General features: G+C 40.6%; 1 protein-coding gene across 1 annotated transcript; it reads right to left on the bottom strand.

The window, feature by feature from the left end:
- Positions 1-57,040: 57,040 nt before the first annotated feature.
- On the bottom strand, positions 57,041-111,076 carry CYCH;1 (cyclin H;1). The gene is made up of 13 exons (XM_086520055.1): positions 110,719-111,076; positions 106,853-106,903; positions 105,810-105,888; positions 105,588-105,703; positions 105,417-105,490; positions 105,196-105,316; positions 105,042-105,110; positions 104,908-104,952; positions 58,056-58,133; positions 57,897-57,955; positions 57,739-57,823; positions 57,577-57,665; positions 57,041-57,490 (listed from the first exon to the last, which is right to left on the bottom strand). Exons 1-13 carry the CDS (start codon positions 110,776-110,778, stop codon positions 57,412-57,414), a joined length of 1,005 nt encoding a protein of 334 aa, XP_086376181.1. The 5' UTR covers positions 110,779-111,076; the 3' UTR covers positions 57,041-57,411.
- Positions 111,077-144,179: the final 33,103 nt, after the last annotated feature.

The following is a 144,179-nucleotide window of genomic DNA, read 5'->3' as shown; positions in this document are numbered from 1 at the left end:
CCTCTCTTCTTGTGCTCAAATGTATACAAGAGAGAGAAGCTTCTGCCCTTATTTATGATGCTTCGAAGGAGTCTAGTCTTTCTCTTGTCCAGCTGATTTCATTTGACCTATGGGCTCTCCTTGTAAAAAACAATTCTGATGGTCTTAACCTTTTGATTGAATTTTCTTCGAATCTGGCCGGTCTTTCCAAAGCACACACTCAAGACTTAGCATCTTTTTCTGCCAAAGGATCTGAACTGTCTAATCTGCTTAGAAAGTTTTGTGGCCTTAGTTTGATCTTTGTGACAGCTCCCTCTACTCCTATTGTCCCTCCTCAGAATAGCCTCTTTTGTAGAGATGCAGCTGCCCTAGAAGCTGTTAAGGAATTTCAGAAAGACCTTTGTTCACTCAGTGATGCTTCGCTTTTGGACATGGTACCAAAAGTCTCTAGGGCCTTTCCTTTTTTACCATCACGGCAAGTTGAGGTAGAATCCTTGGGAGTTGAGAACAAGCTGTGGATGTTTCCAAATAAAGGATTTCTTGCACCTATTTCCATGGAAACGTGGGTCTTCCTTGCCAACTTGGCGCCCGCTACTATTGAGGAATGCAAACTTAAAGTATTGAAAGGAATCCAGCTCTTGGACAAAGGAGATCTTATTAAAGCCCCTTTCAATATGTGTTTCCTTGACGATAAAAAATGTAGTTCGAATACTGGGTTGTATGCAACAACTAAAGGAGTTATGACCTTTACTAAAAGCAATGCAGATTACTACACCGAATCAGTTTGGAATGTGTTCAAGCCGTACCTTAAGTGTGCGTGCAGATTCTTGGACCCTAAAGCTTCCTGCGAATCAAGCATAATTTGGTTTGACCATGCTATTTGGTATGCCCTCAACAATTTGCCTAGTATCTTTCCTGATAAAGCAGAAGAATTTCACATTTCCCTCTTCAGGCCGTACCTTAAGTGTGCGTGCAGATTCTTGGACCCTAAAGCTTCCTGCGAATCAAGCATAATTTGGTTTGACCATGCTATTTGGTATGCCCTCAACAATTTGCCTAGTATCTTTCCTGATAAAGCAGAAGAATTTCACCTTTCCCTCTTCTGCTCATGGCTCGGTGGACAAGCGAAGGATCTAGTCTTAGCCCAAATTGCCTTTATTCAATATAGATCTATTATGCGTGACACTCTTGAAGAGCTTGGATCTGATGGATGTGGGACTCTACTTACCACGTATGGCGGCTTTAAAGGTATCAAAAGTATAGTTGGCCAAATCAAACCAAATATTGAAGAAGATGATTCTCAAGTTTCCAAACGTCCGAATACTCTTGTTTCTCCGGCGGCGTCTTACACATCTTTCTTAACTCCCTCCTCGAGTGATTTAGTGATTGGGAGAGGGAGAAGTAGAAGTTATGTGAGAGGTAGGGGAAGAAACCTACCAGTCAGAAACCTATTGGACATGTAATTTGTAGGATCGAAGGATGACTTGCGGAAGACGCTACCTACCTCCAAAAGATGAAGTGTGTAATAGGATTTTCTCACATTGCTTGTTTACAAGCAAAATTTTGGATTTCTTTACTCCCCAAGCTATCTTTTTAGAATGTTTTGGACATATTTTTGGGTCGAATTTATTACTAAAGGATGTGATGTTTGGTTGGAAATATTCGCCACCCATTAAGAATCTATTTTATTCCAATGAATTTCTCCATAATAATGAGGTACCTAATTGCTCTTGTCATCTATTTCAAAAATTTTGTAAACACTTCACTGATTTTGGTTCACATGTTTGTACATCGAACCTTGAGATCATCTCGGATCCTCATGTAAGAAGTATCTTGAGTAATGGCTTGAATCATATCCCCCCTTTTCCACTAAATCCTCAATGTGCCTTATCAGCATTACTTGAATGCCTGGCCGACTTGGCCTTAAAACTCCAATTGGAGGCGGAAGTTCACTTCCAACTTACATCAACTCTCGAAAATATCTTTTGGAAAAAGATTAGTCTTTTACCACATTCGTGGCTTAGCACTGATACTACTTGGCTTACGCATAAAATGAAGACCTCTATCTATGAGATTAAAAAGAAATGGCTCATTATTGGCCTAGATAAAGCATCTAACACTGCTTCCTTGATATGTAAAAAATTGGCTTTTGATGCTGCCAGTTCTAGACTTAATAGTAATGACTTTCTTAAACTAGATTACTCTCCTCTTTGCGTAGCTACAACGTTAAACAATGAATTATCAGGTCTCGGGTATTATCCTGCATCTCAAAAAATTCCTGTACTCTTCCCAATGTACAAAATGCATAAACATAAATTCAGATGGATTTCTGATGCTTCAAATAGCTTGTTCTCCTGTGTTACGAAAGATATCACCCACTGCTTAAACTTTGTCTTACTAGAAATAAAAAATATATGTGCCATCAAACACAGTGATATTAAGAGTTTCAAAAATGTAGACTATTGCCCTTTTTGGGTCATAAAAAACGCAGCTGAGTTATTTATCAACCTCCCAGATAGTATTTACTCCATCTTCACTGCAGACATTACTCAATGCTATGAAAATATCCCTTTAGATGGGCCATTCGGTCTTTTTTATACCTTACCATTTCTTATAAAGATTGCCTTTGCCCACAGAAAGGAACTTGGATATACGTGCATCTCACATAAAGGGAATAAAGGATGGGTAAAAAAATCGAATAAATCTGTACCTTTCATCTTTAAAGAGGAAGATCTATATAGGTATATCCTTTGGCTACTGAATAATTGCTGTATCCAATTAGGTAATACCTGCTACAAACAAACTCTAGGAATACCAATGGGGTTTGCATGCTCCCCGATTATGTGTAATCTTTATCTTTGTTACTTCGAATATCATTGGCTCCTTAAAATATTAACTATATCAACAAGTAATTTATTACTCTCACACTTTGCACAGTCTTTCAGATTTATGGATGACCTTTGTAGCATCAACAACCCCTTATTTGAACCTACACTTAAAGAGATTTATCCACCTTGCATTTGTATCGAACCTACATTCTCTGAGAAAGTACTATGGCAGGATAAATTGATCGTTTCTAGAACACACTTTCTGAATATTGAGTTTACAATAATTTCCCCTTTTGTGGGAAACTTTTATACTCGCTTTTTTTGGAAAAGAGATAAACTTATGCTTATGTCTTCTGAATTTACGAAGAAAAAAAGCAATAGACCGTACAAAAATTCTCTACACACCTGTCTAGGAATGCTTTTTCTTATAATGTATGCCTCTTGCGACTGTTTTAGAGCATATGAAGAGATAGATACGTTAATTACCAAGTTCATCAAGAACGGGTTTACAAAAAAAGACCTGGTTGCATGCATCTGCAACTCCTTAGAAAGACACAATTGGACCTATCTTAAATTTGATTTACAAAATCTGATTAGTCTACTTAAATCAGACTGATTCAAAAAACCTCAGCATAACCTGCGCCTGATAATACAAATACTTCTCGAGGTTGTAGGCCCCTATTCTATGGGGTCTACTACCTCATAGGATTTGGTGCCTGGGAAAGGGTGGGCACACACACACACACACACACACACACACACACACACACACAAAATAGCTTGAGTTCTTTCTTCTGACTCACAAGGGACAAAAAGAAGCAGGGCCGATAAGTATTTTTGTGGCTCCTCATCTACATCTCTATTAAACCACCTATTACATGATCACACAAACAGCTATCGCAGTAATAGCAGGTGTTTGGGCGCTCTGTTAAGGGCAAAATACGAGTTGCCAAGACCAACCCATAGTCCCGTGTGCGTGGAGTACTATTAAAATAACCTCTTAGTTGATGACCATAACTTCGATACAAATAGATCTTTTGAGATGGAAGGAATTGGGCTAGCAGGTGTAACCGCTCTGAAAAACCTGGCTTCATTGAATGTTCTACGTAATAATACTGTGGCCCTAGGTCCAGAGCTTCTGTAACCATAGCCAATATGATATTGTTCCTAAAATGCTCACGACCCCAAAGTGTTACACGAGTCACTCGATCTTTGTATGACCACCATTTAGTCTGGGAAACAGAGGTTCCTAAGTGTGGGAATAGATATAGTTCATAACGGAGTAATGTCGTTCTCCGTGTAGAGTCACCTGATTGATAAAGGTGTGCTTTTGCTATGGAAAAAACCAGTTCTTGATTGTAGGCCATTTTTTTAGCACTCCTGATATGCAAACATGCGGATATGTATATTACCCTTGTACAGTTACTCCTTACTGCTACCTTTGATTGGTTTATATATTAGTGTCTTCTGGCTTTTATAGACTCACTTTCTGACTTTGAATCAAAATTGGAAGTATGAATTAATAAAAAAAATGTGTTGTTAATATGCAGCATATCGTACACTGTTTAGTTCCTTGTTGGATATTGTACCCTAGTTATTGGATAATTGAATTAAGCCGAGTATATTGGTTTGTGGATAGCTGGGATGTGTGGGATAAAACTGAGCCTGTTTTTTTAAAAAAAGCTCGATAGTCGATTCAAACCGGGTATCGACTGCATTGGGGTTTCTAGTTGGTATTCTGTATGTGACTAGATATTTATTTGATGTGACCTTGCTTTATGGTAAATAAACATCTCTATATACTGTACCCAGTTGCTAGATGCATGACATATGCCGAGGATTATGGTGTGTGGATTTTATATTGGGATCTGTGGCTAAACCTGAGCCAGGTTAAAAAATCTCGATGGTCGAATTGAGTCGGGTATCGACGTCTTTGGTGTGTCCAGTATAGGTATACATTATAAGACTAGATATTTTATGATGTGACCTTGCTTTAAGGTAAATAGCACATCTCTCTCTCTCCATTTACACTCTGTAGCATATTTTTACCTCTCTGTTGTGTCGCGCTGCCTGCAACACATCTTGTGCCTGCGCTAGGGTTGAGGTGGCTTGTGAGTATAGTCGCATATACTGATGTAAGGTCAGACCGGATCTTCAGCGGGGACTATCCCTGAGTATCTGGCCCGTATGGGTGGCATCTAACTCTGTAGCAGGACTGTGACAGTGGCGGATCTGCTCCCGATTCGCTTCAGCAATGTATAAAAGCCCCCTAAAATTGTGAGTACTCTTACTCACTTGGCATCGTACTGTATTCACTTGTGTGCATTCTATACTGTGTGGGTGAGTGGATCCTTGCTACTGGGTGCTCAATCATGCTGAAAAAGAACGTGAAGGATACTGGGGACGCTTCGTCGTCTCCTAATCTACAGGTTTTATAAAAATTCTTTGTCTTACATTTGGAATCTCTGTAGCTTCGCTGTAACTGGGTTTTTGAAATTTTTTTTTTTAAAACTAGGTAGTTTGTTATCGTATATTTAACCTAAAGCTAATATGTCACTCTGAAGCTTTGTTGATGAAATGATTTGAAAATTTGGAAACTTGTTCCGGATACTTTTTACTGGTCTTTTGGAGATTAATGAATGTGTAGGTACTCTTTTGCTGCTGTGTGACAGTTTGGAAATTATATAATTCTTTGACTAATGATGGTCGATGTCGTAAAATAAACAAATAATTAAGTTGCAACCTGGTTCTAGAAACTGAGTGAAAGGCTCGGTTAAACTAAGTATTGCCTGGATTTTTGTGAATGATGGGAGTTGTATGCATGGTTGCCGTATAAAGTGCCGTAAAACTGGTCTATGAGGAAAATTCTATTTTTTTTTTTAAATTGGGGGAAACTGCCTGGTAAGAGGCCGTTTTTGCTACTAAGGAAAGAGTACTGTATGTACTTTTTAGAATGGAATTGTATATTGGTGCGAAGATGTTAAGATTCGGTTAAAAATCTGCTCAATAGATTAAATTAACTCGTGTAAAATTTAAAAAAAACCCAGAAACTCACAAATAAAATGAGCTGTAATGATCATATAATGTGGATTTGATATTTTGGATTATGGCTTCACTAATTTACTGTTGTCCTGTGTATAAAATTACAGTCACTTGATAAATTTAAATCTCTTGGTAAGGTTCCTATTGCATTAGATCTGGGGTACACTTGTTTGAGGGCACTTTATACTGGTTTCTGTAAAGGCGTCCTGACTTCTCTTAGTGCTCGTTCTCTTATTCATGATAAAGCTAAGAGTTGCTACACATCCGTTATTGAATATGAGTGGCAATACATACTCGGTTTGTATATTGAGCTAAAGTATTGCAGAACATACTGGATTTATTAAAACTGGTTCCAAGATTCTGGTTTTTTTCACATAAGATGATGTTTCTTTTGATACTGTTCGGTAAATTACCTTTACTTCAACTGGGGAATTGAGTTATATATGGCTTGGCTGGGTTGGAACCTTGGCTATTATATAAAATTTGTTGGTCTTCATTTGCTGGATTCAAAAAAAAAAACACTCAAAAATATAGGAGCTGACTCTAACCTAAGCATCTTGCTGTATATACAATAGTGCTTCTAGGAATAGGTTATAAAATCCTCAGTTTTATGGAAAGTCGTATAAACTCCCTTTTATACGGATCTGTTCTGGTTTTTTATATGTTGTATTTGTCACAGACCAGGTCCGAGTTTGATCGAAGGACTGACTCACCTAGTGCCTTATATTTTTTTAAATTAAAACAACTGTCTATTTCTGGCTAGTGATACAATATAACAAGACATGACTTGATAAGCATTAATATTTCTTGAGAAATGTAGTTTTTTTTAAAAAATATATATCAAAAGATTTAGAAAAAGATGGTTTAAAAAAAAGAGAGATATATGTATATTAAATTGAGGAATGAACAGGTACATTGCTACTTTATGGTGTGCAATTTCCTTTATCAGATTGGCAAAATTTGCCAAAGAATGGTTTATTTCAAAACTAAACAAAATACTTGTTAAGAACAATATGTTTTTTTAAGGTGACATGGATAACAACTGGGATGCCCTGCATCACCTGCGTACAATCACGTGCTAACGAACTGTTTTCTTGTGGCTATGGGTGCAGGTGAGGGCTACCTTCCTTGATTAAATTGTCCAGTTCTTAACAAATGGAGGATATCTTAATGTGACGCAAATTTTCCCAGACTTTGGGTTTATGGATTCTTGAACTATATGTTGTTATCTTCATTATCTTGTACAAAATTTATTTTCAACTGCAAATAAATTATTGTGCAATACCACTGTACTTTTCTAGAATTCATGGTCTGTGAACAGCGCATGTTCGTTTGCGTATATGTATTTAGATTTAAAACTGCTACACACACACACACACACACACACACTTGGCATGGTGAAACTTGTTAAGTCACTCGTGTGCGCGCGCACACGCCCTTATTTCATTCAATTTTCCTATTCTCTTACCATCAATATCCGGGATTGGTTCTTGGCTTGTCAAAAATAGTTCTGCTCACGTGGGTGCGTGCGTGCACACACACACACACACACACACACACACACACACACACACACACACACACACACGCACGCACGCACACACACACACAACTGCCAGCATACTCACAAATGGCTCTTGCTATACCACACATACACAATAAGAACGATGGAATACACAAATATACTTAACGGGAAAACAAGGGTCTTTGATTCATCCCACATGTTGATATGTTGGAGAATAACACATTCCAAGTAGGTGCAACTGCAGCTACTCAGTAATTCATTTAGTACAGAGGTTGCTTAGTTTTTTATTTGGTCTGGGTTTTTTTGGCATATTGTACCCTTGTATATAGACATATACACGATGGCTTTCACAGGGTTTGTAGGTTCGAAGATAGAATTTTAGACAGATTGGTTTTGCTCGTTGTTCTTGGCAAGAAAAATATTAATAGCTACTCAGAGGAGTGTTGGACTCGTAATTGTAACAAGTGCAAGGTTAATTACTTTTAAAAAAATAAACTGCAAGGACATTATACATTTTGACATATTGTACATTGATTGAAGCTACTTGTTTTTCCTTTTTTGACGCGGTTAACCTCCTTTGAGGGTCTCGTAAGAGATGGTAAACACTAGGATTTTTCAAAAGTATCAAAATGTAAATAGGATGCTGGAAATGTTTTGAAAATTGACCTATTGCACACTTACAAAAAACCACATCTGGGGCATAATCGTTTCTTAGATCTTGTACATGAGTATTGAATCTCACTGAAAACTTGAAAAACATGTTGATAAAGATTGTAATTGCTATGCATAAGTGTTAGCTTCGGCATTTTGACTTGAGGGTTAGCTTGATGTTTTTTGACTTGAAAGTGACACAATTATATCATTTTACTTTTGAGTAATTTAGTTTTGAATAATTTAGTAGATTGATTGCTAGAAGCCTTAAACCTCTGGTAATGGAAATGGCCTATGAACTTTGAGAATAGCGGAATTAAGAGAATTAGAGTGAGCATTTCTATGCGATCACCTTTGAGAACGTAGGGGTGAACTTAATTGATGGTAGCAACATAAACATAGTACTTAATTAACTTGGCATGAACATTACTTTTTCAAGAGAGAGAGTATTAGAGGACATGACAATAGTTGAGGACCGGATTTACTTGAAGCCGGTCCCCCCCCTCCAAAAGGCGTTTGTTTTATAGATAATTCAATCAAGAGAGAGACTTGGTACAATACAATCTTTGTGTTCCTTGTGACCTTGTGATGCTATGAAGATGGAAAGCTTTATGCATCACGAGCTTAACATAAAATTTTCAAAAAGCATCAACTATTCCAAGCCTCGGTTCCAAGGCCTCAAACACCTTCGAAGGTGGAGAGAGCTAGCAGGGAATGAGGGTAGGGAAGAGGAAGAAGAATCATTCATAGGAGAAAGAAATAGTTCCTCACATATCATCACTCTTCTTGCTTAGCATAGCATATTAGAATAGTAATGAAGATGAAGAAGATGGCAAAATTAAGCATTGAAGGATGCTCTTGGTTGGATTTGCATTCCATAGCCAAGAGTGTTGGTGTAGGCTCTCCACTTCTCAACAAGCTTGGAGAAGGAGATGGAACTCTTGCACTTTGCACTCCACACAATGAGAGAGTGTGTGTGTTTGTGTGGGAGAGCATACCCTCCCCCCTCTCTCTTGCTTGGTCCACCACTCTCTCTCTCTCTCTCTCTTGTATTATTTAATTATATAATTTGGACATGTGTCCTCTTTTTCCTCTTTGAGAGAAATAACTTGATTATTTATTTTTATGCATCTAAATTCTCATTGGACCCCTTTAAAGCCTGTCCAATAGGATTCAAGGACATCATGAGGGTCCAAATGGGGGAAATCCTAACATGTGTCTTTTATGCTTCTTAAGTCATTTGGTTTGAAATGAACACTACAAGAACTTAGTCAATTAAGCATGGAAACCGTTTATGCCTCTTGAGAGTTTATCTTTGAATTGAACACTTCAAGAACCTTAGTCATTTAAGCATAAAAATCACCTCAAGCTTTGGGCAAGGTTCCCACAAACACTTTAAGCACTTTAGTTAGCAAGCCGACAAGCACCTCATGCTTGGGAAGGATTCCCACCTCAAGGTCAGCCCTAACTTGCCTAAGGTCAAATAACTTTTTAACGCTAACTTTTGGAGGTCTTTAATGAAGCTAGCCCTAAGGTCTTTTAAGCTCCATTAGATGCACATTCCTCTTTGATAGACTGCTTCCTTTTGGACCCCTATTGAGATGTAACCATCTCTCCTCTTGGTCCCCCTTGCTAAGGTAAATTTAGAAGCACTTATTGCACATTGCTCTTTGGTAGACCGTCTCCTTTTGGACCCCTATTGAGATGCAACCATTTCTCATTTTGGTTCCTTGTTGAGATAGGTCTAGAAGCACATATCTATATCCTAACTCTTGTTCCCCTTTTATCTTCCCATATCAAATGATCGGTTTGATATGAGACAATCATTTGGTAAAGTTAGATATTATATTTTATGACACCTCATGTGAGGGTCTCAGAAGAGATGGCATGGATTGGATATTTGAAAAATTATCCGTTTTATAAAGAAAATGCAGCCCAAATTTTTCAAAGATTAGTAAACTAGAAGATAGAATAATACGTAAGTGTCGGTAAACTCTTGTCATTCGCCTGAGGTGGAGATCTTGGATTATAATAAGGACACCTCATAACATAGAAGTAAGAAGAGTTTCGATGATTTTGAGTAGAAATTGTTAAACATGTCGAGTCTTGAAACACATCCAAAATGAGGTTCAATTGCTCTTTTGTCATAAATCTAATTGTTGCTTGTTTGCTAGTTTCTTTGTAATTTTGGACACTAATAACAAGTGGAAGGGGTCATTGACACCTGTCTTCCCAAGTAATGCCAGTACTGATGTGCTTGTGTTCTTGGATGGTGACAGGTAACATGTTTCTTCCTTGGGATTACTTAGCAAACATGTGTAGCAACAGATTTGATTTGGATTGACAAAATCTGTGATTTTTGTCTTTATAGTGATCACACATGTATCATTCGTTTGTATGATTATTGGAATACATTGTATTTATTCGAAAATCAATGTGTCATAAATTTATTACAACCATATCTCATAGTGGTTTATATATGGTCTAGCATGTTCCATTGTATGATTCAATCTATTGTTGGCTATTCAATACAAACATACACACATTTTCTTCCAGCTAGTCCTTGGTCGGACTAGCATCATACAATGGACCTGGACTCAGACTCATTATATTGCTATACTTGACCCACCCGTTCCAAACGAAAGGTTGGTACTCTTGGGCACCAAACTTGGTCAAGTACACATATATATTTAGTAGTGTATCATGTCTAAAAAGGGATAAGACACCGATTACCAAATCACTAAGCAATCAATATAGCGTTTGCCAATTTATAGGATTGTTTAGTTTAAACTACCTTTCTTGCTAACATTGGACTGAAACCTTCCATACAGGACTCAAGTCTGTGGAGTGGTAACCACCTATAAAATACTTTATCCATTAGCATTTACATGTGCTATGCACAAAATTCCGATGGTAAGCTTCTTTACTCAATAATTTTGTTTTTTCCATTAACGCTATCAACTTACTGAATCTCTATATGTATAATTAGATATAGTTTTGATACTCTTGATTTTATAAGCCCTATTGGCACCACTTTACCGCAAGGTTCCCTTTTATAAATTACTTATAAACTCTAATGTTCAAATCTTTCATTCAATAGTATTTGGTTGGGGGTAGGGTTCCACATGGTGGGCCCTACCTCCCACCATGTGGACCTTCTCCTAGGGTTGGGGGAGGGCCACACACACACACACACATTATCCCTTGGAAGATATTATATTAATTAGTACTTAGATCCATCTAGATCTAATTTATATGGGAGGTTTCCCTGCTTGTTATAAGGTTCAGAAGACTTTTAATTCAACGTTGTATACAAATGACTATGCCTAGATTTGGTTTTTTTGTAAGTGTGCAATTTATTTCTCCACCTCTTCTTGGTTGGCACCTCTTCAATTTATTTCTCCAATTTATTTCTCCACCTCTTCTTGGTTGGCACCAAATGATGTAGTTATATATAGGCTCTCTTTAAAGCAAATCACACACACACACACACACACACACACACACACACACACACACACACACACACAACTGTCTATAGCCTTGATATTTCCTACTCACACTGTCCCACAACCACATGGCTTACATAAAAATAGGGCACTTCAAAGTATATGATCAAAGCCTTATCTCCCTCTCGCTCACTCACGGCTAGAGCTCATTGAAGGCTTTCTGCATACGAATCTATGCATGCAGCACCCAAACTAAGAGTTCGCACACACACATACTCTTGTGGAATGGGCCGAGTATGGAGAACCACTGGCACATTCTCAACCTCCTCTCTGAACACACACACACACACACACACACACACACACACACACACACACACACACACACATGGCATGGTGAAACTTTCTAAGTCACTCACGTGCACGCACACACGTCCTTATCTGATTCAATTTTCCTATTCTCTTACCATCGGTATCTGGGATTCGCTCTTGGCTTGTCAAAAACGGTTCTACTCATGTGCATGCGTGCGCGCGCACGCACACACACACACACACTCACACAAACATAATTGCCAGCATACTCACAAACTACTCTGGCTCTTGTCACGAGAATTGTTGTGTATGCATGCCACACGTACACAATAAGAACGATGAAATACACAACTATACTATGGTGGAAAACAAGGGTCTTCGATTCATCCCACCGCATCCCACATGTTTGATATGTTGGAGAATAACACATTCTAGGTAGGTGCAACTGCACCTACTCAGTACTTCATTTACTACGGAGGTTGCTTAGTTTTTTTATTTGGTCTGGTTTTTTTTGGCATAATGTACCCTTGTACATAGACATATACATGATGGCTTTCACAGGTTTTGTAGGTTCGAATATAGAATTTTAGACATATTGGTTTTGTTGGTTGTTCTTGACAAGAAAATTTTCAATAGTTACTTAGAGGAATGTTGAACTAGTAATGGTAACAAGTTCAGGGTTATTTACTTTAAAAGATTAAAATTGCAAGGACATGATACATTTTGACATATTGTAGATTGATTGAAGCTACTTGTTTTTCCTTTTTTGACATCGTTAACCTCCTGTGAGGGTCTCGTAAGAGATGGCATACACTGGGATTTTTCAAAAGTATCAAAATGCAAACATGATCCTGGCAAATTTTTGAAAATTGGCATGTTGCACACTTAAAAACTGAATCTGGGCATAATCCTTTCTTAGATCTTGTACATGAGTATTGAACCTCACTGAAAACTTGAAAAACATGTTGATAAAGATTGTAATTGCTATGCATAAGTGTTAGCTTCAGCATTTTTTGACTTGAGGGTTAGCTTGAGGTTTTTGACTTGAAAGTGACACATTTATATTGTTTTACTTTTGAATAATTTAGTTTTGAATAATTTAGTGGATTGATTGCAAGAAGCGTTAAACCTCATGTGAGGGTCTCAACAGAGATGGCATGGATTGAATATTTGAGAAATTGTCCGTTTTACAAAGGAAATGCTGCCCAAATTTGTACTTTTTAGAGATTGGTAAACTAGAAGATGGAATAATACGTAAGTGTCGGGAAACTCTTGTCATTCACCTGAGGTAGAGATCTTGGCTTATAATAAGGACACCTCATAACATAGAAGTAAGAAGAGTTTCGGTGATTTTGAGTAGAAATTGATAAACATATCAAGTCTTGAAAAACGTCCAAAATGAGGTTCAATTGCTCTTTTGTCATAAATATAATCATTGCTCGTCTATTAGTTTCTTTGTAATTTGGTCGAGAAAATGATTAATCAGCAGGTCACTCTAGTACGGGAGTTCATGGAAAATAGAAAGTCTTTTTATTCCAGGTGGCATCCAATCTCCCCATTCCAGCCACATGTTTTTCCAATCACTCGCTTTCCCGCCACCTTACCGTGTGAGCCGAGCCCATAATGAAGAAATTATGAACTAAGTGTGAGACCTCTTGGAAATGGGTCTTATCAAACTGAGTACTTCACCTTACTGCTCTTCGGTGTTGTTGGTTTTGAAGAAAGACAGATCTTGGAGAATGTGCATCGATTATAGAGCTCTCAATAAAATCACCATCAAGAACAGATTTCGGATTCCTAGGATCGATAACAATTTGTTATTCCCCACCCATTTTACATCATCGAGGCATCCTAACATTTGAGACTTTGTCATTGCCTCCACTAGCAAGGTGCTAACTAGATAACAACTCCTTCAATGCGTAGCTCTTGGTTAGAGAAAAATGACATTTTCTTTGTTAACAAAGCGTGTTTCCAAATTGCTCATGATCTCAATCTCCAAGTCATTGAGCAAGGTAGAAATCACTTTGTTAACAAATTGTGTTTCTCAAGATCCTAATCCCACAAAGACGTGCTCATAAAAGAACTGCATCATTACTTGAGTTGTAATCTTTGTGCTACAAAATATTCATCTCATGTATTGAAACAATTAATTGCCACAATGATTTATTGATGAATCCCCTTTTGCTAGAGGCAAAGGTCCTACGAATACTAACACTCATTTGGCAAAGAATCTTGCACTAATGATTGATCTTAAGGCATATTGTCATATGTAGTTGGACTTGTGCCCTTTGACAAGCATCACATGTTTAACAAATTCATTAGCATCCATTGGTAGCGTTGACAATCAAAATCCTATGGAACTTATTACTCTTACCATTGTAGAGCCCAAAAAATCATTTGCTTCCATGCCTTGCTGTGCCGAAGAGAGTACCTCTATGTACTTTGATTTTGGCACATACAAGCTTAGCATTGACTCCACACCAACTCACTAGTGGTGGTTGAAAAATGACCTTATATTACTGGGATTTTATAGCTATCAATATTTTCTTGGTAAGGATGTGCTTTGCGTTGACATGACATGTGGGTTAGATAGCCAAAAAGATATCGCATTTAGTCGATTTTCCTTATTATGATGGAGAGTTGAGTAGAGTATGAAACTATGCATCTTGATGTCTAAACCATTATTTGCATATGCTATTGGATCTCTCTTCATTGTTGGACACGATTAGTGTCACTTGGTTTAGTATTGACAAGTTCATGGGCTATGTGTTGGCCACAATGTAGCACATGTGCTTCTCTCAAGATAGAAAGTGTCATCCAAGCATACCACTCTCTTAAGCACAAGGTTAATACGTTTGTAATAAAGGTGACCCACCTATTGCATTGAAGCCATTGGTTTGTCACATGAAGTCTATTGGAGATGCGATTTCTTTTGGTATAGCTAGCAATATAGCAATTGAGAGGAAGCAAACTACCATTTCACTTGTGAATTTGTTTCCAGTAGTGATGTGCAATATATGACCATCTCTTTGGTGCTTTGTGCCCTCAAATCAAGCACTAATAACAACATAAATATCAAACTATACACAATATATTACATGGCTTGTTATTTGGTAACCACAACACCGTTCTCTAGGATCAATGAAAGTCTTTGATATTGAAAAGCAAGCACGCCTGATTTTCCTAAGTACAACACCACAAATAAGCAATGTTCTCTTTAAGTTTAGAAATAAAATAGGTTCTAAAAGTCATATCGCACATTTGACACTGGGGTACTTTGTATTTTGTGGCATTCATTGTGTGTTCTTTGTATTCACATTGAACTTGAACCTTAGCAACTGAGCCCTTGGGCATTCATTGTGTGTTCTTTGTATTCATTGTATTTTGTGGCATTCATTATGTGTTCTATGTATTCACATTGAACCTTAGCAACTGAGCCCTTGGGTATTTACCAATTGAGCCTCAAAGCCATCAATTTGGGCCTTTTTAAGCCTTATCTTGGCCTTTGACATTAATAACATCTTAGACAAAACCTTCAATGATAGCAAAAGCAGCTATTAACAATTTGGGCCTTTGATGGCATCAGGTGATCCATAGCCATGACAGTGATTGGCATCAACCTTGGAACTTCAACTACAAAAATGAAGCAACCTTTGACAAGAACAATTGACAAGAACATAGGGCCTTTGTAAGAATTTCTTTTGCTTCATTGAAATGACTATCAAGCATGAAGAAAAGTCTAAATGTACATTTTTCAAGGGGATAAAAAAATACATTGTAATGTGCATCTATCATTTATGTCTTATAGAACCCAAACTATGGCTATATTTTATTTTACAACTATTCCTTATGATTATTATGAATGTTCACCATCAGCACCTTATCATTTCCAAGCAAATGGGAAAGCAAAAAATGTGCTCTAAACCTACAAAGTGTGTCGAGGGAAATAGAGAAACATGAGAAAATGCTACCTAGACTCATGTGGGCTTATTAGGTTTCCTACAATAGATGTGTTGGGATAACACCTTTTGAATTGGTATATGGCCTTAACATAGTTGTTTTGATTGTGTTTATGACTCCAATGTAGAGAGTTGCATTGGAGTATGAGTGGGATTGGCATGCACTTGAAAATGGGCTAGATTAGCTTGAAAGCCTAGAAAATATGAGGCTCCACACCATGCAGTAGTTTTATCCAGAAAAAGAAACGTCGTAAGGCTTGGCATGACAAAACCTAAGAAAGGTCTTGTATACATTGAAAAATGCTAAAAAGAAATTTATGACTCAGACCATAGCACCTTTCTTCATTAACAACATCAATGTTGGTGTTGCAATTGGGCTATTATTCTTAGATGATGTGGGACGGGTGTCTAACCTCACTATCCTATCTTATTGTAGTATTAGCGAGAACCACGATTAAATTGTCAATCCATGGGATGGACTAGTGCATAGAGGCTACAAGAGGGTGTCAATTTCTCAAAAAAAAACTAACATCTCGCATCTAACTCAAGCTACACTCAAGTGACTGAAATCACTAAAAGCCAATCGCTCATTGGCAAACAAATCACATCCATTGCAGCATCAAATGACATCCAAACGTAACAAAACTTCTAGGACATGTTTATAAGACCTAAGGAAACATGCTTATGGTCTCAAACCCCACTTTAGGTCAAGTGCCAAAATCGCGATTATTAACATCAGTGGATTTTGACCTGGTCGTTTTCAACCTAGAATGCATCTAAATGCTTAGCAATGATGCCCCAATACCCCACCTATGCTTAGTTTTTTATTTTGAAGTGTAAATTCCTAGTATGATGAAATTCGACGACGCCAAAAGCTACGAATAACTGTGATGTGCTTAGGTCAATGCATAGAGCTCTTAACTGCGATTGCAATGCAACAAACGTGACTGCAATGTGACAACCGGGAGGGAGTAGGAAGCGTGAGAAGGAGAGAATTGAGCATTGTTAGCTCACACTATGTATTTCATTATCCAAAACTTGATAATAACTTACAAAAATTGCCTTTTATACTTTAGCCAAGGTTTTTGATGGTCAAAACTAGTAATTTGGGAGTTCTACCAAAGATGGGTAATGACAGGTTGATACAATCTGGAAGCTTGTAGCCCCGACTCATCAATTACAAGGTTTATCCAAAAAATAGGAGTTACAATATTCCTAATTTATCAAAATAATAAGTGTTTTTACAATGAGAACTTCGAAAAATGGTATCCGTGTTAGCTTACTACTAACATTTTCCCCCTCCTCACCTGTGTTGTCCCTTGACACAGCTTTATGGGCTGAAGTAGTCTTTAGGTTGACGGCTGGCAAGGCGGTCTTTAAACGCATTCAGTGCCTTTTGGTATCTGATCTTCCTCTCTGTATCTGGCACTTGCAAGAACTGCATAGTGACTCTGTTTTTAGTTCCACCGCTAAGTAGCCTACAAACCTTGATGTCAGGTTGTTAATCACTGGCCCAAATATTTTTGTTTCCCGAGTGAAAAACCCTGTGTAAGACGCTTTCTCGAACGCCAGCATATTGTGAGAAGGTAGAAACATACACTTGGCGTAGAAGCCCTAAAGGACTTCTTCGGAAGGTTGGCCACTGAGATCATAGCACAACCCTTTGTTACCCTCAAGGAATGACATCCAAGGGGCGTCTGCTTGCTCTGGCTTATTGAATACTTTAATGCAGGTGAGAAGCATTCGACTGATTTTGTATAGCATTGCACATGACAAATCTGGTAGACTTTTAAATAATGACATGGTACCCTTTAGGGTTTTCACCATGTATTCTTCAGTCGGTTGTCCCTTTCTGGAGCAGGCAATTTGGGGTAATTCAGCCAAGTTGGCCGCTTCTTTAGTAGTGCCTCATGTGCTATCCAGGTCCTTACTCTTGGTACAGTACAGAAGGTAGGATCCTTTTGCAGGGCCGCAAGTGCTCTTTTGAATAGAATCAAGTACCTTGGATTCTTGTTCAGCCAGCTCAACCTCCACTTCGGGTGGTCTTGATCTGCGCCCTCGACTTTCATGTCGGTGTAAAGCCTTTCTTTTACTTGCAGCAACTCCACTTTAATCAGAGGATAGGGCAGGGGTTGTTGGTGCCATTGCACATTTATTTGATTGGGAGTGAGTTGTGTGACATTGACAGAATAAAGTACTCTCAGCTCCCAATCCGTTGCTGCCTTCCACTGCTCATCTACCTCTTGTGTAATTTTTTCCTTCAGTGCATCTTCTTTAGCCTTTGAGAGCTGGACCATTGGCATTGTGCCTGCTTCGGTAATTGGTACTTGAAACTCCTCCTCACCACTTAGCTCTACTACTGTCTGTGTCTCCATGTCAGCGAATGAGATTAAGGGGATTTCTATTTGAGGTTGCTCTGAAGTGCGTGCCTCTTCTTGCATTTCAGGCCTTCCCTCTCTCAATAGCTGGTTGACTCTTTTGAGTTCAGCTATTTCCTTCAACAGCTCGTCTTCTCTTTGGACCCGCATCAAGGCCAGGTCTCTGCACTGAGATTTCTCTAATTTCAGCTCGAGCTCAAAGTCTTTATTTTTCTTTCTAATGCCTTGTAGACCTCGTCTGTTCCTTTGATCGAGGCAACGACTGCTGGATTCTCTCGTATTTGCCGCAAAAATATTGCCTCATCATTGATTTGTTATTTTGATTACTGTAGGGAAGCATTGGCTACATCTAACTATACCTGGATCTTTTGAGCTGATAAGGTTGTAGTTAGAAGTTCATTTGTAACTTCCATCAGCTGATCATCCTTTGCTTTGCATGCATCTGTAAGATTTCCAGTTTCTGAACTTTAGAAATTGTACAAAGCCTGTAAATTTAACTTGAAAACGCTGTAGAATGATTCAATCATGGTTGATATTGGTATTTTTGGAATCATAACCAGAGCTTTACTATGGTTGATATTTTTCAAAATCATATTCCAATAAAATCTGAAAAAGTTACGGGCCCTGAAAGGTTACACTAGGAATTCAATTAGTTAAGTAAAATTGGATGGTTTCAGTAATTATTATTAACAAAGACTTTCTTATCTTAAGGTTCTAGAAATTACTGATATTTCCAATTTTCATCAGTAAAAATCAGTGAAATTAGTCAAAATCAATTCTGGAAGCTGAGGGGGTTGTGTGGAGCAGTGAGGAACCTGTTCCTGACAGTTTTAGCAGCAGATGGTGCTACATGGAAGGTGGGGCCTTGCTTGAGGTGCCAGAACCTGCCAAGAACAGCACAGGGGCCCAGAAAAACTATAAAAAGACCCCCTTCCTTCACAAAAAATTAGACTCGAAGCCTTGGTACATTCTCTCTCATCTAGAGAGACCTCTACGCAGAAATCACTAGAGAGTAAAGCTCTAGTCGGTTAATCAACGGTAATTAGCACTAACCTTTCTTAATTAGCAAAGCTATGTTAACCTATTCATAAATTTCTTAATTAATTGCAGATTAAACCTATGTATACTAAAAAATTATCTCTTAATTCAAAATCCTCTGCTGATTATTGTGATTAAGCTTAGGGATACTAAGCTAATTAATTATTATATCATATTAGGGCTAAAATTACTCATTTTAACCATAAATTAATGATAATTAATTTAATAAAGTTTAGATTAAGAAGAGATAATTATGAAAGCTGTGTTAGATTGTCATTATGCTAGGAAAATTATCTTGTAACTTTTTGAGTAATTTTCATAATTAATTAAGCAGAATTACATTGTTTTTTAGAGAAAAGTAAAGGGGAAAATGATCAAACTAATCCAAAATGCTTTGAGATATTTATCAAAGGTAATCACATCTTAGAGAATCCATGATAATTATCTTAACCTCGGATAATTAGTTTACCTAATTATCTTAGCAGAATTAACTATTTTTAGGAAAAATTAAAAGGGGGAAATTAGAAATTGATCCAAAATGCTTTGAGATAATTATTAGAGGTAAATTACATCTTATGGAACCTGTGATAATTATCTTAACATCCGATAATTAGTTTAACTAATTATCTTAGCATAATTACATTGGTTCTATGGGAAATTAAAAGGGGGAACAAAGTAAATTGATCCAAAATGCTCTGAGATAATTATCAGAGGTATATTACATCTTATGCAACCCATGATAATTATCTTAACCTTAGATACTTAGTTTAACTAATTATCCCAGCATGATTACATTGTTTTTAAAGGCAATTAAAGAGGAAAATAGCAAATTGATCCAAAATGCTTTGAGATATATCAAAGCTAAATCACATTATATAAAACCTGTGATAATTATCTTAATCTAAGATAACTAGCTTAATTAATTATCTTAGTAAAATTACACTGTTTTTAGGAGAAATTAAAAGGGAGAAAATAGCAAATTGATCCAAAATTCTTTGAGATAATTATCTTAACCTCAAAAAATTATCTTAACTAATTATCTCAGTAGAATTACATTGTTTTAAGGAAAAATTAAAAGGGGAGAAAAAGAAATTTGATTTAATTTTTTTTCAGATAATTATCAGAGGTAAATCACATCTTATTAAACCCATGAAAGCTATCTTAACCTCAGATATTTAGCTTAACTAATTATCACATCATAATTATAGTGTTTTTAGGGAAAATTAAAAGGGAGAAAATAGCAAATTGATTTAAAATGCTTTGAGATAATTATCACAGGTACATCACACCTTGTGAAACCCGTGATAATTATTTTAACTCAGATAATTAGTTTAACTAATTATTTAAGCATAATTACACCATTTTTAGGAGATATTAAAAGGGAGAGATTAGAAAATTGATCCAAAATGCTGTGAGATAATTATCAGAGGTAAATTACATCTTATAAAAGCTATGATAATTATCGTCACCTCAGATAATTAGTTTAACTAATTATCTCAACATAATTACACTATTTTTAGGAGAAATTAAAAGGGGAAAATATAGCAAAGGTAAATGATATTATAGGAAACCCATGATAATTATTCTAATCTCAGATAATTAGCTTACCTAATTATCTCAATAGAATTACACTGTTTTTAGGAGACAATAAAAGGGGGAAAATAGCAAACTAATCCAAAATGGTTTGAGATAATTATCAGAGGTAAATCGCATCTTATGAAATCTAAAATAATTATCTTAATCGCAAATAATTAGTCTAGCTAATTATCTCAAGAGAATTATACTATTTTTAGGAGAAAATAAAAGAGGAAAAATAGCAAACTAATCGCAAATGCTTTGAGATAATTATCAGAGGTAAATCACATATTATGGAGCTCGTAATAATTATCTTAATCTCAAATACTTACTTTAGATACTTATCTTCATTAAAAGTAACCGATTTTGTGTATAAACTAGAGAAAGAAAATTAGTAAATGAATTTATATAATTACCCAATAAATACTTGAGGTCAAAAATCAATATTGAAGGTTGGAAAAATTACCTTAGCCTCGACAAAGTTTGCCTAAATTAGACCATAATTATAGAAGGAAAAAGTTATAAATCAATTTTATGAGTTAATCAAAAAATTTTAAAAAATAGAACATATCAAACTACATCTAGGGTGAGTAATCCACTAACAGAAAGGTAACTTGCAATTTACTAAGGCCAAAAATAGAATATTCTTTGAATATGGACTAAGGAGAAATCTAGTAAAATAGTTCCCATAATTATATGATAATTATGGGAGAATACTAATAATACAAGGAAGTACAGGAGAAATATCTCATCCAATAACTATCAAGGATAGCTATTCCAAAAATCCTTATTTTTGGGTTAAAAAAGGAAGAAAAGAGATTATTCAATTAATCTTCTTATCGATTAAGTCCACATTGGTAGCCTTTTATAAAGGCTACCAATATGGCTCCAAAGAGAACCAAAGGAAATCCTCTTACCGAGGAAAAGGATATTAGCAACAAAAGAAATAAAGCCACTCATGACCATGAGGCTGGACCTAGTCATAGGTCTACGAAGGAAAGTCTGCAGGCACCAGCACAGTAGCACATGGAAGACCAATCCCAGGTGGATTTCCATTTTGTTCGCTTAAGTCTTTTAGAGTTCATTTCTAAGTTAGCATTGCATACGTAAGGGTTAGGAAGGATAAACTTGCTGTAAATGAAAGGTAACTTCCAGGAAACCAACGAGCAATGATTGTAAATAGAAAAGAAATGATTCAGTTATGACTGATTCACTTAGGAAAGAAATGTTTGACCATCTCTAAGACATCTTGTCTCAAGACACCTCTCATTCCTTGGAATATTTTACTCCAGGTAATGAATAATGATGGCGATTCCGCCAGGGATGAGTCGGTTTCCTCAGCGCGGTGGAGTCTTTACCCCGTGCTTGTTTGTGCTTGTAGATATTACTTAGGATATCAAGTTTATCCTAGAGAAACCGCCCGGTTGTATGGGCAACCGGTTGGCGTATGGGCGCTCGGACTATGGGTGATGGCTTTTTTCACCCCGGTTTTTATAAATAAAAAATAGGTGTCGTTTTTCCACCCCTGTATAGGTGGTCTTGAGACAAGCTAGTACTCGTCAGAGATACTTCAGAATGACAGTACCTTGTCTTAAGTCTAAAGATGTTTGTTTGCTAAAAGAATGTTTTCAATACTGTTTTCAAGGGTTGTCTTAATGAAATTCAGTTATGAAAGAGTAAAAGAAATCATTGTTTTAATTGTGAAAAGAATGTGGTAGTAATTAAACAACACATAAATCCATGTGTGAGTGCGGGGTGGTAAGTGGGGATTGACTAAGGTTGTCAATCATGGATCGGTGGACCTGATTAGTCAGGTAACTATCCATTCCCACGCGCTAAAACGTTTAGAAACTTCTTCACTTGGAAGAGGAATCCACCAACGGCTGTGCCCAACACATATGTAAGGGGAAAAAAAGTGTTGGCAAAGGAAACCTTAATCTGAATGATGGGAGTTATAGGGCCGGAATAGTTTTTTTTTTAATTCAAGTGGTCCCCTTTCCACTGCAAGACAGGACTAGGTCTCCTTCTAGGGCTATAAACCTAAACCATTGTCAATTGTAAGGGTGAATTTCCTGGAATTCTTCTTGTTTAGGGACTCTAATTTTAGTAGGCCTAGAGACCTGTCAATGGTCCCATCCCATTTTTTGTGTCGATGGGTTTGGGGACCTTACAAGTGGTATCAGAGCATGGTTTAACAAGGTCCTGACCTTAGGATGGAAAAAGTTGAAAGAATAGGCACAAGTTATATTGCATTTTCAATTATGGTATGTTGTGAAATGAGAATTTCCCTATCAATCCAGGAAAATATCCGCCAAGCTTATTGAAAGTTTGTGATTTTTAACATCATGTTCGAGGCTGCTTGCGACTCCAGTAAATTTTTATTTTGCAAGGGCATCATGCAATTATTAGATGAAATGTTTTCCCCTCCTCCTACATGGGGAATCAACTGGTCACAGTTTGGCGGAATTTTCCTTCTTGATGCGGGACAGATAGAAGGTTTGGCACTCAATTTGAAAAGACTCAAGTGGGCAGAAACACTTCGGAACATCGAAGTTTTCTTTTTCATTGGGACTGAAGATCCAGATCAGACCATTACTATAGATGGGATAGAAGTGTCACAAAATCAGTGGGTATATGATCAGGTAGCCAAAGTAATATGCCCAGGTCGGATCAGACCCATGAGGGTAGGCCCAAAATTTAGGGGACCAAAAGATGTTATATTTTTTGATCCCCTATCAGACCCACAGTGGTGAAGAGGATTTTGGTATAGAGAGTTACATCTTGTATATAGCATGAGTCCATCTTGTACATAGTATGAGTCAGTGCTGTACTAACTTTTGTATATACCATGGTTCTATGACTCATACATAGTATGAGTCAGTGATGTATTAACTTTTGTATATACCATGGTTCTATGACATGCTTTGTCTAGTTAATTGAGATGGTTATAGTAACTGTCGGATTTCTGTTTTCATTCAAATTTTGAAAGTATATAGATTAAAAAAATTGCATGAAAACACAAAATTATTTTATCCCTAAAAAAGATATTTATTAATTAAAAAACCTAGGGTAATGCAAAAAGCCTCTACACTCCCACCCAGGAAAAGAAACTACTACTAAAACAATTTCAACTCCCAACTTTCAAGGGAGAGGGAACCAACTTAGAACGTGATGCCAAAGCCTGGCTTGACGCCATGGATGATTATTTCTTGGCAGCAGGAACTACTTCGGAAAATCAGGCAATGTTAGGAATTTTTCGACTCACTGGAGATGCAAAACTCTGGTGGAAACAATACTGTAGAGAAACCCTTCCATTAGTCCCTGTTGGGAAAGAATGAAGCAGGTAGTGAAAGAAAGATATCTTCCTCCAGCTCACCAAGCTATTAAAATGAATGAATTCTTCGCCCTCAAACAGTTAGGGCTTACTTTGGAAGAGTACTACACCAAATATGTGTCTTTATGACGTTATGCACCACCAATGACAATGGAACAATAGATTGCTCGTTTCTGCCAAGGTCTAAACAAACCTTTAAGTACCCGCTTAGAAGCTATGAGACCCATATCTATTCAAGATGCTCTTCTGAGAGCTAAACCACTTGCAGTTGGAAAACCCCCTGCAAGGAGCTATTACAACTACATGAACTTTAGAGGAAGATCAAGGGGAAATTACAACCAAGGAAATCAACGAAGGCCAGTGTCAGCTGCAGCCACTATAGAGCAGACTTTCCAAACATCAGATGCTATGGATGCAATAGAATGGGGCACTACAGGATCCAATGCCCCGAGGGAAAAAATCCCCGAGTTGTTGTCGGAACCACTCCTCAGACTCAGATATGACAAGGAAATAATCAAAGAGGTAGAGGAAATAGAGAACAAGGCAGAGGAAGAGGTAGAGGAGCCAGAGCTTATGCTGCAATAGGAGAACCAACCTTGTTGGATGAGGAAGACAAAAGAGCTACTCTTTTTGCCGCCATTGATAACCCTGGAGCTCGGCAACAGTATGCTGTCATCCAAACCATTGCAAACAGAGAAGGTGAAAATTTTGGATTACTTATAGATTGTGGCAGCACACACTCTTTTCTCTCCCCTAAATGTTTAGGAAACTTAAATTGAACCAATATCCCACCAAAAAATTAGTGGTAGAACTAGCAAATGGGAAAGAGGTTCTATCTCAATTTACATTCGGGGAAGTTGAGTTTGAACTAGGAGGAACCCTTACTTCATCTTACTTTCGGACTCTACCAGTAGGAATCTATGACGGTATTCTAGAAATGGATTGGTTAATCAAAAATCAAGCCCATATTCACTGTGCTCAAGGGAACCTATCCTTCAAAAATCACTTAGGTGAAGAAACGTTAGTACAAGGATCCATGGGAAGCCTAAGGCTCATTTAGTTAAGGCTAGTCGACTTCTAAAGGGGTTATGCAAGGGGCAACAGATCTTTGTAGTAAAACTTAATAAAGCTGATGATTCAAGGGACAACACAACTCGAGAATGGCTTAAGGAATTTTTGGATATATTTTCGGAAGATCTCTCAAATTTACCTCCTCCAAGGGACATAGACCACGAAATAGAAACCTTTCCAGGTAGTGAACCAATTTCAAAAAGACCCTACAAAATGTCTCTCCCTGAAGCTATTGAACTAAAAGAACAGCTATGTCGGCTTATTGAACAAGGATTCATAAGACCAAGCATTTCACCCTAGGGAGCAGCTGTTCTATTCGAAAATAAGAAGGATGGATCTTTATGTCTCTGCATCGATTATAGGGGACTTAACCAAGTATCAGTAAAGAATAAGTATCCTATTCCTCGCATCGAGGAATTACTTGATAGATTACATGGAGCCAAGGTATTCACAAAAATTGATCTCAGATTAGGTTACCATCAAATCCGGATTAAGGAGGAAGATATTTACAAAACTGCATTCAACACCCGATATGGGCATTATGAGTTCATCGTGATGCCTTTTGGTCTTACGAATGCTCCAGCTACTTTTAACCGTCTCATGCAGGATATATTCAGAGAATATCTAGATGATTTTGTGTTGGTGTTTTTCGACGATATCTTGGTATATTCCAAAGATGAAAAAGAGCACGAAGGCCATGTAGGTAAAGTACTTCATCTTCTACGCCAACGTCAGTTATATGCCAAGATGAGTAAATGTGTGTTTTCCACGCCTGAATTTAGTTATCTTGGTTTTATAATAAACCCTGAAGGAATCTCAGTAGACCTCGCAAAGATTAAGGACATAATAGATTGGCCACAACCCAAAACGGTCAGTGAGATTCGAGGATTCTTGGGCATTATAGGATGGTATAGAATCTTCGTCAAAAATTATGCAGTCATCGCCGCACCCTTGACGCAACTACTTAAAAATACAGCCAAACTTACATGGGAAAATGAACAGGAGGATTGTTTCCTCAAACTAAAACAAAATCTCACATCAGCCCCTGTACTCAAACTTACTGATTTCACTCAAGAGTTTGAAGTAGTAACACATGCCAGCGGTCTTGCTATAGGAGGAGTCTTAAACCAAGAAGGCAGACCAGTCACCATTACTTCTCGAAAATTAAGAATCTACGAGTTGAATTATCCAACTCATGATCTGGAACTCCTAGCTGTTATTCATGCTCTGAAACTCTAGAGGCACTATCTTCTAGGAGGAAAGTTCCAGTTAATCACTGATCATCAAAGTCTAAAATGGATTTTTCGACAAGCAACACTCAACATGAGGCAGAGAAGATTAATAGAACTCTTATCGGAATATGATTTTGAAATAAAATATAAACCAGGGAAAGAGAATGTGGTTGTTGATGCTCTTAGCCGTAAGGTTTTTCTTGGGGCTATTTCCACAATCGACAATCTAATCCTTAACAAGGTTAAGGAAGCTTCTCTGGAAGATGAGGATTATCAAAAACTTCTACAGGTTATTAATCAACAGGACCTAAAAGAGAAAGAGAAAGACAGAATCAAGGATTATTCACTTGAGGATGGGCTTCTCTATTATAAGTATCGGCTTTAATTCCTAAGAATCCAACATTAAAGGAGTTAATCCTTTATGAAGGACACAACGCTCTAGTTGCCGGCCATCCTGGCTATGCAAAGACCCTTAATGCCATAAGGAAAAGCTATTTCTGGCCAGGAATGAAAGGAGATATACTTTGCTACATCAAGCAATGTCTTTCCTGTCAAAGGATTAAGGCTGAACGAGTAATGATGCCAAGAAAACTTCAACCTCTAGACATTCCTCAAATGAAGTGGGAACTCATTAGCATGGACTTTGTAACAGGCCTTCCCACTGTTCAAAGGGGTTACGACTCCATTATGGTGGTAGTGGATATGCTGACTAAAGTATCTCATTTGATGCCTGTAAAAACAACTTACACTACATCAGACATAAGCCGTTTATTTATCAAAGCGATCTTCAGATTACACGGACTTCCTAAGAAAATAGTCAGTGACAGAGATGCAAAATTTACTTCAAATTTTTGGAAAGCTTTATTTGACTCCTTAGGTACCCAGCTATGTTTCAGTACAGCCTATCACCCTCAGACGGACGGCTTGACGGAAAGAGTGAATCAAGTTATTGAAGACATCTTTAGAGCCTACTATAGTAGAGAACCCCGGAAATGGATACAATTTCTTCCTCTGGTGGAATTCGCCTATGATTCCTCATTTCATAAAAGCATTGCGATGTGCACCATTTAATGCTCTTTATGGGCATAAATGTATATCACCCCTAAACTTTTCTGACCCTACTACAAGAGTAGAAGCTTCAAAGAAAATGTTGGAGGAGATGGATGCTCAAACCAAAGCCATACGACAGGACATTCAAGCAGCTAAGGACCGCCAAAAACATTATGCTGATAAAAAATGGTCTCATCGGTTTTTCAAACAAGGGGATAAGGTATTCCTTAGGGTACGGCCAAAGAGAAGCACTATCCTTGGGAAAATACAAAAAACTAAGCCCCAGATATTGTGGACCTTATGAAGTGATTAAAGTAATCAGTGAACAAGCTTACAAATTAAAACTACCTGAACACCTCAAGGTCCATAATGTATTCCATATCAATCTTCTAAAACCCTACATCCCAAATCCCAATCACACTCTAGATGACGAACGGATTGTGATGCAGAAGAAGGGAATTCTTGAACTCCAACCAGATTGTATTCTCGATACTAGGGAAAGGAGTCTATGAAATAGAGTTATCATAGAACATTTGGTAAAATGGAAGGACTACCCCACTGAAGACGCCACATGGGAGGACGAAGTATCACTTCGCAAAGATTTCCCCAATTTCGATTGAGATGAGGACATCTCAATTCCTTAAGTTGGGGTGATTGTAAGGTTTACAGTTTCTGAAACCTTAGAAATTGTATAAAACGTGTAAATTAACTTGAAAACACTGTAGAATGATTCAACCATGGCTGATATTGGTATTTTTGGAATCATAACCAGAGCTTTACTATGGTTAGTATTTTTCAGAATCAAATTCCGATAAAATCTAGAAAAGTTACGGGCCCTGAAAGGTTACATTAGGAATTCAATTAGTTAAGTAAAATTGGATGGTTTCAGTAATTATTATTAACAAAGACTAAATTACTGATATTTCCAATTTTCATCATTAAAAATCAGCGAAATCAGTCAAAATCGATTCTGGAAGCTGAGGGGGATGTGTGGAGCTGTGGGGGACCTGCCCGGGACAGTTTTAGCAGCAGGTGGTGCTACATGAAAGCTGGGGCCTTGCTTGAGGTGCCAGAACCTGCCAAGAACAGCCCAAGGGCCCAGAAAAACTATAAAAAGATTCCATTCCTTCACAAAAAATTAGACTCGGAGCCTTGGTACATTCTCTCTTATCAAGAGAGATCTCTACGCAAAAATCACTAGAGAGAAAAGCTCTAGTTGGTTCATCAACGATAATTAGCACTAACCTTTCTTAATTAGCAAAGCTAGATTGACCTATTTACAAATTTTTTAATTAATTAAAGATTAAACCTATGTATACTAAACCTCTCCTAATTCAAAATTCTTTGATGATTATTGTGATTAAGCTTAGGGATATTAAGCTAATTAATTATTATATCATATTAGGACTGAAATTACTCATTTTAACCATAAATTAATGATAATTACACTAATTAAGTTTAGATTAAGAAGATATAATTATCAGAGCTGTGTTAGACTGTCATTATGCTAGGGAAATTATCTTGTAATTTTTTGAGTAATTTTCATAATTAATTAAGTAGAATTACACTATTTTTGAGAGAAAAGTAAAGGGGAAAATGATTAAACTAATCCAAAATGCTTTGAGATATTTATCAGAGGTAAATCAAATCTTAGGGAACCCGTAATAATTATCTTAACCTCAGATAATTAGTTTACCTAATTATCTTAGTTGAATTACATTGTTTTATGAAAAATTATAAGGGAGAAATTAGTAAATTGATCCAAAATGCTTTGAGATAATTATTAGAGGTAAACTACATCTTATGAAACCCATGATAATTATCTTAACCTTAGATAATTAGTTTAACTAATTATCTCAGCATAATTACACTAGTTCTAAGGGAAATTAAAAGAGAAAACAGAGTAAATTGATCCAAAATACTTTGTGATAATTTCTAGAGGTAAACTACATCTTATAAAACTTGTGATAATTATCTTAACCTCAGATACTTAGTTTAACTAATTATTTCAGCATAATTACACTGTTTTTAAAGAAAATTTCAAAGGGTGAAAATAGCAAATTGATCCAAAATACTTTGAGATAATTATCAAAGGTAAATCATATCTTAGAAAACCCATAATCATTATCTTAATCTCAGATAATTAGTTTAACTAATTATCTCAGCAGAATTACACTAGTTTTAGGGGAAATAAAAAGGGGGGAAAAGCAAATTGATTCAAAATTCTTTGAGATAATTATCAGATGTAAATCACATCTTATGAAACCCGTGAAAATTATCTTATGCTCAGAAGATTATTTTAACTAATTATCTTAGCATAATTACACTATTTTTAGGGTAAATTAAAAGGGGGAAAATAGAAATTTGATTCAAAATGCTTTGAGATAATTATCAAAGGTACACCACATCTTATGAAACTCGTGATATTTATATTAACCTCAAATATTTAATTTAACTAATTATTTCAGCATAATTACACTATTTTTAAGGGATATTAAAAAGGGGAAATTAGCAAATTGATCCAAAATGCTTTGAGATAATTATTTAGAGGTACATCACATCTTATGAAACCCATGATAACTATCTTAACCTCAGATAATTAGTTTAATTAATCATCTCAATATAATTACACTATTTTTAGGGGAAATTAAAAGAGAAAAATATCAAATTGATTGGAAATGCTTTGGCATAATTATCAGAGGTAAATAAAATTATACAAAACCCATGATAATTATCTTAATCTCAGATAATTAGTTTACCTAATTATCTTAATAGAATGACACTGGTTTTAGGAGACAATAAAAGGGAGGAAATAGCAAACTAATCCAAAATGATTTGAGATAATTATCAAAGGTAAATCCTCTCTTATGAAACCCATGATAATTATCTTAACCTCAAATAATTAGTTTAACTAAATATCTCAATAGAATTACACTATTTTTAAGAGAAAATAAAAGGGGGAAAATAGCAAACTAATTCCAAATGCTTTGAGATAATTATCAAAGGTAAATCACATCTTATGGAACCCGTGATAATTATCGTAACCTCAAATAATTAGTTTAGATACCTATCTTCATTAAAAGTATTCAATTTTGTGTATAAACTAGAGAAGGAAATTAGTAAATAAATTTATATAATTACCCAATAAATACCTGAGGTTAGAAATCTCTATTTAAGGCTAGGAAAATTACCTTAGCTTAAATCATTGGAATAACAAATTACTGTCGGCAAAGTTTGCCTAAATTAGACCATAATTATAGAAGGAAAAAGTTATAAATCAATTTTATGAGTTAATAAAAAAATTTTAAAACTAGAACATATCAAATTACATCTAGGGTGAGTAATCCACTAACAGAAAGATAACTTACAATTTACTAAGGCCAAAAATAGAATATTCTTGGAATTTGGACTAAGGGGAAATTCAGTAAAATAGTACCCATAATTATATGATAATTATGGGATAATACTAATAGTACAAGAAAGTACGGGAGAAATATCTCATCCAATAACTCTCAAGGATACCTATTCCAAAAATCCTTATTTTTGGGTAAAAAGAGGAAGAAATGAGATTATTCAATTAATCTTCTAATCGATTAAGTCCTTTTATAAAGGCTGCCAATATGGCTCCTAAGAGAACCAGAGGAAATCCTCTTACCGAGGAAGAGGATATTAGCAACAAAAGAAATAAAGTCACTCATGACCATGAGGCTAGGCCTAGTCATAGGCCTACGAAAGAAAGTCTGCAGGCACCAGCGCAGCAGCACATAGACGACCAATCTAGGTGGATTTCTATTTTTTTTTGCTTAAGTCTTTTAAAGTTCATTTCTAAGTTAGCATTGCATACGTAAGGGTTAGGAAGGATAAACTGGCTGTAAATGGAAGGTAACTTCCAAGAAACCAACGAGCAATGATTGTAAATAGGAAAGAAATGATTGGGTCATGACTGATTGACCTAGGAAAGAAATGTTTGACCATCTTTAAAACAGCTTGTCTCAAGACACCTCTCATTCCTTGGAATATTTTACTCCAGGTAATGAGTAATGATGGCGATTCCGCCAGGGATGAGTCGGTTTTCTCAGCGCGCGTGGAGTCTTTACCCCGTGCTTGTTTGTGCTTGTGGATATTACTTAGGATATCAAGTTTATCCTAGAGGAACCGCCCGGTTGTATGGGCGACCGGTTGGCGTATGGGGGCCCGGACTATGGGTGATGGCTATTTTCACCCCGGTTTTTATAAATAAGGAATGGGTTCCATTTTTTCACCCCTGTATAGGTGGTCTTGAGACAAGCCAGTACTGGTCAAAGATACTTCAGAATGACAGTACCTTGTCTTAAGTCTAAAGATGTTTGTTTGCTAAAAGAATGTTTTCAATACTGTTTTCAAGGGTTGTCTTAATGGAATTCAGTTATGAAAGTTAAAAGAAATCATTGTTTTAATTGTGAAAAGAATGTGGTAGTAATTAAACAACACACAAATCATGTGTGAGTGCGGGGTGGTAAGTGGGATTGACTAAGGTTGTCAATCATGGACGGGTGGACATGATTAGTCAGGTAACTATCCACCAACGGCTATGCCCTCACATATGTTAGGGGGGAAAAAGCGTTGGCAAAGGAAACCTTAATCTGAATGATGGAAGTTATAAGGCCGGATTTTTTTTTTTTAATTCAAGTGGTCTTGTTTCCACTGCAAGACAGGACTAGGTCTCCTTCTAGGGCTATAAACCTAAACCATTGTCAATGGTAAAGATGAATTCCCTGGAATTCTTCTTGTTTAGGGACTCTCATTTTAGTAGGCCTAGAGACCTGTCAATGGTCCCATCCCGTTCTTGGTGTCGACGGGTTTGGGGACCTTACAGCATCTGACAGTTTTGTGAGCAACTCACCCAGTTCCTCCATTTCTTTATGTTGCTTATCTCTTGCGAGCTCACCTTGTTCAGCTTCCGCTCTCAACTCCTACACTTGCCTCTGTAGATCGGTGATGACATTGAGTCTGTCGTCTAGCTCCCCTTGGAGTGCGTTAATCACCATCTCTAACTCTTTAGCCCTTGTGCTACGGCCAAGTGCTACTGAGAGAAGTCGTTCTGTCATCTCCTGCATTTGCTTAGCATATTCATTAACTTGCAAGATGACTTCATCATTTGACTGCCAATCTTCATTTCGCACTAACTGCCTTGATGTTTCTATAGATTCTTGGGTGTCCTTTGACTGTGTCATGACGGTTGGTTGTTGTTGTTGCCCTTGTGGATGCTGATCTTTTTCCGTTGAGGTAGAGGGTGGTGCATCGGCCTTCTCTTGCTGTGTTGAGGTAGAGGGTGTTTCCTCAGCCTCTTGTTCTCTTGTGTGCTCAAACTTTGCGGTGTCCTCTTATGGTGTAGGACTGGCTGCCTTTTTTGTCTTTGGCTCTTTCTCTATTTGCTGCTCTTGAGTAGATACATCCGCTTGTTGTGTTGATCCCGCTGCTTCTTGCTATTCAGGTTCGTGTGTAGATTCAGCTGTTTTTTCATGTTCAGGCTTTGTCTCTTTGTTTGCTCAGTTGTTGTGGTTCTATCTGCCGGTGATGGTGGTGGGATCAGCATCTGGTGATCTTGGTGTTCGAAAACAGGAGAAGAGATGCAGGGAGACACATCACCTTGAGCATGTTGTTCTTCTTCTTGTGCAGTGGCTTCCTCTGTTTGCTTTTGCTATTCTGCTGCCTGTTTAGCTTTACTTGCTGCTTCTTGTGCTTCTTTCAGCTTTAAAGCTTCTGCTTCTTGATACATCCGTTCCAGGGATTCCGTGGGGTCTTCAGCCTACTTCCTAGTGTGATGCTTTGTTCTTGGTCCTTTAAGCCTAATAGGCACTCACTTTTTCGGGTCCTTTCCTTGTGCTTGGCGGCTGCGTTGATATGAGTGTTTCTCTCTTTCAAACCGGGCTTACTTTTGCACTGGCTCCTCCTAGTGTGCTACCATGGCTTTTCTCTTCATTTCTTCAATGCGCACTCTCCTTTCTTCGTTATCCGAGCTTTCACTACTGTGCCGTTCAGGCGAGCTCCTAGCAAACTCTTCATATGACTTGTATGATCTCTTGGCATATCTTGTAGCTCGAGGAGATGGTTGAGCTAACACTATCCAAGTGTTTTGATCTAGGGCAAGTGGTAGGTTGTCGGCCATGCCGATGGCATGGTATGCAATCCTGGTCAAAACTTCTGGTACACCAAGGTATGTGATCTTTCCTTCCTCCTTTGTCCCTTTCAATGTGGACAAAACATATTGTGCGTGGTCAATCGGCTACCTGGTTGTTGACTTAAGGACTTGCGTAAAGGTGGTGGCAACGGCATAATTGGGCGTGGTATACCTTGGCGGCCTCTTAGCAAGGAAATGGAAATGCTGATGGTATAACCTTGCGGGCTCCTCCACCTGTTTGTGAATAAGGTCTGCAAAGGTGGCTGCGGCGGTTTCTTTTGTGAAAGTTCCAGCCGTTTTCCTATCTTTTGTCCTCATTGTCATTCCTTCTGTGGGCAGACTGGGACCCGATCAGAAATTTGAGCGGTTCCATCTTCTTTGATTGTGGACAAAAGCTCATAAGCTTTCTGGAATTCCATTCTACACAGCTCTTGTTCATAGAAATCTATGATCCCTAGCCTTCGATTGCCTTCTTTGGTCTCGGGCTTTGCAACGACATCATACACTTATTTTGGTAGAAGCTGCAGCTCTACCTGATGTCCCTCGTCGCTCTTGAATCTTCTAGTGAATACTATGGTGTCATGGTCTTCAAGTTGTTCTTTTGAAAGATAAGTTGCCTTGGCAGTTTTGACTGAATCGGGGTCCAGTTGGTATATTGGTAGCTCTTGCAACTTTTCTTTTTGGTTGAGCTTCTTCGTTGCCCTCTCTGCTGCTTACATGGCTCCTGTTAAATAAATAGAGAGTCACAGTTAGCAGATTTGATAGCTTTTTCTTTGAAATGTCCTTTACTCTGAAATGCTTTTAATTTTGGTTGAATTTGCTTCAAATCAATTTTTAAACAAGCATAGATGCATAAAAACATGCAAGGAACAAATTATAAAGTTTACACAAAAAATTGCAACAAAAGTAAATAATTGCAATTATTTACAACTGAGTAATTACTTCAATTTTTTTCAAACTTAGCATCACAGGCTTGAAGTATATACCAAATACATACTCTAAGTGAAATATGGGCTCATTTGGATGCATAGGATGAAAATGGTACCAGATTTTGGCTTTAGGATTCTGAAACGGTAGATATAAAGGAAACTTGAGATTTTGAGCTCCAATTTGGTTCAAACTTGGCTAGTGGACTTACCACATCATGTAGTTTGGATGTATGACGGCAAAATAGCAAAATTCTCCCATTTTGGCTTGAAAGTAAATAATTGTGATTATTAACTTTTCTACCAAAATAAGCATTTTTTGGTACAACTTGGTTCTATGCATTGTATAGACCTGTGTATGTGATATGTGGTGATTTGGATCCAAAAAAGTGGTCCATAACTCAGAATTTGGCTTGCAAAGGCTTTCTTGCGTTTTTTGGCAATTTTCCAAGTTATATGTGATCATTTTGGCTCATACTTGATTTTTGGCATGTAATATGTGTGTACAAATGATAGGTGAGGTGATGATACAATTTCAAGCAAAAGTAAATAATTGTGATTATTTATAGCAGTCACATTTTTCGTGCAAAACTTAAATTTTTTGACATAAACACATTCTATACACCTAAAACAAGTTCTAAATTGAATTTGGTAAAGTTTGGTCTTGCCGGAACCACTTTGTGCTTTGTCGACTCTGAAATCTCTGATTTCTGTAACTACAGTGTCTTGAGTTGGTCAGTCGCTTTTGAGGTTTTGGACTTGTCCGCAATATAGTTATGAAGCAACTTGTCCAATTTTGGCTCATTTGGAGTCAGTTTGACGTCATATGTTAAATTTGACGCTTTGTAGCCTTCGAGCCGTTTTTTGCTTTTCGAGGACTTTGCTTGATTGATTTCACAAAACCAATTATATACATTGTATATAAACCTCGTAGGCAAGCTGTCTATGGAGTCATAACCAAATTCTGGCATCTACAAAAAACCTAGCTTTTCTACTGGGGGCCCCTTGGCCCCTGCCGAATGGTCAACTGATGATATAGAAAAGTTCTATTATGTTAGGGCATGCTACAGTTCAAATCTCATCCGATTTGGTCGAACTGACAGGCCGCTATGGTCAGTTTTTGGTCATAGGTCTTCGTGCACTGCTCAGATTCTAGGGTTTTTTCTAGGGGTTTAGACTAGCTACCGGCCGTACAAAATGGATCATTGATGAGTGAAGAACTTACCCTCATGTCTCATGTGAGACGGCACTGAATACGGGCAACTGTAGACTCCGAAAAGGATGCGCAAAAGAGGTCGAAAAGCTCTCTGTGCAAAGGTAACAAGTGAAAATGAGGTGGTTTTAGCCTACCGGGGATATCTATACCCGAACTTCCCGAACCATTTTTCTCCAGATTCCGCCATTAGTCCTACTAGGCCGTGAAATCTATGTTAGACTCAAAAATTTCCCCGATCGGATTCCCGTAGCTCCTTATGCAAGAATTTTGCAAAAGTAGGTATGGCCGCCTAACTTAGGCTTCCCGCTTTCATCTTCCAATTTCATTGAAAATTTTTGTGCTTGTCCACCTTGTTTATTTATCATCATCGTGTCTTCCGTTTTTCCATCTGAGCTCCTTTGCTATTTATTATTAATTTTTAATTTGTTTATTAAAAAACAAAGAAAATAACAAAATGTGCTAAGAAAGCAAAATGAAAATCAAATAATTAAGAAAATCCTTTGAAAAACACGGCTTTATTACTTTTTGTTGGATTTCTCCATTTTTAAGTCTTATTATCAAGAAAAATGATGAAAAATAACCAAAAAAGATTATTTTTTAATGATTTTCTGATAGTATATACACTATTTACACTCATCGGGAAGATATTATCAATGAATTTTTCCTTGATAATGAATTATAAGGGCATTATTAGGTAATTTTGTAAAAAAATCACACGTTAATATCGAACTTTTTCCTCTCTCTTCAAACATTGCCCTTAATTACTTAGTGCCCTTCCACCTCTCCTAGATGGCGCACTCCAGGACGACTGTGTGCATGGGTTGAATTTCGTGTCTTATGCATAGCCATGGTTAGCTCTACCATGCTTTAAAGATCAATGCAGTTCAAACCAATATGTTGTGCAAGAGCTGGGTCTTGAGTAAATAACTCAAGGGTCTCTGATGTTGAGGCTTCTGATGCTATCTTCCAAAGAGCAAATCTTGTAGCTTGTGTGCTCTCTGTTTGATTGTACCATCAGGATGCTTCTTCACACTAATTCCTTGAGTTGTTGGTAGCACTTTTGACTATTGTCGAGCTTTTTCTCGCAATTGGTAGGTTGGTGTGCTTGGTGTGGAATGGTGTGGTGGAGTCTTCTGAGACTTAACTCTCCATTGCTTGATTGGTTTTATGGTTTGTGGAGAAGATAAGTGCTCCTTTTTCTGCCATATCCATTTCAAGTTAGGTTCCTTACTTGGAGAAGCTTGTCTCTGTGTTTTGACCCTTGGAACCTTCTTTGGTTTTGTCGGTGATTTTTTGGGCACCCAGATTTGAATCGGCTTGTCCTTAAGCTGTGCTTTTGGTACCCAAATTTTCCCGACTCCTTGCATGCTACTTGTAGCATTTGCTTCTAGAGAGAATGGAGAAGATTGATTGCTTTGTGGTTTGTTCTGCTGATTAATCCATTTCCATTCCTCCTTGCTTGGTGGAATTGGAACAATGAGTTTCCCGCCTTTAGGTGATAGCTTGAGCTGATTTGTATCTCAATGTGGTATTGCCCTATATGTCCGCATCCCGGGAATTCCAAGAATCATCGTCTCATTCATGTGTTCATTTAGTAAGCATACAAACTGATGAGGACATGAACATCCATGTACTATCACGTTCAAGTTAACTACTCCCAATGTTGGTGTTGGGTTCTTCTTGCATCCTTTTATTGTCGCTATTCCTACTGTCAATGCTTGACTTGTTGGTTTCTTGTACATGGAATAACTGACTGCATTTACTCTAGCTCCTGTGTCGACCAAAGTATTTATGCTATGATTGTTGAGCTGTACTTTGATGTGCAGGTCCATTTCGTCTAACCATTCATTATCTATTGAAACTGCATCTTTAGGCAATTCCCATTGTCGGTCATCGATTTCCAGAGTGTTGATGGGAATCGGTATCTGTTGATTCTTGAGAGCAGCTTTCCATTTGAGTACCCGAAGCCAAGCTTCCTCTTGGGCTTCATCAATAATCTATTGTCGTTTAATCATCCTATGCTTAGCTGCATGCATTCTTTCTAGCAATTCATTGGTTAGCGGCAAATTATATTTCTTTAAACGGCATCCACTAATCCAATTTGCCATTGGTTCACCATCTAGGGTGGACAACTTTACTGCTCCACTTGGAGATACATCTTCAATGATAAACAGTCCGCCATCCCTTTTTCTTAAACTTGAGAATGTGTTGCTTAAGGAAATAGACTAAAATTAAAAGTCCCCTTTCTTGAATATTTTTGTATTAGATGGGAATCAAAAACTATTTTTGTTTCTGCTTTTGTGCATAGATGTGAGCTACGGCAGTTAGCCTTTGCTCATCTAGCTTTTCTAAATCTTCAAGTCTTTCTGACAATTCATGTCCAGTCACTAGCTACCCTTAATATCGGTAATAGAAATTCTATTGGCAGTATGGCATCAAGACCATAAACAAGGTTAATGGGTGTAGCATTTAAAGCTGTTTTGAATGAAACTCGATAAGCCCATAGAGCTACATGGAGATTCATTTCCCAGTCTGTCCTTCCTAAACTAACCACTTTAGCCAATACCAAGCTAAGAATTTTGTTCGTATGCTCAGAATGTCCGTTTGCTTGTGGGTGATAGAAAGCTGATTTGTTATGGATGACCATAAACTCACTAAGCAAATACTCGATTACCTCATTGAGGGAATGAGTTCTCCGATCACTAAAAATTTATATTGGCAGTCCATATCTCATGAATACATACTCATATAAAAATGCAGTAGTGGTTATGGCATCATTCTTTTGAGTTGCTTTAGCCTCAGCCCACTTGGTCAAATAGTCCATAGCTACAATGATATATTGAGCTTGGGTTCCATAAGTAGGTGGTTGTATTGGCCCAACAAAATCTATACCCCACTTTGCGAAAGCTCTAGCCCCCATCATTGGTCTTAAGGGCATGCTATCTACACATGTTGGCATTTTTGCTCGTTGACAAGCATCACACCTTCGAACATATTCTTTGGCATCTGTAAAAAGTGTTGGTGACCATATTCCTGCCATTAAGATTGCTCTTGCGACAGTCTCACTAGAAAAGTGACCTCCAACTAATCCAGCATGTGCTTGTTCTATAATCAGAACATACTCGTCTTCATTTGCACAAAGACGCAAATGTTGATCCTTACCTCTCCGATACAATTAATTTCCAATAAGAGCATAGTCTCTTGCTTCAGTTTCAATTGCTCTTTGATGGCGTTTACTCATATCCTCAGGAAATGTTCGGCTTGATAAGTAAGTAACCAGATAGTTACTCCACTTAGGAACAGGCGACATTTGAAACAATGTTACATGAGGTATGGGTGTTTGTTTTTAACATTGAGGACAATATTTTACAAAATATCGAACATCACTCCTCATAATTGGCCAAAATACTCCAAGTCTCAAGATTCTTTGCATAGTTTGATCTTCCGCAAAGTGAAGTCCTACTATGGTAATATGTGCTTGACTTAGGTACTGGTTTTTCTCTTCAGGATTAATGCATAAGAGCAATATTCCATCTCAATTTCTTTTGTATAGCCTACCAACTAGTAATTGATACATAGCCGATTGTTGGATTAATCCGATTGTAATAGGAAGTGGCATTTGTGAATCCACTTGAGCTATGGTCATCAATGATACCATGTTTTCCGACCATCGAGGTATCATTTCCACGGAGAATAAATAGGCCTCTGGTGAATCATCGTCTACCCCTTTAGATGATTCTCCTGAAATAATCCTTGACAAATGATCTGCTCTTTGATGTGTAATGCCCTTTTTTATAACCACAGTGAAATCAAATTCCAAAAGAATGATGAACCATCTCACTATTCTTCTTGTGCTGCATGGCTTGTTGACCAAATACAACAAAGCTTGGTGGTCTACAAAGAACACAAACTTGTTGGCTAATAGGTAATGTCTATACTTTTTAACGGCATAGATCCTTTTTGGTCGTATATATTTCCTTTAGAGCTTTTTTCAACTCTTGATATTTCTTCTTCCGCTCAACTCGTGTCATGGTTGGCTCCTTGTCCTTTTTGTTTGGCTTTGCTTGAGTATCCTTCCTTGTTTTTCTCGATGTTTTTGACATTTTTGGATTTTCATTCGAAGGATATCTGCGAGTGATTTTGTCATTGACACAATCATGTGCATCTATCTGCATCACATGGTCATCGATGCGAATAGCATACTCTTCGTTAGGATCCAAGTAAACCTGAGCTCCATGGCGATTAGTCTTATAAATAGAGAGTATATGCTTATAGCACATTGTCATTCCGGTTTTCGAGTGAGTTGAATAAGAAGACATTTCAGATGTTGAATCTGAAAAAGTGTCTGAGACTTCTTTAAGAATAGTGTGCAAGGAATTGCCTTGATTCACGCTTTCTTCGGTGGATACTCTACTCGAGGTTTCTCCGAGTATGCCCTGATTTCCTAGTACACGACCAGATCTAAGGTTCATAAAGACTTACGAAGCCCTAGATAGAGTACTTACTTTTGGATTGACTTGTTGTCGATTTCCACTTGATTTAATTGCAACTTTCTTTCAAGATACCTATTCCTTTTCTGCAACCTAATTCCTGTATAAATTTGATAAAGTTAGCTATTCTTTCACAAAGACTGTATAATTTTTGCTAACTATTGTGATTAGTGTGAGTGTATCAAGCTATGGGAGTCAGCAAATTACTTTAAAATTCGACTTTGGCAAAAATCAAAGGATTAATCTGCAACTTGGAAACTGAGTGAACATGTACCAATTTGGATCCGATTGAACCCAAAATTTCCTGGTGGCTTTGTATTATGATGGTCTAACACTGTACGAGTTCAAAAGTCAAAACTGATGTCCCTGTATAGCAGTAGTAAATAATCGTGATTATTTATTTTTGTCAATTTTTTTGCACTTTTTGGCTTGGTTTGGCAAGCATACAACATGTTAAAGTTCTTGGACAAGTTTCAACAAGTTTGGACAAAATTTGTTCAAGTTTATCAATTGTTTTGTGTTCGCAGACCCTGATTTCAAGAATCTGGCTTAAGTCTCACTTTTGTGATCCAAATTCCATTTGTGGGGTCTACTTGATATGCTTGACCTTGTGGTATACTCAAATTTGCAAATTTGTCAATTTTTTAAGCAGATGTAAATAATTGCGATTATTTACTCCAGCTATATTTTATAAATTTTTGTCCCAACTTTGATACATATCTTTTAAGCACTTCAATTTAAGGTCCCTATCCAAGTTTGAACAAATTTAGACAAGTTTTGGTCAAATGGTCATCAATTTTCTGTCTACATACTAACTTTCCAAATTTGGTCACAATTTTCAATTTAATAATCCAAATCTTACCAAATTTGGTTTGTGGACTTAGTACAACATGGTACAGCTAGTGATATACTGACTTGGTCAAAAAAGTTGAAAAATGGGACAGATGTAAATAATCACGATTATTTACTACTGGCAACTTTTTGCATCTTTTTGGTCAACTGAGCATGTACACATGTTTATCGCATCAATATAAGCCTACGAATCAAATTTTAACAAGTTTGGACAATTTTTTTTTCAATTTACACTCAAGATTCAGAATGTCAGTACAAACTTTTGTTTTTACCCAGTTTTTTGTCAGTTTGGTGATCCAAATCTTTTGTGCCTTTACAAAAGTTGTTTGTACACATGCAATGAGTCAATGGTATGAACCTTGGTCAAATCTAAGGTGAAAGTTAATAATCACGATTATCAACTTCATGCTTGAAATGAACCATTTTTTGCGCTTTTTTAAAGGACAGTCCTTTTATGAGTTATTTCAAGCCTATGAATCAAGTCAAAACTTAATTTGGCCGAAAATGTCAAGAAAAATTAAATAATCTGAGTTTTGGTCAAGTCTTGAAATTTTTACCTCAAAGTGTCCTTGAGCTTACCCACAGGTTCAGACAAATTTTAAGCTTACTCTCCAGTCGGATTGAGTGGTTTGGAGTCTTTTTGTACTATTTCTAGCCGTAGATTTGAAATTCTGCAACTTCCAATAACAACTCACAATGATTCTTTCAGAGAGAGCAATGTTCTGAAATCCACCTCGGATCCTACTTACCCTACTCTTAGATTCTCATGCAATGGGGTTGTAAAAAGTGTCCACAAATACTCGTTTTCTTGTCTTTTATGGTTTTCTGAGCATTGATCTTAAGATTTGTCTCATCTATCAGTCATCCTCAAAATCCTAAATCTATTTCTACAATCCTACAATCCTAAAGGCACTCAGTAAGTACGATTACCTCCAAGCTACCTCTACATAGTTAAGGACGACAATTTTAGACTATGTGGTTTCTAAAAGAAACGTGATCCTAGAGGCAATTAAAGGATAACTTCACAAAAGGCTCATGTTTTTCCCTAGTTTAGGTCTCTTCGATCCCGTCAACGGCGCCAAATGTGGGACGGGTGTCTAACCTCACTATCATATCTTATTGCAGTATTAGCGAGAACCACGATTAAATTGTTAATCCATAGGATGAAGCTTACTCGAATAGTGCATAGAGGCTACAGGAGGACGTCGATCTCTTAGAAAACAACTAACAACTCGCATCTAACTCAAGCTATACTCAAGTGATTGAAATCACTAAAAGCCAATCGCTCATTGGCAAACAAATCACATCCGTTGCAACATCAAATGACATCCAATCGTAATGAAACTTCTAGGACATGTTTATAAGACCTAAGCACACATGCTTATGGTCTCAAACCCCACTTTAGGTCAAGTGCCAAAATTGCAATTATTAAAAGAAGTGGATTTTTTGACCTAGTCGTTTTCAACCCAGGATGCATCTAAATGTTTTTTTATTTTGAAGTGTAAATTCTTAGTTATGATGAAATTAGACCGTGGGTCGACGATGCCAAAAGCTACAAATTACTGTGATGTGCTTGCGTAGAGCTCTTACCTGCGGTTGCAATGCAGTAAACATGATTGCAATGTGACAACCGGGGAGGGTGCGAGAAGGAGAGAAGTGAGTGCTGTTAGCTCACGCTGTGTATTTCATTATCCAAAACTTGATAATAACTTACAAAAATTTCCTTTTATACCTTAGCCAAGGTTTTTGATGGTCAAAACTAGTAATCTGGGTGTTCTACCAAAGATGATAATGACAGGTTGATACAATCTGGAAGCTTGTAGCCCCGGCTCATCAATTACAAGGTTCATCCAAAAAAAGGAGTTACAATATTCCTGATTTATCGAAATAATAAGTGTTTTTACAATGAGAACTCCGAAAAATGGTATCCGTGTTAGCTTGCTGCTAACATATGACTAGACCGTGGCTGATTATATTTATGGCAGTAGAATTTGTAGATCCTACAAGCCATCAATGGAAGATATAAAAATTTGATTGCATGCAATAAAAAGCAAGAAGGGAAAGAGCTAAATTGTAGTTCAATGAATCTCAAGGCAAGGCTAACTCACAAGCTGAAGCACAAAAGGATGTGAATCAAGTACACTGGGATGAAGGGCGCAAAAGTGTGACCGAACTTGCTAGTGTATGTTTAGTTGAAAGAACTTAACCTTATACCTCTCCCAAACTTGGGTGCTAACACCAATATACTATCCTTGAGGCCTAAATCCAAGCTAAGCCTAAAGGTGGAACCATCATATGGAACACTCTCAAGTTTCTCATTTGTAAATTGCCATCAAGGGTAAAAGTCATGATATCATTGTATACCAAGGGAAAAATCACAAGCTACAGCTTCTATGTAGCACAAAAGCCATCCTTAGCACAACATGTATGAGGTAGCACAAATTGCAAATGGATTGGGATAATAACAAAGTCAATTCTTTGGCTTGGGGCACTTTAATCAAAGCACCAAAATATCACAAGCATCACTACCAAGTGTTAAAAAAAAGCATAATCCTCTCTAACAAGGACTAGACAGAAGCCAACCAATCAAGAGTAGCCACATGAAAGAATACAACAAAGCTACACTTGTAAAACAAACAACAAAATGACAAAGCTATAACAAACCATTCGACGCCTTGACAATTGTGTATAGAAAGCTATCCTTTAGATGCTCAAGGCTACTAAGATACTCCCACAAAGCTTTGCCTTCCTAAGGTAGTCAAGAGTAACACTTCGATTGAAATTTGAACTCAACAAACACCAAAGCTAAAAATGCCAACTCCGCAAAGTTATCAAACAAAACACCTAATCCCAAAGTTATCCACAAAACATACACCCCAATGGGTTTATAGTCCTAAGATTCAATCTATTGTATCAAAGCTCCCCAATACTTGCATAACTATGTAAAGTGAATAGGGACGAAAACTCCCAAATCATTAGTCCTCTCCCCCAGAAAAAACTCTCTAGCTAGAAAATACAATCTATCAGTACCAAAAATTATTCTACTAAAAGTTCACCCACAAATTACACAAATGCCACCCTCTATAAGCATCAACTAAAGGACTAGAACTTTACATGTCCCATGGCATGGGTTTAAATTAAAGGCCTTAACGTGAGCTATCCAGTGAAGCTCTTAAAAGTGGACCGTAGAAGTGCCAAATTGGATCAAAGTTTACTAATACGTGTCAAATCCATATATCCAAGCTTTATTCTGAATTATCTACTCGCACGCTATATGTATGCAATGAACTATCATTTAGTTGTTCCCCTTCATAGTGTGAACACCTAAGCTTGAATATTTGGAATTATTTAAGCTGATAACAGTCCAACAAAATAATTACATAGATAGACATAAGATAGCACCTTCAGCATTCTTTTTCTTGGATAGCACTCATAGGATAATATGCATATAGAGGCTTGCACCTTTCAAAGTGATGTTACTTCACTAAGCTATGGGTAAAGCTTAGGATGTATAATAGATAGAGGTGTAAGGGACATGGGTCCAATCAACTCCTATTAAGGAGGTTCACACCCCCTATTATAGGGGTGGATATTTTATACTTCTCACTTGAGTAAGTAAACCATGCAAGTTGTCTATTGGTTGATGCTTTGGAAAAATACATTATTACTTTAGTTCTATAAAATAACCCACCATTGGAGGAACTTTAATTGGCAAGGTGTAGAACCTCGTGCTTAAGAGGGCTTTGATGAGCTCACCCTTATCCAAGAATTAAAGTCATCCTCACTTGTAAGCTTCCATACCAGCAACATAGAAATTTACCACAAAAAAAAATCCTTGGTTTGTATTGAGGTTAAAAAATGTTTATAAGGTAGGGTCCATACTTAACTATCTACATTCATCCATCCATTTCAACCTACAGAGACGGTAGAAGGGTGTAGCCAAGCACATTCTTTACCTCCCATATAAGGTAGATGGGAGGGAAATATTTTTAATGTTTAATGTGCAACATCTATCAGGCTAGTCTCACTCACAATATTATTCTAGCACTCTTTTACTAACTCAAACATAGCAAGAATCTTGCAAAAGATACTCCCATTTTGCTAGTACCCCATGTACTTTTGGAAAAGTGACAAAGGTGGCCAAAGGCCAACAAAAATTCTTCAAAAAATGTAGAAAGACTTGCTCCTCTAGATGAGAATGTATCTAGGTCTTCATAGTGACTTCTACTTATTATGATAAGCAGTAGAAAAAGTTCTAAAAAATCTTTATTTCCTTCAATCACATTCTTCAATCAATGGAAGATTAAATCTAGAGCAAAGAACCATTACAAGTCAAACTAGGTACATTAGAACATTTGAAGAGACCAAAGATGGCTTTTCATAAAGGTACAAAGGGAATTTCTAACCCTCGAGAGATAAATTTTGAAAGAAATGGAGGAAGGAATGAAAATATGTTGGGGTATAAAGCCCAATGTGGTTGCCCAGGTAAGTGGGCGGGCCGCCAGGTATGTACACATATTCTTTTGTAAAAACCTAATAAGAACTCACTATTCTCTACACATTACAGTAGAGCGAGTTCACCATATCGTCGTGCTCTTCTTCTCGCACTCTCTCTCACGTCGCACTTCCGCTCGTACTCCTTCAACTGGTATCAGAGCTTAGATCGAGGCTCGGGGCAGCACTGCAGGAAGCTAGAGTCACCTGCTCAGATTGGAGCGAGATTCGACAGGCAAGACACGGCCCCAAATCCTGTGGGAGAGCCCCAAGGGCTTGGTGTTCTCAGAATTTCATTCTGAGGTCATCTCGGCCACCGTTCAGCTTCGACAAAGTTCTACGCAGGCCATTTTCGACTACGTGGTCTCAGCGGGTGCAGATCCGACTCTGCAAATTTGGGGTTTCGGCCTACGACTGCAGGTGCTGAGGTTATCAGCACTCCCAGAGTGTTGATTTGTGGTTGTCTACACATCGAAGGACGGCTCACAGTTCTTGGAGGCGTGTCACATACGACACGAGCGCATCTACACACAGACTGTAGGCGACATCCACTAGTTCATCAGGTAGCTTGTGTTTGCTGCTTGATATTCCAGATTTCATCCTGACATTGCATGTACTTCCACATGGGATGTATTGTCAGAGATGATGTATGTCTGTTGAGGGTTTGCTGGCTGTGAGTCACGCAGCAAACAACCGCCGCAGCGGTTACAGCATATAGTGGAAAATTTGTGGATGTATGATTTTGTGGGAAGTCTATGTACTGTCAGATTTACTGCAGCCTTTGTTGAGGGTCGAGTGAGGTTTTATTGAGCTGGGGGATTCTCAAATGTTGAGATCCTTTCGGTGATATAGGTCTTGGAGCGATCCCTCGAGCACCCTTAGATAGGCAGCTAGGATGTATTGATTGTGAGTTAGACAGTTGGGATTGCATCTTTGCTTTACTGCCGTTGAGGCATTGTCGCAATCTATGCTTACAGGACAGTGACAAGACAATGAGAGTCAGTACAAGTGCATGACAGGTTTACCCACAGCTTACAATGTTAGAGAGACAGTGGTTTTTTGAGCTATTTTTTGGTCTATTTTTTTAGTACACCAGAGCCATTTTACAAAGGAGACTCTGCCAAAATTTATGCAGAATCTGAAGCTTCCTTGGTTCATTTGACAGGTTGATATTGGTTCAGAGGTCAGTTTACAGGGGAAACTCTGCCGAATTTTTCCCAGGAAAGTAAACTACTGTGAAGCGTAGCTATGGCTGGATCACAGGACACTGCTCTTTACAATATCAAGAAGCTGGATGGAACCAATTTCCCATTGTGGAAGAAGCAGATTTGGCACGTGTTGGTACAAAAGAAGCAGATAAAACCTATAAAGCTCAAGGGGATAAAACCAGAAGATATGGACGAAGATGAATGGAGCGAAATGGATGAATTGGCACTTTCTACCATTATGCTGACTTTGGCAAAAACCGTTTACTTCAATGTAGCAGATGAGATGTCGGCTTATCAAGCATGGACAAATCTGAGTGATCTTTATGAGAAGCAGAGTGCAGCTTCACAGGTATACTGGCTTAAGAAGCTTGTTGACTTGAAGATGAAAGAAGGGACCCCTATGTCCAATCATCTAAATGAATTCAACACCATCTATAGTCAGTTGTCAGCTCAAGGTGTCAAGTTTGATGAACCTGTTAGAGCTATGTTCCTGTTGATCACATTGCCGGAAAGTTGGGACACTTTTCGCACAGCTCTGAGTAATTATGCACCTCCAGATGGTTTGAACATAGCAGGTGTAGAAGGAAGTCTGCTTACTGAAGAAACCAATAGAAAGACAATGGACAAAGGCAAAGGAATAGCCTTAGTTGTCAGGGGAAGGACCAAAGAAAAGTACAAAGGTGGAAAGAGGAATCAGTCTCGTAGCAAGTCCTGCAGTGCTAAAGGCAAGAGTGACATAGAATCCTACCATTGTGGCAAGAAGGGTCTCATGAAAAGAGACAGAGAGAATGGAAAGCAGAAAAAGGCAAAGAGAAAGCTGAAGACCATGGTGAGAAGAACAAGTCCTCAGTGAAGATTCAAGAAATCAATGTGACAAACATTGTTGCAGAGGATGACAGTCTAGTGTCAGGATACATCTACTTCTTGAAGAATACAATGGACTCATCTCTTCTTACAGCATCTAATGGAAATGCACTGAGTGACTGGATTATAGACTCAGGGGCATCACTTCATGTGTCTCCAAACAAGGAGTGGTTTACCTCTTATGTGATCACTAAAGATCATGTTTGGCTAGGCAATGGGCAGACATGTGAGATCTTAGGTGTTGGAGATGTTCAATTGAAGTTTCAGAATGTCTCTTCTTTCACACTGAAGAATGTGAGACATGTTCCCGCAATTACAAAGAGCTTGATCAGCACAGGCTTACTTGATGATGTTGGCTACGTCACCACTTTTGGACAAAACATGTCGAAGATATCCAAGGGTTCTATGACAGTAGCACATGGAGTAAAGTCTAGAGGACTTTACATGATTTATGTATCAAATGTCTCTAAAAATGTAATCAATGTAACCGAGCAGCCGAACGTTTCTTTGTGGCATAGCCGGTTAGGACATATGTCCAAGAAGGGAATGGAAATCTTGTCTCGTTCTGGTTATTTGCCTGGCTTTTCATTTAATGATTTTGATTCTGTGAACATTGTCTGTATGGTAAGCAAACACAGCAGCCACATAAGCATAGAAGCAGTAGAAGAGATACATAGTTGGCACTTGTTCATAGTGATTTGTGTGGACCTATGCCTAAACTATCTCTTGGGGGAGCTTCTTACTTTATGACATTTATAGATGATTTCTCGAGGAAAGTATGGGTTTACTTTCTCAAGCACAAGGATGAAGCGTTTAGTGTTTTCAAAACGTTTGTGACACTTGTGGAGAATCAGAGTGGCAAGAAGCTTAAATGCTTACGCACTGACAATGGTGGAGAGTATGTTTCAAAGGCCTTTCAGGACTTTTGTGAGTCAAAAGGTATAAAACGTGAACTTACTGCTCCTTACAATCCTCCTCAAAATTGTGTTGCTGAGAGGATGAATAGGACCATACAAGAGAAGGTCAGAAGTATGTTGTCTAATGCACAACAGCCAAATGGGTTTTGGGCTGAAGCTGTATCAACAGCTGTTCATCTTGTAAATAGATCTCCTAGCAAGGTTTTGCAGAAGGATTCAGTGCCAGAGATGGTATGGTCATGCAAAATGACCTCATACAAGCATCTCAGAGTCTTTGGCTGTGAGGCATATACTCACGTTCCAAAGGAATTTAGGAACAAACTTGAGCCAAAGAGTAGAAAGTGCATCTTTCTAGGCTATGGTAATTCTGGTGAGATGGGGTACAGACTTTGAGATCCCGAATCCAGAAAGGTTATACACAGCAATGATGTTCACTTTAATGAATCTAAATATCATTCTAAACCAGAGAGGGTTGAGGAGATTAGAAGAGTTGTCTTCCAAGAAGATGGACCTGCACGTGCAAGACAAAATGTCAGAGCTCAAGAGGAGCAAGGACAGGATAGATTGGAACCACAGGTTGTGGCTGAGCCTGAGCCACCTATTGTGCGTAGATCTGGACGTATCACGTGACCTCCTGATAGGTCTGTTCCATCTATGAACTATGTCATGTTGATTGATTGCAATGAGCCTTCATGTTACAAGGAAGCAGTGCAAATGAAGGACTCCGGGAATTGGCAATTGGCCATGCAATCAGAGATGACAGCTCTGCATAAAAACCAGACATGGAAGCTAGTTAAATTACCACAGGGCAAAAAGGCTCTACCTTGTAAATGGGTTTACAGGTATAAGATCACCGCTCAAGTCAACCAAAGTACAAAGCAAGGCTTGTTGCCAAGGGCTTTAAGCAAGAACAAGGCATTGACTTTGATGAAGTCTTCTCTCCGGTGGTCAAGATGACTACATTGAGATGCTTTCTTGCATTGGTTGCCATATTAGATTTGGTGTTGCACCAAATGGATGTCAAGACAGCGTTCTTGCATGTGATTTAGATGTGGAAATTTACATGCAGCAACCAGAAGGGTTTGTTGAGAAAGGCAAGAAAGATTTGGTATGCCAGTTGTTAAAGAGTCTTTATGGCTTAAAACAATCACCGAGGGCATGGTACCATAAGTTCCACAAGTTTATGCTTTCTAAAGGCTACAAACGTAGTGAGTTCGATCACTGTCTATATACAAAGAAGGCTAAGGATGTCAGTTGGCTGATCCTTATTTTGTATGTGGATGACATGTTGATTGCTGGCAAACACTTGGAAGAAATTTCAGCTTTGAAGTCAAAGATGGCAAAATCGTTTGACATGAAAGACATGGGTGAGGCAAGTCATATACTTGGTATCCGCATTGAGAGAGACAGATCAAAGAAGTTGATTTGGTTATCTCAAACAGAGTATATTGACAAGGTTTTGCAACGTTTCAATATGGAGAAGGGAAAAGGCATTGAGTGTTCCATTGCCACCATATGTGAAACTTAGCAAACAAGATTGTCCTGTGTCTGAGGAAGAACAGGCTGAAATGGATAAGATTCCATATGCGTCTACAGTGGGTAGTTTAATGTATGCAATGATTGCTACTCGCCTAGACATTGCATTTGCAGTGGGAGTAGTAAGTCGATACATGTCAAACCCAGGCAAGAAACATTGGGAGGTAGTGAAAGGAATATTGAGATACCTGAAAGCTACAAAGAGTATGCGTATATGCTATGGGAGTCAGGAGCTAAGTGTAAAGGGTTTTACAGACTCAGATTATGCAGGTGACTTAGACAATCGAAGGTCTACGTCAGGGTATGTCTTTACATTGGCTGGTGGAGCAGTATCATGGCGTTCTAGATTACAAGATTGTGTTACTCACTCTACTACAGAGGCTGAATATGTTGCAGCATCAGAGGCATGCAAAGAATCAATTTGGCTTAATCGACTAGTAACAGATTTGGGAATCAAAGAAGAGATTCCTGTGTTATATTGTGATAGTCAAAGTGCTATACAATTGGCTCGCAATCCAGTTTATCACTCAAAGACAAAGCATGTGGATGTGAAGTATCATTTCATCAGGGAAATTCTCGAGGATAAGCAACTTCAACTTGTCAAAGTTCACACCACAAAAAATCCTGCTGATCTACTTACAAAAGGACTTCCCTCAGAGAGCTTTGCGCATTTTCGCAAGCAGTTAGGTGTAGGGTAGTACATCACTTCTCTACATCTCTTGTATATTAGCTTGTATAGTAGCTTCTCTCACACTTAAAGTACCACATTGGACTTTAAGTGGGAGGTTGTTGGGGTATAAAGCCCAATGTGGTCGCCCAGGTAAGTGGGCAGGCCGCCAGGTATGTACACATATTCTTTTGTAAAAACCTAATAAGAACTCACTATGCTCTACACATTACAGTAGAGCGAGTTCACCATATCGTCGTGCTCTTCTTCTCGCACTCTCTCTCGCGTCGCACTTCCGCTCGTACTCACTCAAAATATTGATCTACGTAGATAGGTTACTAAGGTTTGGTCATCCTATTCAGATATACGGTTGTTATAATGCACACAAAGATGGAGAAGATGAAGGAGAAGCTCAAGGACACACAATACAACAAATAGTATTAATGAGTGTGCTAATGCAAAGATAAGGTTTTTCGTAGAATGATGGGTATAAAATACAAACTATCAGGGAAACCACCTAGCAAGGGAAATAGGTGCCTTAGAGATCCTAAGTGTATTCACACACATCAATGTCATAATAATGGTAATAACACCCCCTTCCCTCCCCCTCACAGGAGTGAAGGGGGTGAAGATGAATTGGCAACCATGTGTTGCTAGACCCTATGTGATCAGTCCACAAATGCAAAAATCTTTGAATTTCTCACAAGGAAAATCGTTTGTGACAATATCAACAATGTTTTCTTTGTATAGGCGCACAAGCCATTCTAACATGTCCTACATAGAGTCTCTTCATAACGTGATGATAATGCACCTCAATATCCTTTGTGTAAGCATGAAGCACCCAATTCCTCATAACTGCCAAAACAATCAAACTATTATTGGAAGTATTGGCAATAGAGAAATGATGCCCAACACGTAAGTCATACATAAGGTGTATGAGCCAAATGCACTCAATCATAGATGTGAAAGCTACCCTCTACTAAGTTCTAGAATTGAAAGTAGTCATTGTAGGCTGCTTATTGTGCAAGCAAGATATACATGACCTGGTGAGACAATGAAACAAAAACCATTAGTGGACATGTGTGGCATAGCAACCAACCCCATCCAAGGAAGCATGTAAATTTAGTAGCAAAGATCCCCCATCGTTCTACTCAAGTAGCAAAAGGTCCACTTCAATTATCTTCCAATGCTCAAACCCTGGGATGTGTATTAATATGCTCACTTGTGAGACTCCATATTGAACCTATTACCTAGTACTGCATACATAAATCAAGCAACCAATAGCCTGTCAATAGGGAGTGAATCTCCAATATCATGAAGACTAAGCTTCAAAACCATCTCCATAGGAGTAGCAATAATCTTTGATAAAGTATAAAGTTATGCAAAAGGATTAATCCCAGTTTTCATAGTACTCGATATGCTTTGTTTGACACAAATTATTACCTCCATCACACTGATCAAAATGTATGCTCAAATAATGCATTCAAACCAGCCTCAAAATAAGAAATAGGCCCCTCATTTGGTCTAGCGAGAAACATGACATCAACATAGAAAACAATGATTAGTACACCATCCGCATGCTTGATATACAAAGTGCTCTCAGCCATAGTATTTCAAAAAATAAGGCAGCTTCTCATATTGGGCACATGGAGCTTGCTTCAAACCATACCAAACCTTTCTTAATAAACACCTTGTTTTCCTACTCTCTATGAATAAAACCACCAAGACGTCCTAATTCCTCATGAAAATCACCATTCAGATATGCAATCTTAATTTATAATTAATGTACATTCAAACCATTATGAACTAGTAATGCACAAAAGCTACGAATGGTAGTCATACGACAAGTGGGATAAAAAGTCTCATCAAAATCAACCCCTTCTTTTGAGGAAAACCTTTTTACCACAAGTCTATCCTTATAGCTATAAATATCGCCATGAAGCTTCCTTTTCAACCAAAAAACAAACTTGAGTAAAAATGGCCTTCTTGTTAGGGGGGCAATCACACAAAGACTATGTCCCATTTGTCATAATAAAATCATACTCAGATTGTATCGCAGCAAACAAATCTTCCAAATATTTTGCTTCATCAAATGATATTATTTATTCTTGATCTCACGTACTATACATAGTCCTCTAATGTATAAGAGCCATGCTAAGAGAATGAACAAGTACAACTACAAAAAGGTACACCCAATGCACTATCACACAAAGCTTGCACTGTCATTTTGGTATACATATAGCATCCTCATTTTCCTCCTAATCATACATAGCTTCTTCCTGATCATATAGACTAGACATAGTCATATGATGTATAGGAGGCATGCTAAGAGCCTAAGCAGTTACAAATAGAAAAATGTACACCGACCCTCATCTCCAGTCCATCCAGCCATCATCATCTATTTCCACTTTATCCTCGACTAAAGATAGAGTAAAGTAGTGATGGTACTTTTACTCTAAATCTATCTTTGAGGATAATTGTTATCCTCATATCCAATCCATCCAGTCATTCATCATTTGTTTCCACTTCATCTTTGGCTAAACATTGAATTTACTATCACGTAAAGTCTCAACTAGCCATTTTGGCATACCTATAGTATGCTCATTATCATTCGTATCCTCATCAAGTACATAATGTGCATCTCCATTGGTAGATGGTTGATCCATGACATTATTTTATATGTGCATAGGACTTACATTTATACTCTCACCATTAAACTGAAGCAACAATGCATCATTCCATTTTGCGAGCTCACATTTGTCTCCTTGGTACATGCTAATAAAGAACTAATATGTATCTTCTACAAAAACCACATCTTGACTAATAAAGATACATTTGGTTTGTAGATGATACAACTTGTAAACTTTGCTTTCAAAATTGTAACCAATGTAAATACATTACATGGCCTTATCATTGTTGGTCATGCTCCAAAGCATAGGCCAAGTAACTAATGGCATGCAAGTGCCTAATAAATGGTTCTTACCATGCCAAGCTTCATGCAAAGTGATAGACTACATTGATTTTGAACGATACATGTTTAGCACATATGCAGCACGCATTATAGGCTCAAGCCAAAACATGTGCAAAAAAGCTAGGCTTTTGAACAATACATTGTGCCATATCCACATAAGTGACATGTTTATTTTTTAGCAAGTCCATTTAGGTGACACATATATGGTACTTTACATAGTGTTTGATCCCATGACTACTTAGAAATGCATTGAACTCTTTGGACATATTGCTCACAGTACAACCATATATGTTTTTGACCATATGTAAAAAATGCTTGAATCACATAGACACTTTGGACTTTGCCTTAAGAAGATTTACCAATGTATGCTTGGAGTAATCATCAATAAAATCCACCAAATATAAACGATTCTTAAAAGATGCATCGAACCACAAATGTAGATATGGATACGCTACAACTTGCAATTATCCCAAACAAATGATCCTTAGCAAACTTAGACTATTACAATTTGCCAAAATAACAACACTAACCTACATGTTTCGATGTTGCCTCAAGAGGGGTCAACCATATCAAAATTTTGAAAGCACAATAAACTTGCAAAATTCAATTGACCAAAGCATGTATGCCAAATTTTTTCACCTGCAATAGCCTTAGAATGAAAAATACACGATGAATTTTTAATCTCTTTCTCAAAGCATTGAGATTATAAATCCCACAAAACAAAGTGTGGATGCCACAATTGTATCATCAATTACCGGAGGTGGGTGGGTAGAAGGGCATGTGAATGGGCAGTTTCGTACTCTCATATTCTGTACTCTTTCACCTCCTCTTAGAAATTCAAAATTACTTTTTCTCAAAAGGGAGGAAAGATAGTCTTTATTGAATCAAGCATAGATTGCGCATCCAAGGTAAGAATGCAAAAAACCATTATCAAAATTTAGCTCTTTGCAAGCTCTAAAACTTTGTAGAAGAAGTCAAAAGCTAATTATGAGATTAAAGATGTCATCTAATGGGATTATCAAAAATTGTGTAAAATTTCACGAACCTCCATGAGTATTCCATATACTATTATGTTATGGAGCTTCTTCCTATCAAGCTCATAGCCAAAGCCCTATGGATTCTACTCATTTTCTCACCAATATACTTGTATTGATCATTCATTGATGCATTTAAGAAGAGAAGAATTTTATATGTTTATCAAGGAAGCAGCTAAGTTGCTTAGGTCATGGAGATCTTAGCCTTCGCAGTGCTATGTATACTCAAGATTCTCTTTGTAAGAGCTTTATACTCAAGGGAATTATCAACCTTTCCAACATCAATTAAGTGCTCTTTGAAATCTTAAATATTCACAAGGAATTCATCTCTTCGTACATAACCTTTGATTATAGCTCCTTATGTGCGTCAACAATTTTTTGTTGACGACTAGAGTTCCTACAAAAAAAGAAGCTAGTATATTTCGTGCATGTTTTGTTATTTTCATTGAGAAACTATGTGAGTGATGGGATGTTGAACAAAAGCACATGAGCTTGTGCATCTATGCTAACAAAAAACATGAGCTACTAGGTATGCTTATGTTTGACATAATTACAAATGTCACTAGGTTCTATCTACACCTATATAAGAGCGGATTCCCTACCTCATAGTGTCATACCTATCACTATCTTTTCTTCCTATCAGTTTTATTATTAGTTAGTGAGTCATTTTCATCTTGTGTCATCTCATATCTTAGTTTATATTTCCTACCTATTCTACATAAAATGCTTAGTCTTGTTTCTTTGAGACTTGGTCTATTGCAATAGTACGAGGGCAAGACCATTAAGCTTCACCACATCTGGTTTATTCTCTATAATAAGTCTCCAATGGGGGCAAATATATGATATGTATCTAGCAATGCATCAAGATCTCTTTGCACACAAAAGCTATTGGGAATGGTCTCATTAATGAAAATTAATTACTCTTTGAGATCTTTAACCTCCACAAGAAATACAACACAATACTAACATATTAAGAAATTTTGGACTCTCAAATGCATCATATAAGGTCTTTGACTTTCTTCCTCTTGTCCAAAATGGACGTACGACAATTTTTACAAATAAAATCAAAACTTATCAGACCTTTTGGATTTAAAATGTACTCATCGAGGTTTATTCATTGTATATATAGCAGGCCATCAAAATCCTTATATTCTAAAAGATTTCATTTTTTTATTTGACAATTCCATTAAATAATTGAAATCTCTCCCCACATTTTAGCTTCAGTGAGAAGGTCATAACTTTTACAAATCAACTTCAAATTCGTCAAAGTTTGAAGATTTAGAACCTACTTTCTAATATCTTTCCAATGATATGTTGATTGATAGGGTTTTGACAAAACATTTATGTACTTCACCAAATTGCTTACTTTGGACGAGAGAGGCAAAGTCAAACCTCCTTAAAAGACCCCTTTGAGAGTCCAAATTTCCCCTAATGATAGTGAAAACAAAAGCTGAGATGAGGTTAAAGTAAAGTTTTGACAAATAAAGCCTTGCTAGCTTTAATAGCTATCACCATCACAAAGATAATTGTAGTGAGCAAGAGGGAGCCTCTAACAATAAATTGTCTAGACTCGAGATCCTAGATGAGCTAAGAAACTTACTAATACACAAATCTGAATCCTTAACGGGAAAATTAATACTTCAATTCTCTATAAATGTAATTAATGGGGTAAATACTAATGAACTTGTTACTATCCATCCAAGATTGACAAACTATTTCCTTGTTTAGATGGATGCAAGCGAGGATCTGTCTAATATGGTTTAGATTCGCTTTATTGTTGATCAATACTTACCTTAGAAGATAATGCATAACTTCTACTCGGAGCTTCATATTTGAGTGAACTCTTATCCCTTTCCAACACTACAATACTATCCATGTTGTCTCTTATAAAGAATCAGTTTTCTTTTTAAAGATAATCTTCACATATACATGCAAGAAACACACACTTCAAACAAGGATTGTAAATAGATCCAATTGTTGGCTACACTTAGTTTTGAGCGTTGATTAATTATTGCTAATCAATCCAAGCTAAACTTCATGGACTTTTTGATATGTTTTAGCTCTTGTTGTTACCACATCAATATCAACCTTAAAATTTGAGACCATTTCAAAATATTTACTTTTTCCATACTTTGCCTTTCATATGCATTTGAAATTGAATCTTGACGTTAAGACCTATCAAAGTGGCCGTTGCAATACCAGAGACTGCTACATGTTTATACTAATCAATCAAATCCTAAGCAATCAAAATTCATGCAAGTCAGTGCCCTACTATCCCAAACTTCAAAAAAAAGAGTCGCTCTATTATCCATTATGTTGGACTTGCCCCTCACGCCAAGGTCTTCGATGTTTGGAAAACATATAAAGAGAACCATGCCTCACTCTACATTGGCAGGCAACTCCTATGATACAGTCCTGAATATCACAATACCAGAATAAAAGACAGATCTGCGAGCTCAGTCCCAACCCACGTCGCTACTCTGTTGCAACCAATGGACCCTCTGAGTCGCATCCTCTACACGACAATCACATAATTTCTGGGGGACTAACTGGTGGATCTCTCTTTGTCCAATAGACTTTGCACGACATAAGAGGTAGACTAAAACATGCGCCTCAGAAGCTTTGTTCACAAATATGCTGACCGGCATCATCGTCATTTTAGCTCTTTATTACCTGCATCTTGTGAAGAACGCTTGGTCTTGTGCTTAGATTTTCTCTCCCGCTTTTTGTTTCTGCAAATTATGAGAATATGCCAATTAAAGGAACACAATATATATATCGCTTAATGCCTGAAACAAGAAGTAAGCTGTAGTCTTACTCATCTTGAAGAGAGGGATTCCGACAGTACTTTAGCTTGCGGTCGATCCGTTTCACATCATCCTCGTTAACAGGTCTTACACTCTTTACCTGTAAGAAACCTAAACCTCAGATTGGACTCCATTAAAGTGCTTTGCAAAAAGTTTAGCAACATGCGTTTCACCTTCTCTAGTACACTGTTTAGGCATTCAAGCAGCTCCAAATAAGATAGTTTCTCATGCTGCCGATCAGCAATGCTCCTCAGGTATCTGAAACGATCTTACAAGTAATGGCAGAATGAAACCAAAATTCCTTAATAAATACACGTAGCTTCAAAGATACCTGTCAAAGTCTACTGCTTTTTCCTCCAGATTTGCATCTTGCAGGGCTGCAAGAGCTAGCTGCATAACAACAGCAAACAACACAATCATGTTACAGTTGTTTTCATTACTATGGCTGAGGAGGTTTCATGGAATCAAAACTTCTAAAGAAAAGTCTCACCTGACCTGGGGGAAATTGAAGAGCTGCATCAGTCAGCATAAGCTTGTCTGCAACAAAAATTGCAGCCTCCTTGAGGTCCTACCAAACACGAATTCCCAGAAATACAAATTTAAAAAACCATCTCCATTTTGGCTCCATTTTTGCTGATGTTTGAGCCATTACCACAGCACTCAAATCATGAAGTTACCATGAATCTTACAACTAAGAGATATTTCCCAAGGTGTGAATTGAACCGTAAGAATGATATACAAGAAGATGCTTTTTCCGTAGACCTCTTGAATGAACAAGAAACCCAACTAGCTGCTGGGAAAAAAGAAAAGTCTAAGGAGCGTAACTCAGAGTTGCCACCATCAATGGTCATATGTGTAGAGGAAGCAACAACGTTTCTCATTCTAGTAGTCTGGTCAATAGTTCATATTAACTCCCTGTTAAAGGCTGAAGATCCCATGACATTGGACGGACCAGGCACCAAAGCATAAAACGTAGGTGAAAGGGGAGAGGTCAACCACGTCACAGCACCGGCAAGCAATCCAAATTCAGATTACGCCTCCAGGTTTAAACACTGTTATGGTTAACAAAAACACCGATTTAAGGGTTCAATATGAAGACATGCATGGTAGCTATGTTACAAATTAATCAAAATTTAGAGTTTCAAAAATTAGTAAGTGCAAATTAATCAAAATTTAAGAGTTTCAATAATTGGCAAAGCCTTAATCGAATAAAGGCCGACCCTCCAGGTTAACAACAATGTTATAGTTGTGAATTAAGGGATCAGACTGGAGGCATGCATGCAGCTATAATAACTTATCACCACAACTGCAGAGATGTCTCTCAGAGGACAAAAGAAATCACCAAAAAGATGCACGTCCTTTGGACATACTGAAAGTACTACAGTGAAACTGAAGATGCAAGAACAGAATTGCATGCGGAGGGGTCTTCGACCTAGCATCCTTCTTTGAAGTTCATCTACTTGTGCTGTGGAATCCTCCCTCGCCACCTGTCCTACTGTTCTGAATATGCAGGTGTAGCTCTCTCTCTCCCCCTCTCGATATCGACGCAGATTGCGACAGAGGATCCATACCATACTGGCGCAACATAGGAGCCGTCAAAGATACTGATGTATATATATATGATGCCTGGACTGTCAGAGAGCTCCATTGTATCAGCTCACCCTTTGTCTTCTCTTTGTATCAGCTTTCACCCCACCCCTACCCACTATTTTCTTTTCAGTTCTTTGTACTTTTTGTACCCAGACCTGGTATTAGAGTCACCACATGTAACCTTTTGGTCTCATAGGTCATTTTGGCCTTTTGAAGACGTTAATATTACACTTCATTTCATTTCATTTCATCTCTATCTATCTATCTGTCTGTCTGTCTATCGACGTGTGTGTGTGTGTGTGTGTGTGTGTGTGTGTGTGTGTGTGTGTGTGTGAACTACCGCACTACCACGATTGGACACACATTGGCACCGTTGTACGCATCCATCCTTGAGCAGTAGTTGTTTAGATGGGCAGACAAACAGGGTGTACGGGCAGCAAGACACGCGGGTTTCAGGAGAGGTTTCTCTACTCTTAGTTGTATTCTGACACTCAGAGCCATTATTGAGGAGGGAGATTGATGGGAATGGGATCGTGCTAGCTAAGGTGGATGATACACAAACATAGTGCACACAAGTGTGTGTCTAGGCTAAATTGTTACTCAAGCGAATTAGGTTCCAAGATAGATTAACTTGGACTCATAAACACGATCTTCGGTAGTTTGCTAACCCATCACAAGCTCACCATAGACAAGAGACATGTAATGCAAACTTGGAATGGATTTGTTTATTCATGAACTGCCGAAATAGCCAAAACCAAAGGCTTATGAGATAGTGCATCTGCAACCACATTTTTATGTCCCTGAACATGCACAATCTGAAAGTGAATTGGTGACAAAATGTTTGCCCACTGCATCTGCTTGTCCGTAAGCTGTTTCTGAGACAAGAAATATCGTAAACTCTGATGATCGGTGAACAATGTAAAATCGGCACCGAGTAGAAAGTGTCGCCACTTGGTAAGAGCATGGATAACTACCAACAGCTTCTTCTCATATCTGTGCAACCCGTTCTGGTCTAGAAAACATTTTGTTCTCATAGGCTACAACATGGCCTTCCTACATCAAGACCGCTCCAAGACTGCGGCCACAAGCATCACTTTTGCAAGTCTTACAAAACCAATAGTGGGCCAATCATCAACTTCTCCTTAAGAGTCTTGAAGGCTGCAATCTTAGATGGTCCCCAAGTGAAAGGAATCCCTTTCTGTGTCAAAGCATGTAGAGGAGAAGCAATCTCCGTAAACTTTTGAATGAACCGCTGATAGTAAGAACATGACCCAAAAATTGCGAACTTCATGAACATTCCTTAAATCTGGCCAATCTCCGATGTCTCAACCTTGGCTGGATCCATATTGACACCCTCCGCAGAGAGAATGTGTCACAAAAAGTGAATCTCTAGTAAGAAAAACTTACTCTTCTTTCCATTCACCACCAACCGATCTTGCCTTGGTGCCTGAAATAACTGTAGCAGATGTCGTCGATGCTCTGCTTCATTCTTGGAGAATATGATGATATCCTCAAAAAAAGTGCCCACAAATGACTTATACTCTCAAAAAATCATGTCCATCATCCTGTTAAAGGTTGCAAGAGCATTACGTGAGACCGGCATCACCAAATACTCGTACAAACCAAAGGATGTCCTGAATGAGGTCTTGTATACATCTCCAGGAGCAATCTTGATATGATGATAGCCACTTTTCAGGTCAATTCTACTGAAACAAGTAGAACCGTGTAACCTGTCCAATATATCATCGATCTTGGGTATCGAGAATTTCTTCTTGATGGTGATTTTATTGAGAGCCCTGTAGTCAATGCACATTCGCCAAGATGCATCTATCTTTATAACTAAAAGCACAGGCGAACAAAATGGTGCGATACTTGGTTGAATCAATCTTTTTTCCAACAATACTTTCACTTGGTTCATAATCTCTTCTATTGGGCTCTACTTACTTGGTAACGTGCCTGGTTCATGGCGTACTGCCTGAAATCAAATCAATCGTGTGATCTTCTAGGCATCGAGGAGGTAACTCTCCTAGTAAACCTTCTAAGAAACAGTCAGCCTGAGCTTGCAAACATTCTTGTCATTCCTTCTCAAGATTGGACAAATTTGACATTTTCTTGTCATCTATCTCATTTAAGAAGATCGAGTAAACAGACTGGATTTCATTAATCTGGAAATAGCCGAAGTCGATACAAGTGGGATTGACTCGCCCTTCAATTTTACATCAAGTACTATCTGTCTACCCTTTTCATTCTTCGAAGTTGCTTTTTCTCGCCCTGTAATCGACCACCACATTGTTCTTGTGGAACCAAGGGATTCCCTAAAGGACGTCACACCCCTCAAAAGGCATGATATAAAAGTCCTCATGTCCTAGATACCCCTGGCAATGCAACCGAAGTTTGCATATGATAGGTGTAATAGCAACATCCTGTCTGGGTACCAATAGAAGTGCCTCAGCTGATGGTCCCATTTCATCTGGCGTAATTCCAAGTCGAGCCGCCAATTGTCATGGATGCTTGAGAGTCAATCGTTGCTTGCATCATCGCTAGAAGGCTCTAGAAGAATCCAGAAGGATCTAGAAGATTCTAGAAGTTTCTAGAAGCTTGGAGAAGATTCCGGAAGAATCTAAACGTTTCTGGAAATCTCTAGAAAGTTGAAGAAGGATCCAGAAGGATCAAGAAGGTTCTAGAAGATTCTAACCTCCTAAGAAGGACCTAGAAAGTCCTAACCTCCTCAAGCAACCTCCTCAAGCACTAGTATAAATAGGGGTCTTGGGCCACAAGCCCCTCAGTCTTGCCAACACCAGTTGTGAGCCTCCTATGAGGAAATCCCTCTTCTAGTTCTTATGTTCAAGTCTTGTCCTTGCAATCAAGCCTTGTCTCAAGTCATGTAATCCAAGTCTTGTATCTAGCTCTCTTAATAAAGTATTAAGTCTTGTAATCAAGATTAAGCTTATTATCAAGTCCCAAGTCCTTGTACATTGTGAGCACCTCCACTTGCTCTCTTCTAGCTCTATACGCGCTCATAACAGTTTGGCAAGACTACCATCTCTTAATCTTCTCGAGCCATCATGGAGCCGACGATGGAAGGTGTCATCAAATGCATTGCAAAGCATCCAAGCTCAATTACAAGAACTTCGCGAGAGTAACGCTCAACTTCAAACAGGGAAACCCCTAATCTTGGGACCGGCGTTCAAGAGCTTCAAGAGACAAGCACACATCAAGCACAAGCTGCAAGATCTAGCTATTCTCAACAACATAAGAAGGAGCCGAAGGTCAACATTCCTGAAAAATTTGATGGGGCTAGATCAAAGTTTAGAGGTTTTCTCCAACAAGTGCGCCTCTTCATTCGAATGCAACGAGAGCGTTATCCAGATGATGCCTCTCAAGTAGGCCTTATCGAGACCCTCCTCTCAGGTACGGCTCTCTCTTGGTTTGCTCCATTACTTAAAAAAGAATCTCCTCTTCTTCATGACTTTGAAGCTTTTGTGCAGGAGTTCTCTGCAACCTTTGGGGATTCTGATAGAGCAAGGGTTGCTGAAACCAAACTTAGAAATCTCCACCAAGGATCAAGACCTGCATCCGTCTATGCATCCAAATTTCAACAGCTCACTTGTGATCTGACTTGGCATGAGGAATATTTCATTAGCCAATTTCGGTGGGGATTAAAGGATGACGTAAAAGATCTCTTATTGACTATACCAAAGGTTCACACACTAAGCGAGTTCATCTCTCAAGCAATAGAATGTGATAATTGACTATTTGAGAGGAGACAAGAGAGGCGTCTTGGGGCACCATTGCGACCCCAAACAGAAGTGACACATAATGGCTACACACCTCAACAGGGCTATGAATCACGCATTGAGCCCATGCAAATTGATTCAACACAGTTTCAACCTCTCTCAGTCCAGGAGAAGCAAAGGCGACGCATTAATGGCTTATGTATGTATTGTGGAGAGCAGGGGCACATGGTTCAACATTGTCCAAGGAAGAGAAGGATGAAGGTTCATGGTGCAATGGCCTCAACGTGTTAAGAAAACATGGACGTCCAACCCCAATAGAGACCGACCGGTTTGACAAAAGACAAGCAAAAAAAGGTCTCTTTCTTCCCGCTGATTCCACTTCAAGTTTTATGCTACCAGTCAAGATCCATATGCCGGGTAGGCACATGGATTGTGAAGCATTACTAGATTCAGGCGCAACGGCGTGCTTCATGGACAAAGAATTTGCAAAAGAACAAGGCATACCACTTGTGGAGAAGTCTAATCCAACAATTGTAGAAGTCATTGATGGTCGTCCCCTCGCTTCAAGGGATGTCAGGTATGAAACTCGCCCCATAGAAGTAACATTGCAGGAGCATGTTTCAAGAATAGCGTTCAATATTATACAAAGCCAAAGCAATCCAATTGTTATTGGACTACCGTGGCTTGAATTACATAATCGTGACATCGATTGGAGGGCTTGGAGAATTGAACCACGAAAAGTCCAAAAGAAGAAGGGAAGGCATAATAGGCCTATATATCTTGGAGCCAAGGTCTTCATGCGTGCGTATCCAACTTTCCTCATATTTGCAACACCAATCAACACGTCGACAACAAAAATCATGGAGGCATTGCCACGTCAATATCAAGATTACAATGATGTTTTTGAGAAGAAGAATGCAGACCTCTTACCGGAGCATCGACCCTATGATTGTGCTATAGAGCTTCAGGAGAGAACCCAACCCCCTTTTGGCCCAATATACAAGCTATCTCAAGATGAATTGGTAGAATTACGGAAAAATATTGATGAGAATCTTGCTAAGGGGTTCATACGGCATTCAAAGTCCCCAACAGGAGCTCCAATACTCTTTGTAAAAAATAAGGATGGAACTCTCCGGATGTGCGTGGATTATAGGGGCCTAAACAAGATCACCGTCAAGAATCGCTATCCCCTTCCCTTGATCCCAAAGCTTCTTGAGCGCCTTGGCAAGGCAAGAATATTTACAAAAATAGATCTTCGTGGTGCTTACAACCTAGTCAGAATCAAAGAAGGTGATGAATGGAAAACAGCCTTTCGGACAAGGTATGGCCACTTTGAATATACCATCATGCCATTTGGTCTCACGAATGCCCCAGCTGTTTTTCAACATTTAATGAACGATATCTTTCGGGGGTATTTGGATTATTTTGTGGTAATATATTTGGATTATATCTTGATATTTTCAAAGAATCAAGAAGAGCATGAGCACCATGTACGATTAGTGCTTCGTGCATTAGGGTTATATGCAAAGTAGGAGAAGTGCTCTTTTCATCAATCTAAGGTGGAATTTCTTGGTTATGTAATTTCTGAAAGGGGAATCTCCATGGATCCAAAGAAGGTTCAAACCATCCTTGATTAGGAGACACCCACCTCGGTAAGAGATGTTCAATGTTTCCTCGGATTTGCAAATTTTTATCATATCTTTATACAGGGATACTCCAAGGTGGTTACAGCACTCACAAGGTTGACAGGCCATAATAAGTTTTTCTGGGACTCAGAGGCCGCGAAAGCATTTCAGACTCTCAAGCAAGCTTTCACGACCGCACCCATTCTAATTCACGCAGATCCTACAAAGCCTTTCATCCTAGAAACAGACGCTTCAAATTTTGCCCTTGGCGCTATTCTATCCCAAGTAGGAGAGGATGGTCGAGTACATCCAGTGGCTTTTCATTCCCGCAAATTCTCAGCTGCAGAAATCAATTATGAAATCCATGACAAAGAGCTCTTAGCAATCATCGACTCCTTTGACACTTGGCGTCACCTACTTGAAGGAGCTCCTCATAAGATCACTGTCTATACAGACCACAAGAATTTGGAATACTTCACGACATCCCACGTCTTGAATCGTCGCCAAGCCAGGTGGAGTGGTATCCTATCAAGGTTTGATTTTCTTATCTCTTATAGACCTAGCCGTCAACAAGCTAAGCCAGATGCCTTATCAAGAAGATCATACCTTGCACCTAGAGAAGGCGACGCAGCATTTGATCAACGAGAGTCAGTGATTTTGAAACCTAAGCAGCTTAAGCTAAACGCCACCATGAGCCAAGCTCCTGAAGATTCTACTTTTCTTTCTAAGGTGAAGACGCAAATTGCCAAAGACCCACTTGCTCAGAATATTAGACAACAACTACAAGGACAAGAGGTTAATGAGGACTTTCAAGAAATTGATGGACTAATTTACTATAAGGGTCTTCTCTATATTCCGTCAAGACCAACACGCTTGGAGGTACTTCAGCAACGGCATGATCTTCCATCAGCAGGGCATTTTGGGGTTAATAAGACAATTGAGCTTCTCTCCCATGACTTTTGGTGGCCTCAAATGTGGAAGCTTGTCAAGGAGAATGTAGGCACTTGTGACACTTGCAATAGATCAAAGGCCCCTCGTCATCGTCCTCATGGGTTACTCCATCCCTTGCCCATTCCAACCAAACCATGGTCATCCATCTCCATGGATTTCATTGTAGAGCTACCCTTGTCACAAGAATTTGACTCCATTTTAGTAGTCGTGGATCGGTTTACAAAAATGGCACACTTTATTCCAACCACTAAAAACATCACCAATGAAGGTACGACCAAACTTTTTCTACAGCATATCTATCGTTATCACGGATTACCGGATGACATAGTTTCTGATCAAGGCCCACAATTCATCTCTAGCTTTTGGAAAAGCTTATTCAAGCTACTCGGTGTACAAATCAACCTCTCCTCAGCCAATCACCCACAAAGTGATGGACAAACAGAGAGAGTAAATCAAGTTTTGGAACAGTATCTCCGTTGTACTATCAATTATTACTAGGATAATCGCTAGTAGAATTCTCCTATAATAACAGTTTTCATGCCTCCACCCTTCACACTCCATTCTTTGCTAATTATGGTCAACATCCCAAACAGGATATCCACAGACACTATCAAGTCAAGAATCCAACTGCTATTCATCTTACACAACAATTATCTGCAATTCACAAAGAACTTACAATTCATATCAAAGAAGCTCAATCCAAGTATAAGGAAAGTGCAGATCTCCATCGCATGAAGCATCCAAAATACAAAGAAGGGGATAAAGTGTGGCTCCTCCGACATGATCTGCGTTCATCTCGTCCTTGTCAAAAGCTTGATTATCGAAGGCTTGACCCGTTTAACATTATCCGTCAAGTCAATCCAGTCACCTATCGACTCCGATTGCCCTCATCCATGAAAATCCATCCGGTCTTTCATGTCTCAGTCCTAGAACCTTGTCACACATCTAAGATCCCAGGAAGAGCCCTACAACCACCTCCTCCGGTTGAGATTCAAGGACATGACGAATATGAGGTCGAGAAAGTCCTAGATTCTCGAGTTTCGCGTGGCAAGTTACAGTACTTGGTGCATTGGAAACGCTATGATGTTAGTGAACGAACCTGGGAACCAGCACACAATCTACAGCATGCATCTCTCAAAGTCCAAGAGTTCCATCGACAACATCCATGGAAGCCCAACTCAAGGAACACCACTGCTCCTTGTGGAACTCCTCGCTAGAGGAGGGGGTAATGTCATGGATGCTTGAGAGTCAATCGCTGCCTGCATCATCGCCTACATCATCGCTAGAAGGCTCTAAAAGAATCCAAAAGGATCTAGAAGATTCTAGAAGTTTCTAGAAGTTTCTAGAAGCTTGGAGAAGATTTCGGAAGAATCTAGAAGTTTCTGGAAAGCTCTAGAAAGTTGAAGAAGGATCAAGAAGGTTCTAGAAGATTCTAACCTCCTAAGAAGAACCTAGAAACTCCTAACCTCCTCAAGTAACCTCCTCAAGCACTAGTATAAATAGGGGTCTTGGGCCACAAGCCCCTCAGTCTTGCCAACACCAGTTGTGAGCCTCCTATGAGGAAATCCCTCATCTAGTTCTTATGTTCAAGTCTTGTCCTTGCAATCAAGCCTTGTCTTGTACTCAAGTCATGTAATCCAAGTGTTGTATCTAGCTCTCTTAATAAAGTATTAAGTCTTGTAATCAAGATTAAGCTTATCATCAAGTCCCAAGTTCTTGTACATTGTGAGCGCCTCCACTTGCTCTCTTCTAGCTCTATACGCGCTCATAACACCAATTCAATCAAAATGAAGTTCGCCTTGGCTCCTCCATCGAAGAAGATAAGGGCTTCTTGATCTCGTACATCGCCCCACGCTCTGCAAAGCTCCGTACTTCCATTCATTTGCTCAGGGTCGGTCCCCACAAAATCTGCTACCAGTCTAGCTTTTGTCTTCCCCTTCTTTGCTTGTTCCTATACTGCTCTAGAACTCTTAGGCTCGTCCTCTGGCTATTCTTTCAGTGCATGTTAGGGCAACTTGCTAAAACATGCCCATGTTCGCCACAACCGTAACATTTGCCCTCCTTGAAGTATTTGGCCCGTTGCTCTGCAGACAGTCAAGGGCTTGAAGGTCTCTTCTTTTGTTGCTTTCTCTTCCTTTTGTTACTGTTGTTCATATATGGTCCAGTCCGAGCTGTGACTAATCTATTTATGGGATATGTAAGAGTGCCCCCATGCATTGCAAACCCTTCCTTTGTATGTCCCATCAATTGTTGCATGGACTTGGATACTCCAAGTCGGAATCTACCATAACTGTCACGTTGACACATCCAGCCCTATGTGTCCGTGGACAAGCTACAGCATGATCAGGGTTCAGTAAGTCCAATCAAGTCTAGATTAGAAGTGATCTGGCACTTTTGTGAGTCTATTTGTAGACCGTGCATGCCCAGTCACTTGGTATAGATGCATATCCTCTGGTTGCACACAACATGATCATCAATATTCCCATCAGAATCCATTAGAATCAGTTAGGGGATTTTTCCAAGGATTTTAGCCTATTTTCCCTATTTTTGACATTTTTCACTTATTAATTTAAGTGACTTCCCAACAAAAGTAGGTAGGGCAATTTTGCTAAGTTAATATATAAGCAAACCCAAGTTAGCACTCAATGGCAGAAGAGGCAGCAGGAGCACCTTGCTCAACGGGCAACTTCTCGGCAAAACCAAAGGACTTCTAGCATTTTTGCTTCACAACAGCTTGGCTAGCGTTTTTGGACAAGACCACAGCAAATCAGCCTAGCGTTTTTGCATTTGCTGAATCACGGCGACAGAAACACCAGTTTCAGCCCCTAGCGTTTTTAATTTGCAACACCACCTCAGCGTTTTTGCAGATCATCGCGACGGAAAGTCGAGGACCATTAGCGTTTTCAGTTTTCAACAGTTAGACATCGCAGATCAAGTCCCGAACCTCGCAGATCTCACCTTCCCGCAGCAGTTCCTCGGCGCACGGTCAGTTTCCGCAAGGTTTACAGTTTCAGCCCGGAAAACGCAGATTTCAGCATCTGCATTTTCAGCGCGTCGTCGTGGCAACTTCACCGACATAGAGTCAGAATTCAGCAGATAGAAGATTAGCAGATTTCAGCCCATAGCGTTTTTGGACAGAAGTAGAAAGATTGCAGATTTCAGCCCTTAGGTCGACTTCGTCATCACTGTCGTCATCGTCGACACAGCCTAGACTTGCATCAGTCTCATGCATACCATTTGTACCAGATTGTGCAATCATAAGTAGACCACTCTCGCCGACGAGAGTGGGGCCTTCGGAGGAGGGTTTTACAACGTCTCTAGTGTCGTATCCCTCTTCTCTCTCTATCTCTCAGTCTCATACACTTGCACGCACAGTGTCCATTCACTTTGTTTGTGATCATAGCATTCTCTCATTAAGAACGGAAGGCTCTCCCTTCCATAAGAACAAAAGGAACCTTGAGCACAGTTCGGAGCACTCATCTTGAGCAAAGCGCAAACAATCATTCCGCTGCACCTAACATTGGTATCAGAGCTTTGGCAGTGTTCTGTATCACTCAAGGAAAGAACCACAAGAACCACAAGAATTTTTTTGCTTGTTGAGGTCGCACGAACCCAAGTTCGCTTGGGCGTGTCAATTCCTAATTGTGTTTTTGAAGAGTGACAGGAATCCCAAGAAAGAAGGGCTTGTCCAGCCTTCCCTTGTGTCTCTTTTCACTCATTGAGAGCGGACCGTGCACTTAGCGGCCGGCCAATCGACTTGAGGTGGGAAGAAGCAACCTTGGTGTGAGCGCAAGGCCGCCAAGGGGTGTGCCCGCGGAAAGGAGTAGAACTCGGGTGAAGAGAAGATCCTTCTCAAACGCGGTTTGCAAGCGAAAGAAAACCTCAAGAACTCAAGACTCGCAAGAACCCAAGTTCCTCGTGAACTTAAGAACCCACGATCCCAAGAACCCACAAGAACAAACGACTTCAGAATGGTCATCACTCGAAGCGGAATGGATACTTCGCTTGGAGGTGATGAGCATGAGAGAGGTGAAGAAGAATTTTTCCCACCAGGAGGTTTTTCCGACCCTACCCCTTCACCATCTACGACAAGGATTGCGCTAACTCCTATGGAGGAGTGGGACCAAGAAAGAAAAGCAGAAATAGAGCGTGAACACAAAGAAAGAATGGCAGCCATAGAGCGTAACTACACAGAAAGAATGGCAGCCATAGATCGCGAGAACAAAGCAATAAGGCAAGAGATGTTGCGACTCTTTTCTCGAATGCAGGCACAGATGCAACAGGATCGGGAAAAGGAGACTCTCTCAGTCTCTTCTTCTCCAAAGCAAGACACACAGGATTTGCATGATTGTGTGAAGCATCATGATGATTTGGATGACAAAGATGAGCAAAGAGCACAACAGGCTTCCCCAAGCAACAGGTGCTCCCTCCCTCTCTCAGCAAGAACCTTGTCAAGCCACTTGGTGACCCCCTTCATGCCCTAGCGTTTTGGGATCGCCTAGCTTCCTTCATGCCCTTGCGTTTCCATCTCCCATAGCCATCGCCATCAAACTCCAGTTCCTTGTGTTTTCCCCGCGACAACCAATCCCAGCCCTTAGCATTTTTTGGATCGCTAGCCAGCGTTTTACTTCAGCAAATTCAGCAATGCAAACACAGCTTGGACAATGATTTACTAACGCTAGCAAAACCTGCCATTTCAGCGTTTTTCAGCATAGGGAAAGACCTGCAATTCCAGCGTTTTTCAGACTACTACAATGACCCAAAAACGCAGCCAGAAAGTGCAACACTTCAGCATTTTTCATCTTCATATGAGCCTCGACAAGCAGGTCAATTTCAGCCATAAAAACAGCAGAGAATCATTCATTTTCAGCCTCCCAAAGTGGTGCAGATTCTCAGCCAATACCCCTTTGTGGACAGCAGATAGAAGAGCATCGAATTCAGTCCTAAAGTCATCGTCGTCGTCATCGGCATAGTCCCCGTTTGCATCAGCCCATGCATCATCATTGTACACCTTTGTGCAATCAAAAGTAGACCACTCTCGCCGACGAGAGTGGGGCCTTCGGAGGAGGGTTTTACAAACTCTCATGTCGTATCTCTCTTCTCTCTATCTCTCAGTCTCATACACTTGCACGCACAGTGTCCATTCACTTTGTTTGTGATCATAGCATTCTCTCATTAAGAACAGAAGGCTCTCCCTTCCATAAGAACAAAAGGAACCTTGAGCACAGTTCGGAGCACTCATCTTGAGCAAAGCGCAAACAATCATTCCGTTGCACCTAAAATTGGTATCAGGAATAGGTATGTTCATGTTTTTGTGTTGAAAGTGGTTTCAGGAATTTTCAGCCTCGGAGATTCTTGAAGAAGGTAGACGCATGACTCTAGACGAAGTGGAAGCATTGAAGATGACTTTGTGTCGCTTTCGGCGCGGCCCAAAGAAGCAAGCATTGCAGACCTTTATGAAGTTCAAGTACCGCACGACCCACACATCAGAGTGGGCCGGCGAAGAGTCCCTTCCAGGATTCCCGAGGCTATTGGCGATCTCCCTCGACGCCATACAGTTCGGTACCAGTACCTCACTTTGAAAAGGAGGGGATGTCACGTGACACATCCAACACTATGTGTCCGTGGACAAGCTACAGCATGATCAGGGTTCAGTTCAGTCAAGTCAGTCTAGATTAGAAGTGATATGGCACTTTTGTGAGTCTATTCGTAGACCGTGCATGCCCAGTCACTTAGCATAGATGCATATCCTCTGGTTGCACACAGCATGATCATCAGAATTCCCATCAAAATCCATCAGATTCAGTCAAGGGAATTTTCCGATGCATTTAACCTATTTTCCCTATTTTTGGTATTTTCACTTATTATTTTTAAGTGACTTCCCAACAAAAGTAGGCAGGGCAATTTTGCTAAGAAAATATATAAGCAAACCAAAGTTAGCACAAAATGGCAGAAGAGGCAGCAGGAGCACATGCTCAACAAGCACCTTCTCAGCAGTACCCCCAGAACTTGGCGATTTTGGAGCTCCCAACCTCGCCATACCATCAACACCTCCTAGCGTTTTTGCATACACATATCAGCCTAGCGATTTCACCCATTGCATGATCGTCAACATCATTGACAGCCATAGCCATTGCAGATTTCCCCCATCGCCAGATGCATCAATTGCTAGCGTTTTTCAACCTCAGCAAAGCAGCAGCGTTTTCAGCCAAAAACGCCAGCAAGCCTCTGCAGACCCTCAGCGTTTTCAGCCAGCGACATCAGCCCAAAAACGCAGATTTTCAGCAGTGACAAAAACACAGATTTCAGCAGATAGAAACGCAGCAGATTTAGCCTAAGTGGTTGCAGAAGATCCCCCAATTTTAGCCCATGAAAACGCAGCCAAAACAGTCATTTTCAGCCACCGAAACAGCCCGGAAATTCAGCAGATAGAAGACCACAGATTTCAGCCCTAAAGGCGTCGTCATCATCACCGTCGTCGTCATCGGCATAGTCCCAAGTTGCATCACTCCATTGCATCCGCATTGTACCACTTTGTGCAATCATAAGTAGACCACTCTCGCCTTCAAAGGAGGGTCTTACAATGTCTCTGGTGTCGTATCTCTCTTCTCTCTTTCTCTCAATCTGATACACTTGCACACACAGTGTCCATTCACTTTGTTTGTGATCATAGCACTTTCCATTAAGAACGGAAGGCTCTCCCTTCCATAAGAACTAAAAGGAACCTTGAGCACACTTCGGAGCACTCATCTTGAGCAAAGCGCAAACAATCATTCCACTGCACCTAACATTGGTATCAAAGCGGAATGAATGTTTGCGCTTTGCTCAAGATGAGTGCTCCGAACTGTGCTCAACGTTCCTTTTGTTCTTAGGGAAGGGAGAGCCTTCCGTCATTCATGGAGAGGACATTGCTCATTCTCCATCTCTCATTGCTAATATGCAGGACAAGATTGCAAGGATTTAGGAGGAGACTCTCTCAGTCTCTTCTTCTCCAAAGCATAATATACAGGATTTGCATGAGTGTGTGAAGCATGATGATGATTTGGATGACAATGACAAGCATGATGCTTTGCATGATCAAGATGTGATTTTTCACGAGCATGATGATTTGCATGATCAAGATGTGATTTCTCACAAGCATGATGAGTTGCATGAAGATGATGTGATTGTTCACAAGGATGATGTGGTAGTGGATGCTTTTTCTAGAGGAGCTAACCTCGTTGTAGATTTGATCAATCACGAAGAACCGATCTTGGCTTTCGAGTCGAGGTCCAAAGAACCCCCACAGGACGATTCGATCGTTCAGGAAGAACCAATCTTGGCTCTCGAGCCTAGGTCCAACGAACCCTCACGGGAAGTATTATGTGTTCGCATGATTGATACGCACGCATTGTTCGAATGTTTCATTCGTGACCGTTTCCTGTATTTTAGTCAGCATCGTTATATGATCCCTTTTCCTAGGCATGACATATTGTATGTTGAACACGTTTCTCTCATGGATGAGCACGAATGTATGCGGATTTTTCATGAAAAGCTGAAAAGTATGTATGTCAGGAAGTCACATTCCGTGTCTCTTCCTTGGCATGACACAGTTGTAGACAGAGCACATGAAAGTATGAGCACCAAGCATGGGCATATCCGTTGTGAATTGCCACAGTTGATTGCTCTAGATCATTAGAGAAAGATTCGATCTCATTGTTTGCATGTGTGTGGTGAACGGTTTGGCACTCCATCTCTTTGTTCATCTACATTGCATGCACAGTCTTTGAAGAAGACAATATTTTTTCCATTCATTTTAGATGGAATAAGTATGTTCATGTTTTTGTGTTGGAAGTGGTTTCAGGAATTTTCAGCCTCGGAGATTCTTGAAGAAGGTAGACGCATGACTCTAGACGAAGTGGAAGCATTGAAGATGACTTTGTGTCGCTTTCGGCGTGGCCCAAAGAAGCAAGCATTGCAGACCTTTATGAAGTTCAAGTACCGCACGACCCACACATCAGAGTTGGCCGGCGAAGAGTCCCTTCCAGGATTCCGGATGCTATTGGCGATCTCCCTCGACACCGTACACTTTGGTACCAATACCTCACTTTGAAAAGGAGGGGATGTCACGTGACACATCCAATCCTATGTGTCCGTGGACAAGCTACAGCATGATCAGGTTTCAGTCGGTCCAATTGGTCTAGATTTAGAAGTGATTTGGCACTTTTGTGAGTCTATTCGTAGACCGTGCATGCCCAGTCACTTAGTGTAGATGCATATCCTTCGGTTATACACAGCATGATCATCAGTATTCCCTTCAGAATCCATCAGATTCAATCAGGGGAATTTTCCAATGCATTTAGTCTATTTTCCCTATTTTTGACATTTTTCACTTATTAATTTAAGTGACTTTCCAACAAAAGTAGGTAGGGCAATTTTGCTAAGAAAGTATATAAGCAAACCAAAGTTAGCACAAAATGGCAGAAGAGGCAGCAGGAGCTCCCCACTCAACAAGCACCTTCTCAGTAAGAACCCATCAACCCTAACGTTTTTGGTCTCCAGCAGTACCTCCCTCAGCCTTCGCGTTTTTCCAGCATTGCAGACATCGCCAACCTCCCTATACTCCTAGCGTTTTTGAAAGCGCTACCAGATCCATCAACATCTCCACCTAGCATCAGCGTTTTCAGCCTTGATCATCGCCGACAGTCCCAGAAAACCCTAGCGTTTTCACTAACGCTACAGAGGCAGATCAGCATTTTCTATTTCCAGCCCATCTGCAGCAGAAAAGGCAGCAATTTCAGCAATAAAGGACGGCAGCAGATTCAGCCCTAGTTGGATGCAGAAGAACCCCATTTTCAGCCCATTAAACGCAGCCAAAACAGTCATTTTCAGCCACCGAAACAGTCCCGAATTCAGCAGTTAGAAGACCCCAGATTTCAGCCCTAAAGTCGTCGTCGTCATCGGCATAGTCCCAAGTTGCATCAGTCCATTGCATCCGCATTGTACCAGATTGTGCAATAATAAGTAGACCACTCTCGCCGACGAGAGTGGGGCCTTCGGAGGAGGGTTTTACAAGGTCTCTGGTGTCGTATCTCTCTATCTCTCAGTCTCATACACTTGCACGCACAGTGTCCATTCACTTTGTTTGTGATCATAGCACTTTCCATTAAAAACGGAAGGCTCGCCCTTCCCTAAGAACTAAAAGGAACCTTGAGCACAGTTCGGTACCAATATGTTCACGAGCCTCTTCTCAACAGAACCCAAGGACTTCTAGCGTTTTGCTTCACAACAGCTTGGCTAGCGTTTTTGGACAAGACCACAGCAGATCAGCCTAGCGTTTTTGCATTTGCAGAATCACGGCGACAGAAACACAAATTTCAGCCCCTAGCGTTTTTGATTTGCGGCACCACCTCAGCGTTTTTGCAAATCATCGCGACGGAAAGTCAAGGACCATTAGCGTTTTCAGTTTTCATCAGTTAGACATCGCACATCAAGTCCCGAACCTCGCACATCTCACCTTCCCGCAGCAGTTCCTCGCCGCACGGTTAGTTTCCGCAAGGTTTACAGTTTCAGCCCGGAAAACGCAGATTTCAGCATCTGCGTTTTCAGCGCGTCGTAGTGGCATCGTCGTCATCGACATCGTCACCGACATAAGAGTCAGAATTCAGCAGATAGAAGAATAGCAAATTTCAGCCCATAGCGTTTTTGGACAGCAGTAGAAAGATTGCAGATTTCAGCCCTTAGGTTGACTTCGTCATCACTGTCGTCATTGTCGACATAGCCTAGACTTGCATCAGTCTCATGCATACCATTTGTACCAGATTGTGCAATCATAAGTAGACCACTCTCGCCGACAAGAGTGGGGCCTTCGGAGGAGGGTTTTACAACGTCTACGGTGTCGTATCTCTCTTCTCTCTCTATCTCTCAGTCTCATACACTTGCACGCACAGTGTCCATTCACTTTGTTTGTTCTGAAACAGAATTCAGAACGCGAAGCAAGAGATGCAGAAAGAATGGCAGAAATGAAACGCAGACACGCAGAAGAGAAAGCAGAAAGAGAAGCCGAAAGAAAGGCAAGACAAGAGCGGCGCGACCGACACATGCGAGAGTTCTTGCGACTCTCGTCTCCGGTGCCGACACAGATGCAAGAGATTCGAGAAAAGGAGACTCTCTCAGTCTCTTCTTCTCCAAAGCATGATACACAGGATTTGCATGATTGTGAGAAGCATGATGAATTGAATGATTTGCATGATGATTTGATTGACAATGATAAGCATGATGATTTGGATGACAATGACAAGCATGATGATTTGCATGATCAAGATGTGATTTCTCACGAGTATGATGATTTGCATGATCAAGATGTATTTTCTCACAAGCATGATGAGTTGCATGAAGAAGATGTGATTGTTCAGAAGGATGATGTGTTAGTTGATGCTTTTTCTAGCAAAGCTAACCTCGTTGTAGATTCGATCAATCACGAAGAATCGATCTTGGCTTTCGAGTCGAGGTCCACAGATCTCCCACAAGAAGATTCGATAGATCTCGAAGAAGCGATCTTGGCTCTCGAGCCTAGGTCTCAAGAACCATCACAGGAAGTATTATGTGTTCGCATGATTGATACGCACACATTGTTCGAAGGTTTCATTCGTGATCGTTTCCTGTATTTTAGTCAACATCGTTATGTGATCCCTTTTCCTAGGCATGACATATTGTATGTTGAGCACGTTTCTCTCATGGATGAGCACGAATGTATGAGGATTTTTCAGGAAAAGTTGAAAGGTATGTATGTAAGGAAGTCACATTCCATGTCTCTTCCTTGGCATGACACAGTTTCCGAACGAGCACATGAAAGTATGAGCACCAAGCATGGGCATCTCCATTGTGTTTTGCCACAGTTGATAGCTCTAGATCATAAGAGAAAGATTCGATCTCATTGTTTGCATGTGTTTGATGAACGGGTTGTCACTCCGTCTCTATGTTCATCTACAGTGCATACACAGTCTTTAGCGAAGACAAGATTTTTTCCACTCACTTTACATGGAATACGTATGTTCATGTTTTTGTGTTGGACATGGTTTCAAGAATTTTCAGCCATGGAGATTCTTGAAAAGGAAAGAAACATGACTCTAGACGAAGTTGAAGCATCGAAGGAGCCACAGAAGACTTTGTGTCGCTTTCGGCGCGGCCAGAGAAGCAAGCGTTGCAGACCTCTATGAAGTTCAAGTACCGCACGACCCACATATCACAGTGGGCCGGCGAAGAGTCCCTTCCAGGATTCCGGATGCTATTGGTGATCTCCCTCGACGCCATACAGTTCGGTACCAGTACCTCACTTTGAAAAGGAGGGGATGTCACGTGACACATCCAGCCCTATGTGTCCGTGGACAAGCTACAGCATGATCAGGGTTCAGTCAGTCCAGTCAAGTCTAGATTAGAAGTGATCTGGCACTTTCGTGAGTCTATTCGTAGACCGTGCATGCCCAATCACTTGGTATAGATGCATATCCTCTAGTTGCACACAACATGATCATCAGTATACCCATAAGAATCCATTAGAATCAGTTAGGGAATTTTTCCAGTGATTTTAGCCTATTTTTCCTATTTTTGACAATTTTCACTTATTAATTTAAGTGACTTCCCAACAAAAGTAGGTAGGGCAATTTTGCTCAGTTAATATATAAGCAAACCCAAGTTAGCACTCAATGGCAGAAGAGGCAGCAGGAGCACCTTGCTCAACGGGCAACTTCTCGGCAGAACCCAAGGACTTCTAGCGTTTTTGCTTCACAACAGCTTGGCTAGCGTTTTTGGACAAGACCACAGCAGATCAGCCTAGCGTTTTTGCATTTGCAGAATCACGGCGACAGAAACACCAATTTCAGCCCCTAGCGTTTTTTATTTGCAGCACCACCTCAGCGTTTTTACAGATCATCGCGACGGAAAGTCAAGGACCATTAGCGTTTTCAGTTTCCAGCAGTTAGACATCGCAGATCAAGTCCCGAACCTCGCAGATCTCACCTTCCCGCAACAGTTCCTCGCCGCACGGTCAGTTTCCGCAAGGTTTACAGTTTCAGCCCGGAAAACGCAGATTTCAGCATCTGCGTTTTCAGTGCGTCGTCATGGCATCGTCGTCATCGACATCGTCACCGACATATGAGTTAGAATTCAGCAGATAGAAGATTAGCAGATTTCAGCCCATAGCGTTTTTGGACAGCAGTAGAAAGATTGCAGATCTCAACCCTTAGGTCGACTTCGTCATCACTGTTGTCATCGTCGACAGAGCCTAAACTTGCATCAGTCTCATGCATACCATTTGTACCAGATTGTGCAATCATAAGTAGACCACTCTCGCCGACGAGAGTGGGGCCTTCGGAGGAGGGTTTTACAACGTCTCTGGTGTCGTATCTCTCTTCTCTCTCTATCTCTCAGTCTCATACACTTGCACACACAGTGTCCATTCACTTTGTTAGTGATCATAGCATTCTCTCATTAAGAACGGAAGGCTCTCCCTTCCATAAGAACAAAAGGAACCTTGAGCACAGTTTGGAGCACTCATCTTGAGCAAAGCGCAAACAATCATTCCGCTGCGCCTAACAATAACACACGTGACAAAATGAAAGAACTCAACAAAACTGAGAGAGAGAGACGACACGGCACAGCAAAGTTCCGCGCCCAAAGAGATTGGCCCCAAAGACCGGCTGTCACAAGACGGGTACCACGTCATCAATTTTTTGCATGTGTGTAGGTCTTGCTTTATTTTATCCTTTATGTCACTTGGGGCCCCATCGGACGGGGTCCCCATAAGTTGGGAGGACTTCTTTTGTTACTTGTTCTTCTTAGGGTTAGGCCCCTCGGCCGACATCTGTGAGTTGATTCCATTCTTCAAGGCTTTGACACGTCAACAGTTTGTTGCATCCCCTTCTTGAAAGAGAGTAATCGTCCGCGATTACAGCATATCTGCAAAACAACTCCAAGTTAGCTAAAAAAAAATTCCGAGGGACAATCAGTTTGCTCTTTTTATTAAGGAGTTAGCTTCTCCTTTCTGCTCTTTTGATCAAGGAGTTAGCTTCTCCTTTCGGTTGTTTTGATCAAGGAGTTAGCTTCTCCTTTTTGCTCTTTTGACAGAGTTAGCTTCTCCTTTCGTCCAAAGCGGAACTCTTGATATTCCGGCGTAGTAAAATTAGCCATCAAACCCAGACTGTACCGATCTTCCACGAGTATCTTGATGCACTAAAAATTACATACCCAGGCAATCTCATCCAATTAGGAATATTCAGTAATTGGCACATCACAATGCAACACAAATGCTCACATACGCATGTTACAAGACATAGAAACATAAAGTCGCCGATGAACACTCCTCCCGCATAACCTGACAAGGTCCGGGCCGGGAGATATTCAAAGACTCTATCATCACTCCTCCCGCATAACCTAAAAAGGTTTGGACTGGGAGATATAGAGGCCTTTTACAACCAAATACCCCCCAGACCGCAGCCTGCGTCGTTTGGAGGTGCTGAGAGTAACCACTGCTCAGACTTCTTAATACTCCTCCCGCATAACCATCCAGGTTCGGACCGAGAGTCACAATTATTTTACAAGCATACAACCAAAGGCTCCCCAGGCATCGGCTTGCGTCGTTCGGAGGTTTTCAAACATACAACGAAACGCTCCCCAAGCATCGGCCTACGTCATTTTGAGGTTCAAACAATATCAAAACAGTATTTCTCACTTCTCCACCCACGAGTAAAATCACCAATCCTTGAAACAAGTATGAAACCAAAGTCAAACAATTCAAATCGGTACCAAAACAGATATCATCCATTTCAAACAAATTTCAAACAGGATCACCAAACAAGTTCTCAAACAAATTTCAAACTTAAAAAGCAATCTCGACATCAATCGAGCTCAAAAAGTCGACTGACTTTCCATCCTGAAACCTGCACCAAAAAATTAGGGTTAGATTCATTTCATAGGGTCGTTGAAACCGGCCCGTAGGGCGGTAGGCGTTGGCTTTCACCCGAAATTCTTTACTTTAGACACACACACAGAGCACTTTGCAAAAAGAACCTGCGACGAGAATTAACACTTAATCACACACACGGCTCGGAAGCTAGAATGCTCCGAGCCGACGCCGACAACCTGTAGGCCCCAAAATTGGCGCCCCTTTCGGTATTTCTTTATTCTTTAGGAGGGTAAATTACAAGGTAAGGTCCTGGGAATCCTTCACGTGTATCCACCTAGATACCATTTGATTTGGCCAAATTTCGGCAGCATAACAACCCCAAAACTTGCGCGAAACCAATTCCCCTGCTGGAACTCGCTTGCACTGGCGTATACCCTCTGATTCCTGTCCAAAAACAGTAAATTCAGCACGCTGTATTTACTGGTTTTTGCCCTGTTTTCAGCCCCAAACAGTCCCCTAACTGTCCTCTGCCAGTGGGGCACGATTCCCAAAGATCCTGGCGTCCGTATGGCTGAAAAACAGTAAATTTACAGCGCATACACAGCGCTGATTTTGCACCTGTACGGTGAGGTTATGACCCTCACCAGTGCCTGCTTTGGAGCAACAGCTAGCTACCCCTGTTCCTGCTCAAGGAGGCTCTTGCCTCAGCACAAAAGCATGAACCCACACAACTGTACATTAGTCAAATGAGTAGCCCTCTTGTGGGGCATCACATAACTGCACGTAGGGGAGAGAGAGAGCAGTGTGTAGTGTGCAGGGCATCACTCCTAGCACCACACTGTACATGAGAGGGAAAGGAAGCACTCCATAGCTCTTAACCTATGACAAAAGCTGAAATGAGGCCTCTCCCAGCATAAAAATCAACGCCCATTTTTCTGCAAGAGGAAAGTTCACCAAAATGTGACACTTGGCGCATTTTCAAGCATTTCCCCTTTCGGGCTTGCCGCTTAAAAATATCCTGACCGGTTGCCCAGTTGACTTCGCGGCAGAGATATAAAATGTTCCCCTAGTCATACCGGAGTAATGACGCGAACACATTTCACGGCCCAAAATAGCAGTTCCCTAAATTTTAGGAGATGCTTCCTTTGGGTTCCCACTGGTCTTCTGACCATCTATCCTCATTGGAGCCGCATCCAAAAGTGCAATGTGGCCCAACTGTCGGATACTTTTTGTTGGTAGTCCCACCTTGACTTTACGCCTTAATTGAGTTCACTTCCTAGTATCCACCAACTTGCTAAGTGCGACGGGGGGGACCTATATGATCTTGCTCTGAGCCTAGACATCCTCTTACCATACGAATTCCAGTGCCGACCACTTCCCGTCTGCGGGGGAATCTACCGTTCACATTGGCCATACAATGTCCGACCGTTTGCTACTTCAAAAAGAGGGTCTTAAACAAATAAAATAAACCCCATTGAAAAGAAACCAACAACCAAGGTTAGCAGTTGCCACATCTCTGTGACATGGTTAATAACTGCCACGTCCTCGTGACAGTCGTAGCCGAGCACAACATGGTCCATCAGCTCTTGGACAATCAGTGCTTCTTTGGCGGCGATGGTAGTCCCAAGATAGCAATCGCACTGGATCTCCAAGGTCATCTGCTCGTGAAGAGACATCTACTGAGAGATGTCGAGAAATTTGAAGTTATAATCTGCTAGAGTTTCCATCGCAAGCATTTCAGAATACCCCACTCTACCAGAAGTTGCACTCCGAAGGAAGATGTCAGAGACCATATAACTTCGGGCAAATTTTCTTTTTCCTTGAAAGCTTGCCAAGTACTTGGAGTATGCTCCTTGGTAGTTGTAGACATCAACATCTGCATGGCACTGCTTCTGAGAAAAACAGTGACTTGAAACAAATTTGGATCCTTCTCTTGCAAGTGATCTTAATTGGCTTTTGTCACGTGACACATCCCAACCCTATGTATCCGTGGACAAGCTACACCATAGCAGGGTTTCCGTCAAGTCCAGTCAAGTTAGATTAGCAATGATCTGGCACTTTTGTGAGTCTATTCGTAGACCGTGCATGCCCAATCCCTTAGTGTAGATGCATATCCTCTGGTTGCACCTTGCATAAGCATAAGCATTTCCATCAGATTCCATCAGAGTCAGTTTGGGGATTTTTCAGATGACTTTATCCCATTTTTCCCTAATTTTGACATTTTTCACTTATTTATTAAAGTGACTTTTGTTGGGTAGTCAGTAGGGCAAATTGGGTAAGTTAATTTATAAGCAAACCCAAGTTAGCACTAATTGGCAGATGAGCAGAGAGCACAACAGGCTTCTCCAAGCAGCAGGTGTTCCCTCCCTCTCAGCAAGAGCCTCTCCTACCTTGGCGAGGCTATCCCCCCGCATCTTCAGCCCTTGGTGTCACCTTCTCCTCTTGCAGAGCCTAGCGCCTTCCCTCTTGGAGATATCGCCAGGAAACCTCAGCATAATCAGCGTTTTCTTCACCAAGTTACTAACGCCAGGGAACCTCAGCATAACCAGTGTTTTTTACCATCCTTGGCAGCCGTAACCAGCAGTTACTAACGCTAGGGATCAGGGCAAGATCTGCAGCAAAACAGCACCACAAACGCAAGAGGAACTGTCAGCAGCAGCAGCGTTTTTCATCAAACAATCGCAGCAGTACATCACAGCCGGTAAGGGTGATTTCCCACTTGCAAAACAGTCCATTTTCAGCGACAAGAGCCCTGCTGTAACAGCGTTTTCTCAGCCAACTTTATCCCCCAAAAACGCAGCCAAAAGGGACCCTAAACCTAGCGTTTTTCCAGCACTCAGATTCAGCCATAAGCCCACAAGAACAGTCTATTTTCAGCGACAAAAACAGTCCCAGTTTCAGCCACGAAGCCGTCGACATCACCATCGTCGTCGTCACCGTCGTCATCATCGGCATAGTCCAACAGCATCAGTCCTTTGCATTCGCATTGTACTCTTTCGTGCAATCAAAGTAGACCACTCTCGCCGACTAGAGTGGTGCCTTCGGAGGAGGGTTTTACAACCTCTCGGTGTCGTATCTCTTCTCTCTCCTTCTCTCAGTCTCATTCACTTGCACGCACTAGATCCACTCACTTTGTTCGTGATCACCGCACTCTCTATAAGACGGAAAGTTCTCTCTTTCCCTAAGAACTAAAAGGAACCTTGAGCAGTAAAGATCACTAATCTTGGGAAAATACAACATTCATTCCGTTGCACCTTACATTGGTATCAGAGCTTTGGAAGTGTTCTGCATTACTCAAGGGAAGAACCACAAAAAAAAAAATTTGCTTGTTGCGGTCGCACGAACCCAAGTTTACTTGGGCGTGGCGATTCCTAATCGTGTTTTGTTGAAGAGTGACAGGAATCCCAAGAAAGAAGGGCTTGTCCAGCCTCCCCTTGTGTCTCTTTTCACTCATTGAGAGCGGACCGTGCACTTAGCGGCCGGCCAATCGACGTGAGGTGGGAAAAAGCAACCCTGGTGTGAGCGCAAGGCCGCCAAGGGGTGCACCCGCAGAAAGGAGTAGAACTCGGGTGAAGAGAAGATCCTTCTCCAACGCGATTTGCAAGCGAAAGAAACCCTCAAGAACCTCAAGAATCCAAGATTCTCACGAATCAAGGACCTCAAGAACCTCAAGACCCTCAAGAACCAAGTTCCTCGCGAGCTTAAGACCCCAAGATCATAGTGCATGGTTGTCACCCGAAGCGGCATGGATACTTTGCCTTCAGGTGATGAGCATGAGAGAGGTGACGAAGGATTCTCCCCACCAGGAGGTTTATCCAACCCTCCCCCTTCGCCATCTACGCCAGACCCTATGGAGGCAATGATGAAGCAAATGATGGCCATGATGGATCGACAGGAAGACAAGCGCCTTGCTTTGGAACGCGAGCGCGACGCAAGAAAAGAAAGAAAAGAACTAAGGAAGAAGCCGCAGCAAGAAACGCAGCATTGGAGGCCGATCATGCTGCGCATAGATTGGCTATGGAGGCCGAGCGTGAAGCTCAAAGAGAGCTTCGCAATCAAGAATTTATTGCCCAAGTCCTAGCCTCGAAGACCGATCCACCCAAAGATCGGGAAAGTTCGTCAAGTGACACAAGCTACGACGCAGATTCCAATCATCCAGTCACAGAAAAGTTGACTTCAGTAAGTATGACGGTAAGATGGATGCTACAGTTATTCATTCTTGGTTGCATCAATTTAATGCTTATTTTGCGACAACTAAGAAAACAGGAAATAGCAAAGTTTTGACGGCAACTATGTACCTTGCCAGTGATGCCATCAATTGGTACCATGCATGGCAAGAGGCACAGCTAGCCGCGCACCTAGAGGCAGCCGACGATTTCACGCCCCTCTCTTTTAGTTGGGCTGATTTCCAAGACAAGCTCAAGGCGCGGTTTATGCCACCTTGGTATCTTGCACGCTTGAAAGAGGATTGGCGTAATCTCAAGCAACATGGTATGCCAGTCATGTCTTTTTCTAACCGTGTTTTACAGCTAGGCACTCAACTACGCAAGTCGGATGATGAGCGCAAAGAGGCTTTTCTCTTTGGGTTAGACGAATACATCAAGTTTGATGTCGAAGTCTTTGACCCCGCGGATCTCAACAAGGCGGTAGCAATCGCTCTCGCCCAAGAGATGAAGCACAACAAGGGAAAGCCTAAAGAGAACAAGTCTTCTCAACGGACCTCTCAGAATTCTCAGAACACACAGAATGGTAAGAACGGTAAGAATGGTAATTCTTCTAGCCCTTCTTCCTCTAATTCCTCGAAAAAGAACTCTCACAATGAATCTAAGGGTAAAGCTAAAGCACCTGCAAAACCTAAGCTAACCCCTGATGAAAAAGCGAATTATAGGAGGATACATCAGGGCCGAAGAACAAGTAATTTATGCTAAAGAAGGTAGATGTTTTCAATGTCACATTAAGAAAAACTGTCCTAAGACACTCCCACCTTAAGAACCAAAGGCACCCACAACTACCACAAACTCTGTCACAACACAACCAACATCTTCTCCCGACTCTAACACGCACATTGATGAATCTCTCTTGAAGTGTTATGGTCATATAAAAGGACAACGTTTCATCATATTGTTTGATCCAGGTAGTATGCATGATGTGATTAGTCCCCTCTTGTTGAGAGAGCTCGCCTAGAGGTTAGTCAGAAATCTCCTCTCGAGGTTTCTGGCTTCGCTCCTGGTATGGACTCTCTCATTGCGAAGGAGTGCCTTGATGTGATGTTTACCATTCAACAAGCTTCTTTTCATAGGAAATTTCTCGTGTCTCCTCTCTCAGGATGTGATATGATTTTGGGCATAAAATGGTTTCGTGAACTCAACGCTCTCATTGATTTTGAAGCTAACACTCTCATTTTACATGCCAAATCTAATTCCCCCCTCACCACTCGTGCTGAGGAGGGCTTGCATTCTTTGCCTCTCATCTCCCATGTTCAGGTAAAGCGTGAATTACGACAAGGAGCACAAGCGGCATTCATTTATGTTGCCCCAGTTTCCCAGAGCATTCAAGCTCCAGGTAAGTATTCGGAGTTGTTTACGAAATTTAAACATCTCTTTTTGCAGGATGATCTTCCACCTCGTCTTCCACCGGAGCGGCAGGAGGACCATCGCATCGAGCTTATGGAGGGAGCGTAGCCCATCAGTAAGGCTCCCTACCGTTTGAACAAGTCACAGGAAAAAGAGTTAGAGCGACAACTCACGGAGTTGGTGGCTAGAGGATTCATACGTCCTAGTGTAAGTCCTTTTGTTGCCCCTATTTTGTTCGTTCGCAAGAAGGATGGTTCGTTTCGTTTGTGTGTTGATTACAGGGCATTAAACAAGATGACCGTCAAGAACAAGTTTCCGATGCCCCGCATTGAGTATATCCTGGATAGGCTCAATGGGACAAAGGTTTTCAGCAAGGTCGATCTCAAAAGTGGATACCATCAGGTACGGGTATTCAAAGGCAACATTTTCAAGACCGCCTTTCGCACCGAGCGAGGGCAATGGGAGTATGTTGTTATGCCTTTTGGATTGACAGGAGCCGTGGGTACATTCAATCGTCTCATGGTAGGTCGTTTCGACGACATGGTAGGTGTATATGTGTTCATCTTTTTAGATGATATTCTCATTTTTTCTGCATCGTGGGAACAACATGAAAGAGATGTTGAAAGGGTACTAACTCGTTTGGATGAGTGTTAGTTGTACATTGCAACTAAGAAGTCTGAATTTTTTCTTACTGAAGTCACTTATATGGGTTATATCATTTCTGCATAAGGCGTCAAGCTAGACCCCGCGAAGGTGGAATGGGTTCGTAATTGGGACTTGCCCAAAACTGCATATGATGTGCGTTCTTTTCTTGGGTTATGTCAAGCATATAGTTCGCACATAGAGAATTTTGCACGCATTGCTGCACCTATGACTAATGTTTTGAAAGGGGTAAAGACTCGCCGTCAACGCGGTAGACTTGCTCGAGGCAGCCATTGAGGCTTTCGCAGCTCTCAAGGTTGCGGTGACAGAAGCACCGTGTCTTATCCTTGCCTCTTGGGATGATCCCTTTGAGGTATGGACGGATGCGAGCAATGTCGCCATAGGCGCTGTGCTCCAGCAGCATGGTCGCCCAGTAGCTTTCCTTAGCCGGAAGCTCAATAGTGCGGAAAAGAATTATTCAGTTTATGATAAAGAACTTTTGTCTATCATTCACTCTCTTAAGCATTGGAAGCATTTTTTGTATGGTAGAGAGTTTACAGTGCGCACAGATCATCAAGCCCTCACGTGGCTACAGTCCATGCCTAGTGCACATTGGAGTGATCGCCAAGTGCGGTGGTCACAATTTTTTGAGCAATTTGGAGGTTTGATTGAGTATGTGCCTGGAAAAGCTAACCCTGTTGCAGATGCGTTGAGTCGCAAAGGACAGATTTTGGCTCTTGAGTCAAGAACCACATTTTCTATACAGGGTGAGTCTTTCGACAGCATGAAGAATCACTATGTAGATTCGGAGTTTGGTAAGTATTGGTTGCAGGCTCTTGCTTCCCAAGGGCCCATCAACTATCTCATTCGTGATGGATTGTTATTTTTTCGTCAGCGTCTATGTGTGTTGCCCTCTCTCAGGCCAGCCATATTGCATGATGCACATGACTCTCTCACGGATGGGCACAGGGGTATAAACACCACATTGGAAAAGATTGAACGATTTTTCTATTGGCCTAAAATGCGAAAAGATGTGTTTAGTTATATCACACATTGCACTATTTGTCAAAAAGTGAAAGCTCCTCGGGATAAGCAGCAAGACCTCTTGCTCCCGCTGCCTATTTCCGAGGGACCTTTCCAGGATATCTCTATGGATTTTGTGAATAACTTACCACCAAGTCAGCATTCAAGGAACACTCAATGTTTAACTATTGTTGATTGTTTCAGCAAATTATGCATGTTGATTCCTTGTAAGGCCACAGTTACTGCACGGGATGTTGCACGATTGTTCATAAAGCATTGGTACTCCCTCTGTGGTTTGCCAAAGTCCATTGTTTCAGATAGGGATGTTAAGTTTACGTCCAACTTTTGGCGTGCACTCTTTGAAAATTTTGGCACACAGTTGAATTTTTCATCCGCTTTTCATCCACAGTCAGATGGTCAAACAGAAATTTATAATCAGTTAGCTTTTGATGTGTTGAAGTCTTATATAAGTTCATGATCAGGAGTCTCAATGGGAGCTCTATCTCCCATTGGTACAAGCTATTCTCAATGATTCCTTCTCTTCTGCTATTGGTCGAACTCCGTATGAGGCAGCTTTTGGCCGCCGATTCCAGTCATTGTTCACTCAATCGGTCAGTCAAATGCCTGATGCCAATGCTGAGAGTCAGTCATTGGATGAGATTTATGAGAGTGTGAAGCTTTGGCTAAGCAAGGCTCAGGAATCTTATTCTCGACAGGCTAACAAGCATCGTCAGGAGGTCTCGATCAAGGAAGGAGATTAGGTGTATCTACGGATTATGAAACAGCGTCTTAAGCAAGTTGGAAAGAAATGTCCTAAATTATCTTTTCGTATGTATGGTCCATTTCCATTCATCAAAAAGATTAATGAGGTTTTAATGAAATTAAAGTTGCCTAACTCATGGTCAATGCACAACGTTTTCCATGTTTCTTGGTTGAAAGTCTTTCAGGGAACACCTCCAAAGGACGTTTCGGAAGAAGAAGAGCCGGAGATCATCGATGAAGCAAAGGTCATGGAGCCGGAGCAAGTCTTGTTGCATCGGTTTCGCCATGGTTCAAAGAGACAAGTACGACAATATTTTTTGAAGTTCAAAGATCGAGGAACCCATGAAGCGGTGTGGGTAGACGAAGAGTTCTTCAAGGATTATCCAGAGTTGTTGGCAGACTACAGGGAAGCCATGCAACTCGATACGAGTACCTCACTTTAAAAAGGAGGGGACACATCCCAAACCCTATGTGTCCGTGGACAAGCTACACCATAGCAGGGTTTCCGTCAAGTCCAGTCAAGTTAGATTAGTAGTGATCTGGCACTTTTGTGAGTCTATTCGTAGACCATGCATGCCCAGTCCCTCAGTGTAGATGCATATCCTCTGGTTGCACCTTGCATAAGCATCAGATTCCATCAGAGTCAGTTTGCGGATTTTTCAGATGACTTTATCCCATTTTTCCCTAATTTTGACATTTTTCACTTATTTATTGACTTTTGTTGGGTAGTCAATAGGGCAAATTGGGTAAGTTAATTTATAAGCAAACCCAAGTTAGCACTAATTGAGCAGAGAGCACAACAGGCTTCCCCAAGCAGCAGGTGTTCCCTCCCTCTCAGCAAGAACCTCTCCTACCTTGGTGAGGCTATCCCCCGCATCTTCAGCCCTTGGTGTCACCTTCTCCTCTTGCAGAGCCTAGCACCTTCCCTCTTGGAGATATTGGCAGGAAACCTCAGCATAATCAGCGTTTTCTTCACCAAGTTACTAACGCCAGGGAACCTCAGTATAACCAGCGTTTTTGACAATCCTTGGCAGCCGTAACCAGCACTTACTAACACTAGGGATCAGGGCAAGATCTGCAGCAAAACAGCACCACAAACGCAAGAGGAACTGTCAGCAGCAGCAGCAGCGTTTTTCATCAAACAATCGCAGCAGTACATCACAGCCGGTAAGGGTGATTTCCCACTTGTGAAACAGTCCATTTTCAGCGACAAGAACCCTGCTGTAACAGCGTTTTCTCAGCCAACTTTATCCCCCAAAAACGCAGCCAAAAGGGACCCTAAACCTAGCGTTTTTCCAGCACTCAGATTCAGCCATAAGCCCACAAGAACAGTCTATTTTCAGCGACAAAAACAGTCCCAGTTTCAGCCATGAAGCCGTCGACATCACCATCGTCGTCGTCACCCTCGTCGTCACCGTCGTCGTCATCGGCATAGTCCAACAACATCAGTCCTTTGCATTCGCATTGTACTCTTTCATGCAATCAAAGTAGACCACTCTCGCCGACGAGAGTGGGGCCTTTGGAGGAGGGTTTTACAACCTCTCGGTGTCGTATCTCTTCTCTCTCCTTCTCTCAGTCTCATTCACTTGCACGCACTAGATCCACTCACTTTGTTCGTGATCACCGCACTCTCTATAAGACGGAAAGCTCTCTCTTTCCCTAAGAACTGAAAGGAACCTTGAGCAGTAAAGATCACTAATCTTGAGAAAATACAACATTCATTCCGCTGCACCTTACAGCTTATGCCCTGTAAGACATGAGCAATGAAGACGGGAGCGCGCCCGATGTGCGATGAAGTAAGGGTGGGAGTGGCTAATAATTCCGGGTTGGAGGGCGAAGGTACCTCAAATAAAATTCCAAAAGCTCTGTCTGCTCTTTTGTAGGACCGGTATGCTTTCAAAAAAGCACACGCCTGATGCTCTGATACCACTGTCACAAGACGGGCACCACGTCATCAGTTTTTTGCATGTGTGCGGGTCTTGCTTTATTTTAATCCTTTATGTCACTTGGGGCCCCATCGAACGGGGTCCCCATAAGTTGGGAGGACTTCTTCTGTTACTTATTCTTCTTAGGGTTTAGGACCCTCGATCGACATCTGTAAGTTGACTCCATTCTTCAAGGCTTTGACACATCAGCAGTTTGTTACACCGGCGCAGGTATTTCTTTATTATTAATGCTTTACCAAGTACAATGTACGAGGGTCCTCGTTTCAAAAATGCTCCCAAGCTTATCTGCGTGCGATTGAGGTCGTGGCAACTTGTCTGAAGCCTCCAAAGTATGAAAGGCGGCATGTGTTTTGAAGGATAATGCTCACATGGTGGTCAACCTTGCTTCTATATAGTAAAGCTCTTAAAATGTGGTGTTCAAAAAATTGTTCATTTCGGTATGGTTTACCGAGCAATACGAACAAGATGTGATTATGGCATGGAATTGTACTGTCAATAATTTTGGGATACCTTTTTGCTAGTTGTTGCTTTCAACTTTTTGGAGCTGAGAGAGAGAGAGAGAGAGAGAGAGAGAGAGAGAGAGAGAGAGAGAGAGAGAGAGAGAGAGAATTATCGTCCAAGGAGGTCAAAAATGACCTATGGGACCAAAACAAAATATTTATCAAGCTTCTACTAAGAGACAATGGCATACATCTCAATTAAGGACTGAGGGTCCAACAAGAAAAGGAAGGAGAAAAGGAAAGAGCCGATCCTATGGGGGGTCAAGGGACGGAGACGCCGGTCTAGAAGTTCGAAACTCTTGAATGATGCCTCGATAGACCGTCCAATTGCCTTGTTTACGGGCTTTGTGCATCTTCTTGAGCTCGCTTGCCTTTAAGCTTAAGTTGATTTGGAGTCGGCTCCTGAGCGATCCAAAGCGTTCTTCCCTTGAGGAGACGAGATTGCCACAATAGATTCATCCACTCCTCTTTGTCCTTGAATGTACGGATGCATTGCTTAGGTGGCATTGGTTTGTTCGTGTCGTTGATCCAAGAGATGATGTTTGACTCGATGTGAATTGGGTGGAAAATATCCTCGAGCTTGATAGCAGCTTCGTGGAATGTATCCTCCTCAGTACACCATGTGGGGTTGAGCCCCCGATCCTGACCTTAAGGCCAAGAGAAGCTTGTAGTTGGATTTCTTGTAGTGTCACACGTATCTTGGTGTCAATCTTCTTGTGTGTTACCTCGTGCATTTCCTTATGTACAGCCTTGACGGTCTCATTGAGGGAGGCCTTGACTTCGTGAGCTTTTGCGAGTAGAGCTTGGCTCTCAATCTCCTTGGCTTCTTCAAGCAAACGCAAGAGTTGCTTAAGCAATTGGTTCTCCTTGATGAGTTCCTAGACAAGGAAGCTTTTGCGAGTGTGGGATAGGGTGCTGGGGGAAGACATGTCTCCTCCTCTTTGAAAAATGTGAAAGTGTCACAAACTAATGACGCGGCATGACCAATTAATAAGTTGTTCCAACTTATGAACAACTGTCGAGGGACCAAAGGGACACCTATGCATTAAAATAATGCATAAAGAGTTGTTGATGTGGCTATTGTATGGACGCCCGCGATTCATGCTGTCGGAATGCGTGCGTGTCTTGGAGTCGACCGGGAAAGCGCCGGGCTTCGAGCTGTCGACGGGTAGTCAATCAAGGTGCAAATCAAGGGAAACAAGTGCAGTTAGCATCGGTTTTAGTGTTAGGAAGATGATTTAGGGTTGCTTGTAGAGCAATTACGGAGTAATATCGCAGTTTTGAACAAGATTAATGGCTAAGAACAAAATGAATCAAGATATTGGCACTAATTTGGCATTGGAAATCCACAAACCCTTTTGGGCGCGTGAGAACTCCTATTTTTGGGGTCGACTTTTCCTTTTCGGCTCTTTTTTTGCATGTGTGACCCCTCGCCCTCTATTTTCGGAACACCTTGGACCTCAAGTTAGGTGGGAACTGTCTTGTGGGGGGCCCCTGGGTATTGTCACGGCGGCGTGACATCCCCAATGGGGAGCACCCTTTCAATAAAAGTATGTGGCCCTTGAGGGGCCCCTGTGAACACCCCAAGCCGGATGGCCACGTCAGCACTGGCGAACATGACCCGCTCGGTGCCTCCAGCAGCCAGCAACGCCGAAACGCCCGGTAGGGCCGTCCACAGAGCTCGCGTCAATAAGACAGTCGCGACGCCATAACCAAAGAGCTCCAAGGGCGCCTCTCTCTCCTTGATGCTCATATGCGGTGTCCGCTGCAGGCCATATACCCCTCGTCACTGCTCCTTGGTCGCGCATGTGGATTTAACTACGGACACGTGGCAGCACCGGAAGCTTAGGCCCCTCAAGCACCTCAAAGTCCACCAAAACCCATCACTACTTATTTACTTGTTTTTCCCCCTCAACTTCAATGCATTGCAGTCTCCTGCTCCATTATCCGATGATCGGACCACAACATCCCATGGAAATTCCTGGTGCCCCTTCAACTCCACCACTCCGTCCTGCATTCCGACTTCGTTGGGCACGTCAATCAAACCGACAAAAACTTGGAAAAAAAACATCTGGCAGCACACTATTTACAATTGTCGCTAGCTCCCACCTTTGATATCTTGCCAATCTGATGCCCGATTGATGAACCGTAAACTCCCATGGCGAGGACCCAAAAACCTCAGATGGCACATCGATCGAGCCGACCAACCCAATATAAACCTGGCCCCCGACCAAACTTCGACTGCTGATAACTTGGCATCTGGGACTCAGATTGCCGATCTGAAAAGACCAGCAAGCTCCATCAGTATGTTCAGGATCTGGAGACTTCTTTTGCAAAGGTGCACGAGGCTCTCGAAAAGTCTCAAGCAAGACGTAAGAAGGCACGTGACTTGCAGTTGAAGGAAGATGACAGGGTGCTTCTATGCTTTGAAAAGGCACGCTGACGTAAATGAAAGGTTAAGGAGCGACTTTTTCCAAAGTTGAGTAAGAGATACTATGGCCCTTTCCAAATTCAGGAAAAGATAAATAATATATCCTTCAGACTTAACTTACCAAATACTTGGATGGTTCACAATGCATTTCATGTGAGTCTGTTGAAACCTTTCAAAGGTGAGGTGCCAATGGACATGGAGCCTGAGGAGCAACCTAAAGTAGAAGAGACAGACGAGATTCTACTTCCAAAACTGGAAAGTGATAGGTAAGCTCATACATCGGTATTTAGTCAAGTTTAAGAACTATCCGGCATTGGATGTGAAATGGATGGAGGAGGAAGCCCTAGCAAATACTACTCGGATTTTAGAGCTTTACCTTGAGGCTTTTGGTCTAGCTTCAACTAGACCAAGAGTTACCGATGATCAGCGGGTTGAATATAGAGAAGTGCGGACTGCAAAAGAGAGAAGTTACTCCGCTCCTTTGTCACACATTACCCAAATGGATTAAAGTCACTGATTTCTTTTTAGATTTCAGAGGTATTGCCAAGCTGACAGTATTCTGCTCTATAACTTTATGAAAAGAAGTACTTTGAAATGGGAATTCCTTATATGAATTTGATATATGTGCTCTCTCATGGGTGTGGTGTTTGAGTGCATGTTTGAAAGACGAAATGACTACAACATTTTGGTCTTGTTCACCTGAGGGGTGATGTGGATATGATAGTAACAAGATTTGGCTAATCCAAAGATTCGCTACAGATCGTTGAGATATCGCCCTCGATTACGGCTGCAAAACAACCGAATCACAGAAATTTTCTTCATTAGAAATTGACTCTAAGTACTCACGCACCAGACTCCACAAATCCAACACTTTCACAGAGACATTAGTCACTCATCAATCACATTTTTGTCAAGGTCTCAGATACAAATCATGATCATTGTAACCTATTTGGCAATCACATCCAAACCGCGATCAAATGTCCTAATCTACTAAATCTTGTTATTGTCACATTCGTATCCTTTCTTTTCACAGTTCAAGCAAACCATGCCCATGACTATCCCCACAAGACAATACATGCAATTCACAGAGCATGCAATTCACAAAATCACATACTTAGTTCACACTGAACAATGTGTTTCAATCTTTCAATCTAGCCGTCCACAACTCTTGATGCACCTAGATAACTATTTCAACCATCTCATCTTTCCAATGCACTCACAATAGTATCTAGTCATCTCATATATATGTAAATCTTGATGCACTAGAATTTCACTCATTTCACATTCACTAAGCCTTCACATCCAGAATGTGTTGATCTTTGACAGATGTATAAATACACTAAGTTCAAACTATTCATCAGATAAAATATTGCAGACATTTCATATTTCCAATACATACTCTAACAATATACACATGAAAGAGCATGTTCAACTCTACAAAATTTCCATTCAATGTACATCTTTCATAAAGTCATTTCGCAAAATATTGTCAGTATCCCTAAGATCTAAAGGAGAACTTTAGTCAATCTAGGCAATCTGTGACAAATGAGTGGAGTGGTCGCCCTCTTTTGCAGTTCGCACCGCACCAGATTCAACCTCCTGATTTATTGGTGACACTGCTAATAATCCAAAACCTTCAAGGTATAGCTCAAAACTGAAGAGAATTTGTGATGTTCTCCCTCTCATATCCACTTTGCATCGAGAGCAAAAAAGTTCCCTTTACCAAATTATCCGGTGGACCTAGCTTACCTTTCTGTTGTGGCCCGTAGCCTCTTTGTTGGCCTCCCCTATCCACAGGCAGCTGATTCCCTAGCTTCTTCCGAAACCTATCAACTGATTCCCTTACTTCTTCAAAATTCTCTGATCAACTATCATTCGGTTCCCTTGGTTCTTTCTTTTCCTTGGAAGAGTCTTGCCCCATTGAGGTCGACACTAGCTTGTTCATCGGATAGGTCAATGAGTCGGCATGTGCTATAGGCTTGGACACTCTAAGCGAGAAATCAATAGCAACACACGAACGGAAACTGCAAAATCGTTGAACTTTACGAGAGAGAGAGAGAGAGAGAGAGAGAGAGAGAGAGAGAGAGAGACAGAGAGAGAGAGAGAGAGAGAGAGTCGACACGGCACGGTGGAGATTCACACCCAAATGCACTGGCCCCCAAGACTAGCGCCCCTTTCGGTATTTCTTTATTATTACGAGTTGGAACAATACAACTCCTGAGGATTCTCTGCTCTCAGACTCTACATCTAGATGCTCAATAGAGTGAGGCCCTTGGGTTCTTTAAAAACAGTACAAGGGTTGCCTAAAAGCAGAGCCCCAACAGCAATTCTCTCAAAAACACTAAACCCCAAAAGCATCTCTTCCCAAAAGCTAACGCTGGAAACTGCCAAAAGCTACCAGCGTAATTTGTGGAAATCCGTACAACCTGCCACGCAGCATCAACAGCGCAAAACGCGGAAAATTCGTACAACAACTGCCGCGTCAGTATGCAGCGCCTTTTTCGAAAACAACCTCAGAGTTCAAGCTTTGGGTTTTTAGGGTTTTAGGCCCCGTGCCCGGCCTTAAGGTTCAGTTTTGCATTCTCTCTTGTCCACGCGGCCATTTCTCTTCCCGTTGGGCATGCCACGTCATCGCCCTCGATTACACCTGCAAAAACAGTCAAATTTCAGTAGGCACTGACTCTATGTATTCATGTACCAGATTCCACCAATCTGGTACTTTGACAAAGACACAAGTCATTGATCAATCCCATTTCTGTCCAAGGTCTTAGATACAAATCTTGATCATTGTAATCATTTAGCAATCACATCCAAACCGTGCTAATCTTTTCACGGATGTCTTGATCTACTAAACCTTGTTATTATCAGACTTTCATTTCAGCACTCCAGCACTTTGACAAAGACACTAGTCACTGATCAATCCCATTTCTTCAGTAGACACTGACTCTATGTACTCATGTACCATATTCCACCAATCCAACACTTTGACAAAGACACCAGTCACTGATCAATCCCATTTCTGTCGAGGGTCTCAGATTCAAATCTTGATCATTGTAATTATTTAGCAATCACATCCAGACCGTGCTAATCTTTTCACGGATGTCTTGATCTACAAAACCTTGTCATTATCACATTCATATCCTTTCATTTCACATGTCAATCAAGCAAACCATGGCCACGACTTTTTTCACAAGACATTACATCCACATAGCGCGCAATTCACAAAATCACACACATAGTTCACACGAACATAGTGTTTCAATAATTCAATCTGGCCATCCCATACCGTCTAGAACTCTTGATGCACCTAGATCGATGTGTTGTCGTCTCATCCTTCCGGAACTCTTGATGTACTCATAACAGTATCCAGTCATCTCATCCAAATAGTGTAACAGACTTGAATACTCCAAGTCAAGAATCTATCACAACACACGAGATCAAACTAAAAGAACTCAACAACATTGAGAGAGAGACGACATGGCATGGCATAGTTCCACGCCCAGAGAGATTGGCCCCCAAGACTGGCGCCCCTTTCGGTATTTGTAACTAAGTTAGACTTTGTAAATAATTAATTTATTTACGAGAAAAGAATTATCTAATTAGTTGTGTGCACATCAAAATAGATTTAGCAGTTCTAGGGCCTCAAGTGCGCCCAAGTTTGGGCCAGTGCACCTCAGGGAGATCCTAGCAGAAAATACCATGAAGCCCTAGCGATTGGGAAATCGGGTCTTCACTGAAGGGATAGATAGTAGCTTCAGATTTCAGGCTCAGAAAATTACGCGCGCTAGTGCAAGCACAGGAATGAGATGGGATCCTTAGAATAATAACCCTAAGGCTTGATTATTTTACAGCCTTAGGATAAGTTAGTTAAAAGTATTCTTAAATGATTTTGCACTGGACCAAATGGCCAGACAAGTGCGAACAGGTAATGCCAGAGCATTGCTGGTACGGCAATGCGCTAGGGAGCAGATAAAGTTTTCATTTGTTGCATCTATGTGTGCAGTTGTGCACTTAATTGCACATTTCATTAACTAGCATAGGATTTTTAAAGTCAAAAGTTGAATGGTTTTTAAATTTTAAAGTAAGTGTGCCACTTGGCACACTTTCCCATGCAATCTCTCTCTCTCTCTCTCTCTCTCCCTCTCTTCATGCTAGCGCCCCCTCTTCTGGGAGGCTATAAGAGAGCAGCCCCTCCCCCTCTTGCCAGGTTGGCAGTGCACTACCCCCCCCCCCCCAAGTTGACCATCCTCTACGCAGTGAAGCTCTCCATTGAAGCTTGAGAGCAGCACCTTGTGGTGTATGTGGAGCCTCTGAGCACCCATCACCTAGAACAAGGCCTCTCATGGTTGCTTGCAGCTTTGGGAGAAGTTTCATCGCGTAAAGTAGTAGAAAACTCTCTTTCTCCCTTGTCTAGCTGCTGCAAATTCCCTGTTTTCAGCCCCTAATCACTTGTATTAGGGTGAATTTCAGCAAAGTCTTAATAGAATCTCATTCTCCACTACCTACTCTACACATACACCAAGTTTGGAGCATTTCCATCGTGAAAAGGACCTCCAATTTGGCATTGGAACACGCTCAGGTAACAATTTCTGGTTATGTGCAGAAAATTACAGCAAGCGTGTGTGTTGTGTGTTTTGCATGTTTCTGTGGTTGGTTAATTGCAGGAATGATTACGTCCAAAGTGGCACAGTTAGCGGAAGATAGACCCTCATTCGTGAGAGCTTCCGATGAGTTTTGTGGAAGGTAGACTCTCCCCTACGAGAGCTCCCCAAAATCTCGCAGAAGAGGATAGATCCTCCCAGTAGTCAGAGAGCGGTTCTTCTACTCTCTCAATCAGAAGCAGAAAAAGGACAAGAAAGAATAGAGGACGGACTTTCGCCCCGTTCCTGTGCTTGTAAAGATTCTCCCTTAGTGATAAAGATATTCTCTTTATGGGGGGGAACCAGCCCATCTTCAAGTCCCCAATGAAGTGTCAAGCTTTCTCTCTCTCTCTAATTCTCTTGAGTATTTGAAGTGCAATTAAACGTCAGTTTACGCTTCCATATTTTTGTGACAGTGGTATCAGAGAAAGGTCATCTCTCTTCCTTAAGGGATTGACGACTCTTGGCAGACTGCAGAAATGGGAGGACGCGAGATAGAGTTCTCTCTCCTTCAACAACAGGTGGAAGAGTTGCAAAAAGCTCTCTCCCATCCAAAAGTCCAAACGATTCTCCATACTCTTGAGAAAGGGAAGGAGAAAATGCCGATGGGGTCGAGAGAAATCCCGCAGAACCCAAAGGCGCCAGAACCAAGGAAAGATCCTTTGATTGGAACCTCTCGCATGCACGAGAGGCAGAGGAAACCTCCAGAACGTCATGTGCGGTTTAACCCAAAGGTTCACGAGCAGGATCCCCCTGATTCCCCTCAGTTCTCTTTCATGAAGGATCTGGATGACATCATTGCTCCGGAAGACATGTTTCTTGACGATCCGTCGCAGCAAGAAGTGCATTCAAGGGAAAAGACTCATGTCCATAAGGAGTCTAAGCATAGAAAGAAGAAGCACCACAGGCAGAAAACATTCAAGTCAGGAGACAAAGATGTGAAATTCGACACCTACAATGGGCGGCGTGATAATGACAAAGCGTTGGCTTTCATCCGCCAATTCGAAGTTGCATTTGCTGAAGGGAATTTTAAAGAAAGATCCAAGCTTCGCCATGTTAGTATGTACCTGAAAGGCACCACCAGCAGTTGGTGGTTAACCCTTATCCTGGAAGATCGCAAACCCCAAGATTGGACTGCTTTCAAGAAGGAGTTCTACGCACAGTTCCTTCCTCCAGACTATGAGGAAGAGGTAAAGAAAGAATGGGATCGACTTTCACAGTCAGAGAATGAAACTGTTCCACGCTATGTGGATTGGTTTTGGGACGTTCTCTTGAAAGTCACTCCATTCAAGAAGATTGACGATTCGGAGAAGATGCGCAAGTTTGAAGCAGGTTTGCATGAATCCTTGCAAAAGGCTATGAAGCTTTACCCTCGAGGTAACTTGCAGATACTTATGGAATCAGCCCGCATAGCTGATGGAATACATGACAAGGGTACTCCCAGGAAGATGGAGCAAAGCACTTACCATGCCAAGCAGAAGGCTCTCCATGAGCAGCCTACCTCTACTTCTTCTTCTCAAAAGAAGAAAAGAACCGCCTCCGAAGCAGAAGCAAAGCCAAATCAGCCCAAGAAAGGGAGATATCTCTCTCCTGCTGAGTTGCGAACTTACATTAGTGAAGGAAGATGCTTCAAGTGTGGACAAGTTGGTCATATGAAGGGTGACTGTCCTACCAAACCTCCACAACCACCCTCTTCCAATGCAGTCCCAGATGTACAGGGAAATACAACCAAGGATGGAAAAGAAAGAGCTCTTCTTAAAGCATGGGGTAGCATCAACAACCAACGGGCTCTCATTTTGTTTGAACCTGGCAGTACAGACAACTTCATCTCTACCAAGCTAGCTGATGACCTGAACTTGCAGCCCAATCGTTTTGGAGTCTCTATTCAAGCACAATCTGCTTTCAAAGGGCAGAACTCAAACTCTACTCCAATCATAGGGAAGTTGAATCTAAAGGTCAACGACTACAAAGGTCAAGAGTCTTTCTTACTAGCTTCACTTGAAGGATGTGATGTTATCTTGGGAATGCCTTGGCACTACAAGATGCATCCCATTCCGAACTATGTTCAGAAAACCTTATCCTTTGCTCATAAAGGAAAGGAGTATCTTATACTTGCAGATGCAGGTGATTGGCGTATTCCTATCGCCAATCACATTGTCATCAAGAAAGAAATGAAAAAGTGTGTTTCAGCGTACTTGATTTTTGCAAGAGAGAGAGAGATGTGTTTGTTTCACAACTTTCTTCCTCTTTAGAGCAAAAAAGACTTAAGATATTAGAAAGTTATAAAGATTGTTTTGCAGATGAACTTCCAAATGAACTCCCACCTTCGCGACATGAGGATCATACAATTGATTTGATCCCAGGAAGTTCTCCTCCAAATCAGCCCCCTTATCGAGTTAGTCTAATGTAGCAAGAGGAAATTTTCAAGCAGGTTAACGAACTTTTGGAGAAGGGCTTAATAAGGCCTAGTACTTCTCCATATTGTTCACCTGTCTTGCTAGTACAGAAAAGGATGGCACATTCCGCATGTGCATAGATTATAGATCTCTAAACAAGATCACAATCAAGAATCGATTTCCAATCCCTCGGATTGACGACATTCTTGACAAGTTACAAGGAGCAAGTGTTTTTAGTCGTATAGACTTGAAGAGCGGTTATCATCAAATCCGCATAGCTCCTTAGGATGTGCATAAGACTTCATTTAGAACAACCTTCGGGTTGTATGAATTCTTAGTGATGCCTTTTGGACTCACTAATGCACCAGCCACATTCAACAGAATGATGGATAGAATCTTCCACTCATATAGAAGCTTCACAAGCGTTTTCTTTGATGACGTCTTAATCTTCTCAGAGACGGAAGACGAACACTATAAGCATCTCGCCTTAGTGTTTGAAGAATTACGCAAACACAAATTATTTGTGAATGCTAAGAAGAGTGAGTTCTTTCTAAAAGAAATCCACTATTTGGGCCATATAGTATCTCACAATCAGGTGAGAATGGACCCTGATAAGATTCAAGCAGTTGTAGAATGGCCTACCCCAACTACAGTACATGATGTACGAAGTTTCCTTGGCCTCTGTTCTTATTATCGGCGTTTCATTCGAGCTTTTGCCGCGATAGCAGGTTCCCTCCATGAGCTAACAAAGAAGCGGATTCCATTCCATTGGGGGTCTGGACAAAAACAAGCTTTCGAAAAGCTTAAGTATCTACTCAGTCACGGACCTGTTCTCACCATCCCTGATCTTCGCAAACCTTTCAAGGTATACTGCGATGCATCTGGAGATTGTGTAGGAGCAGTTTTGAACCAAGAGGGTCACGCGATAGCCTATGAAAGTCGGCGCCTTAAAGATGCAGAGTTGCATGTTTCCATATACGAGAAAGAGTTAATGGCAGTAATTCATGCTCTTTCCATTTGGAAACACTATCTGTTAGGAGTTGATTTTATTATCAAGACAGATCATCAAAGTCTTCGCTACTTTCTCACACAGAGAAAGTTATCAGAAAAGCAGATAAGATGGGCCAACTTTCTTTCAATGTTCCATTTTCAGATTTTACATACTTCTGGAACGAAGAATGCAGTTGCAGATGCTCTCTCTAGGCGTCCAAAGATCAATGCACTAACAACAATTTATCATGAGGAACTAGAATCTCTTAGCGATATGTATCCTTAAGATCCAGACTTCGCCACAATTTGGGCAGATCTTCAAGCTGGTCACTCAAGGCCACCTTATTCCATTAGGGATAATACACTCTATCGTCAACAAGCAATATGCATAGCTCACCCCTTACGACAGAAGGTGATGGATGAAGCACATAATTCTCCTTATGCCGGGCATCGGGGAATTGCTTCCACCACTAGTGCCCTCGAAAGGTATTTCTTTTGGCCAACACTCCGTGCGGACATTGAAAAACATATACGTGAGTGTTTAGTCTACCAAAAAGTAAAATATGCCAGACATAAAGTTTATGGAAAGCTTCAGCCGCTCCCTGTGCCTAACACGCCATGGGAAAGTATTGCCATGGATTTTATTACGGATCTTCCTAGATCCAAGAATGGAAATGATGCAATCTGGACTATAGTAGACAGATTCGGTAAGTAAGCACATTTTCTTCCCGTAAAGAAGACGATCAAAGCTGATCACATGGCTAGAATATTTCTAGCTCAGATTTTTAAACACCATGGATTGCCAAAGACTATTGTCAGCGATAGAGATCCCCGCATGACTAGTCTATTTTGGCAGGCATTGTTCGAAAACTTGGGAACTAAGCTTGATTTTTCATCAGCTTATCATCCTCAAACAGATGGTCAAAGCGAAATCGCTAATGCCACTGTTTTAGATCTCCTCAAGTGCTATGTTTCGGAACGACAATCCGAATGGGAACAGTACTTACCAATAGTTGAGTTTGCGTATAATAATACCATACATTCCTCAACTGGTAAAGCTCCCTTCGAAATTATTTATGGGAAGCCACTCTTACTTCCTATTATGGTGACCAAAGAAAACATCTTCGCCGCAGATGAATTTGTACGCAATATTGATATTGCCCATCAACAAGTAAAGCAAGCGATTCTTCGTACTCAAGAGCAACACAAGAGAAAAGCAGACAAGCACAGAAGGAATCTCAAACTTGAAAAAGGACAATATGTCCTGCTTCGGTTTGAGAAAGCTAGATTGAAAAAGCGGGTCGGAAAAGGGAAGGTTGTCAAACTTTCCCATAGATTTTACGGCCCTTTCAAAATTACAGATAAAGTCAATGACGTGACTTTCAGATTGGATTTGCCTTCTAACTGGCGCATCCATAATGCTTTTCATGTCAGTCTCCTCCGACCATATGTTGGACCTCCTCCAGTGGCGCCAGTACAAGAAGATCCTCCAGAAGTCGAAGAGACTAGGAAATCCTTCAACCTGAACAGATAATACACCACTCGGAGAGACAACTCAAGTCGGGGAGTCTATATCGAAAGTATTTAGTCAAGTTCAAGAACTCCTTTAGATGCAAAGTGGATGACTGAGTCCGATCTTAAGGACTACCCAGACATCTTGCACAGTTATGTTGACGCTCTACAGTTGAGGTCAACTGTTTAGAACCAAGAGGGATGTAACTAAGTCAGACTTTGTAAATAGTTAATTTATTTACGAGAAAAGAATTATCTAATTAGTTGTGTGCACATCAAAATAGATTTAGCAGTTCTGGGGCCTTAGGTGCACCCAAGTTTGGGCCAGTGCACCTCAGGGAGACCCCGTTCCTGTGCTTGTAAAGATTCTCCCTTAGTGATAAAGATATTCTCTTTATGGGGGGGAACAAGCCCATCTTCTGGTCCCCAATGAAGTGTCAAGCTTTCTCTCTCTCTCTAATTCTCTTGAGTATTTGAAGTGCAATTAAACGTCAGTTTACGCTTCGTATTTTTGTGACAGTATTTCTTTATTATTGATGCTTCACAAAGTACAATGTCCGAGGGTCATCGTCTCAACAATGCTCCCAAGCGTGTCTGCCTGAGATTGAGACCCTGGCACTTTATTTATAGTGCCTTGGGCCTTCCAAAAGCAGTGTACATGACAAGCTTCAAGTCTAAAAGCATTTGGGGTTCCAAAAGCTAGCGCTAATGCTATCAGCACAAATCGCGGAAATCCATACAGGTGCCGCGGCAGTAGCCGGTGCAAATCATGGAACATCCATACAGCTCTGCCACGTCAACATCTCCACGCGATTTGGGGGTTCTTGGCTTTAATTTAATCTCTAGTGTTTCTTTAGGCCCTGTCGGACGAGAGCCCCTAAGTTGGTACAACTTATAAAATTGAAAGTCCTTCCATTTTTGGCTTTTCGGCTTGGTTCTGCAAGTTTGTACCCACTTCTTCTGTATCTTTCAACGGGGCTCTGACCTCTTTCTGTCCGGAGTCTGTCCTTTAGGTCATGCCACATCATCACTTTGTGACAAATAGGCATCTTGATGCACTAGAATCACATTCAATTCACATTCAGTCCACTTAGCCATCACATCCAAATCTCGTTGATCTCTAGCAGATGTCTAGATGCACTAAGTTCAAATCATTCATCAAACAAAATGTTGCACACATTTCATCTTTCTCTACATGTCTCTAACGATCCACACATGAAAGAGCACATGTTTTCAATTCAATTAAGAAAATTTCCAATTCAATGCACATAGTTCATAAAGTCATTCCGTAAAATACTGTTAGCCCGTCAATATCCTAAAATCTCAAACAGAAATTAGTGACTTTATTCAATCTAAACAATCTGTGATGAAGGAGTGGAGTGGCTCCCTTCTTGTGCCCAAAAGCTTCCAGATACAGCTCTCTTTGAAGAGAATTTGTGAGGTTCTCCTCCTCCATCCACTTGCATCGAGGACCAAAAAGTACCCTTGACCAAATTATCCGATGGACCTAGCTTACCTTTCTGTTCTTTTCTCGTGTCCTGTGACCTGTTGGTAGCCCTGATATTGGTAGCCCTGATGACCTTCCTATCCTTGGCATATCAATCTGGATCTCTAGAATTATATAATCTACCAACTGATTCCCATTTACCAGTTGATTCCCATTCCTTTCTTCTTGTGTGCCCTGAGACCTATGGGTAGCCTCACTAGCCTCCCATGACCTCTTGCGCGTCAGACTCAATCGTCAGAACCTTGAGATGCTCTATCGTCTGATCCACGTTCTTCTCCGGAATCCTCTCATGAACAACTTACGTCTGGTTCCCTTAGTTCGTCGGAACCCTCGGATGTGCTACCATCAGATTCTCTTACTGCTCCGGATCTTGTGATGAGTTGTGATCCGGTTACCTGATTCATTCTCTTCACTAGAAGATTCTGGATATGCTCTCCCATGGTGAAGTAGGGATTGGCAAAGGTTGAAGCAATCTAGGTTGCTTCCCTCTATCAAACTTAGTCTTTTGGCATACCACACATTTAGAAACATACTCTTGTATGTTTAATTTCATGACAGGCCAATAGAAATATGCTTCTATCCCTTTTAGGGTAGACTGAATCTCTCTATGCCCCTCATAAGGAGGAGCATGGGATTCATACATTACTTTCTCACGTAGTGAGCTAGTAACACAATAGACCACCATGTCTGTGCACTTCCTTTAGATTAGGATGTTGGCCTTCCCACCTTGACGTGTTCTGTGAACCGACCTCCCTAGAAGACGACGTCAAACTGTTGTATAAACTCAAGGGCTCGATGGGTGTCCTGTAGCCTGAAAACGTCTCAAACCTGACAGCTTGACCCTCTTCCTTGAACTCCTTGGTCTTCTTGCTCATCTACTCATTGTATAAACATTCAAGCCCTATACAAGAAAGATCTTTCAAATGTCATGGCATTTGAACCATGGCTTGGACAAAGTTGTAACCACCTATGAAATTAGGCCACATGCCTTAAGCCACATCAACTCCTTCACCTTGAACCATGCAAATTGTTACGGGTCATTTTGGTAACAACCTCATTAAATGCCATGATAGACCATCCCATCTTTCTCCATGTATCATATTCCCTACTTTTCTTTTAGGCAATCAAAATGCAGGATAAACTACACATAGCATTGAATGTAGCCCCACAAATCACCCTGAAGAAAGGCAATCAGATTAACCAAACAGCTGATATCTTTAGACACATACAGCCCCACAAAGAGTTGCACTTGGCTGTAAGGGACATTGATTCTGTCCCTCAGGAATCAGACCCTCAACAGAACAGAACCTCAAAGAACACAGCCAAAAAGAAAAATAAATCTAGAACGGAGCCTATCACCTACAAGTACATGCATTTGATCAGCTTTGAAGATTAGCAGGTCTTCAGCATCTTCATTTTATGGTGGTAAATCACACTTTTTTACGTGTATTTTGAAACTTGGCCACATTCATAGCAGAATCTAGAGCATCCAGCTACAAGGAATGCCACAGTTCACTCTGATGCAATAACTTTCTTACTATGCGATACATCATGCCAAACACTCAGTAGAGCTAAGAAGGTCCAAACTTGCCTAAACAAAAATAATGAGTTATAACATTAATTTAAAATGCCAACCTTCAACTTCTCCAGAAAGGCCTCATCCTTTGCATGAAAGAAGTTCTATAAAAAAGCAAAATCAGTGAATTCAACTGCCAAGAAGGACAAATGAAACAATTTTGTAAAACTTCAACAAGGTAATGATGGCATACCTCCATGTCAAAGATGAACCCTTCTAATGAACGGTACGGACCATATACGATCAAATCAAAATTTAAACCCTGCAGATACACATGAATAAAATATTCACAAATTTCTGCATAATTGATAAGCTCAAAAGCATGGTCAGATCAAGATTTAACTGACCTGTAGTAAACAGAGCTCATTTTTTAGGACAGCTTGAGGATCTTGTTGTATACCTTTCCCAAATTCCTCGGCAGACACATGGAACTCTTCTACTTTGCATGATATGTATATACAAGTCAACCTGGTAATTCAAAAGAAATACATAAATACAGGAATGCAAGTAATTAAGCATCAAGCTCAAGCTATAGATACTTCTCCTTACCAGAAAAGTTGAAACTTACATTATCTGCTTGGGGTCATGCTCCATGACAGACCAATTCAAAAAAAATCTCTTAAAATACAGAATAGCTGTTGCCTGAGCAATATGACAGAACATAGAAGACAAATAACATGAGCCACTTTGACAATTGTCAGGGAACCAATGCAGAAGAATACAACTGAAATATGCAGACCTGGATTTTATGTGGAAAGCTGAAGGCAGCACAAACTTGTTGAATTTTCTGTTCATAAAACCTTTGTATCAAAATTTCCTCATCAACCACCAGAGGTTCTGGAAGCTTTTCACCAACTGCACAATTTTAAATTTTAAAAATGGTGAGTCACTAATCTTAAGTGAGATGCAACTAAGAGCAAACAAATTTGTTTGGCCTCAAAAGGCAGTATTAGACTCACACCTGGACCATCCTCTGCGATTGGGGCACCAGGGTATGCCAATGACCCGTCTGCTTGCACCTCCACACGAGTCGCACCATACTAATCCATTGAAGTAAAGAGCTTTAAACAGTGTCACATATCGTCACTAAACGTTGCATGTTATTACATGAGCATGCTGCTTTGATGTTAATGATAGGTCAATACTTCCAGCAAGATACAAAGACAAAAGTTCCTATCTAGACAAGGACAACTCAATGAAGATGGGCCTGTGAATCAGGCTACTCTGCATATTTTGCCTGCCCAACTCTACACAAAAATAGACTGACATACATTACAAAATCCACTTGCCAAAACACACACACACACACACACACACACCCTCAAAAAGGAGAATGAGTCAAGACACTATTCTTTCATCGCTGGAATACACAATCACCCTGTTGTCCTGCAGAAACTGGCTTTCTGTATGACAATGCCTGTGAAGCCTTGAGCTGTAATGATCTAAGACTAACCTAGGCTAAAAGCTTAGCAGATATCCTTTAAAGCCTTTAAAATCTGTAACCATCGATGAAAACTAAACAGAAGTTCTTTGAAGCCTTGCAAAGCTAAAACCATTGCCAAAGCCATACGATATCCTTTTGAGAGCTACTACCTCAACCTTCAACCTAATCTTGGCAGCACCAGTTTCAATACAACTCAAACAACCCCCACCCCCCACCCCAAACAAAAAAAGGAGAAACCTTTCAAAAAAAAAAAATAGCGCCAACAGGCCCTTTTCCACGCTTCTCATCTTCTCCTCCTCAAGTATCCTTTCAAATTCCACATATCAAAGTCAATGTCACCAGCTACAAAATGCCCCACTGAATGCTACAAAGCTCAAGTGCCAAGTGACAAAAGGGTTCTTCAACCAGCTTTGTGAACATTATTAATATGCCAGAACATAACTATGAGCCACCAGCTTGTTCGGTTACTCATGAAACTTTGACAGCACAGAACTGTACTCCTACAAATCTACACATTGTTCTAAGTTTACATGAGAGAAATTGTGCGCTTTGAATTTCACCTTCTTTAGTGCAGCAATGGCTCGTTGGTTTGAACCACGGCGTTTCTCAACCTGCGAACATAAAGAACACTCTCTTACACAACAAGCAATATAAATATACAAGTGGGTAAACTGAAAGAAATATGTCTGCTATCACAAGACTACGACAAACACTAACCTTATTTGTTGGTTTCCTTCCCTTGATTTTTATTTAATTTTTGGGACCCTCTTTTTGAAATTACAAATGCCCGGATATTACAAGGCCAGTGTGAAACGGCCGTTGCCTGAGAGTTTCACCCGCAAGAGCCGAGGCCGGGCAGTCACGAGATGGTTGGGCCAATCGGCACTGAAATCCAACTAGTAGAGAAGTGGCTAGGCTCAGTTAAAGTCATCTAGGCCCCTCGGCGAGACTTCATAAGTTGGTGGGTGCTAGGAAATTAAAAAAGTGGACACATGGCAATCTAAGAGCAATCTGTAGGACACCTCAACAAGCTGGACGCCCAAAATTGAGTAGAGAGGAGAGGGGGCTGTTTTTGGAGCTCATTAAGTGACTACACACTGTGTGTGTGTGTGTGTGTGTGTGTAAGTAGTGGGTGCAGGTTCATAATTTTAATGGAAAGCTTGCCTTCTCCTCTGTCTTATGTATCACAATGATTCCACTCTCGTGCGTCTCTCTCCCCTTTTGAATACATATTCGTGATGCCCAGCTCAAGGGCTATTCATTGTGGGGATTTTATGCTTGATTAAGGAGGCAAGAGCCTCTTGTAAAGGTACCAAATCAATTAATCATTGATTCAAAGCAGGTACACGGGCTAACAGGACGATTTAGAGAGATTTCTTGTGAGAAATTTCACCTAAATCAAAGGGCAAGTAACCCTACAGGTGCGGGAGCTCGAGGGCTACCCACAAGAGCGACCGGCACACGAATTGGGAGCACAAATCAGAAAATTACAGCTTGCTGTAATTATTTTGACAGGTTTAGGGTTTTGGTCACTTTTGATGTCTTAATGTCCTCGGAGCTTCGGGGAAGGTAGGGAACTGTTATACATGTCTTGGTGCATTTTAGCAGCCAAAAACAGAGAATTCAGCGTGCTGTAATTTCTCGCCAAGTTTATGAAAGTGCTTTGAAGTGCGTGGGAAATCACAGTTGACTTGGGTTTTTGTCCGTGGAGTTTCTACTGCCATTATGCTACCGAAATTAGAAGTCTCAAGAACGGCATAAGAAGGCAGCAGACAAGCATCGACGTGACTTGCAGTTAAAGGAAGATGATTGAGAGCTACTTAGGTTTGAGAAGGCACATTTACGGAAACAGAAGGGTAAGGAGAGGCTTTTTCCAAAGCTAAGTATGCATACTATGGACTTTTCCAGATACAAGAAAAGATAAATGTTGTATCCTTCATACTGAAGCTACCAAATACTTAGAAGATTCACAATGCATTTGATATGAGTCTATTCAGACCTTTCAAGGGTGAAGTGCCAGTGGACTGGGAGCCAGATGAGCAAGCCGGAGTGGAAGAGACAAAGGAGATCCTGGCTCACAAGGAAAGGAAAGTGAAAGGTAGGCTGACACGAAGGTATTTGGTGAGGTTCACAAATTAGCCAGCTCTTGATGCGAAGTGGATGGAGGAGGAGGACTTAGCAAATACTTCTCAGATATTAGAGCTTTACCTTGAAGCTTCTAGTTTAGCACCAACTATTCCACAAGTTACTGATAAATCAGCATTAGCAGGTTGAATTTGGTGCAGTGCGGACTGCACAAGAGGGGAGTTACTCCAGTCACCGGGACCGCACCACAATTGCACATGAGCACAGCCAGTGTCTACTAGGTGTAGGCACTAGAAAGTGTTCCCATACAGTTGCGTTAGTGCCCATCCTAGGTATTTACCTGCATGTGAAGCACCTCTTATAAGCGAGTTTATTAACTCATTGATAATTGACCTTTTTAGAAATCTTGGGATTTTATTTGGCATTGCCCGACCTAGCTTTAATCCCATATATAAGTGACCCTGGGGTCACTTCTCAAGCATAAGTCAATACCCTCAGTACAAGCACCCAGTACCCACAATACCATCAGCATCCATTTTGCATCAGCATTTTCAGCCATGATCAGCAAACCATTAGCGTTTTCAGCCATCGATAGAAGATTTGCATCGCCGTCAATTTTGGAACCTAGCGTTTTCAAAATTGCAAATTTCAGCCATAGTCCCAGTGTTTTCAGATTCCGCCCTCAAATCAGCCAGCATTTATCAGTTTTCAGCCCATCGCCAACATCGGCGTTAGTAGATCAGCCCATAGCCTCGTTGCAGTCGCAGATCCCGTTCAGCATCCCTAACGTTTTCAGTTTTCAGCCTTTAGCCTCGCGGATACAAGCACCAATAGCAAGATCACATCCGTATCTCAGCATCTAGGACCATTGTATCAGCATTTGTGCAATCTAAAGCAAATACCTCTCTATGTTAGAGAGGGGGGCCCTTAGAGGGGGGTTTGGGACCCCATCCGATGTTAGTTTTCTCTCTCTCTCTCTCTCTCAACCTTCATTCACAGTATCATTCTCTCTTTTCTCTCTAGTCTTTGGACATCTCTCATGAAGTAAAAGGAACCTGGAGTACACATTGAGCACTCATCTTTAACTTCACCATCAATCACTTTCGTTGCACATTACAAAGCTCAAAATTAAAAGGATCATGAAGACTTGGTAGTTTTTTGTGTCGAGAGGTTTCCTCTGAACAACTCAACCGTTGTGCAAAGTTTCAGAGTTTCAAACCGGTCTTGCGTCACTATGATCTTAACAGAGGTACCACATACTCAAAACTTTCATTTTCAAGATGTTTGTCCCCCATGTGGCCAAATCTAATCCCTCCCATCCCTAATGTCACCTTCATTCGCTTCTCAACCACCTCATCTTCTAATTCTCAATATGTACCTGCAAAGTAGCAACAAACGAACAAAGCTTGTTGAATCTACATCCTTTCCCCAAGAATTGTGATGTAACTCCCCACTAATTATTCATACCCAAGGGCATCATTGTCTACAATTCTCCTCAAGACACACTAGTGTAAGGCATAAGTCCAACAATGAGCTCTTAATAGGCTCTTCCATCAAGGAGGGCCACATGTTGAAGGGAGGGCCATGGTAAAACTGAATTGCCTGGCTTGTTGTCGGAAGATACAATGCGCACTACAGGAGTCCTTCAAGGAGTCTGGCTCAAGACCTCTTAGTCCTGAATGAAGCCTAATACCCATCAAGAATTAGATCAAAAAGGACTTACGACTTCTAACGCAAATTCTTATTGGTAAAAACTATCGTACTTTCCAAAATCTAGAGACTCCATTAATTTCGTCCCAACCGCCTTAGAGTATGCTTTCGTCCCAACAGCCTTAAAGTATGCGAATGTGCTATATGATGAATTCGTAAACAATCGTTGCATTCACGAACAAAAACAAAAGGAATTGAGCATGTCCTAACAGCACTAGAAATAACCAAAGTTTGTGTATGCAATGCTGCTAAGTCACCTCTTCTCGTGCTTATTTTATGTTCAACAAAAAAATATTTGTGATGAAAGCTCCATGATAATGTCATGTGCATGCATTGTCTTCATACATAAAGAGTCATGGTGGAGCCGAGTTATAAACGGCACATGCCTATGGACTAGTTCCACGCACAACCCTCTCTTGAAGATCATCAAAAGAAAGTTCATACTCTCAAAGCAAGAGCACTAAAATGTGGAGTCACTGTTTATGATGTAAAATGCTTCCCACGGCCCAACTATGTACCACACAAATGACCTCAAAAGAAAATCATCTCTCTCTCTCTCTCTCTCTCTCTCTCTCTCTCTCTCTCTCTGTGTGTGTGTGTGTGTGTGTGTGTGTCAGAGTGCGTCGCTTACAAGGGCTTGAGGATTTAGGATCCAGCGGTCATGATGAGATGACGTCTGGAAGTCCGCCATGTCTGCTGATCATGAAGACGATGGCGACTTTCACTGAAGGAGAAGCAGCCTATTTTTAGTCAGGCTACTGTCAGACGCGTCCGGGTGGAGAGTGTTGCCGCTGTGCTGGCCCAATACCTTTTGTCGCCATAGCCTGTTGCAGTCACACGCATCCGCCCGCCCAAATTCTTCTTGCAGCATGCCAGAACATGGCCAGCCTACCTCAGAAGTTGGGCTACCCCCAAGGACTCTTTCTCAGTGGTGATTAGTGCATGTAGCTTATTGGCATGTAGAAGGCCAATTGGGGGCAGTAGAGAAATGGTGCAATTTTTGAACCATTGATATAGAGGTTGCCAATGGTGGACACATGTTCTTTTGGCTTGAAAATAAAAATATTGTAAACATTATATCTTTCTTTTAAATTGTAAATGGGTTTTTTCATCATTGTAATTTGATACCTTCAATTAAAGCTCCCGTGACTTCTTTATTTTTTTTGTCTTTGTTTATTTGGACTGCTTAAAAAAGTCTTGAAGAACAAAGCATAAGAAGTACATTCATAGAATTTTGATCCCATGATGTGAAATATTGCAGCATTTTGATTTGTTCATCTAAGACCTCGTAAATTTCATAAAAAATATTTTTTTATTTCTAATTCTTATTAAACCTACCTTTTTTTATAAAAAAATATTTTTATGTATGTTTATTAAATCTACTTTATAGTTTGTAATGGAGTCTCTTTATTTTGTTTTTTTGTTTTCTTGTTTTATTTTACTTTTTTTCCTATTCTTCGATGCCAATGTGATCTTTTCACTTTGTTGTTTTAAGTGTGTCCATTGTAACAGACAAGGTATCTCTACTACTTTTCTATAGAGCTTGAAAAAATAAGTGTTAGCTCAAGGCTGACTCCACGTTTTCATTTTGAAGGTCATAAAAAACTCCCTTTCTCTTTCTGCATTTACACAAACTTTAACCTCGCTATTTGTTGACCATTTCACCTCTATGTAGATGTGTGTGCATTTGAGTGTGGGGGACTGTGAACGAAGGAAAAGTGCATTTCTCATATCCATAATCCTGTCAAAGTCGACGATGCGGAAGCGTAGAGACCAAGGGGAGTGAGCACGAGAGAGAGAGAGAGAGAGAGAGAGAGAGAGAGAGAGAGAGAGAGAGTCTCCTGAACCAATCAACCTTGGTAATGAATAATTAGATGTGCATACAATAGAGGCAAGGGGTTGCTTATATATCAAGCCCAATAAATTGCCCTACCCAAGACTTTGACAAATAAGTAAAATAAATACCTAAAAGCCAAACTAAATAATGGGATCACATTGAGCAGTTCAGTTGAGATGTCTAAACTTTAACACCCTCTTTGCAGCTCATAGTGGACATCAATAGTGAGACCAAGTTGAAGAAGAAGCTACCATGGACACCCCAGTAGTGGCCACCAACTGGATACACCTCGGTGTTTCTCTCCTCAACTTTGTACCTGAAAGTAATGCCATCTTGAGCATCGGTTGCCTTTCTAGAAACTTGGAACTGTAGACCACACTACGTCCAATAATCCCCATTCATGAACTATGAACACATCACGTCCAAAATATAAAACTCCAAGATAATGAACTGTTGGAACACATCCTATCCATAATCTGGCCAACAACAGTGAATTGGCTAGCCCATCCATAGTGTTTTAGACATCTAATTGGTTCCCTGCCCCAGATGCATATGCATTGAACTTCGACCCACGAGTCCAAACACCAATAACTTGAACTCCAACACAAGGGTCCAAATTAATCATAGGAAGCAAGCATTACCCCTCTTTGCCACTCACAAGCCTCTCTCTGGCTGACGCTAGTGGTGGCACCTGTCATTTGACTAGAAATCTGACGTCGAAGCCATTGTGGCCACCGCCGCGAGTGCCATGCCGATCTCCTCTGTCAAATCTTTATTACCATAATCTTTGTCAAGTTTGCCTTTGTCATTGTCTATCTGTGAGTTCTTGCTTTTGCCTTTGGCTTCAGACTCTCAAGCCAAAAAAGCGTCGAATCACAATTATGACTGTGGTCGTACCTCCTGAGTACCGAGGTAGCTAACTGAGTACTGGTACTCCCATCCGTGTCCAATTGACCTTTGTCGTTGTCCTCTAGCGAACTCCTCCAATTGCTTTTGACTTCATAAACTCGAGCCAAACAATTTGTCGGGTTCCTTGAGAACTGTGTCGTATAGGCCGCTAAATGGATGGTTGACGATCCATTATCCATAGCTTTTGGTCATTTTTTCTTGCCTCTTTTGCTGCTCCCTAACAGCTTTAAACCCGCAACCAAGTCGCTCCAATTTAGCTTCCGTCTTCACCTCTTTCGAGCCATTGCGTAGCAATTTAATGGTGGCTACAAAATGTGCACCAAGCCAGCTCCTAAACATATTAGGACACCGAAGTCTGTCCCTCCAAGAGATGGTCGTACAAAAATCCACCAAGCCGTTTTGCCTAAACTTTAACACCCTCTCTTTCTAGCTTAAGTACCTGCTCAAAAGCTTCCACCCGCCATACTCTTCTCTATGCCCACAACCCACAAAATTTTAAAACGCTCGGCTCATTGCTAAGAGAGGGAGTCACTGTTGCGGTGCGTTTCAAAACGCAGGGGAGGGGATTGGGTGGGCTCTTCGACAATAAGCGTTTCAAAACGCACAGGAGGGGGGGTATGGTGCTGCTCGGTGCAACGTTCTAAAACGCAGGCGGCCAGGGGGAGCTTTGTGGATTGCCAGCAAGGGAGTGAGGCGGGCTGGGAGGGCAGCGTTTTGAAACGCTGCAATGCAAAGGGGGTCAACGACAACAACAGCTCTTTAAGCCAGCGTTTGAAAACGCAGGGACAAGAGAGGGTGGCAACGTCAAGCGGGTTCGTCCTTCACGAGCTCTTCCATCAATTCCGTCACACCAAGGTTCTTCATGCACGAGCTACACCAAGCTCTAATACCTTGTCAAAGTCGACGATACGGATGCGTAGAGACCAAGGGGAGTGAGCACGAGAGAGAGAGAGAGAGAGAGAGAGAGAGAGAGAGAGAGAGAGAGAGTCGTGAACCAATCAACCTCAGCAATGAATAGCTCAATGTGTATACAATGGAGGCAAGAGATTGCTTATATAGCAAGCCCAATAAATTGCCCTACCCAGGACTTTGACAATTAAGTAAAATAAATACCTAAAAGCCAAACTAAATAATGGGATCACATTGGGCAGTTCACTTGAGATGCCTAAACTTAAACCGTCATTGAAGGCAGTGGTGGGGGCCAAACAGATCGGTAGGTCGGTTTGGAAACGCTAGTTTATAATTATGTGTGTAATATGGACAACACAATTTTAAGTTAAAACAATACAATTGCACAACTAATTAAGACCTACTTTCCATAAATCTTTGCCCCCCCTTCCACAAACCTTCAGCAGGCCATCATGACTCCTCATCTTATTTTTTGGACTAAATAAGGAGTCCTTAGTAAAGCATTGTATTTTTGGTGCAATTATGGACCATTGGATAAAGCTTGCGGATTAGTGTCACATCGCAAAAAAACTTTCTATTTTAGTATTTCTTCTACGTCTTTGTGAGAGGTGTTGACATTTGTGTACTTCTCTCTTTAAAGAGAGCCATTGAATGTTGGTTTAGCCATTATTTTTTATGCTTTTGAAATAAGTCATTGTTTGAAATAAATAGAGTATAATCTAAAAACTGACTTGTTTCCAAAAAGTGTAATTCTATTATGACCCCCAAAAAAATTTGCTAGTGTCACTTTCTCATTTTTCCTCTCACAAAGAATCCTCTTATTATTAAATTCCTCTCAATAGCATTATGTAGGCCATAGTGAACTTTCACCTTGTTTTTCCTCACTCTAGTTTTATGGGATCGCACCCACACACCCACACCCTCATGTCAAAGGGGTTCGATTGTAGTAGGCGCACTTAAAGCTCCTCGTCTTTACCACTAGGACAACTCCCCTTTGTACCTTTTCCTAAAGTTTTAACAAGCCTTGTTGACTTACTCGAGACTGTTTGAATTGGGCACTAGCCACCTTTTGCCATGTCACAAATGATCGCCGATCATGTGTGACAGGGGCAAGATTTTGAATTTTGAATTAAAATGTTGCCACATGTATATTTTATTCAATTAATCACATACCATGTAAAACGCCTAGCCTTAAGATTAACATAGGTTACAAGGGAAATATTTGAAGGCCCTCCACCTTGATCTTCTTTAATGTGGGACAGGTGTCTAACCTCACACCTTGTAACATAGGTTACAAGGGAAATATTTGAAGGCCCTCCACCTTGATCTTCTTTAATGTGGGACAGGTGTCTAACCTCACACCTATCTTATTGCAAATTTAGCGAGAACACGATTAAATTGTTAATCCATGGGACGAAACTGACTCGACTAATGCATAGAAGCTTCAAGAGGTTGTCATCTCTCGGAAAACAACAAACAACTCGCATCTAACTCAAGCTACACTCAAGTGACTGAAATCATCAAAAGCCAACCGCTCATCGGCAAACAAATCACATCCGTTACAGCATCAAATGACATCTAAACGTAACAAAACTTCTAGGACACGTTTATAAGACCTAAGCACACATGCTTATGGTATCAAATCTCACTTTAGGTCAAGTGTAAAAATAATGACTATTAACAACAGTGGATTTTTGACTTAGTCGTTTTCAACCCAGAATGCACATAAAAGCTTAGCAATGATGCCCCAAAATCCCGCATTTTTTTATTTGAAGTGTAAATTCCTACTTATGATGAAATTAGGTCGCGGATCGGGCGTCACCAAAAGCTACGAATACTGTGAAGTGTTTACGTCAATGCGTAGAGCTCTTACATGCAGTTGCAATGCAACAAACGCGACTGCAATGTGACAATCGGGGAGAGAGTAGGAAGCATGAGAAGGAGAGAAGTGAGTGTTGTTAGCTCACGCTGTGTATTTCATTATCCAAAAATTTGAAGTTAAATTACAAAAATTGGCTTTTATACCTTAACCAAGGTTTTTGGTGGTCAAAACTAATAATCTCGGAGGGAGATTTAACTAAAGATGTGTAATGACAGGTTGATGCAATCTGGAAGCTTGTAGCCCCGACTCATCAATTACAAAGTTTATCCAAAAAATAAGAGTTACAATATTTTCCATTTATCAAAACAATAAGTGTTTTTACAATGAGAGCTCCAAAAAATGGTATTCGAGTTAGCTTGCTGCTCACATTACCCCCTCCTCGCCTGTGTCGTCCCTTGACACAGTTTTATGGGCTAAAATACTCTTCGGGTTGATGGCTGGCGAGGCGGTCTTTAAGTGCATGTAGAGCCTTTTCATATCTGATCTTTGCTCTTTATCTGGCACCTGCAAAAACTGCATAGTGACTCTGTTTTTAAGCTCAACTGCGGAGTAGCCTACAAATCTCGAAGTCAGGTTGCTGATCACTGACCCAAAAATCTTTGTTCACCAAGTGAAGAACTCTGTGTAGAACGCTTCCTGAAACGCCAACATATTATGAGAAGGTAAGAACATGCATCGGGCGTAGAAGCCATAGAGGACTTCTTCGGAAGGTTGACCACTGAGATCGTAGCATAAACCTTTATTACCCTTGAGGAAAGACATCCACGGGGCTCCTGCTTGCTCTGGCTCATGAAAAACTTTGATGCAGGTGAGCAACATTTGACAAATTTTATAAAGCATCGCACATGATAGATCAGGTAGACTTTTGAAAAATGACATGGCGTCCATTAGGGTTTTCACCATGTATTCTTCTATTGGCGGTCCCTTTTCTGGAGGTGGCAATCTTGGGTAGTTCAGCCAGGTTGGCCGCTTCTTTTTATTGCCTCATGTGCTTGCCAGGTCCTTACTCTTGGTACAGGACAAAAAGTGGAATCCTGCTGAAGTGCCGCAAGTGCTCTTGTAAATAGAATCAGGTATCTTGGATTCTTGTTCAACCAGCTCAACCTCCACTTTGGGTGGTCTTCATCTGCGCCTCCTACTTGCATGTCTTTATGAAGTCTTTCTTTGACTTGGAGCAACTCCACCTTTATCAAAGGATATGGCAGGGATTGTTGATGCCATTGTGCATTGGTTTGATTGGGAGTGAGTTGAGTAACATTGACAGAGTGAAGAACTCTCAACTCCCAATCCATCGCTGCTTTCCACTGCTCATCTACCTCATAGGTAATCTTCTCTTTGAGTGCATCTTCCTCAGCTTTTGACAGCTGGACCATTGGTACTTCATCTGCTTTGGTTAACGGTACTGTGAAATCCTCTCCGCCACCTAGCCTTTCTGATGGCTGTGTTTCCATCTCAGCGAAAGAAACTGAGGGGATATCTATATGTGGATGTTCTGAAGTTCCTTCTTCTTCATGCGTTTCTTGCCGTCCTTCTCTCAGCAGCTGGTTGACTCTTTTTAGCTCGGCTATATCCTTTAGCAGCTCTTCTTCTCGTTGCACCCGCACTAATGTCAGGTCTCTACATTGAGACTACTCAAGTTTTAGCTCTAGCTTGAGGTCTTTGTTCTTTCTCTAATGCTTTTTATACTTCGTATGTTCCTTTCATCGAGGCAACTGCGGGATTTTCTCGTATTTGTCGCAAAAAAGTTGCCTAATCATTGATCCTCTGTTCTGAATATTGCAAGGAGGCATTCGCTACATCTAACTGCACTTGAATATTTTGAAATGACAAAGTTGTTAGAAGTTCGTTGGTAACCTCTATCAGTTGTTCATCTTTGGCTTTGCAAGCATTTTTCAACTTTATAAGAAGTTCACCTAACTCCTCCATCTCCTTTTGTTGTTTGTCTCGTGCTAGTTGGTGTTGTTTAGCTTTAGCTTTCAATTCCTGCACTTGTTTTTGTAGATCGTTGATGACATTCAATCTGTCTTCTAACTCTCCTTGGAGAGCATCAATCACCATCTCCAGTTCTTTGGCCTTTGTGTTGCGGCTAAGTGCTGTTGTTCAGAGTCTTTCCGTCATATCCTACATTTGCCTTACATATTTATTGACTTGCAGGATTACCTCATCATTGGATTGCCAATCCTCATTCTTGTGAGCTGCCTAGATGTCTCGGTAGTCTCTTGTGACTCTCTCGGCGGCGGCGTGGTGGCTAGTTGTTCTTGCCCTTGAGGCTGTGGCTGGCCTTCTTCTGTTTGTCATCTCGAGGCTTCGCGGATCGGCCTTTTCGTGCTGCGTGGAGGTAGAAGGGGTTTCTTCTGAATCCTGTTCTTTTGTTTTGCTCAAACTTTGTGGTCTCCTCTGGTGCAAGACTTGTTGCCCTTTCCGGCTCTAGTTCTTGTGCTTTGGCTTGCTCATGTGTAGTGTCTTCTTTCTGTTCAGGCTCTATTTCTTTTGTGGGCTCAGTTTCTGTGGTTTTATCTAGTGGTGATGGTGGTGGGCTTGGCATGGGGTGATCATGTTGTTCTGTAAAAACAGGTGAAGAAGGTCGTGGAGACACGTCACCTTGTTCATGTTGGGCTTCTCCTTGTGCGGTTGCTTCTTTGGCTTGTTTTTGCTCCTCCGCCGTTAGCTTTTCATTCTGCTTCATGGGCTTCTTTCAACTTCAATGATTCTGCCTCCTGATACATTCTTTCCAATAACTTTGTGGGGTCTTCAGCCTCTTTCCTAGCATAATGATTTGTTCTTGGTCCTTTCACTTCAATGGGTACCCACTTTGCGGGGTCCTTGCCTTGAGCTTGGCGGCTGCGTTCATAGGAGTGCTTTTCTCTCTCAAACCTTGCCTGCTTCTGTTGTGGCTCCTCTTGATGTGCTGCCGCTTCTTTTCTTTTCATTTCTTTGATTCGTGCTCTTCTTTCCTCATTGTCGGAGCTTTCACTGCTATGCCGTTCTGGAGAGTTCTCGACAGCTTCTTCATCAGATCTGTACATTCTCTCGGAAGATCTTCTGGCTCGAGGGGATGGTTGCGCAGACACGATCCATGTGTTCTGATCTGGGACAGGTGGCAAGTTGTTTGTCAAGCGCATAGTATGGTAGGCAATTCTTGTGAGTACCTATGGTGCTCCCAGATATGTTATCTTACCCTCTTTCTTTGTCCCTTTCAGTATGGACAACATGTATTGCGCGTGGTCGATTGGTTGCCTGGTTGTCAACTTTAGAACTTGTGTAAATGTGGTCGCAACCGCATGATTGGGTGTTGTGTACCTTGGCAGTTTCTTTGCAAGGAAGTAGAAGTGTTGGTGTTATAATCTTGCAGGTTCTTCCACCTGTTTCTGGATAAGATCGGCAAATGTGGCAACAACGATTTCCTTGGTGAAAGTGCCTGCTATTTTCCTATCTCTGGCTCTCATGGTCATTCCTTCTGTTGGCAATTTGAGAGCTTCTGCCACTATCTTTTTTGTAATGGCCACTTCTACCTTGTTCCCTTACTAGTCAGAGATCTGGGTTGTTTCATCTTTCTTTATTGTGGAGAAGAGCTAATAAGCTTTCTGGAAATCCACTCCATGTGGCTCTTGTTCATAAAACTCTCGGAGGCCAAGCCTTCTGTTGACTTCTTTTATCTCGGGCTTTGCTGCGACATCATAGACTTCTTTTGGTAGAAGTTGCAATTCTACCTAATGTCCTTTTTCGCTTTTGAATCTACTTGTGAACACTGTGGTGTTGTTCTCCTCCAACTGTTCTTTAGACAGGTTGGTCGCTTTGACTGTTTTGACTGAATTGGGGTCCAATTGGTATGGTGGTAGCTCTTGCAGCTTCTCCTTTTGCGAGAGCCTCCTTGGCCTTCTTTGCAGCTTGCATGGCTCATGTTAAGTAAATAGAGTGCCAAAGTTAAGCAGATTTGGTAGATTCTTCTTTGAAATGTCCTTCAATCTGAATTGCTGACAAATTGAGTCCAATTTGCTTCAAATCAATTTTTGAACATGCATAGATACATAAAGATATGTAAAGATAAAAATTATGAAGTCCAAACAAAAAATTGCAACAAAAGTAAATAATCACGATTATTTATAGCTGAGTAATTTTTTCAACTTTTTACAAATTTGGCATTATACGCTTGAAGTATACATCAATTAGATACTCTGAGTGAAATATGGGCTCATTTGGCTGCACATGATGAAAATGGTGGCAGATTTAACCTTTAGGTCTCTAAAATAGTAGATGTAAAGGAATTTTGAAATTTTGAGCTCTAAATTTGTTCAAACTTCGCTAGTGGGCTTAGGACATCATGTACTTTGGTCCTATGATGGCAAATTTGCAAATTTCTCCCATCTTGGCAAAAAAGTAAATAATCGTAATTATTAACTTTTTCATCAAAATAATTTTTTTTTGGTGCAACTTGGTTCTAAGCATGGTATAGACCCTGTATGTGTGATATGAGGTAATTTGGATCAAAAAATGTGGCTCATAACTCATAATTTGGCTTGTAAGGACTTCTTTGGCAATTTTCCAAGTTAAAATTGATAATTTTGACTCATACTTGAAATTTGGCATATAGTAGGTGTGTACAAGTCATAGGTGAGGTGATGATACAATTTTCAAGCCAAAATATTATAAAAGTAAATAATCGTGATTATTTACGACAGTTAACTTTTTCTTGCAAAACTTGAAAATTTTGACTTAAAACACATTCTATACACCTAAAACAAGTTTTAAATTGAGTTTGATGAACTTTGGTATTGCCGGCATCACTTCGTGCTTTGTCAACTCTGCAATCACTGATTTTTGTGACTACATGGCCTGTAGAGTTGGTTAGTCACTTTTGAGGCTATAGACTTGTCCGCAACATAGTCATGAAGCAACTCATTCAATTTTGGCCCATTTGGAGTCAGTTTGACCTCGTATGTTTAATTTAACGCTTTGTAGTCTTCGAGCCATTTTTTGCTTTCCGAGGGCTTGGCTTGATTGATTTTATGAAACCAATCATATACATTGTGTATAGACGTCATATGTAAGATGTGTGTGGAGTCAAAATCCAATTTTGGCATCTGCCAAAAACCTAGTTTTTCTACTTGGGACCCCCTCGACCCTTGCCGAATGGTCAACTGTTGATATAGAAGTGTTGTATTATGTTGGGGCATGCTACAGTTCAAATCTCGTCCGATTTGGTTAAGTTGACAGGCCGCTATGGTCGATTTTTGGTTGTAGGTCTCCGTGCACTGCTCGGATTCTAGGGTTTTTTCAGGGGTTTAAACTAGCTATCGATTGTACAAAATGGATCATTGATAAGTATAGAACTTAGCCATCATGTCTCCTGTGAGATGGTGCTGAAAATAGGCAATTGTGGACTCCTAAAAATGCGCGCGAAGAGGGTCGAAAAGCTCTCTCTCCAAAGGCAACAAGTGAAAATGAGGCGATTTTAGTCTACCTTGGGTATCTATACTCAGACAGCCCGAACCATGTTTCCCCAAATTCCCAGTTAGTCCTACTAGGTCATGAAATCTATGTTAGACTCAAAAAATTTCCCAATCGGACTCCTATAGCTCATTCTGCAAAAGTAGGTCCGGCCGCTTAATTTAGGCTTCCCGCTTCCATCTGCCGATTTGATTGAAATTTGTTGTGCTTGTCCGCCTTGTCTTTCTGATCATCACCGTATCTTCAGCTTTTCCATATGAGCTCCTTTGCTATTTATTATTAATTTTTGATCAGTTTATTGAAAAAATCAAAGAAAATAACAAAATGCGCTAAAAAAGCAAAGTGAAAATCCAATAACTAAGAAAATCCATTGAAAAACACAGATTTATTGTTTTTTGTTGGATTTCTCTATTTTTGAGTCTCAATATCAAGAAAAATGATGAAAAATAACAAAAAAGAACTAGTTTTTGATGATTTTCTGATAGTAGATACACTATTTACACTCATCAGGAAGATATTATCAGCTAAATTTCCTTGTTGATGATTTATAAGGATATTATTAGGTAATTTTGTAACAAATCACACGTTAACATCAAACTTTTTCCTCCCTCTTCAAACATTGCTCTTAATTACTTAGTGCCCTTCCACCCCACCTAGATGGCGTACTCCGGGGCGATTGTGTGCATAGGTTGAACAATCGCCTTGGTTGGCTCTACCATGCTTTGAAGATCAATGCAATCAAAACCATCATGTTGTGCAAGAGTTGGGTCTTGAGTAATTAACTCAAGGGTTTCTGATGTCGAGGTTTACTGATGTTGTCTTCCAAAGAGCAACGTGCTCTTTGCTTAATTGTACCATCAGGATGCTTTAGCAGGCTAATATCCTGAGCTTTTGGTATCAATAATGACTGTTGTCGAGCTTTTACCCACCATTGATATCTTGGTTTGTCTTGGTCAGAATGGTGTGGTTGAGGGTTCTGAGACTTAACTCTCCATTGTTTGATTGGTTTTCCAGTTTGCGGAGAAGATATGTGGTCCTTTTTCTTCCAAATCCATTTCGTGTTAGGTTCCTTGCTCGGAGATGCTCGTCTCTGTGTTTTGAACCTTGGAACCGTCTTTGGTATTGTCAATGATGTTTTGAGCACCCAGATTTGAATCTTAAGCTATGCTTTTGATACCCAAATTTGCCTGACTCCTTGCATGCTACTTGTAGCATTTGCTTGTCAATAGGATGGAGAAGATTGATTGCTTCATGGTTTGTTCTGCTAGTAATTGCCTTTCCATTTCTCCTTGCTTGGTGCAATTGGAACAATGAGTTGTCCGCCTTTAGGTGATAGCTTGAGCTGATTGGTATCCCAATCTGGTACTGCCTTGAATGTCCGCATCCAGGGCATTCCAAGAATCATTGTCTCATTCATGTGTTCATCTGGTAAGCATACAAATTGATGAGGAACATGAACATCTATGTACTATCACATTCAAGTTGACTACTCCCAATGTTGGTGTTGGGTTCTTGTTGCATCCTTTGATAGTTGCTATTCCTGCTGTCAGAGACTGAATTGTTGCCTTCTTGTAAATGGAATAATTGACTCCATTTAAATGATATCCACTAATCCAATTAGCCATTGGTTCACCATCTAAGGTGGACAACTTAACTGCTCCACTTGGAGATACATCTTCAATGATAAACGGTCCGTTTTCCTTTTTCTAAACTTAGGAATGTGTTGCTTAAGGGAATAGACTAAAACTAGGTCCCCTTTTTTGAAGATTTTTGTGATAAGATGGGAATCAAAAAACTATTTTTTTTTCCCGATTTTGTGCATAGATGTGACCTACAGCAGTTAGCCTTTCCTCATCTAGCTTCTCTAAATCTTCGAGTCTCTCTCACAATTTATGCCCAGTCCACTTAAGATCCTTAGCTACCCTTAGTGGTGGCAATAGAAATTCTATTGACAATATGGCATCCAAACCATAAACAAGGTTAAAGGGTGTAATATTTAAATCTGGTTTAAATGAAACTCGATAAGCCCATAAAGCAGCATGGAGATTCATTTCCCAATTTGTCCTTCCTGAACTAACCACTTTAGTCAATACCGACCTAAGAATCTTATTCGTATGCTCAGCTTGTGCGTTTGCTTGTGGGTGATAGGGAGCTGATTTGTTATGGATGACCGTAAATTCAATAAGCAGATACTTGATTACCTCATTGAGAAAATGAGTTCCCCTATCACTGACAATTTCTATTGGCAGTCCATATCTTGTGAACACATGCTCATATAAGAATGCGGCAGTGCTTCTTTTGAGTTGCTTTAGCCTCGGTCCACTTGGTCAAATAGTCCGTAGCTACAATGATATATTGAGCTTGGGTTCTGTAAGCAGGTGGGTATATTAGCCCAAGAAAGCCTATACCCCATTTTGCCAAAACTCTAGCTCCCATATTGGTCTTAAGGGCATGCTATCTACACGTGTTGGCATTTTTGTTCGTCAACAAGCATCACATCTTCGAACATACTCTTTGAAATCTACAAAAAGTGATGGCCACCATATGCTTGCCATTAAGATTGCTCTTGCGGTGGTCTCACTAGAAAAGTGACCTCCAACTAATCCAGCATGTGCTTGTTCTATAATTGAAATATATTCGTCTTCATTTGCACAAAGACACAAATGTTGATCCTTACCTCTTCGATACAATTGGTTTCCAATAAGAGCATAGTCTCTTGCTTCAGTCTCAATGGCTCTTTGATGGCATTTACTCATATCCTCAGGAAATTTTCGGCTTGTTAAGTAAGTAACTAGATAGTTACTCCACTTAGGAACATGTGACATTTGGAAAAATGTTACATGAGGTATAGGTGTTTGTTTTTGACATTGAGGACAATCCTTTACAAAAGAGTGAACATCACTCCTCATAGTTAGCCAAAATACTCCAAGTCTCAAGATCCTTTGTATAGTTTGGTCTTCCGCAAAGTGAAGTCCTACTATGGTAATATGTGCTTGACTTAGGTATTAGGTTTTCTCTTTAGGATTAATGCATAAGAGCAATATTCCATCTCAATTTTGTATAGCCTCCCAGCTAGTAATTGATACATAGCCGATTGCTCAATTAATCCGATTGTAATAGGAAGTGGTATTTGTGAATCCACTTGAGCTATTGTCATCAATGATACCATATTTTTTTACCATCGAGGTATCATTTCCATGGAGAATAGATATGCATCTGGTAGATCATCGTCTACTCCTTTAGGTGGTTCCCCCGAAACAATCCTAAACAAATGATCTGCTCTTTGATGAGTGGTGCCCTTTTTCACAACTACAGTGAAATCAAATTCCAGAAGAATGATGAACCATCTCACTATTCTTCCTGTGTTGCATGGCTTGTTGACCAAGTACAATAAGGCTTGGTGGTCCACAAAGAACACAAATTTGTCTGCTAATATGTAATGTCTATACTTTTTTATGGCATAGATTATCCCTAATCCTTCCTTTTTGGTGGTGGTATAATTCTTTTCCGCCATATTCAACTGTCGGCTAGCATAAGAAATAGGAAAATCAATTTTCCTGTCTTTTGGTTGAGCTAGTATACACCCAATGGCAAAATTGGAAGCATCTACATGTATGTGGAATATCTTATTCCAATCTGGTGCTTTCAATATTGGAACTGAAGTGAGAGCTTGCTTAAGCTTCATGAAGGATTCTTCACATTCATCAGTCCATTTAAAGTGTGTAATCAAGCTATACATGGGTTTTGCAATTATAGCGTACATGTAAATGATTCGTCTGTAATATCCACAATGTCCCATGAAGGATTGAACCCCCTTGACTGTTGTTGGTCTAAACAAATCAGCAATAATATGAATTTTATCCATATCAATATCTATGCCATTTTTAGACACTATATGTCCAAGAATTTTTCCTTGTCTACCCATGAATGTACACTTTTTGAGATTTAAGTGAATCCTATAAAGTCTACATTTTTCGTATACCTTTTTCAGATGTTCAAAATGATCAGCCCGGATTAATGAATGTACGCATAAATCATCCATATATACTTCCAAGAATTTTCTAAGATATTCTTTAAAAGCATGGCTCATCAATCTTTGAAAGGTGGCAGGAGCATTAGTTAACCCAAAAGGCATAACCAGATAGGCAAAAATACCCCATTCCGTTGCAAAAGCACTTTTATGCTGATCTTTTGGGTCAACCAAAAGTTGATTGTATCCCAAAAAGCCATCTAAGAAGCTGTAAGCTTCTTTACCCGCAACTCGTTCTAAAATATGCTCAGTGATTGGAAGAGGAAATTTGTCTCTAATGGTAGTTGCATTCATTTTCTTGAGGTTGACACACACTCGTAACTTTTCATTTTTCTTGGGTACTGTCATAGTTGGAGATACCCAAACTGTGTGTTCAATTTCATAAATAAATTTGGCTTCCTTTAGTTTTCAATCTCTTCTTCGATCTTTCTGGCGAATGTCTCATTGTATGTGTATGGCCTTTGTCTACTTGGTTTGGCATCATCTCTCATGGGTATGATATGCTGACAGATTTTTGGATCAACACCCTTGAGATCCTTGTAAGACCAAGCAAAGATATCTCGATATTCTTTCAATAAGCTTAACAAAAGTTGTTTTTGTTCTTCAGTAAGGTCATTTGCAATGTAGGCAGGTCTAGGCTCTTCTTTTGGTTCAGCCAGATCTATCTTTTTTGGGTTTTCAGGTCCTTCGTAGGACTCACCCTGTTTTCAGGTCCTTCGTAGGACTCACCCTGTTTTCATAGTTCTCTAATAAGTTGTTCGATTAGGATTTTTTGATCTTGGAGAGTATATTTCTTGTAATGGGATGGAACACTCATTACATCTTTACCATCCTCTTCTGTGGTTTCCATTTCACTCATATATATCTTCTTTAGAGCTTTTTTCAACACTTGATACTTCTTTTTCCTCTCAACTCGTGTCATGGTTGACTCCTTCTCTTGTTTTTTTTGGCTTTGCTTGAGTATCCTTCGTCGTTTTTCTCTATGTTTTCGACATTCCTGGATTTTTGTTTGAAGGATATCTACCAGTAATTTTGTCCTTGACACAATCATGTGCATCTATCTGCATCAGGAACTGTGTTCGACTGGAGACTGATGGCATAGGTCTAGCTCTCACCTTTCTGGGGTCTCTTTTTTCTTTATACCATTTCTGTCTTCTCAATTTTTTATTTGGAAAGTCAAAAAACTTTTCCCTCCCCTCCTTTCATGAGTAGCTTAGCTCTCACATGTTCTTTTTCCGACCCCGAATCATCTAAGGTAGCTAAATGTTCTTCTAACTCATCTGTTGCATCATAGTAGAGGTTTGAAAAGACTTGTTGAGCTTTCATCAAGTCCTTGGTTTCGTGCATTTCATCTTCAATGTTAAGGATTGAAATCATTTGTATGGGAATTATATCATAGCCATCCTCATTGCAAAATTGAGTAGGCATAGAAGTAATCACACATACATCCATTGTCGCTAAAATTTGAGTCCATTCAAATGGCTCAAACAAATGCTCTGGAAAGGGTTTAGGTACATAGGCTTCGTCTGTGCAATCTCTTTCTAAGATACATTCTTCTTGTTTTAAGCTCCCGTTTTCTGAAGCTCCGCACATCCAAATAGGAGTGTCTTTGTTCAACCAAGATGGAAGCTTAGTTTCAGCTGAAGAGGCTGAATCAAACTCTTGTATGAGCGTTTTCATGACATCTCTATAAGTGTGATCTTTTAGATTAACCCTTGTTATTGATCCCACTTGTTTCATGTACAGATAATTGTTTCCCCAATCTGGATGAGTTGTACCCGTCGCATGAAAGGCCTTCCGAATATGATTTTGTAATCGAGTTTCTTCCCAAAGTCTACTATGGCAAAAGTGTGTTGATATTCAAACCCACAGGAATTAACTAGCACTTTTTCAAGTAGTCCTAAGAGTTTTTCGAAGTGTCCACCAGCCAATTGCAATTTCATTCGAGTTTGTCTAATGGCTGGTTGTCCCCAGGATTCCCATACTAGTGGTATGCTAACTTGCTAAAAAAAGTTGAAAAATGGGACATATGTAAATAATCACGATTATTTACTTCTGGCAAATTTTTGCTTTTTGTTTTCGTCAAGTGAGAATGTAATATGTTTATCACATCAATATAAGCCCTTGAATCAAATTTCATTGAGTTTGGACAAAATTTTCTCCAATTTACACTCAAGTTCTCGAAAGTCAGTACAAAATTTAGTTTTTACCTGTTTTTTGTCTGTTTGGTGATCCAAATCCTATGTGCCATTACAAAAGTTGTTTGTACACATGAAATGAGTCACAAGTATTAAGCTTGGTTAGTTTTGAGTTGAAAGTAAATAATCACGATTATTTACTTCAGGCTTAAAATGAATAATTTTTTGCACTTTTTTAATGAACAGTCTTTTCATGAGTTATTTTAAGCCTACGAATCAAGTCAAAACGTAATTTGGCCTAAAATGTCAAGAAAAAGTAAATAATGTGAGTTTTTGCAAACTCTTGAAATTTTTACCTCAATGTGTCTTTGAGCTTACCCACTGGTTCATACAACTTTTAAGCATACTCTCCAGTCGGATCGAGTGGTTTGGAGTCTTTTGTGCTATTTCTAGCCGTAGATTTAAAATTATGCAGCTTCAAATAACAACTCACAATGAAGCTCTCGGAGAGAGCTGTTAAGTATGGAGCCTGATTTATCCCTTGTAATTTTTTGTGGTAAAAGCGCACATTTGTAAAGACCCCATTATGAGGAGAAGCCATTGTGCGTGAAGGAAAATCACTCGTCGGAAACCAAAATTTTCACAACAAAAAATCAGGGGCAACTTTAGGGGCCTCAGGGGCGGAAGTCCCTGAGACTTTTTTTTTCCTTCGCCGGAATATTATGGTCAGACAGTGGTCGGAAAATGTTCCTTTTTTTTTTCCGAAAAAAATGGTCGGACTTTTTTTTCCCCCTTTTCGCCGGAATATTATGGTCGGACAGTGGTCGGAAAATGTTCCTTTTTTTTTCTGAAAAAAATGGTCGGACTTTTTTTTCCTTTTCGCCGGAATATTATGGTTGGACAGTGGTCGGACAATGGCCGATTTTTTTTCCTAAAGGCACTCAGCAAGTACGATTACTTCTAAGCTACCTCTACACAGCAAAAGACAACAATTTTAAGCTATGCGCCTTTTTAAAAAGAAAGTTTCTACTCTAGGTGAACCTAGAGGAAGTTAAAGGATAACTTCACAAGACGCTCGTGTTTTTTTCTAGTTTAGGTCTCTTCGATCCCCGGTAGCGGCGCCAAATGTGGGACGGTGTCTAATCTCACTCCTATCTTATTGCAGATTTAGCGAGAACCATGATTAAATTCTCAATCCATGGGACGAAGCTGACTCGACTAGTGCATAGAGGCTACAAGAGGTTGCCAATATCTCGGAAAACAACAAACAACTCGCATCTAACTCAAGCTACACTCAAGTGACTGAAATCACCAAAAGCCAATTGCTCATCGGTAAACAAATCACATCCGTTACAACATCAAATGACATCCAAACATAACGAAACTTCTAGGACAAATTTATAAGACCTAAGCACACATGCTTATGGTCTCAAATCCCACTTTAGGTCAAGTGTAAAAATCGAGATTATTAACAACATTGGATTTTTGACCTAGTCGTTTTCGACCCAGAATGCACCTAAATGCTTAGCAATGATGCCCCGATACCTTGCCTATGCTTAGTTTTTGATTTTGAAGTATAAATTCCTACTTATGATGAAATTAGGTTGCGGGTCAGTGACGCCAAAAGCTACGAAATATCGTGAAGTGTTTATGTCAATGCGTAGAGCTCTTACCTGCGGTTGCAATGTGACAACCGAAGAGAGAGTAGGAAGCACGAGAAGGAGAGAAGTGAGCACCATTAACTCAAACTTTGTATTTTATTATCGAAAAACTTGAAATTAACTTACAAAAATTGGCTTTTATACCTTAGCCAAGGTTTTTGGTGGTCAAAACTAATAACCTCGGAGCTTTAACTAAAGATGGGTAATGACAAGTTGATACAATCTAAAAGCTTGTAGCCCCAACTCATGAATTACAAGGTTTATCCAAAAAAATAGGAGTTATAATATTCCCATATTTATCAAAATAATAAGTGTTTTTATAATAAGAGCTCCAAAAAATGGTATCCGAGCTAGCTTGCTGCTAACATTTACTCGGTAAACGTGGCTACAAACTAAACTTGGACTATATAAATTTTGTGGAAAGGTTAGGGGTGTAAGATACTGTGGAGACATGGTGGTTAGAGTGTGTGCTTGTATTGAATATCCAACAATAGATTGAATCATACAATCTATTGAATCATACAATGGAACATGCTAGACCATATATAAACCACTATAAGATATGGCTGTAATAAATTTTTGACACATTGATTTTTGAATAAATACAATGTATTCCAATAATCATACAAACGAATGATACATGTGTGATCATTATAAAGACAACAATCGTAGATTTTGTTGATCCAAATCAAATCTGCTGCTACACATGTAGTTTGCTAAGTAATCCCAAGGAAGAAACCTGTAACCTGTCACCAGACAAGCACAACAATACTGGCATTACTTGGGAAGACAGGTGTCAATGACCCCTTCCCCTTGTTATCGGTGTCCAAAATTACAAAGAAACTAACAGACGAGCAACAATTAGATTTATGACAAAAGAGCAATTGAACCTCATTTTGGATGTTTTTCAAGACTCAACATGTTTATCAATTTCTACTCAAAATCACCGAAACTCTTCTTACTTCTATGTTATGAGGTGTCCTTATTAAAAGCCAAGATCTCCACCTCATGCAAATGACAAGAGTTTACCTACACTTACGTATTATTCTATCTTCTAGTTTACCAATCTCTAAAAAGTACAAATTTGGGCAGCATTTTCTTTGTAAAACGGACAATTTCTCAAATATCCAATCCATGCCATCTTGATGGGACCCTCACATGAGGTTTATTTCCTCTGAGTAACTATTGAAATTTTCTTGCCAAGAACAACCAGCAAAACCAATATGTCTAAAATTTTATATTCGAATCTACAAAATCTGTGAAATCCATCTTGTATATGTCTATGTACAAGGGTACATTATGCCAAAAAAACCTAGACCAAATAAAAAACTAAGCAACCTCCGTAGTAAATGAAGTACCAAGTAGGTGCAGTTGCACCTACCTGGAATGTGTTATTCTCCAACGTATCAAACATGTGGGATGAAGGTGGGATGAATTGAAGACCCTTGTTTTCTACCACATTATAGTTGCGTATTCCATATGTGTGGTATGCATACACAACAATTCCCCGGGAAGAGCCAGAGCAGTTTGTGAGTATGCTCGCAGTTGTGTTTGTGTGTGTGTGTGTGTGCGCGCGCGCACGCGTGCGCAAGCGCGCACATGACTAAAACCGTTTCTAACAAGCCAAGAGCCAATCCCAGATACTGATGGTAAGAGAATAGGGAAATCAAATGAGATAAGGGTGTGTGTGCGTGCACGCGAGTGACTTAGCAAGTTTCACCATGCCATGTGTGTGTGTGTGTGTGTGTGTGTGTGTGTGTGTGTGTGTGTGTGTGTTCAGAGAGGAGGTTGAGAATGTGCCAGTGGTGCTCCATACTCGGCCCATTCCACAAGAGTATGTGTGTGAGTGTGTGTGAACTATCAGTTTGGGTGTTGCATGTATAGATTCGTATGCAGAAAGCCTTCAATGAGCTCTAGCTGTGAGTGAGCCAGAGGTAGATAAGGGTTTGATCGTATAGTTTGAAGCACCCTATTTTTATGTAAGTCATGTGGTTGTGGGACAGTGTGAGTAGGCAATATCAAGTCTATAAGCAGTTTTGCGTGTGTGATTTGCTTTAAAGAGAGCCTATATACAACTGCATCATTTGGTGCCAACCAAGAAGAGGTGGAGAAATAAATTGCACACTTACAAAAAAATCAAATCTAGGCATAGTCATTTGTATACAATGTTGAATTAAAAGTCTTATGAACCATATAATGAGTAGAAAAACCTCCCATATAAATTAGATCCATATGGATCTAAGTACTAGTTAATATAATATCTTCCATGGGATAATGTGTGTGTGTGTGTTTGTGTGGCCCTCCCCCAACCCTAGGAGAAGGGCCACATGGTGGGAGGTAGGGCCCACCATGTGGAACCCTACCCCCAACCAAATACTATTGAATGAAAGATTTGAACATTAAGAGTGTTCAAAAGAGTTTATAAGTAAGTTATAAAAGGGAACCTTGCGGTAAAGTGGTGCCCATAGGGATTATAAAACCAAGACTATCAAAACTAGATCTAATTATACATATAGAGATTCAGTGAGTTGATAACGTTAATGGAAAAAACAAAATTATTGAGTAAGGAAGCTTACCACCAGAATTTTGTGCATAGCACATGTGAATGCTAATGGATAGAGGATTTTATAGGTGTTTAGCACTCCACGGACTTGAGTCCTATATGGAAGGTTTTAGTCCAATGTTAGCAAGAAAGGTAGTTTAGACTAAACTATCCTGTAAATTTGCAAAAGCTATATTGATTGCTTAGTGATTTGGTAATCGGTGTCTTATCTCTCTTTAGAGATGATACACCACTAAATATATATCTGTACTTGACCAAGTTTGGTGCCCAAGAGTACCAACCCTTCCATTTGGAATGGGTGGGTCAGGTATAATAGTAATGAGTCTGAGTCCAGGTCCATTGTATGATTCTAGTCCGATCAAGGACTAGTTGGAAAAAAATGCGTGTGTTTGTATTGAATATGCAACAATAGATCGAATTATCCAATCTATTGAATCATACAATGAACAGGCTAGACTATATATAAACCACTACAAGATATGGCTGTAAAATAAAATTTTGACAGATTAATTTTGGAATAAATACAATGTATTCCAATAATCATACAAACGTGTGATAAATGTGTGATCATTATAAAGACAACAATCGTAGATTTTGTCGATTCAAATCAACACCTGTTTGCAAAAGTAATCCCAAGGAAGAAACCTGTTAGCTGCCACCATCCAAGAACACAAGCACATTAGTACTAACATTACTTGGGAAGACAGGTGTCAATGACCCCTTCCCCTTGTTATCTTCAAAATTCACAATTGATCTATACTAGGTATGGTTTGATCGATTTCACAGCATGGTGTTCACAAACTACTTCTACTGGTGAATTCTTGATCATTATCTTTGCATCATATTCCATGTGATCTGACATGAGAATTGAATCAAGATGGTCACACACACACACACACACACACACACACACACACACACACACACACACAGAGTTGTTTCATGTATACTATAGACCTAATGTTGTACTATTTTTACACGGCTATTGAATGCAATGTTGTCATAACTTTGAACAAATAGATCTTTTGAATTTAGAATTTGTGTGACGCACAATCAAATGAAGCTTGTCAATTAAGCAATTAAAACTAAGGGTGCAACCCTAGAGAGACTACATTTTCAGGTTTTGTTATCATGCTCTTTATCTCTATGTCTAGTGTTATGATAGATTGGACGCTTGTTAATGAGGCAGGGCAGGAATTTCTTTGTATGGCACTGAAGTAGTCCATGGACTATATATATTTGTAAGCTTTTAATTAATGGCATGAAAAGTCTAAATTTGTCTTACTTTTTCTGGTCAAAACTCAAAGGAGAGATATTTGGATTTGTTAGTGTGGTCAATCACACATTAGGTCAATTCTCTCTGTTGAAGCATCCATCACATTTGTGATTTTGCATGAAATGAAAATGTTTAAGACAATAAAGTCTAGTAAGAACTGTTTTTGGTGAGATTGTAAAAGCTTAGAAATTTTATTGCAACTGGAATATAGATTTTTTATAGGATATTATTAAGAAATAATTTCCATCTCGATTACACTCCAAAAAATAAATAAATTCAACTCTTCACATATACATATGCACACTATAATAAATAACCATAAAAATAAATAAGTTCAACTCTTTAGTACATATGTATACACACCGTAATAAATAACCATAAACTACTACAAGGCCAACCAACCATGACTAGTTGACTAGATACATCAAGCTTAACCTTGCTCAAAGAATATAAATATTTTTGCCAAAAGGTAATGGCAAAATTGCTTTACAATGTATCTTAGTCTTTAACATCATGACCCTTTTTGTCACAATAAACATAGCTACTTGAAAATTTCTTCCTCTTGGGCTTCTTCTTATTCACTAGATTCAATTGCCAACTTTGTATAAGCAACTAGAAAATCAAGGTTCTTCTCCCCTAGTTGTGTCAATATACACCCATTGGAAAATCCACACGTGTTGAGAAGCACATGGAAGATCTTATTCCAATCCGAAGCTCTCACTGATGTTGGTGCACTGATTAAAGATTGGTTGAGCTTCATAAAAAAGCATTATGCAATCATTGGTCCATGAAAATTTAACTAACAAGAAATAGAGAGGTCTAAGCTATCTTTGTGCATAAATGGATGAGTCTTGGATATTAGCTACAATGCCCCTTAGAGACTTGAATATCTTAGGGACCTCTATGTATATGCATATTTTTATGGTCAAGTAGACATCCTTTTATGAATAAGAAATATAAACCAAGAAGAAAACAACCATAGGTCTTGGTGCAAAGGCTAACTTCAAGCAAGAGAGAACATTGCAATTAGTGGTCTAATTAACTTTATAATCCATCAAAAAATGTCCTAAAGTTGAATTTTCAAGCACAAATTATATTTATATTTTGAGTTAAGTAGTTCAAGGAAGTGACTCAATTAGGTAGACAATAAACCATGCAAAGGTTCAAAAGTGGATCCATTCAAATCACCTTTGACAAAGTTTGGACATACTAGAGACACTTTTGTTATGGTACCCCCACATGGGAGGGGGTAATTTGTTAGAGAGGAAGAAATGACCCTTGAGTGGACATCTACTCATGCACACACACTCGGAGGGGAGGGGGTAAGATTCCCAAATCAAAAGAACTCATTAGTTTGTGGCCAAGATTTTCATGGAATCTTTGAATTCTAAAGAAAAACCGTGGAGTTGTTGCCATCAGGCCCTCTTGCATGTAGTTGCACCTTTGATCTTGCACCATCGACTCCTCACTGTCTCCTCCCTCACTGTCATGCATGCAATCTACTTATCTTTCTACAGTCGAAAACGAAAATGAAGACATTGCCACACATGGCCACACGTCCATGGCGGCCTGCTATCTCTCTCTTGGAATCCTTGGCTTAGCAAGCAACATGATGTCTAGGGGATGAGTGCACTACCGAAGAGAGGGAGATAGAGAGCTATGAAGGGAATGGGGGTGAGACACGTGACGAAGAGACAGCTGGACATCTCTCTCTCTCTCTCTCTCTCTCTCTCTCTCTCTCTCTCTCTCTCTCTCTCAACTCGTCCCTTTTGCTAGCACAGAAAAATGACTCCCTCTCTCAATGATCACATTCAAGTTCAACGTGTGTCCAATTACCCCTCTTTGTAGGTAACTTTCCTCTCTCCCATTAAAAGTCATTCCCGCAATCTCTTGCCACATTTTGTCCACATAAAATCAAAATGATACATTGGCGCATGCCTTCGACAATGCCAAAATTTTACAAAGCTTCATGAAAAAAAGCATGTGAAACAATGTTGGTGAAAGAAAAGGACCTGAATGCTCATAATTGGTGCGTGACTATTGTTGGGATAGGCCTGCAAAGAGAGGCACAATCCACCGAGTCTTTTTTACAAGAAGCATGATTTTTCAGCCTACCATTCATTTTTTCAACAACATGGTGATAATTGTCTTCAAGACCGGAATCCTTCAACTCGAGATATACATGGAGAAACACAAAAGAAAACTTTATTCATCATTCTCTAGTCTTTCTGTCCCTGCAAAAGGAGCTTGAACATGATGGTAAGTTGAAAGACACTGGGAACAATACAAAAGTAGTGGTAATGGTAGAAATGATAGTTAAAGTTTAGGTAAGTTGAAAGACATCGGGAACAACACAATAGCAATAGTGATGGTAGACATAATAGTAGAAATGGGGGTGAATATCACCACGAGGGCAAAAGTCACAGAAGAGATGAGGATCCCCCCCCCCCCCCCCCCCCCCCCCCTCTCTCTCTCTCTCTCTCTCTCTCTCTCTCTCTCTCTCTCTCTCTCTCTCTCTCTCTCTCTCTCAATAGAAGCCAGTAGCAATCATCTTGATCACCTCTCTAAGTAAAAACCAGGTGTTGCCTGCCTCCTAGCCATGGCCTGCTTTTGACTACCCGGGATGCTCCTGTGAAATCATCATGCCATACTCTGTAGTTTTTTGATTGGGAGCATTGACTATCAAGCGCATCAAAAGATTTTCAAAGAAGGTCTTGTAGAAGTGAACACAAATTTTGATATGATGGTCAAAGTCACAAATAGAGGATGATGGAGATCATCGTAGATATGATCGACATGACGATGGAGATCACTAAAGACATGATCGACAAGAGAGAATGTATGAAAGATGAAGAGACCATGATAGAGAAGACAAATATAGAAGGTATTGTAGCCACAAGGATGGTAATTCAAGGACGAGAGCATAATGATTGCAAGGATACCCATAGAGCAACTACAACATGTTTGAAGCACGAGGTGACCTTGGCCTCTATGGGTGATGGACCATGGGACAATAGCAAGGGCTCATCGAGGAAGCTCTGGACAATTTTCATCAGAGCGCGTGGATTGCAAGATATCTCCAATGTGGTTATGGCAAAACAAGGAAGCTCTAGGTTGTAATAAGCAAATGCAAAGTGAGGGTTTCTTGTCACATGAAGTCTCTTGGAATGCTCTTATATGAGTACAGGCCCATGGTCGAGGAGCCTTTGAGATGTTTTTGTTAGATGAAAGAGGAGAGGACCTCCCCAAACTACAATCACTTTCCCTTACAAAATTACAATAATTTTCTTGATGAGCTTTTTGTCTTAATGGTTCTCTTGTAATGCGTTGACTACAAGTTAAGCCTAGAAGATCACTATGGGAAGGAAGCTCATAGCTATTTTTACCAAATGCAAAGGGAAGACCTCTCTCCATATGCAATCACCTATGCTTGCACCTTGGAGACCTTCTTATGGGTGATAGAATACACAATGAGATTGCTAGTCAGGGAGGAGAAACATGCTATGCTTGGCAATACTTGATCTCTTAAACATTGTCTCAAAAATTCCAATCCAATTAAAAGGAAACTTTCACATTCTAATTCATTTTGATTCATATACTCATATACTCATATTAAAATTACTCTCCTCCTCATTAAGTTAATTTTATATTCTACATCTTTTGTATCTATTCTAATTCTTGTGATGTGTGCCATAGGAACTATATATTTTCACAGCAGTGGAACGCTTCAAAAGCACATCTCCACTTTGACGAAACTGCAAGGTTTGTAATTTGCATCCAAACCTCCATGCCAATATGTGTTTGCTTGGACAACACATAAAGACTACAAGGCAGGGCACGACTTTCGTTCCTTATAATTTTTGAGAAGATCACAATACCGACTCTCCACCATACTTTTGTATGGCACTTTTGCATGATGTGCACTATATAACTAGTTACATTGTTTCCATGTAGATTAACACCAATAACATCCTCTATCTTGCACATTCGAATGACACTCATACATGATTATCAGGTAAGTAGTGCACTAAATTTCTAGATTTCATCAATGCTTTTTTGTATTTTTGGATGGCAAATGAGAAGAGTTTCTCAATGACTAAGCAATCAAGCTAATATGCATACACAACCTCTTGTACACACGAGTTATATATTGCCCAATTTCAGGCCTATTAATTTTTTGATTTTTGTTGTCCTTTATTTCATGTCAACCTCTATAGCTTAAGCAAGAGTAGCTTGAATGCTATGCACACTTTGAAGGTGTATAAGGCACCCACATCATGGGTTTTGAAATTTTTATTAATAAATGTCAAAGGATTCCATTATTCGTAGTGGTATGAAATGAAAGGGGTGTGAAAACTTGCTATTTTTAAAATAGACTAGGTGTTGCTTCTAAAAGTTGATGGGACGTCTCTCTCTCTCTCTCTCTCTCTCTCTCTCTCTCTCTCTCTCTCTGTGCTGTTGTCCTCTCCCTCTGCTCTCTACGTTTTCAGAGGCCTTTGCTATGTCCCTTCCGTTCTAGAGGAACCCCCCCCCCCCCCCTCTCTCTCTCTCTCTCTCTCTCTCTCTCTCTCTCTCTCATGCTAGTTCAAGCAAGGCTCTGCTACGAACACCCTACTGTGGAGCAGTTTGTGTTGCTGAAGCAAGGATTGTCTCTCTCCTGGGCATGTGCTGGGGTGTTGCAATGTCGCCTCGTCCAATTGCCTGCCGTAGCACGTCACTGCCTCACTTGTCGTTGCATCCATCACTAACTTGCCACGTCGGTGGCGAGATGATAATGCTATCTATACCTTATATGTGTAATGCTACCTATTAGGTCTCCCCAATCTCAGAAAAATAAAAATTCTCTCAAAACATATTAAGTGCATAAGTGAAGGGTGAGTTTAGAAATCGAAAAAACAAATGAAAGTGGAAAGTCAACAGAGACTGATGAAAGTGGAAAGTGAAAAGACCTTATGTGTCCATATAAAGAGGTGTTTCTCTTTTCCTTTATTTTCTCTTTAGCGTTTTCTTCTCTTGAAAGCATCATCTCTCTCTCTCTCTCTCTCTCTCTCTCTCACAATGTTGTATCCTTCTTTTATAGCTAACATTGTTGGAGATCTTTGTGCTTCACCATTACCCATGGCTATGTGCTATAGACTACCTATCATCTGCATAAAAACAAATTAATAAAACCACCACATGATTAGATGATAGGTAGCATCACACATATACACTGATATCTCTCTCTCTCTCTCTCTCTCTCTCTCTCTCTCTCTCTCTCTGTGGATAGTTTCCTACGACGTTAAAACTCTCTTCTTCTTCTTCTTCTCTCTTACTTGTTACTTCCTGAGCATAGGGTCCTTTTTTTTTTTCAATTAGGGCCATCGTATTGAGCCACGTGGCTTAATTTGAGCATCCTCGACATGCTTTAAATCACTCAATAAAGCAGATGGCACTCAGTGCAGTTTATAAGCCAACGTTTTAGATCAGCACACACACTACGTAGCGGATGAATGCAAACATAATCAACACACACTATACTCTTATACTGGTAAGAAAAAAATGAAATTCCAATAGTCTCAAGATTCCTTTATTTCCCGTCCTGGCCACAGGCGCTCCCTTCCCTCCCTCTCCTTCGCCATAACCCCCTACCTCGGTTGTGCTGCCTCAGCCACCGTCCACAATATTAAATCTACTCTCTCTCTCTCTGGCAGATACCTCATGTCTGCAAGCACAAGCCAAATGGCTATGGTGGCAAATGCAGGGTGGGCTGGAAGAACAGGAGATGGAGCAAAATCGTGCATAGAAGCACGTCCATTTGCCAATGGGAGGGGATGTGAGAAGAACATAGCAGCAAGGTGAGGCTAAGGGTGTACAGGTATACTTGGGCACAAATGCAGGCGTGCACTATCGTCCATGGAGACAGAGAGTCCCTCACACACTCCAAGAGCAAGGATTCCAAGGCTCCTAACAGAGAGAGCTTCGATGAGAGAGAGAGAGAGAGAGAGAGAGAGAGCCACACGTGGTCACTGGCATGCAAATGGGGAGAGAGAGAGAGAGAGAGAGAGAGAGAGAGAGCCACACATGGTCGCTGGCATGCAAATGAAAAGAGAGAGAGAGAGAGAGAGAGAGTCGCTGCTATTCCAATGACAGCATCTCCAGATGATGCTCATTAATCTTTTATTTTTTTAAATGGGCACGACATATTATGTGCAGACGTTTCCTTTGTTAATGAAGCCGAGTGGAACGATGGCGATTGTGGGCTAGTTGAAGCTGGTGCTACATAATTAAAAAGAAATGAAAATTGTGAGGAGGGATATGTTCTTAAGAACAATATCGCCATCGTTGGTGGGTGGGAGCTAGAGAAGAAAAACGTGTGTGTGCATGAAGAGGTTAGCGGGTGCGAGGAGAAGAACGGCATTAGGGACAAGGGAGCATGGAAGTTTTTTGTAGTCGTCCACTACAGGCCTCAGATGGAGTCGCAACAATAATATAGAAGCAAGCGCATGCCTGGATGACATAAAGGACGGAGATTTTTGCAGTGGGCGGCAGGGCAGGAGGAAGTTAACGACTCACGTGCAAAAAAATCATTACTTTGTTAGCGTAGGAGCCAATTTCAAATCCCTGGCCTCTCAGTAACCCACATAGCAAACTTTCAAACGGGCTCCATCGTTTTATCAATGCACCTGGGACAGCGATACACATAGGGAGCAGGGCCGTAGCGTGGAATCTTGGAATGCACTGATTGCAGCAGGTCAAAAAGGTCGTTGTTGAGGGTGTGAATTCTTGGAATGCACTGATCGCAAGATTTTCCCAATAGGTACAAGGGCAAAAAGCTCTAGTCTGTTTTCAGTAGATGCAGAGCGAGGGCCTCTCTCCAGATGCAATCACCTATGTAGGCATCTTGAAGGCACGCGGCTCTGTCGCGCTTTTTTAATTGTTGTAGGCAGAATCCAGATGGGAAGTGAAGGCCTCTCTCTAGATGCAATCACCTATCCAAGCATCACATGTCACAAGCTTTTTTAATTGCACGTCGATCGCAAGCATTAACGAATTTCAAAACTATCATGCTTCCTGTTAGGTGTTATGTTCGGAATATCATGGTCGATATGTATGCTAACTGTGGTGCGCATGAGAAAGCACAAAAAGTGCTTGAGGAGTTTTCTGTCTTGAATGTCTCCTCTTGGAATCGTCTTGGAATGTCCCTCTCAATTGCAATTGTCCGGTGTTCTATTCGGAATGTCAGTAGATATGAAGCGAGGGCCTCTCTCCGGATGCAATCACCTACATGCATCTTGAAGGTGTGTAGCTCTATGAAAGAAAAGTGCTTGGTATTGTCTTGGTTGGCTCTACGCAAGATGTTGATGTAGGCACAAAAACTCAGAAGTATATCATGAGTCAAAGGCTCTTGAAGAAAGATGTTGTGCTTGGCAGCACTTGTCTTGGTCGATATGTATGTCAAATGTGGTACGCTTGAGAAAGCACAAAAAGTGCTTGAGGAGATTCAGTCCAGAATGTCGTCTCTTGGAATGCACCGATTGCGGGATACGCACTAATGTCCAGAGTAGGGCTAGAAAGACCTAGGCTGTTTCTAGCGGATGCAAAGCCAGCTCTCCCTAAATCCTCATGCAAAGATCACTTGGAACGGCGTCTCTTGGAATGCACTGGTCGTGGGATATGTACAACAGGAGCAAGGCCAAAAAGCTCTAGGATTTTTTCAGCGGATGCAAGGCAATTGTATTTCTCCAAATTCAGTCACCTATACTTTTGTCTTGAAGGCACGTGGATCTATGCAAGTGCTTGAGGAGCGTCTTGGCTGGAGTGTGGACTCTTGGAATGCACTGATTGCAAGATTTGTCCCACGGAGTTAAGGCCAGAAAGCTCTAGTTTGTTTTCAGCAGATGTGAAGCGAGGGCCACTCTCTAGATGCAATCACCTATGCATGCATCTTGAAGGTATGTGGCTCTGCATAAGATGTTGATATGGGCACAAAAATTTACAATTATATTGTTAGTGAGAGGCTGTTGAAAAAAGATGTCGTGCTTGACAGTGCCTTGTATGCCAAATGTGGTGCACTTGAGAAAGCACAAAAAGTGCTTGAGGAGCTTCCTGTCTAGAATGTCATCTCTTGGAATGCACTGATTGCAGGATGTGAGCAAGAAGAGCAGTGCCAAAAAGCTCTAGGCTATTTTCAGCGGATGCAAAGCATTGGAATACATTGGTTGCGGGATACACGCAATAGGAGCAGGGCCAGAAAGCTCTAGGCTGTTTTCAGCTTCCTATTGGGAGTGTGGACTCTTGGAATGCATTGATTGTAGGATTTGCGACAGGAAAAAGCTCTAGTTTGTTTCCAGCAGATGCAATCACGTATGCATGCATCTTGAAGGCATGTGGCTCTATGCAAGATGTTGATATGGACACAAAAATTCAGGCAATATTGTTAGTTAGGGGCTGTTGATGAAAAAGATGTTGTGCTTCGTAATTCCTTGGTCGATATGTATGCTAGATGTGGTACGCTAGAGAAAGCACAAAAAGTGCTCGAGAAGCTTCTTGCCCGGAATGTCGCCTCTTTGAATGCACTGATTGCAGGATGTGCACAACAAGAGTAGGGCCAAAAATCTCTAGGTTGTTTTCAACGGATGCAAAGCATTAGAATGCATTGATTGCAAGATTTGTCCCAGAAGAGAAGGCTCTAGTCTGTTTTCAGCAAATGCAATCACCTATGCATGCATCTTGAAGGCGTGTGGCTCTATGCGAGATATTGATACGGGCACAAAATTCACAATTATATTGTTAGTTAGAGTTTGTTGAAAAAAGATGATGTGCTTGACACATGGGTATCACAATTCATGATGTGATTGCTAGTCACGGGCTATTGGCTGCAAGATATCCACAACATGGATTTGGCAAAAAAGATCTGGACTACTTTTACCAGATGTGAAGTGAGGGGTCCTCACCAAACAAAGTCTCTTCAAGTGCTTTGGACTGCTTTACACAAATGCAAAATTGTATGTCAAATCTGGTGCTCCCACGATAGCAAAAAAAGCTCTTGATGGGCTTTCCCTCCGGAATGTCATCACCTCGAGCGCATTGATTGTTGGATATGCCCAACTTCATTGTGACAAGGTAGCTAATGCAAATGGAACGCTTTTCTCTAAATGCATTCACCTACGCTTGCACCTTGAAGGTCAGTGGCCTTATGCAAGCTGTTGACATGGGTCAGAGAATTAACGAGAAGATACCTGGTCTGGCGCTATTGGTGAGGATGTCATGCTTGGCAATGCTTGGTTGATATGTATGCCAAATGTGGTACTGTCCCAAAAGCATGAAAGTTGAAAAGTTCTTGATTGGCATTCTCTTTGGAATGTCATCATCTGCAACATGTTGGCTGCAAGATATGGGTGAATTGGGGGTTAAAATTGGTGGCTCTAATGTTTAGAGGGCGGCCCACCATAACTTCAAAAAGCTCCTTTTTTTTATAGCCTTAACTTATTAGATGTGAAATGCATGAAATAAACAAAAAAAAGCATGAGGCAACGAGCAGAGCTAGCCGACAATGTACAAGAAAGAGAGAGGGTGATGGCGACTTGCAGGGCCTTTTTCAGGCCGCGAGGCAAGAGAGAAATTTGCTCCACAAGCTAAGGGGCCCCTTGTGATGCGGATTCTGTAGGATTTGGCCGGGGTTGACAAAGTTGAGCTTCTTGCATGCAAGAGCCAACTCCCATGGTGTTGGCCGGCACAAATTGAAGGGCTTCAATTCTTGCAAAGCTTGGAATCCGGAGTTTCCTAATCCGCTTCTTCCGCCTTTCCTCAACTCTCCATCTCTTCTTGTTGGTTGGACGTCTCTCTCAATTCTCCACCAAATTTATCTCTTCTACAATCTTTCAATGGAATCTGATGCCGATTTTTTTGGACCATGAAATTCCTCAAAAGTTCTTCAACATCACCTTCTTCTCCATTCCTCACCCATATATCTTTATAGATCCATAAATTTAGTAATTTCTTGAATTTAAATACTGCACATACCCAGTTTTGATGGTCTTGAGCTTGATTGGCAAATCCAATGCTGTTGATTCGAAAAGCCTTCGCAAAAATTGAAAATCGGTTGTCGATTTACTCAAGCCAGAGGCTCTAATACCACTATTGGAAGAAAGGCTGATTCGAAGAAAAAACACTAGGCTAATATGCTGTGATTGCCAAGCACCAGGGCTGATCTGCAGTGGCCAGCACAACACGAGCAAGCCGATGAAAAAACGTTGGCTACTCTGTTGAAACAAATGTTGTCTAGCTACTCATTTTGACGCCCCTTCTCTGTCTGGAAACGCTAGCAGAGCTTCCCTATTTTATACCGACTGAAAACTGCTCCTGAAGTCGACCATGCAAAGATCCACTTGGTCATACTCACGGAATTCCCCTGCTAATGTATCAAAGAAGGTAGCTTGACAAGTTGTTGTCCTTGCATTGAAGTGCTCAGCTAACACAATCCCTACCACTCTCCAACTCCATTGATGGAAGGATCTGTAGAGCATGGAAAACTCTAATAACAACTCAAATGGGGAATGTCCCCGCGGTAACTCTTAGATATGAAGCACCTTCGGGACATATTTGATGCACCTTTGAATCCTTCTCGATGGGGGATTGCCGACGGATACCGATGGCTGAAATGCGCACCCGATGTGAGAGGAATGATGGACTGAAAATAGAGATCTTGGCGTAAGGCAATGTGCCTTCCACGCGAAAGCATGGGTGAATGCATTTGGAGAAAGTCCTTGTATATTTGTATGCACGAGCACTCCAAGATAGTTCTTCCAGCAAGAAACCCACACTTTGCAGCTCCTCGAAACAGTCCAGAGCTTCCTTGCCACGTCCATACTGGCAGTACTATGCAATCAACAGAGGACATCTCGAAGAGAATGCCCGCATGGTCTGTTTGTGTTTTTGTGAGGGTACGACTAGAGAGAGAGTCTTTACTGTCAAGATAGCCTTTAAGACCAAAGCATAGGTGATTTCATCCGGAGAGATGCCCTCACCTTGCATCTGCTGAAAGCAGCCTAGAGCTTCCTGGCTATTCCGAGATCAGTGCGCTCGAAGGATAGACATTCTGTACAGGAAGACTCTAATCAAATGGTCAATTTTAGGCTTTGACAACTGCCCTCTAGGGGGAGGCTCCTCCTGGGAATGGAGCGGGTGATCTATAGGCACATCTAGCTCCATTTTGAGCTCCAAAATCTGGCTAAAATCTAGCTGAGATTAAGGTTCCTCTTGGCTACTGCTGAAAGGGGTCCTTGGATGCTCCTTTTGTGTCAGATTTGCAACAAGCATCAATGTGGATGATCTAAAATACAGAGAGTGGCAACAATAAAGATGCAAGGGTGTCAGGTGATCTCGCCGCTCTTTGGGTGCAATCATCTGCTCTCAACCTGCAGAGCAGATCAACCAACGATCTCACTTTTCAGCCCA

This window comes from Adiantum capillus-veneris, chromosome 9 (assembly GCF_014529385.1).
Source record: "Adiantum capillus-veneris isolate H3 chromosome 9, ASM1452938v2, whole genome shotgun sequence".
Classification (NCBI taxonomy): Eukaryota; Viridiplantae; Streptophyta; class Polypodiopsida; order Polypodiales; family Pteridaceae; genus Adiantum; species Adiantum capillus-veneris.
The sequence above is the reverse complement of the archived record's forward strand: the minus strand, read 5'-3'. Positions and strand labels throughout refer to the sequence as shown.